The sequence below is a fragment of the Rutilus rutilus genome (assembly GCF_951802725.1).
Source record: "Rutilus rutilus genome assembly, chromosome: 14".
Lineage (NCBI taxonomy): Eukaryota > Metazoa > Chordata > Actinopteri > Cypriniformes > Leuciscidae > Rutilus > Rutilus rutilus.
The window spans coordinates 6,632,198-6,742,246 of NC_140219.1; the positions used below are offsets into that span (position 1 = coordinate 6,632,198).

Here is a 110,049-nt window from a genome sequence, read left to right on the forward strand (position 1 = left end):
CTAGTATTATTACACAAGATTAAATACCCATGGTTTACTGTTACTTATGGTAGGGGTGAGCGGGGCGTGGGGCTGTAGTTGTAACACACATGGTTTAACCACATGCAAGCATGACATATTTACTAGTTGCCTTATCAACACTATACAGAGAAAAAAATTTGCCAAAATGAAAAAAGTCTTTGGAAGATATCACTGAACATTTAACCTTAGCAAAAGTAAAAATGTTTTACTGAAGTTAATTTTTCATCTCTGTATTTCGTGTTTCTTTAAAATTAGACAAATCTGATATGATTTTAATCTTATATCTGTTATTTAAGAGTTGAGAGTTGAGGCTAGTTTTGTAATGCTGATCTAACTATCAGAAAACACTAGCTGGGTTTATATTAAGCGTAGCACCAGTTCTGGCAGGTCACGTTAGTCAAGCTGGCATCAGCTGATACACGTCTAGGCTATAGGAATACGACGCCTATCACGGTATACATACAGGTGCTGGTCATAAAATTAGAATATCATCAAAAAGTTGATTTATTTCAAGAATTCAACTTAACAGGTGAAACTAATATATTATATAGACTCATTACATGCAAAGTGAGATATTTCAAGCCTTTGTTATAATTTTGATGATTATGGCTTACAGCTTATGAAACCCACGAAATCAAAATCCCAGAAAATTAGAATATTACATGAAATCACACAGTAATTACACAGTAATACCATGGTCATTGAACCAGGTTTTGGTTCTTTTGGCAGTGTGGGCAGGTGCAAATCCTGCTGGAAAATAAAGTCAGCATCTCCATAAAGCTTGTCTGCTGAAGGAAGCATGAAGTGCTCTGAAAATGTCCTGGTAGACGGCTGCGTTGAGTGGACAGCACAGTGGACCAACACCAGCCGATGACCAACACAGACTGTGGAAACTTCACACTGGACTTCAAGCATCTTGGATTGTGTGCCTCTCCATTCTTCCTCCAGACTCTGGGACCTTGGTTTCCAAATGAGATGCAAAATTTGCTCTCATCAGAAAAGAGGACTTTGGTCCACTGTGCTTTATTAAATCCAGAGTCAACGCAGCCGTCTACCAGGACATTTTCAGAGCACTTCATGCTTCCAGCAGGATTTGCACCTGCCCACACTGCCAAAAGAACCAAAACCTGGTTCAATGACCATGGTATCACTGTGTAATTACTGTGTGATTTCATGTAATATTCTAATTTTCTGGGATTTTGATTTCGTGAGTTTCATAAGCTGTAAGCCATAATCATCAAAATTATAACAAATAAAGGCTTGAAATATCTCACTTTGCATGTAATGAGTCTATATAATATATTAGTTTCACCTGTTAAGTTGAATTCTTGAAATAAATCAACTTTTTGATGATATTCAAATTTTATGACCAGCACCTGTATAAGCTCCTTCAATAGCCTATTATCAGCAGCTATCGCATTTCTCAGGAACGATTAACCCTCATCTGATCTGTTCTGTTCTGTTTACCATAAGGGAGGTTATTGCTGCTCTCCCTGCTCTTATCCATGCTATGGATGCGCAGGGAGTTCTTGCCCAGAACAGAACCATACAGCCAATAACTGTATGCTAATTTTCAATCGTATTTGACGATAGTGGTCCTGACAGAAAACCCATTTACGCAGGTAGGGCATGTTGTAACACTGAGTTACAATGTGCCCCTATTAGAACAATTTTATTCTATTCTATTCTATATATGCCTTTATGAATTCTATTGAGAAACCATGAGAAAAAAGTGAATAAAGACTGAGTCAATGTTCAGAAATTATTAATTATTATTATGTTTTGAAATATGCTTTACAGCTGTGTTTTGCGGTGTGTTTGTTGTCAAACTCAAAAATTTGTTTGATTTAAATGATTAAAAAAGCAAATATTTTAAAAGTAAATAATTTTATTTAAATAAACTATTTTGTATTAAACTATTAAACATATATATATGTTTTTTTTTTTATTATTATTATTATTTTTTTATCAGATAACATTTTATGTTACAACGTGCCCCACCTATGGGGAATGTTGTCACATTTCACTTCCATTCTTTCGGGGTATATCAAGAAAAAAAGTATACTGTATTAATGAAACAAAACCACATAATTTATTCTCTGAACCCCAAGTGTATTTACATAAACTGAGAAAGTCAAAAACTTTTAGGATGTGCCCCGATCTTCCCTACTAATTATTCATTTATTTTATTCAAATGTATTCAAATTAAATATAAAACTGCGGTGAGACTGCAGTTTTCACATCATTTCCCACTTGTGCTACTCTAAAAGATAAAAGTAGCCTAATCCACTAAATTATACTAACTATCGTTTTTACTTCTCTCTTTGTGATTATTTTATTGTTCCAACAACGAAACGAAACTTATATTTAGACTTTGGACTTACCACTATTCTGGTAATGCAGGCCAATTTATATGATGAATTTCGCGTCATTCACGCAATAATAGGCTTATAAATAATATGCGGAAAAGAAAAGGATATTATGTGGATCAAGTGAAAACGTCTAATAACCAAACAAACCAAGAAATAAGGTCAATTTCCCAATGTATCGAGTAGCCTCTACTGCTGAGCGCGTGAAGTGATCTCAGGTGTGTGAGTGTGTGAGGTCACGCCCACGATACAGTTGCATAAAAGCTAACAGATAAACAGGCCGGCCAGAGGCTAGTTGTCACACTTTTCACCAGAATATTTCTCATATTTTTTAAAAGTCAAATTCTATAGACACAAACCTTAAAGTCTTGGGTACCTAAAAACTATTGAACAGGTACAACCATGGACAACAGCCAACATGAAATTTCTTAAAAATAAGTAAATATGTTCATTAATTGTAGTTTTGACCTCAAAATTTTTAAACCCTTTATTTATTTGTGTTAGATAGCAAATACACTCAAGCCCTGCAATCCCCTATTTATTATTGTAATTGTGGTAGATCTTATGGAATGCCAAACCTGGGGCCTGTACCATGAAGGTAGCTGAACAAACTCTGAGTTACAGGATTAGTTTTGAGTTGACAAAACCAAACCGATGCAATCAGGCTTTATTGGTACCATGATGCAGCTCATCAACTTTCTCTGTCAACTCAGGCTTTGATCCTCAAGCTATGATTACTCCACGCGCGCGTGCACATAAAAGAGTGACGTCGACACTGAACAACCAATCGCGGGTCGCGATTTTTCCGCGGAGGAGCAAGAGATAATCATTCATAATTACGATGAATTTAAATATGTATTTCAAGCTCGAAACTATACGGTCTCTGCTGCCAAAGAGAAGACTGTTGGAGAAAGATCGCTGATTGTTAATGTGTAAGTTAAACAAATACGTTCTATATTTATGTAAAATTATGTAGGCCTATGTATGTGTAGCCTATACGTGTAATATAGCCTATAGCCTATTTTTATAATATATATAAAAAATGTGCATGTACCGGTACTAAGAAAAATTAATATATTCATTGATTTTTAGATGCAATCCCAACTCCAAATATTCTTGGCAGCAGATAAAGACAAAATATAAAAATATAATTCAAAGTGGTGAGTATTTACCACAACCTTTTATTACTTTTGTGAACATTTTATCACAAACACTTGTTTGCAGAAAACAGAAATAAAGAATTAAATTCAGAAAACCACAATACACTGGTGGAGGAGTTGGCTCTGAGTAGGCAATAAGGGACAGCCGATTATGGATGGGATTACAGGTGCTGTACAGTCTGACCCTGGTGCTGGCTCCTCTAAGCAAGTAACACTGGGTATGTGTGCAATACATTACTACTTTTTTAAGTTGTAAATATGGCTGACTGTATGTTCTGCATTAGAGGGAAAATACAGTGTCCCTGTTGAAGCCAGGACACATACACAGTCTCCCACACAGAGGTTAGTATGCAGCAGACTGAACACCAAACATAACCTGCTTTACAACAGTTATGCTTTATATTGGCCTATTTTTATTTATTAGGTTGGAGGAAATGATGAAGACACTCTGTCTGTGTGTTCTCAGACAGTTTCTGATGTGAATGCTGGGCTTTTTATCATGGCAAACATTTGAATGTGTGGCATAAAAAAGGGACTGGCCCTTACACATCTCTTTTATTGTAGGATTTTTCACAACCTGCCCCAGAAACTGAGGCCTCTACCTCAATGGGCTTCAGAAGAAATGTGTAAGGATTTAAAACCCTTGACATAAATTACAGTCAGTCCTGTGTTTGTAGGAAGTCAAGGAACTTTTTGTGATTTTGATGAGCCTCCAGAAAACTTGTAATGATCATGTTTGTGGTGGAATTATGTTTCAGGTGGAAACAGACTCAGTCAGGGCCCTGTACAAAAGGAGTCTTGAACTACTAGACTGTTCACTAAAGGAGTCTTGAACTAGACTGCACACTAAAGGAGTCTTGAACTAGACTGCACACAAAAGGAGTCTTGAACTAGACTGCACACTAAAGGAGTCTTGAACTAGACTGCACACTAAAGGAGACTTGAACTAGACTGCACACTAAAGGAGACTTGAACTAGACTGCACACTAAAGGAGACTTGAACTAGACTGCACACTAAAGGAGACTTGAACTAGACTGCACACTAAAGGAGACTTGAACTAGACTGCACACTAAAGGAGACTTGAACTAGACTGCACACTAAAGGAACTGACTGTGAGCTGAGGAGGCTCCAAACAGAATCAAACAGCTGGATAAAACTGATCTCAGTATATATATATATATTAGTATAACTTATTTAACCAAGTAACACTTTAGTATGAATATTTATTAATGCAACTTTCTCTTGCTCTCTTTCTCCCTCCCATCCCACAAAACCAATAAAACAGTTTGAGACATCTCTGCAGTTTCAATGTGCTTTTATTAAGTGTAATATTGTATGGTGATTGCATCTACATCTGCACCAGCTGGGTGGTCAAGTGTAATCGGGTCAGTTTCATCGGGGAGAAGCTGGTTTTGTGTTGTTTCTCGCTCCTTTCTACTGGTGGCTATATTGTGCAGAATGGCACATGCAGCCACTATCTGTGATGCCCGCTCTGGTGACTCTTAAGGGCCGAACACCATTGAAACGTGCATTTAGGATGCCAAAGGTCATCTCTATCTTTACTCTGGTTTTACTGAGGGCCACATTGAAGCGGTGCTGTGGCCCTGTCTGAGGGTCATGATAGGGGGTTATTGTGTAGGTTTTTCTAGCTCAGTTCAAATTAACAGTGTTTTGTATTGTACCAAATTTAACTTGCTTTCCTCAAAGTGCCACACAACACAGACTCACGAAGAATTTGTGAGTCAAGCACTGGAGCCAGGCCATTTGGCATCCAAACTTGATCATACATGTTCATGACCACAAGTCATCAGCAGATGAAATGTTTAGTAAATCATTGTTACATCTGTTAATGTTACTATTAATTTAAAGATTCATCTCACAGAAAATAATCATCTCACATATTCACATCATCTCTACCTGAACATTATGGCTGTGATAGGACTTCCTATTAACATAATCTGCCAAATGTTCCCCTAGATTAACATCCTATCATAAGATTAACAGAATAATAATTTAAAAAAAAATTCAAAATAATTCTTAACATGTATTATATTGTATAGTACACTTGTGAAATTTGCTTAAAAAAAAGAAAAGAAAAAGTGTTCATGTGATGTCACCCTATCAATATATCTTACTGGCAATTTTATAAAAGCCCTCTTTTATGGACATGGTCGATAAATGTCCGGGGAATACTAATGAAACTTTTCATGTACTACTGCAGAGCGAGGACCAACTTACGAATGGTTTGACAAACCGTGTTTTCCCCCAGCTTCTGTGCGTCACCCACCGTCCAAGAATGTACCACTTGAAAAAAAAAAAAAAAAAAACCCCAACGCAATAGGCCTATTTGCGGTACAGTAAGTGCATGAATTCGACGTGTTAAATTCTTTATGTGCGGCTCAAGAAGTTCGCAAAGATAAGACATTCCTTCCGCGGAAAATCTGTATCTTTCATTAACTATCAGTTAAGGCACGGGGATTTTGTCTGGCTAAAAACTCTTTCTCTACGAAGTACTCGTCAAACAATTTGCGCTGAGATGTCCACCGGATTTGGAAGAAAAGGTGAAGTCATTGCAACAGACACTTGGAATAAGTTACGTCACCTATATGTTTCTTTGCTCTCAGCTGATTGGTCAAACTTCAGTCTGAGATCTTGAATCCAGAACATAACCTGCCCCGGAGCAGGTTAGCCGTGCAGCGTAAGATACCATGGCAACGAACACCGATTAAAGCCGAGCTACTTTCATAGTACCTAAAACCCAGGGTTGGCGGAAACTAAGCTGGAACATAGCTGGCTAGCCACCTAATCCGGCTTCATGGTACAGGCCCCTGACTTAATAATAAATAAATAAATATGCGAAGAAATGTAAAATAAATAAATGACTATTTATACTTTTATTTCCTTATTTATGTATAATTATATTTTTTCCCACATTTATTTATTTTTCCATTTATTTATTTATGCATTTATTTATTTATACATTTATTGCTCTGTATGCTAATGAGGGGGCGTGTTTTACCTCAGACATGGCAATCGAGCTCAGGGGTGGCAGTGCTGAAGCTTTGAGGCCACAGTAAATGCATCCATGGCTCCTCTGCATTAACAGTCTGTGTACATAATATATAATGCCATTCAGAGTCAGCGTCTGCACGTCCCACATCTGCAGTGCAAAGATGGATTTTGTTGAAACTGATTTTATTTGACTGGTAACAGCCCTATAGTGCCTTATTAACTGAATATATCAGTTAAAATTAAGAACTTATAGTCTACATGATGATGCATATAGCCTAGCCTACTATTTAATAAGGTTTTAAAAAATGCCCCAGGAAATCAATTTATAGCAGAAATATTATGGAAAAGTTTGTTTCTGTTGCTGTCAACAGTGTTTTTGGAAGATACATTAAAATGCAGTTAGCTTCTGTGTACGGATCTACAATGCATGGCATAAAATGTGGTTAATAGTGGATCATTTTGACGCACTTCCGTGTCAAAGTGTGTGCCCAGACATTTTAGAAATCCCGACCTGCTGTTGTTTTACGGCCATGTACGGAATAAAGAGTAGTAGGCCTATGTATGGTAAACCTATAATACATACAGTTAGGGAGATATTAAAGGACATAAACCGTGATATAAGATTTTGGACATATTGCCCATTTCTAAGTCATTTGTTCCCTGCGTGACCTATTGCCCATCTCTAAGTTATTTATTCCCTGCGTGACCTGAAAATTCACGTCCACAAACCTCTTGCGTATTGTTTGGTCACACCACAAGGTGTCACTGTGGCCTCAAAGCTTCAGCACTGCCACTCTGAGCTCGATTGCTATGTCTGAGGTAAAACACGCCCCCCTCATTAGCATACAGCGCAATAAATAAATAAAGACATAAAAACATACATAAATGTGAAAATAAATAAATATGGGAAAAAATATAATTATACATAAATAAGGAAATAAAAGTATAAATAGTAATTTAGTTTTTTTTTTTTTTTTTTTTTTTTACATTTCTTCGCATATTTATTTATGTATTTATTATTAAGTCAGGTTTGGCATTCCATAATATCTTTCCTACGTACCTGGAACCTAATTATCTGGGGCGTCTCCAATCGAGACCCAAGCGTCTGCAGTTGACACTTAATAAATCTGGGGTGTCTACAATCGACACCCAATAATCTTTATACTTTGGCTCTGTGTCTACAGTCGACAGTTCGACGAAGTCTCGCCCCTAAACAATAAACAGACAGACTTCAGCAAATGTCCTTTAAATGCTTTAATCACGGCCGGGAGAGTTCTCAAGCAATTCTCACAGAATCTTACCCAAAAAGAATAATACATCAGGTTTTATGATAAAGACAGACACAACAATAAGATCAACGTGACTAACAACTCACGTCACCTTCTTTCAATATGATTGGTTCAATGTGTAAAATTTGTTCAATTTCCTCTTGACTCATTTGACAGCTGTTTTTGTATGTTGTGGTTTAATTTAGGCTACAAATGTTTGATTGACAAGTGTTGCGAGTTGACACCATGAATTGTTTCACAGATCAGGGCTGCGTTTCCCAAAAGCACCGTAAGCCTAATCGTTGAACATTTGCCACCAATTGCCTGCGATCAAATTAGGCTTACAATGCTTTTGGGAAACGCAGCCCATATGATTTCTTCATTACAAAATGATATCAGCTATTTCATTTATGTTGATTAGAATTTAGAATTCAGAATTAAATATGCTTTTCATCAGTGTGACGATAAAATTAGCATGAGGCTATGAGCTCACCAGACTTTCTGTATGGAACCAATCATGAGTAAAACGCTCTCATCTTCTCTCCACAAAACGTGCCTACAAATACTAGTTGTCTTCAGACTGCTCATTGATAAATGCGTTACATAAATAAACATATTTTGACGATATCACCCCCAAAAAAAGAACTACTCCTTGACAGAGTCTTGGTCAAACAAGTTGAGCTGGTTGAATGGGTTTCGGGTCTTCAAAAATCAGAGCAGAAAGTCAGAATGCCTTCCTCAGTATTTTTGTCCTGTTTTTCAATACAATTATCTAAACATCTTTGAATCAAGATATATCTTGATTCAAAGATGTTTATACACTTACTTGAGGTGCAAATGTAAAATTATGTCTTGAAAAAATTTAGAAAATTAAGTGAGTTTAGGTTATGCTTAAAACAAGAACAAATATCTGTCTGCGAGTTATGAAAACTGCTTTGAATTAAGTTAATTTTTCTCAAGACAAAAATATAGAGTAAGATCATCCCTTCTTGGCAGTGTGAATGTGAATGGATAGGTAATGGATATCTGTTGGAAGTTGGATTTGAAAATTTTGATGTGTTGTCAATACAACTCATTGGCTGGGTTTCACAGACAGAGCTTAGATCAAGACAGGATTAGGGTTTAGTTCAATGAGGACATTTACATATAGCTTTTATAAACGTGCCTTAGAAAAAAAATATTACTGGAGTGTATCTTGAGACAAAACAATGGCACTGACATAATGTAAGATGTGTCAGCGCTTTCAGTTAAAACAGCTCAAACATGCATTTTAGTCTGGGACTAGGTTTAAGCCTTGTCTGTGAAACTGGGCAATTGTGTTTCTCCCTATACATCTATATTTAGAGAATATATAGACATTTTCCCCTTCAATTTATTCCTTAAATTATCTTTACTTGGTCTTAAAAAGCTCTTTAATTTAATTTAAAGTCTTATATTTACCTTCATAAAACCTGCAGAAACCCTGGTAACCGAACTCGTTTCTTCTTAATCCCGAAGCCTGATTGAATCAGGTCTGTTCAACCGACCTCGCTCTGTGTGCTACAAAGACAACGGCCCAGTCAGTGGGTAGGAATAACTTGATAGTGAGGTTCCTAAAGGGGGCCAGAAGACTGAATCCGCCTCAATCCCATACGGTTCCGACCTGGGAATTGTCCACAGTCCTCATGGCCCTTTGAGGCCTTTAAGTTTGGGCTAAACTGCAAGCCAAAGCATGGCTATGTACCTTAAGTGCTCTCCACTCTGTTCAGAGCACAGGTCATAATTCTCTCTGCAAGATGAGCAGTCCTTATACCTACTCTACCCAGTCTGGGCTTTCAGAGTATATGTTGAGCGCTCTAGCCATTTCTGACAATTAGAGCAGCTTTTTGTGTGCTTCGGACGACACACTTACGGGCCGTTTACAAAGCGAAGACTATCTTTTTGGATAGTGGAGGTGATGGCGCTAGCTTACGCCTCCTTGGGCTTACAATGCCCACTCCACCAGGGGAATGGCTTCCCCCTGGGCATGATCCATTCTTCAGTGTCCATTCTTGACATCTGTGCAATGACCGGATGGTCCTCGCCATCTTTGCCAGGTTCTATAACTTGGACTTATCTGCCCTTCAGGCACAGATCCTGTCTGCTTAAGCCAGTCTAAGACCTCTGTGGGGTTTAGTCTGCTTAGGGCATTAAGCCCCATACTGGGCATGCCCCAAGGGCTTTGGCCTCATGCCCTGAGCCTAGCTATTCTGGGCAATTTCTTGCCTTGCCCTGGGTATTTTTCACCCTAGTATTGTCCATGAATATCCTGTTTAGAGGCCTGGACTTGAGTGCCCTAGGGCTAGGCTCACAGGATGGGCTTCCGTTCTCTGTTTGTAGCACGGAGCTATTGGATTGCATTCCCCAAAGCTTTAGCAACTGACGCAATGCGAGTGAACCATATCGAAGGGAACCTTGGTTCATGAGCATTGCGTAGCTGGCCGTGCTACAGCACTTGCACATGATTCTATGCTTAAAAAGTGAAACTGAAAATTACATGTAAAGGCCAAGTATGGAAACCCATACTCAGAATTTGTCTTTGGCATTTAACCCATCCAAGTTGGTGTACACACATTAGGAGCAGTCACCCTGTACATACACACACTGCAAATAGTGGACACACACACCCGGAGCAGTGGGCAGCCATTTTACTGTGGCGCCCGGGGAGCGATTGGGGGTTAGGTGCCTTGCTCAAGGACACCTCTGTAATTTCCTGCCGGTATTGAGAATTGAACCCGCAACCTTCGGTTTACCAGTGTGAATCTCTAACCATTAGGCCATGACTGCCCCTAATGCTTGCCACTCCTCAGTTGAAAGATTCTAATTAAATGCATTTATCATCGACTTTTATAGGCAGGCGGGCCTGGTGGGCTGAAATGCCATTTGTCTGTGCAAGTGCACAGATGTGATTGTGATTCTTAGGGAATCCCTATCTTAGGGAAAAGGTTACATGAGTAACCAAGATGTTTTCTAGTTACATATTTCTTTCCTCTGAAATATCAGCAATAACTTTATGTATGTATCCTCTGTGAATGTATTCAGTGCATTCATCTGACTTCAAAAGTGTTTGAAGCAAATTTTTTTCATTGCTCTTTTTGGGCTGAGAACTTTATAGTACTTTCCAAGCACTGTTATCTCTAAATATCAAGGAACAAATGACTCCTCATGAGATGATCCAGGCCTGTAACCAAACAGACACAGAAGAGTGTCATACTCTCTGATATTAAAATAAGTTGTTGATCAATATAGGTTTTTCCAATGGCAAATTGTTAAAATTTTACCTTCAGTCCCCTCTAAAATTTAACATTTGGTTGCATCCCTGGTGCAACTCCTTAAAAAGTTGTGTCAATGAAGAATGTTGTTCCCCTGAAAATATGTTATTATAAAGACACATATCATTCATCAAAAACTTGATCTTCCAATGAAATGCAAAATTCTCTTCACGGCACAATATGGAAGACAAGATCTGCCACTACTTCTGTTTTATCACAACTTAAATGTGTTAAAAAGATTCAAAATTACAAAAGTTTATACAAAAGACCATGCAATACATAACATTAGTTTTTCAAGTGTTTGGAAAAAATTAGAACTAGCTTTGACTAAAAAAAACCTTGAGATCTGGCTTCTTTCATCTGAACTCAACTCTAGTTTTGACTCTCAGAGTTGCATTTCTGCATTCAGAACTGGGGTTTGACGTTTCGATCCAAAGTTGGAACATCTCAGCTGGGCTACGCTTGTGCACCAGGAGGATGGTGTGATTTGCACAGGGTTCCTTGGGCTCATCCTTGGGGAAGTCAAAGGTGAGGAAGGCAGGGTGGTGGATAGGGTACACTCCCAGTCTCTGAAGACACATGCCCAGGTAGACATCATCAATGGGGAACAGATGAACCTTTTGCGACACCTCCAAAAGCCTATGGGCCAGATAACCAGAGTAAACCACCCCCCCTCCACCAGGGTATGATGGGTACAGCCCTTTAAAGAAGCTCTCTGGAATGTAGTACTTACTCCCTTTAGAGCGCATTGGTGCTGCACTGTTTATCACGTCCCCCACAACAAACGTCTCCATTTTATTTGACCGCCTGGATCCATTTGAAAAGCTTCTATTAGCCTCCTCGGCCAGCAGATAGTCTAGGAGAGCAGGCGTCCTCACAAAGATATCATCATCACCTTTAAAAATGAAACGGGCATGTGGGCATCGCCTTGGGAACCAGTCCCAGAACAGCACATCCTTCAGGGTGAGGTTAAAAAACGTGTCCATGAATTCCCATTGGATGATGTCACCATATTTATCACTCTCTAATTGCAATTTCTCTTCAATATGCAAGTCTTTGGACTTCCCCAGAAGGAAGACCCTGCGAACAAGCCTTTGCCGCCCACCTCGGCTTTTTATTCTTCCTGAACGCCCCCAAGTTTCTCTTATCGCTTCTCTGTTCACAAAATCCGCAGAAAGAGTTTTGATGGCCAGGAGCAGCGTTGGTGCCCGATCCTTTGCTAGTGGACCACCATCACAAACATCTAAAGGATCTATGATCAGCGGATATTCTCGACAGTGCATGCTGGTCACAAAATCTTTCATCTGCGTTGGTAGAGTGGAGAAATCTGGCATTGTATTGTTAATCTCATAATCTGGAGAGCATCCATTCCCACTTCTTCTGGACCTTTCTGTTTTGTAAGAAATACCGGGTGGGTTTGCAGCCAGATGAGGATTTAGGATGGGGTTATGCTGGGAATCTATCTTATACTGGATGATGTTCCATAGTGCTCCACTGTTTAGCTCGCTTCTCCAGAAGGACTTCACAGGATGTGGAGCCAGATCTCTGGAGAATTTGAGACCATTGGCAGTAAAGTGTGTCTGCAGCACAGGATGAACACCAGGTGCACCGTGTTTCATGACATAGGTCAGAGAAATCGAGACATAGATGTAGATTGGGAGCAGCAGTATGCATGGCGAACAGAAGAACAGGATCCTCCGGCGGTATCGGCACAGACATGAAGCCATATACTGAGGAAAAGAACATTTTAAAGTTAAACAGACCATCAAAGTTTTGATATATCAATGACTCAGACTGTCAACACAGGTGTCACTAGTATTATTACACAAGATTACTCAGACTTTAATAAAAATCAACAAAAAATACCCATGGAAACTCCAAAGTTTCCATCAAAATACCACAGTTATTGTTACTACCTATAAAAATCATAATTATGATTAATTCATGTGGACTCTCTCCTTCAGACAGTGTAAGAATCTTTCAAAGTGTTTTTAAGAATAATACTAATAATAAAAATTATTATTACCAATTTACCAGAGTATCGTTGTAGACGGGAACAGAGCTTGCTGGGTTGATGTCACGAGACAAGAGAGACAGCATTTAACTACCTCATGTCTCAAAGCACATAACATTACAATAATAATGAACATAAACAACTCAAAGAGCACTGACCTGGGGCCTGTTTCAATAAGGAGGTTTAACCAACTCTGAGTTAAAACTTGAACTCTGAGTTGACTTACCCTGAGATGGGAAACTCTGAGTTTTCAGTTACAGAATGGCTGAAATGAGTTAGTTCAATCAACTCTGAGTTAACTGACTCTGAGTTAAGCGTGTGCACCACAACTATAAAAAGCCATTATCAATGGAGCGCAGATATTATGAGTCACCATGGCAACAGCGCCAGACAAAAAGATGAATTACTGTCATACAGTGTTGGGTTTAATTAATTACGAAGTAATCTAAATATTGTGATTTAATTAAAGGGATAGCTCTTAATTCTTCTGTAATCTAAAATAAAATCTGATGTAATTACATTAAATAGGCTACTGCATAGACTATAGAACAATTCTGTATAAAACAATAGTGGATTTAACATACATTTTTAAAAGGTATATTTTTATGTAACCTTCTCCCTCTACACACTTCAGTCAATTCAAGAATAGTTCATGCAATTGTATATTGTTTATTTGAAAGCATTAAAAGTGCAGTTTCTTGTCTCTCCTTGTATTGTTTAAGTGGTTGAGGTTGATATGGAATTTAGTAATTAGTAATAAGTAGACCAATACTTTCTAAAGATAGTAATTATTACATTAATCTAATTACATTGCTGAAAATAACATTAATAACTATTTTAGAGTAACTTGCCCAACTGTTATAATATCCTAGGTGAAACTGGAAGAACAGTATATGTTATTCAACCTAATTTTAATTTTCATGTGGAGCAATTCTGCAGGCATTAAAAGAACATGGCAGCAGCTGAAAATTAAATATAAAAACATAATTCAATCAGGTAAGGCTTTAGCATATCATGGGTGAAGGCTACCTGACTTCACAAACATTTGACATATTAAATAACTAAATAGCATCCAGTGTCTGCAATGCAGCAGCATTTTTGGCTGAGGGAGTTCCTGGATGGACTTCAGAGCCAGTCACTCCCGAAGATCCAAGGGCCTTCATAAAATGTAAGAGGTTTACATATGTGTTATTTTTTAGATAGGCTATTTTTGATATTTCCATTTATTTTACTTTGAGGTTGGGTTTTTTGTTGGTCCCAACATATTCTGATGGTAATATCTGTCTTTTGGAGCCTACTGTCCCAACAGAACCCCCGGCAGTTGTAAGTACCAGAAATGATGACAAATAGTGTTATAAAGTGCACTCGACCAAATGCTCATCTTCACAGGACGATGAGGATAAATAGTTTCTGCTGCCACAGAGAGGTAATGTTAATATTATGTGTCTACACATCAAACAATCTACACATTCAGATTTTTTCTAATTTTTATGTGGATAATCTAAGTTTAAATCTAAGTATAAACAAGTATTCTTATCTCTCCCCCCGCCCCCAGAGTGTGGAAGAACAGCTGGAGGACGGTCCATCAACTTCTGTTGCACAGATGAACAGTTCAGTGATTTCCAGTAAATGCCAGTTTAATTCTGTAGAATTTGTTTAGAACTGCATTATGTAACTCTAATCTACTACTGTGTTTTCAGTTGCCAGTTAAGGAGTTATATAGACTTCATCTTATAAAAAAAAAAATATAAAAAAAACTGCAGTAAAAATAGCAATATTTTATTTATTAATAAAAGATTAATTTTATTAATAAAAATGTACTGAAAGAATGAATGAGGTGTTTAAACACCGCTTCCCCTTTAAAAAAGGGGAGGAGACCGACAGAAACTCTGGGTTTACCGAAGAAAACCTGCTCCCGACCAGGTTAGGTTCACAGAGTAAGTTACCATGGTAACTGACTCTGAGTATAAGTTACCTCTCTTTCTGAAACAGGCTTGACTTACTCTGCTTTCTCAGGTTTAACATACCTCCCATTTTGAAACAGAAAACTCAGAGTTTCCCTCATTTCAGGGTTAACATACTCAGAGTTTTCACTTAACCTCCTTTCTGAAACAGGCCCCTGGGCTGCATTTCCGAAAAGCATCGTAAGTCTAAGTTGATCGTAGAACAATTGCCACCAATAGTCTCTGTTATCAACTTAGGCTTACGATGCCCTGTACTTTACGCGCCGGTCGCACATGGCAATTTTTGTTGTTGTTGCAGTTTGTGATGGATTTTTTAATTAATCAACTTGAATTAATCAGCTAACATTTGTAAAATGTGTGACTTTGATTGTGTGTGTGTGTGTGTGTGTGTGTGTGTGTGTGTATAAATAACAAATAGGGGAAGTGAAACTAGACATGACAATCAAACCTTGTGATAAGTAATCACAAAAACAGAGTTTGCTTGTGCCAGTGACAGAGGGAAAAGGTTGAGGCTTTTGAACCAATTGAACCAATCATATTGAAGGTGGCATGTTAGTCTTATTTGTTTTCTCGACTATAAAAACTGTTGTATCTGTGTTTTCTGGTGGGATTCTCAATGGAATTTGTCTGAGATCCTCCGGCCTTGCTTCTTGGGAGAGATTCCCTGAGAACTGCTCGGGAAGATCTCCTGGCCGTGATTAAAGCATTTAAAGGACATTTGCTGAAGTCTGTTTGTCGATTTATTCCTGCGCAGGAAGGAAGTTAGTTAGTTAGGTGACAAGTTAGTTAGGTGACGTCGATTTGTAGACAAGACCCAGATAGACTAAACGTCGACAGTAGACATTAGGGGACGTCGATTTGTAGACGAGACCCAGATAGTTAGGTTTAGGGAAAAATCTACCACAAGTACTTAGTTCATGCACAAGGTGGCAACCGTGCCATGGGGGTGTCGATTCACAAGGTAGTCAAAGAGAAGCAGCATAAACAGAACAGACTGGAACGCATGCAAGCTACAGTGACAATGGATGCCTAAAGACGAGAGATTGTGTGAAGAGGTAAGAAAATACCCTCATTTGTACAACTCTAGCATGAAAGAATACAAAGATATTTACATGGGTTGTAACTCGTGGCAAGAGATTGTTCAAAACTGCGCATGCGTCGGATGCCTGTGTACGCGTAAGAGTCAAAGAAGTATACTTTGCAATGCTGTGCGTTCGACATGTAAAGAAAACTAAGTATACTTTCTGCTTAACTCTGCACAGCACGAAACGCGCTGATGACGTTTAATGTCTGCGCGAGCAGCGTACGCGGAGGTATGGAAATACATACGTTAACAGGCAAACAGAACATCGTATCATTGCATTCAGACCGCATTCAATGATTGGACGAACACAGACGAACTACATAAATATAAATCCATTTAGACCACTTAACTTGCAGTCAAGATGTGAAGAAACTTTTAACCAGCATAACAAATTCTTTTTCTAGAACAAATCGCCTACCCTGCCTTTAATACAACATGATTAAATGTGGAGGTGATTAAAGCAGCATAAAAACGTTCCATGTATGTGTTTGTTACATCTCCGCCACATTTTAGAACATGTCTCTCAAATGTATGGACTAAAATATACTGCAATAAGAGCACAATGAGTCACAAATTGATATGTATTTTTATATTAATTTTTAATGCACAATAAATGTGAGCACTCTGCATTTGTACTAGTAAATATGCACCAATTTTGTGCTAGTTGGTAAAGTGCAAATGAAAAATAGATCACATTTATATGTGCATACAGTAATAAAAAACTTTTTTTGTGCTGACTGCTTCCGCAGATGTATTTTGACAACTAATAGAATGTTAAACATTCAATGTTTTCTTTTTCTGTTGCAAGTTTTTGCAACATATCTCACAGTCTAACTGAGAATTGTTGAAGAATTCATAAAAAAATTCAATGAAGGTTGACTACTGTATAGTTATCCGCACGTCTCATCCATGAGGATGCAATGAAGGAGAACAAGCTTTTGGGGGTTTTAAGAACCAGAACCAAGCTGTCTGAGCAAATTGAACTTTAGCTATAGTGCGAGTTTCTTTTCTCTTAATACCCGGAGGTGAGGAATAAGACAAAAATGGCCAAATTCATTCAGTATTACTTGATCTATATCACACACCATCTCAATTACAATTGAGTTCATATTAATTGTATTCAGTTGTGTTAAAACGGTCCATACCAGTACTTTGTAGTCAAACTAATTTCTGAGCCACCCTAGACTGGTTCCTGACCCCTGTCTGGCCATCCCAATGAAAATATCCTGGCTCCGCCACTGGTTGTAGAAACAACAACTTTAGTAAATATGGTATTTTGTAAATTTTTGTAATACAATCATTTCATTATAAAGTATACATTTCCAGAATACAATTACTTATCATAAAGCGTAGTAGCCTACAATTCAGGATACAATTTATCATTTTTATAATACATTTTTATTTTAATACATTATTATTATTATACGTTTATTTTATTAAAAATAATTTAGGTTTTAAAAAATAATTAAGTGTAAAACAAAACTAAAAATAAACATTTTAACGGAAAAAACTCATAAGAGACTGCAGTTTACACTTCATTTCCCACTTGTGCTGCTCCATAAAAGTAGCCTTCTAAAATACACTATCGTTTTTTATTTCTCTCTTTTTGATCATTTTATTTTTCCACCAACGAAACGAAAATAAAGCAGCAGTTAGGCTACTTAAACTACTAATATCAAAACTTTAGACTTACCATGTTTTTTTGGTTATGTTTTTGATGATGAATTGGGCGTCATTTGGTGATGAATTCACACAATGATACTCGTTGTGTAAATAATGTATGCGGAAGATAAAAGAAAAGGAAATATAGGGATCGAGTTAAACCGTCTAATGACCAAACAAACCAAGAAATAAGGTACATTTCCCAGTGTTTTGAGTCCTGCTGCATGAGCGCGTTAAGTGATCTCAGGTGTGTGTGTGTGTGTGAGGCCACGCCCACGATACTCGGTAAAGGATAACAGATAAAAAGGCCAGGGGCCAGTTGTCAAACTTCTCACTCTAGAGACTATTTCTCTTATTTAAAAAAGTCAAATTCTATAGACACAAACCTTAAAGTTTTGAGTAGGCTACCTAAAAACTATTGAACAGGTGGAAAATATGGGCAACGGCCGACGTGACATTTCATAAAAATAAATAAACAAATATCTTCATTGATTGTTTTGACCTTTTTTGATATAGCAACCTTCACTTATGACACCAAGCCCTGTAATCCCCTATTAATTATTATAATGTGTAAACACACATATGATATTGCAGACACGAGTTCTCTGACTCATTTGACATGTTTTTGTATGTTGTGGTTTAATGTACACAATGATTGATGTTGTTTGACTAGTGTTGCGAGTTGACATGAATTGCATGGCCTATTGTTTCACAGATCTGATGATTTCTGCATTACAAAACAATATCAGCTATATCATTAATTTTGATTAGAATCTAGAATTCAGAATGAAATATGCTTTTCATCAGTGTGACGATAAAATTATTGTGAGCTCACCAGACCTTCTGTATGGAATCATTCATGAGTAAAACGCTCTCTTCTTCTCGGAAACTCACCCATACTAGTTGTCTTCAGGCTGCTTGTTGACGAACGCGTTACATACCAAACATGTTTTGATAAATTATCACCACAAAAAAGAACTATTTTTTGACAGTCTTGGTTGAACAAGTTGAGCTGGTTGAGTGGAGGCCAGTCAGGGTTTCTGTGGGTCTTCAAAAGCCTTTATTCACCCTTACACAAATTAAGACCTCTTAAATCAGAGCAGAAAGTCTTAAATTCAAAGAGTTGTAGCATTAAATGTTGCATGCATTGCAAAAATGAATATCTTCCTCCGTATATTTGTCCTGTTTTTCAACACAAATATCGAAACATCTTTGAAAAACGATACATTTACTTGAGATGCAAATGTAATGAAAAATGAAACAAAATTATGTTTAGTTTATGCTTAAAAGAAGAACAAATATCTGTCAATGAGTTATGAAAACTTCCATTTGAATTAAGTTGATTTTTCTGAGCACATTGGCAGATATTTGTTCTTGTTTTAAGCATAAACTCACTTCATTTTGATTAATTTCACAGAAAAAAAAAGACTTCATATTTTATGTTATTTTGTATCTCCAGTAAAATGCATATTGATTTAAGAATCTTGCACTGGAAACCAAGACAAAAATACAGAGGAAGAACATTACTTTTTTTGCAGTGCAAATTTGAATAAGTAATGGATATTTTTTAAATTTAATTTAAAGTCATAAACCTTCACAAAACCTGCAGAAATCCTGGTAACAGAACTTTGAGTTTATCTCTTGCTTTTTTTGAACATCTTATCAGTATTATTACCAATAGTAAGCACTGAAAACACTGACATTTTTATATTTTAAATAAAATATTATCTTACTGCTATATATGTAAACTAGTTCACGGTTTATATGTTTGAAACGTAATTTATAAAAAAAATATATATATATATTTTTTTTTCTTTGAATAAGATTCCCAAAGCTACTGCTTGTGTCTTAAATCCAATGGAGAAATATTGTTCACCTGAAAGTGTTGCAAATAGTGTCAGCATATTGTTTTCCTAGCATTTCTTTTCCTCCCGAAATATCAGCAATAACTTTAAGTATCCTCCGTGTATGTGTTCAGTGCATTCTTCTGATTTCAAAAGTTTTTGCAACTTATTTTCATTGCTCTTTTTGTGCTGAGGACTTCATAGCACTGTTATATCAAGGAACAAATGACTCCTAATGATATGATCCAGGCCTGATATTAAAATAAGTTGTTGATTAATATAGGTTTTTCAATGGCCAATTGTTCAAATTTTACCTTCAGTCCCCTCTAAAATGGAATATTTGGTTGCATCCCTGGTGCAACTCCTTAAATATGTAATTATAAAGACACATATCATTCAGCAACAAAAAAAAAAAAGAGAAAAGAACCAGACATACATCCTGATGACTTAAATTTTTAAAATGGTAGGAATTAAGATTTATTTATTTTCCATATGAACAAGTGGTTTGATTTTATTTTTAATTTTTTTTACAAGTACTATTTTTTGAGAAAACTTGCAAAAATTTCTAGCATATTCCAAGTCAAGAATGAACATGAAAAAAGGAGATTTATTGCTGAATGTCAAATGAAAACTACACTTTCACCGTGTGAATACGACTCAGTTGCTGCGGTTACCATGCACCCATCTATCTGAACCACTAGAACATGCAGAGGGAGGGACGCCTTCACAGGCAGAGAGGAAGAACAGAAGAAACAGAGAGTAAGACAGGAAGAAAATCAATCCGTGAAGACGAGTGGTGCTTTAAACGACTGTGTGCACAGAATGAATCTTGAGAATGTTTGTGTGTGTGTGTGTGTGTGTGTGTGTGTATGCATTTGCATGTGTGTCAAAGTGTAAGTGTGTGGGTGGCGGGTTTGTCTTCTCAAATGTAGTTGTAGGTTGCTGGGCTCTGGAAGGAGGGGTTTACGCTTGATAAACCACCTAGAGTAGCACGTCTAGTAGCCGTACACGCATAGCTTCGACTTGCATACAGCACGGACTTGGAACGACCCCACCGAAAAACAAAACAAAGAAAAGCCGGCAAAACATGGAGCGTTCGCAGACAAACACACCTGGTCGTATCGTTCCTCATAGTCTTCCCATCATGACGCAGACACGACGGGCAGGAATGGATCTGTTTCATGAGTAATGCAGATTTCGATGAAAAGTCCTGAGACACAGTGCGGCTTAAAGCTGCTGGCATAGGAATGGGAACGTGTGGGAGAGAGATGTAGGTCCGTGTAGGCTAGAATCAGGCTGGATTGGTTCCTCCGCAGGCCAATGACTACACAAGGAAGGAAGGTTACAGTGCAATGAGCTCGTGTCACCACTAGGGGGTCCGGTTTAACCCATTAGCGCTAGCCTGGTAACGTAATAGAGCTCCCTTTCGACAAAGCCAACATCCTAAAAAGAGTACAAGCATACGTATATACACACTCACAACAACACGCACACGTGCACGCGCTCGAAACGTTAACCTGAAGACGAACACAACGCGAACGCGCAAACGGAACGTGTTCTTGCACGAAACTGCGCAGACAAAGACACGTACGTATACACTGAGGTTCAACGATACTCTCACGCACACGGACAGAAGTGTAAACACATTCATTGGACGTACAGACCACCGTTTTGAAAACCCTGAACACCAGGGCCGATACTGCGACCCAGCGTCATGCCCTGTGAACTCCTGCGTACCTCTGTTTCCATGGAAACAATATGCGACGACCAGTTGAGAGAAAAGAAAACGGAAAACGCAGAAACCAAAGTCGAACGCAGACGGCGCTCGCGATGTCGGTTATGTGCGCGCGTGAACCCTACTCATGTAAACAAACACCTTACACAGAAGTGATTTGATATTGCATGGTGTCTGAATAATATCACAGTTCAAATGGGGAGATCCTGAACGAACGAAACAAACGAACAAAGAAAGAACATGTCTATAAAACCCAAGAGTCTGTTTTTAAGAAAGGCTACAAAAATTCAACTGAACCTCCCTCGTCGGCAAACAGCAAAAGGCACCACAATATTATTCTATTTCTAACTCGTGAAAAAATTTGCACGGAATTCTTCTTCGTAATGCTGTAAATCAAAAAAAGGAATTACATATAAATAGTTTTCCCCCTATAAAAAAAGTCTTTGCTGCTAGCTAGTAGACAATTTTTGCTGAAATGAAAATAAATATTTCATTTGTTTAGAATATCTGTCTGTTATATAAAATAAAAAATATTTCTCATAGGTGCAGGTCTATAGCATATCATTTGTTTTTCACGCCCGTCCTTGCTCTCGTCGTTCTTTTTTAAAGGGGTGCATTGTCCGGTCTGGACCGCGACTGCGACAGTTTGTTGGCCTGCACGGTGCCACGGGAGCCGGAGCGTCCCGTGTTGCTGAAAGTCCGCGTGTCGTTGGGTCGGTAGATGGTGGCCGGTTCAGTGGCGTTCATGTTCTGCATACTGAGAAACGGCGTGCTCTCACCGTGTCCGAGGTCGCCGACCTCATCGTCCTCCCACTCGCTGTCCGAGAGGCAGCTTTGAGAGCTGTAGTTCCTGGGGTCCGGAGCCCGCTGAGACACGTGCCCGTTGAGCCGCGACCTCCTGCGCCAGTGCCGCCCGCTGCCCTTCTTCTGCTGCTCTCGGGAGGACATGTACTCCTGCGTGGTCTCGTAATCCTCGTCGTCCACGAAGCGGTACGGGCTGGACGGGAGGGAGCCGGTGCTGTCCGCCGCGTAGTACGGCCGCCGGGACCGCCGGTAGCGGTGCAGGAGGGGCTGGTCGTCGTCCATGGCGACGGCGGCGGCGGCGGCGGGCGGCAGGGACAGGGCGTGGCTGGCGTTGGGCGTGGTGATCTGAAAGGTAGGCACCTGCGGGGGCAGTGAGGAGTGAAAGTCCACCGGAGAAAGACGCGCCGGCGTGGTCAGAGCGGACACGTACCTGCGAAGACGCAGAAAAACATGGTTGGAAAATACACACTACTGTTCAAAGGACTCTTATGCTCACCAAGGCTGCATTTATTTGATCAAAACTGTTGTGAAACATTATTACTATTGAAAGTAACTGTTTTCAATTTAATTTGTTTAAAAATGTAATTTATTCCTGTGATCAAATCTGAATTTTCAGCATCATTACTCCAGTTTTCAGTGTCACATGATCCTTCAGAAATCATTCTAATATGCTGATTTACTGCTCAGGAAACATTTATTATTATTACCAGTGTTGAAAACAATTTTTGTTGAAACCATAATACATTGAATTCAGGATTGTTTGATACTTAAAAGAACAGCATTTATTTGAAACCTTTTGTAACATAAATGCACTTACTGTCACTTTTGATCAATTTAACGCATTCTTGCTGAATAAAAGTGTTAAAGGGACAGTTCACCCAAATATTCTGTCATCATTTACTCACCCTCAAGTTGTTCTAAACCTGCACAAACTTCTTTCTTCTGTTGAACATAAAGGAAGATATTTTGAAGAATGTTGGGAACCAGACAGTTGATGGACCCTATTGACTTTCACTGAATGAATAAAACATATACTATGGAAGTCAATGGGGACCAGAAACTGTTTGGTTACCAACATTCTTCAAAATATTTTTGGGAACAACTTGAGGGTGAGTAAATTATGACAGAATTTAAATTCTTTGGTGAACTGTCCCTTTAACACTTAAAAATTTTTTTTACTGACCTCAAACTTGTGAATAGACCAATGGTGTACTTCTACCGCATGGTATAATTCATATAAAGATGAATCATCAATTAGAATGATAGCATCAAATCTGAATAGATAATTTAACCCGAAACACAACCCGAAACAAACTAGAAAACATTTAACACTGTAATGCAAATAATGCATTATTTTATAATGCAAAAGCATTTAACTAAACATTTTTCTACAAAAATGCAATCATTTACATGAACCATCCAACCAAAACAATTCATGAAAATTAATCAAACTTTTCAGAGATACTTTAGAGATAATGGGCTTTAAAAATAAATAAATAAACTGTGTAGTAGTGCTTTGCTACACTACACTGCTACATGTGCAACGAACGAGGAACATGTCAAAGTCGTCACAAACCGTTAAGCTACAGCCAGTGAAAGTTATCTGAGATCTGCTTATCTTGTGCCATGGTTCAACACTAAATATCAAATTGCTGATAAAATGCTTGCAAACTTCTTTGTGTGATTTAACTGACAGCACACTCAGCATTCTTTTATTTGACTGCAAATATGCACAGTGCCTTTATGCGTGATGGTGAACAGCTCTTATCTGCCGTTACAGTACTTCCTCTTTCTCTCACCTGTCACTGTGAGGCGAGTCCCGCAGAGAGTCGTAAGAGTCTCCGTACTGTAGGGGGCACTGTGTGGCATCAGGATAACCACAGTATGCTGCACGCCGGGCACGAGCCTCCATACACGCCGGGCTGCTGCATTTACTGGTGCCAACAGAGGAGGAGAGCGCCCCCGACTGGCAGTCAGAGTGGATGCTGTCCGTCCGCTCCATACTCCATGTGCGCTCCTCGTGCCTGACACGCAGCAAAAAGAGAAGTTCAAAAGATGTGAGAGAAGTATATGTAAGGGGTATAAATATATGCACAACTGTTTTCAACATTGATAATAGTAAATGTTTCTTGAGAAGCAAATCAGCATATTAGAATGATTTCTGAAGGATCATGTGACACTGAAAACTGGAGTAATGATGGAATTCACAGGAATAAATTACATTTTAAAATATATTACAATAGAAAACAGTTCTTTTAAATTGCAATAATATTTCACAAAATTACAGTTTTTACTGTGTTTTTGACCAAAAAATTCAGCCTTGGTCAGCATAAGAGACTTCTTACAAAAACATAAACATTTCAAACTTTTGACCACCAGTTTGCGTGTGTATGTATTCATTTATATACTTTAATGAATACATTTTATATATATATATATGGAAAAATAAATGGATGTACATTGTACACTGTTTTGTTAGTTGGGCTGGTAAATGAACAACTAAATAGACAGAAGGTCTGAGGTATGTCAAGCATCAATATATGGATATATTGACAGAGGAATGAAAGTAAGTACCGGTGACTGGAAGCGTGAGAAGCTGTGGAGGTGTGGTGGGATCGTGACGACATTCGGCTGCCCGAGAAATTGCCCGATGTCTCGGTTCCGTGTCGTACTACTCGTTCAGTTGCTGGGACATTCTTAGATATATACTGCAATGAAAAGAGTTGCTTTCACACTTGAGTCCAAACCAAATTTGAAGAACGCTTTACGTCATCAATGTGAGCACCACAGGAATTAAAAAATACATAATCAAACAATCACAAATTTACAGTTAAAAGCAACATTATACAAAAGCAATCTGCATGAGAACAATTAGTGTGCTTTATCATGCCTTCAATTACCAAATCCTCAGAATGTGTAAATGAATACATCAGCATACAGGAAATGAGATGCAGACAGACTCACATCCACCATGGGGATTTCCTCAGGGCCAGGGCCAGGATGGTTGGGGCCGTTGGCCAGCATGCGGTTCGGATGCTCCGCACACATGTTCTGGTGCAGGTGGTTATGCATCTTCTTCCTTTGTTTCCTGAAGAAAGATGACATCTGTGATCTATACCACTACAGACTCTGATACTCAAACAGGAAATGACCACGTATCTACAGTTAAGATGTACAAACCTCCTGATCACTATAGTCAAACGTACAAAAGTTACACTTTGATTTTTATGGATAGATGCATGACCAGATTTGTTTTACTAATTGGAATAATATTATCATTTTGGTTTGTATCCAGTACCAAATATAAAATTATTGAAGAAAGCAATAATTTGTAAAATGTTTAATTCGTTGAATTATCTGATATATTGCTATGTGATCATATAATTTAACTTTATTTGGTTTGAATTGTTTTTTTTTTTATTCCTTAAAAAAATCTTTATTTTATTAAATATATACAATTATTTATTTTTATGCATGTACACTACCATTCAAAAGTTGGGGGTCAATATGATTTTTTTTATGTTTTTGAAAGAAACTTGTTATGCTAACTAAGGCTACATTTATTTGACATTTGAATATAGTGAAATATTACTATAATTACTACAATTTACTAAAATAACAATTTTCTGTTTTAACATGTCATTTATTCCTGTGATCAAAGCTGAATTTTCAGCATCATTACTCCAGTCTTCAGAGTCACATGATCCTTCATAAATCATTCTAATATGCCGAGCTGCTGTTTAAGAAACATTTCTTAATATCATCATCAATGATGAAAATAGTTTTGGAAACATGACACATTTTTCAGGATTCTTTGATGAATAGAATGTTCAAAAGAAAGGCATTTACTTATAATAGAAAACGTTTGCAACATTACAAATGTATTTAATGTCACTTTTGACCAATGTAATGCATCCTTGGTGAATAAAAGTATTAATTTCTTTCAAAAAACAAACAAAAACTATACTATACCCCAATCTACACGACGACTCATAACGTGATTTTTGCTTCTTTCACCCAAGGGTATGCTTTTTAATTTAAAGTGTGAATGTGCACAGCTCTTTTCTGGCGATCAGTAAAGTTCCCGGGGCTTACTTGGTTTTGCAGTATGCCACCACACACACGATGCCAACCACCAGCAGTGCCACGCAGATGCCCGTTATCGTCAGCACGCGTTTTTGGTACAGCTCCTCAGCCTCTGAATGAACGAGAGCCATGGACAAGCACACGCATATGCACAGACGTAGACACAGAGACAAACACACATGTACACAATGGCCATTGAACACAAAGACACACATACATACAAAACACACAACCGCTGCATCAGTGGCAGCCTTTAAACCATGTCAAACTAACCCATTCAGCCTAAAACACTTTCTACATTGCATTTTACAGTGGTAAACAGTCATATTTGTCACTTACAAGCAGTCTCATTTACTTAAAGGGATAGTTCACCCAAAATTTAAAATTCTGTCATCATTTATTCACCCTCATGTCGTTGCAAACCTGAATTATTTTCTTTCTGCTGTGGAACAAAGAGCAAAGTACAAGCTATAATGCTGCCTTCACGTGCTATCGGAATTATCATAAATATGAGTTTCCTTAAAAATTGGACACGAACGCCCTCTCGAGTCACATTTACCACACGGAAGCTCTGGGATAATTTCGAGACCTGAGTGTCCTAGTTGGGCAGGCCATAAACTTTAAACATGGCGGAGGGGAGAACGATTGCAGCTGTGACTGCTATTCTTTATTTGTTTTTGTTTTCCACAACAGCTCAATTAAAGTAGTGCATATTTACATATTTGAATAATCATTTGAAAATATGTTATACACAGCAAAAATTTGCCTTACAGAACTGTCAGCAAGCCGACTATAGATAGTGCAGTGAATGTTTATATTGTTGTCAATGAATAGCTAAATATCAGTTTGGCTTTAATAAGAATTTCCCAAATAAATAGGCAAGAATAAACCTGGTGTTCTTTCCGGCAACAAAGCACTTGCATGTGACAAACTCACAATCTTAACTTCAGAAGTGGGACATTTCTGATAGCACCTGAAGGCAGCATTAGTTCCATATAACAAAAGTGAATGGGGACTTGGTCTGTCGAGCAAGATTTTCAGTGAATGACAACATCCGAAGCTTTCGTACGGCTTCAGGATACTTGGAAAACAGTGCACAAAACATTTTATGATGCTTTCAAAGTGCTTTTTTTGTCATTTTTTGGAGCTTGTCAGCCCTAGTCTCCAATCACTTCCATTGTGTGGAACAAAGCAGCTTGGACATTCTGCTAAACATCTCCGTTTGTGTTTCATGGAAGAAAGAAAGTCACACAGAGTGATGAGGGTCTGTAAATAATGTCTTTTTTGGGGTGAACAATCCTTTTAAATCTAAAACCTGTATGTTTTAGGGGTACTGAGGTGCATAAGATGTCATTGTAAAAACATTTCCGATGGCTGATATCAGGTGCACGGCAGCATGGGAAGTCACAGCTGTGGTGCTTTCTCTGTCTGCCAGGGTTTCACATAAAGCACATTATGCTGAAACAGTGGGAGATCTTTTGGCTACCTTCAGGACTGAAACCATCCTGTGCAACACTGGAAACTCGAGTTTTTGGCTAGAAGTGTTTATAAAATGAAATCTCTGCCCCTCTGAAAGCGCATGACATGCATTATTCTATATATAATCCTATGACGTCTGAGCTTTTAAGTCTCGCATAAAGCATGCCTGTAAAATACAGTTAAAACACGCAAACTGCTTTTCTCTAAGAGCTCTTCAGAGAGGGTTGTTCATAAAACCGGTTAAATTCAAACAGGAAATCAAGACTGACCCATTTACTTTTCTTAATGCAGATTCCTGATCGTATTGTGAATGATTCATCAGTGCACATTATTTTTTTTAAAACAATAATGTTATAATAACAGAGATTTCATCATAATTTACTCTGCCTCTTTATAATACACATTTAATTTATTGTTTTACTCCGACATACCACATTACAAATAAATAATATCACATTTCAACCAAAAGTCAACCATTTCATGTTGACTTTAAAACTGATTGGAGAGTGAAAAACAATTTTTTTTGCCAACTTTAAGAGCAAACCAAAGAATTGTTTGGATAAAATGAACAGGTTTTATGAAGACCGTCTATATATGATGCCTTGAGCACATATTTGTGAGTCTGATTTTTTTTTTAAAACATAGAATATTCGAAACATCCTCTGGGGTGCTGAACGTGGGCAGCAACAGAGGAAGCATACAGAACATGAAGGGAGGGAACGAAAAAACGGACGGGAGGAAGGAGAGAAGAGAATTGAGGGCCAAACAGTAGAGGGATGAGTGTGTAATAAAAGAGAAACGCAGGGGGGGAGAGGGGGGGGGGGCGGTTGAGTCAGACACTGATATCGCATTGCATGCTTGTTACAGGAAACAGAGATCAGAGTACACGAAGAGAGAGAGAGAGAGAGAGAGAGAGAGAGAAAACGGAGAGCGAGATGTACCCAGACCAACGGCTAATGTACTCTATAGTGGTGCAGACAAGGAGACAGAGAAGAGATGGGCAACACTCATTTTACCCCTCACTCGACTCCCTGATTCGTATGTTGTATGCAAATGAAAATGGAAACTCTACGTTTTTTTTTTTTTTTTAAATCAGGTTCTTAATCAGTATATTTGAGTTGTTTTCCAGGAAAAAAAAAGCTTAATGAATAAACTTGAATAAACTTGAGAAGCAAAATTTATTAAGATACACACTACCAGTCAAAGGGTGTAAAATACAATCAAAAACAGCAATACTGTGAAATATTATTACAATTTTAAAATGTATAATTCCTGTGATGCAAAACCGATTTTCAGCATCATTACTCCCGTCTTCAGTGTCACATGATCCTTCAGAAATCAAGAATTTGTATGTAGTTGTATTTTTCAATGTTGAAACACTTTTTTGCTGCTTAATATTTTTGTGGAAACCGTGATAGACTACCGTTTAAATGTCTGGGGTCAGTAATTCTTTTAAATGTATTATTGTATGACAGTAAAGATATTTATACGGTTTCATGCAATACATGCTTAAAAAAGAAAAATCAAGGATACATATTCTGTATGCTTGTCAAAAGATTTCCATTTCAAATAGATGCTGAACTTTCTATTTATCAAAGAATCTAGAAAAAAAAATGTATAATGGTTTCCACCAAAAAATTTATCAGCATTGTTTAATAATTAAGCACCAAATCTGCATATTAGAATGATTTCTGAAGGAAAATCAGCTTTGCCATAGTAATAAATTACATTTTAAAACATTAAAGGGGTCATATAATGGTACATGCACTTTTACAAGTTGATTGTACTGAAATGTGTGTTGGCAGTGCCTGTACACAACCATCATATAATGATAAAAATCCATCCAGTGTTTTTTTTTATTAATCTTCTTATATGTTTTCCCCCGTCTCAAATCAAGCCGTTCGATTTTGTGACGTCACAAAATCGACGCCCCTCCCACGATTGTTGATTGACAGCAGCGTTTCAACACAGACCCGCCCTCGCTCGTGAGCGAGCTGTCAATCATAGTCCGCGCGGACCGGCGCGGTCATTGTTGATACGCTGGAGCACTGTCTATGAGCAGAATGGCGTCTAAGCGATTGTGGTGTTCTGTTCTTCGGTGTAATAAGGAACACAGCAGTCATTTTGATGTTCCTAAATCCGAACCGCTGAAGACGCAGTGGCTGAGTTTTGTTTTCGAAGGGAATATTCTCCACGATCAACGTCAATGCTTTCATGTTTGCGCGAATCATTTCACACGCCAGACTGCTTTACAAACGAGGTCAGTATAAAGCTGGTTTTGCTAAGAAGCTGCCCCTGAAAAAAGGATCGGTACCAACTATTCGTGTTCCTGCTGCACCTCCAGAAGAAGAAGAAGTGAGTGTAACGTTTTATTAACCTTTATATTCATATTTATATTAATCTTTGCAAATCGCTAGCACGCTTCACAATGAATGCGGCTGCGTACACTCAGGGTACATTACGGCATGTTTTCTATGTACGACGTTCTCAATATAATTCATAATCTCACGTTTATAAGGAACAACGCGTTATGGTTATTGTGTTATTATTAAAAACGGTGTACGCACAGAACAGAGGGGCGGGGTGAGCAAAGCTCATTATCATTTAAAAACACATGCACTTAAACGGCGTGCTGAAAACAGAGCTGTTTTTGACCAGGTAAAATGAGTGTTTTCTTGCAATACTAATGAGAATTTTTTATTAAAGTATATTACAAACTTTTAATTTAGACCCTAAAGAATCATATTAGCTTGTACAAAAATGGCATTATATGACCCCTTTAAAATAGAAAGCAGTTATTATTTTATATTATATTTTAAATTGTAATGATATTTCACAACATTACTTTTTTTTTTATATATATATTTTTGATCAAATAAATGCAGCCTTGGTGAGCATCAGAGACTTCTTTCAAAAACATATAAAAAAAAATCTTTATTATTTTTATTATTTTAAGTTGATTTTTCTTACCCCAGTGGAAATGTAAAAAAAAATAAATAAATAAAAATAATTGGTTTAAATATGAATATTAAATTTATATATATTTACGTTTAAATAAGAAAAAAAAATCTTATCTTTATATTTGGATATTTTTTACTGGGAAACAAGTCAAAAACACTGGTTATGAAATGAGTGGAGAGTTACAAATTATTCTAGACATCTTATTTCTCTAACAAGTTTATAATGTGTTTAGATTTGAGAATTTGTTTCAGCAATAAGCCACGGAAGGCTGTGGTGAAATCACTGTAATGCCTGGCCTTGAGTGGCTTACGGTGCTTTATTAAAATACACGACTGATCAATGAATTGCTACATTTCTTATAAAAATAATAATAATAATAATCAAGGTTGCCAAGACACATCACTTGGCATGTTAACTTGGCATGTTAACAACTGATAAATGTGTTTTATACTATAAATACCGATCTACCTGCCTGAGATGTTTCATTCTTATACTCCTAAAATGAGTGTTGTTTTGCCAGAACTGAAAAAAGTAAATCAGAAGCTGGGAATGCATTTACTTGTTCAAATATAGGACAGAGAAAATAGAACGAGACGAGCTCTTATGTGAATATGCTTAAACTATGTCATCAAATTATGTCATGAACCTAATCTAAAGAATCAAACAAATAATAACTTCATACCCATGATTTCAATTCCAAGATGCTCTGCCAATGCAGAAAGTTGACAATGTAAAAAAAGAAAAAACAAGAAAACAGGTTTCAGGTAAAAATGTCCACTTGTTCAGATAGAGGCGGTTCACTAGAATGCGATCAGTGGTGTTGTTTGGTTGGTTTGTTTTTGAGACACTGAGGTGAGTGATTTTACGTTCCAGTAACAGACAGACAATGCAGACACACACTGGCCAACTCCATATTCCCCATAAAATGGAAACAAAATGAACAAAAACACCAGTAAACAAACAACAATACGCTTTTCTTGTTCATCACATGTAAGCAAGCGTACGAATGCATGCAGACACATAGACAGCCACACTTACTGCCATATTTACTAGACCTCATTTCTGGTTTAAGGTTAAGAAAACAAAAACAAAGAAACAAACAAAACCATTAAACAGAAAAGCACAATGTACAACACAAAGAGACTCACAAGAAGTACAGATGAATGCAGACACAACTAATGTCGTTTCTAATGGTTTATATGCAAAATGACAAACAGATGGCTTTAGTTTAGTCACAATATTACATTTTCATGTATGTTTTTCAACTTCCGCTGCAGATGTGCAGATGTATAAACACACCTACGGCATGCATGAGACTGGCAATGCTGAGATGCCACTGTTTGGAAAGCAGCGGTTCTAGAGGTCAAAGGTTAGAGGTCATGCATCATGCCTCAGGCTCAGAAGCATCAATATTACTTAACAACCAACTTTATATCAATGTTCCAGGTTCAAAGCAAGTTAAGATTTACCAACAGCATCTGTGGAAATAATCTCTTGAGAATGAAAGTTTCAAAAGGAGTTTTTGCAGTGATGCCACAGAAGAGCCAACAGAAGAGCTGTAGTGTGAAGAAAATGTTTAAATTCTAAAGAACCTTTTGTGGAACGCAAAGGTTCCATGGATGTTAAAGGGTAACTAAACCCTAAAACAACTTTTTTTAGTTAATGATCTGTAAGACTGGGGCTTTATTAATGCTGTTCATTGATTCAAGTAATTTTTTTTGACATTTGGGTTTAAAGTGTTTTAATTCTACAATATATGGTGTAAAAACGTCTGAGTGCTGCCCTCTTCAGGTTGAACAGTGGCTACTGCAGTTGAATTTTCCTATTGGAAGTTGTGGTGGCCGGTGACGTCAGAGGGAACCAGCTAACCACGCCCTTCCCTACAGAGAGACACGTCTCAGGTGCACGCCCCCTCCCCTCCGCTGGGCTCTGCCCACTTTTCCAGCATTTTTCAAATATTGCCAGTGGGTGGAGTCAGGCTCTGACCAGGGGTTTAGTTTCCCTTTAAAGGTGAACTAAGTAACTTTTTTACCTTAACTGAACAGGTTCGGAGTCATTGGAATGGTTATATTACTTATTTCGGGTTGAATGGTGGTCGTTTCGCACCCCCCTGGTGCCCGTGAGTGGAAAATCCGCACTTGCAACTTTGAGCCGGCGGGCCGCCGGCCGCCGCGTCAGGAAGTCTCGCGTGATATCAGGTCTCGCGATGTAAACAATTGCTTTACGGCCAAAAGAAATCTGCTAAAATGCTGTCATTATTGCGCTCCCTCACGCTGTCCGAACCCGAATGAAGAAGACGTTTTAAAGAATGTCCCATCTGCTTTGATGTCGTTGATCTACTAGCCTCTGGTGTCTGAGAATCGCCAACGAGTTTTTACAACAGTGTTGTCAAATATCTATTCCGAAGCTGTGGGGGAGCTCTAGAGAAACCTGCGAGCAAAAAGCGAGAATACAGCGAAGAAATCCCGAAACTACTGAGCCCCGCTTTAAAGGTTCTTCATGGAACCATCGATGGCATAGGTGGGCTTAGCCTTCCCCTGGCCACGGACTCGAGGAATGTTCCCTCTCAAACCACTGCCTGCTGTTTCTCCTGATCGCTTTTAGAGGGAAAAGCTGCCCATAACTGCTGGTCTAGGATCAGTTTTCTCCGTAATGATAGCATATTTGTGAAACAGATTTGCTGATTTCTCCAGTGCGTATCTGTTTGAGCTCTGAAGAGCGTCGCAGATTTCTATTTACAACGTGTTTTTGCAGCGTTAAGAAATAAAGCCAATCACAGACATACAGTATGTGACCCTGGATCACAAAACCAGTCACAAATCGCACGGGTATATTTGTGGCAATAGCCAACAATACATTGTATGGGTCAAAATTATAGATTTTTCTTTCATGCCAAAAATCATTAGGATATTAAGTACAATATTTTCTCGGCCAGATATTGTCTTATCCTAACAAACCATACATCAATGGAAAGCTTATTTATTCAGCTTTACATGTGATGTATAAATCTCACTTTCACTTTGTGACTGGTTTTGTGGTCCAGGGTCACATATCTGTTGATTTCTTGAACGCAATGGCCAATCAGAGGTGTTTAAGTTAGAATCCACTCACAGTTTTTGTCCAGAGTTCTGCAAGCTCGCAATTCATCTGATTATAACAAAGTGTAGACATTATGTAAATAAGAGCTTCATTGTGCAGTCAGCTTCATTGGTTATAACGGAACTTTGTGAGATTGCGATGAAGATGAGTGACAGCTGATTATAAAGAGAGCGCCGTTTGTGCGCTTTCTAGGTGATATAATATAGCCTAAATTCAGAATTAGAATAAAACTTTGTTTTTTCATGCTTGACCAGCGGCCACATTGCACACGCTGCAAAGGTTCGGGAGTGACATCCGCATAGCCTATAGGCTAAATGAGGGATTCTCTCTCGAAATAACCATAGCAATGGATGAGACTAAAATATGATTCATCAAAATAGGTGTACATTAAGGCCAGAGCACCCTCACTTATTTCAGAAGCATGACTGATTTTGGAAATCCTGGTCCAAACGTAGGATTCTGCTGTATGGTAAGGCAATGGTTATTTATTTTTAATATTGTCTGCCATGCCAAATCACGCATACAGTATGCATGCTTTTCTGTTCAAATGAACAGTGGTTTGTGAATGTATACAGCCACTTTAATAACAAATAATTTATAGAGAGCGTTTATGCTGGGATGTGTAAAGAGACCCTTTCTGTTATTCTTGTGTGTATCATGTGAAATTTCCAAGGTTTAATGATTTTACATGGTCATGACAGAAAAGGATTTTAGCTTTGCACATACAAGTTTAGTTATCATTTGTATCACACATTTAAAGCTTGGGGTAAGTATGATTTTTTTAATGTATTTTTTAAATGTATTGCATTAAATTGCTCAAAAGTGACGGTATACATATTTTTAAAATTCCATTTCAAAATAAATGTTGTTCTTTTAAACATTCTATATATTCTGGGATATATCCATGGTTTCCAGAAAAAAAATTGAAGCAGCACAATTGTTTTCGACACATAATAAGAAATGCTTCTTGAGCACCAAATCAGCATTTTAGAAATATTTCTGAAGGATCATGTGACAATGAAGACTAGAGCTGAAAATGTAACTTTTCCATCACAAAATTACATTTGAAAGTATATTCCAATAGATATTTCGAGAGAATGTATTTTTGACCAAATAAATGTGCCTTTGTGAACTTAAGAGACTCATACCAACCCCAAACTTGTCTTGCGGCTATACTTCTTTGCAAATTGTGTATTTTTCAGTTTTTTAACGTTTATTGTGGTGCAGGTTTCCATTTTAAGTGCATTACTGTCAATAACATTTTTGAGTTCAAATCATTTTCTGTGGACACAGACGCTGTCAACAAGCTTTACTTGTATCAAACCAGAACAATACACTGTAAAAAAATTCTAACCTCCCCAACTCAAAATTTTCTAGTGACTGGTCACATCTAAATTTTTCAATTGGCCCAAGTGAAATTCTGTAAATTATCAAATTAAATTTACAGATTTTCACTTGGGCCAATTGAAATTGACAGAATTTCACTTGGGCCAATTGAAAAATTTAGATGTGACCAGTCACTAGAAAATTTTGAGTTAGGGAGGTTAGAAATTTTTTACAGTGTACTTTAAATGATGAGAATGAGTTCCTGCCAAAGATGTCCTGAATTTGTTTGATGCACTAATTACTCTTGAACATAATTCTGCTCTATGGGAACCTAATGTATATGTAAACATGCTTTATTGTTTCACTTGCATGATAATTATCCTCTTCTTCCCCAAATCTGCCTTTAATAATATATCAATGCATACTAAATCCATTGAACATCCATGAATTTCTGCTTCTACAAATAAAAACTTAAAATGGGCAAACAGAGGCAGACATGTACATGCACACACACACACCATAGCCAACATGCAGCTTCAGAGCAGACAGACAAACAGACAGACAGGAAGAAGAAATGGACATACTGTAGAAACCGGCCATAACGGAGGTTTGACAGCGTTCACCGGTATAGTCATTTGGACACCTGATGAAGGGAAACAAACCCGCAGAGGGAGAAGGAAGGAACGAGAGGGAGGGGGAAGAGGAGAAAGAGACATGAGGAGGAAGAGGAGAGAGAGAGAGACGAGAGCAGAGAAACATGCAGTTAGAACAACAGAGAACAACCCCTGTGAGCTGTTCCACCTGATGATGTCATCGCTGTGATGTCACTGGAGGAGTTTGAACCTGAGGAAAAAGGGCTCATGTCATTTCATGCCATTTTTAAGGATGGCTCCAAAAATGATATGTGGGTTGGGAAGCCCGGTTCATTTTAGTGAGCTGATTCATTCGGATGGTTCAATTAGGTGGCAATTCCTCAAGGGGGCGCTTACCACCCTCAAAAACAGAATCCTCCATCGGGTCACAATCAAATATTAGGCTGTTTTTGTCTTACTGGAGAAATATGTGCTAACAAAAATATGCTTGTTTAAATCTATGAATTCTGAAATCTTTATTAAACAAGTCCCTAGTTCCCAGCAAGCAGCTTTGAGCCTAGACGAATGAACATTTAAAGGATCATGTACAGTCATATCAGTGAATGCACAGCTTTTTATCACATAAATAGAGACGGGGACATAAAATATTGATTTGAGAAGAAATCGTTTTAAAATCGCACCTGTTTATTATCATATAATCCATTACAGTGTAACGGAAACCAATCATTCTAACAACAAGACAAACACTTCAACAATATTACCATGGGCCTATTAAAGGGGACCTATTATGCCAACCAAAGTATTGATATTGTTTTTGGATTCTACTGGAATAGGTTTTCACAGAGTGGTGAAAAAAAAAAAAAAAATCGAGTTCTTCACTAGCGAATGCAAAGTTTCTAGGCGGAACGCAAAAGCATTGAAATATATTTTTTCATCACATGCTTGAATGTTTAAAAAACACTATGATTTCACATATTTGACATTGTCAGTAAAGCTCTGTCTCTATGAAGCCCCTCCTTCTGAAAAGAGCAATGTGCTCTGATTGGTTGGCTGGACCAGTGTGTTGTGATTGGCCAATCGCTTTGAGCGTGTTTTGGAAATGTCACGCCACTTACCATAACTATGAGTTTCAACACACTACTAACTAACTCAACCAGGCCTCGTTCCTTTATTTTGCATATGCTTTGGACGGGAACTATTTAAATGAGGGATATTGTGGCGTGTCCATTCCCGGAAGAAAACTCAAGACTACAGTCAAGGTGTTTCAGGGAGTTCAGAAACAGTGCGCACTGATATAGAGAATAACTCGCTTTGGAGTGACTTTGTGCTTTGTAACTTTGTAGACCTTTTTCAAGGTCAAACAGTAACATTACAATGTAAAAAAAGTTGAAAATGTAAAAAAAAAAAAAAAAGCACAATAGGACCCCTTTAATACTGAAGTCCTTTGGTTTAATTTTCTAGTAAATTTAGTCCATAACTGAGGCACAAGATGGCACCAGCTGCGTTTGACAGCGCATCTGCGGTGTGATGTGTGAGACATGAAAGAAGGGCCGGCCTCAAATACCCAGATTAATGTCATTATACAGTGGGAATATTGGGGAATAACTGACCTCGGAATGCCACGACTGACCAACTAGAATCAAGCATTTCAGACAGCTGTGTAAAAATGACAGGTTAATAGGCAATGACAGGTGAATTCTCAAAAATATGATATGATATGATAATAATAATATAATGTGATATGCACATTCATATTTCTATGTGACTGACTTTAGCTGAGGCTGGATTTAGGGGACACTTTATTTACATACTTTATCACAGATGAAGTGGATCAGATGCAATACTTGTCAAATACACAGATATTTCACTGTCTATACTCAGTGCTTAATAGTAGCATCATTTATGTACAGATATCACTTGAATTGCTTGACTACTTTGTGATCTAATGCAATAAAATCCATGCAATTTTAAGCATGCCGTAGGCGTCCAAATACTCTTTGGGCCGACTGTAGATCAAACATAATCAAACATAATTTGAGCTTTACATCTTTACTTCCTCATAAAATGCCAATCAGTTCCACTTCTGTGATCGTCTAGAAGACCTCACGTTAATGAGGAGGACGTCCTAAGACAAACAGGAGCAAAATAAAGTCCCTAAAAGCTTCATAATGGTGCCAAAAGCTTCGTCTAGTCACGAGTTTTTATTATTTATATACTGAGGCTATTTTAGAGTTCAGTTCTACTGGGGAATTCACCGTTCAGCCTGTCTGCAGAATTTACTGCAGAGGTCAATGGGACAGACTGCATTTCATCTGCTTTAGGAGCTACAGACAGTAACAGACACACACACACACATACAGAGAGATGACATCTTAAGGTATTGTCTTGGAAATACAGCTGAGAGGTATGACATACAGTAGGCTATATATACTGTACAACAGTAGAAATGTACCTTTAATACTGCGGTCAACATTTTTTAGCTAAATCTGTTAATAAAACATTAATTGCTTAAGACCTTTTCTCCTGTGGGAAAATCTACTTTTGGGCTCCACTGATTATCCTAAGAAAGGTAAAAAGAGTTTTAATTAACTTTACTATAATTCTGCCCAAATTCAATATTCATAAATGCTAATTTACTAATTAAAAACCCAACTTTATGGTTTTAAAGGTCCTTGCACACTGAGTCCGAGATTCTCGTCCGAAATTTTCGCACGTTAAAAAATAAATACGACCTCACGTCAATCAATGTATGTCAATCGCGCTTACACACTGCCTCCGAAACTTTCGTCCGTCATAAAAAAATTCGGATTGGGTTCGATTTTCGGCATTTTTCGCATCCGTAGCAAGCATTTTGATAGGTGTTTTGACAATTCAGAGACTGAATGACGAATACGAAAAAACGCAAGGTTTGTAAGTGCGCAAGGACCTTAAAGCCAGGCTGTCTTTAAATAAAAATACATTTCAATCATATATTACTTACATTTATTTTGTACTTTATTTTGTTTTCTATATCATTAATTCCACCCAGATCTTTTCCTTTCAGCTTATGTTGCTTTTTTTATATATAACTTATGTTATGCTTTTTAATAGATATATATTTAATATATAAATATATAGGATTAAAATATTGCAGTATATATGTGTGTGTGTGTGTGTGTGTGTATGTATATATTCTCTTGCACCAATGGCATTCAAGATAAAAAAAGAGACGGTAATCAATGAGATTAAGTACGATTCATTTGTAAATGATTTACTTCACTGAATCTCCAACAAAAATAACTACTGTGATACTACTGTTACCATGATATAACATGTCTTATACCGTGGTAAAAGATTTAGATTTTCATCCCGCCCACCTGTACTCTGAAGTAAAGCTTTAGCGCTGTTGAAGACAAACTTTCAGGCAAATAAGTGAATCACTGTGTCAAGAAAGCCAAGAGCAACACACACTATTTCCAAATCAGTCCGTGCTTCCCTGCGGGCCATTAACCCTTAAAGCAGCTTCAGACACTCTGTTCTGTAAATTAAAGAGATTGACTCGACGAGTCACAGTTAAAGGATGACATCTCCCCCAAGGGTTTGAGCTTTAAACAGCTTTAATGGCTTTGTTTCTCTTCCTGTAAAAAATTGCCGCACACACCGTAAATCTGAGCTGCCCTGTCTGATAAGAACCGAGCGTTGTGTCCATGGCATCATCGTAACTCAGCGCACTATTGATAACGCGGCAGTATACATCGACAGACCTGACAGACGACACACACGGCAAACCCTTTCCCCTTCCTCCAGACCCTCACACACACACACACACACACTGTCATTTCTCTGGCTCGAGCTAGACCAGCAGTATTCAATTAAAGTTACAAGAGTCTCTACATTTCTTTCCCAGCAAAGGTCCAAACAATTATAACTTACACAGTTTCAGGATCCTACGCCGCACCATGTAGACATGAATAAAATGTTTTTTAAATTCCTGAATTTGAATTGAGGCAGCAAACAGAATGTAAACCTGGAGTTTTGATTTTGAGTTTAAAGGAAGTAAAATGTAATGAAATTCAAATGCATTCATATAACTGCTCTTAGTGTACTTCTTAAAGGAATAGTTCACCTAAAAATGAAAATTATGCCATAATTTACTCACCCTCAAGCCATCCAAGCCAGTGATTGTAGTTTATAGTTTTAAACATTCTTACAAAACCCCATCGTTTCAATTCAGAAGGCATTTATTAACCCACTGGAGTCTTACTGGAGATTACTTTTACTTTTAAGACTTTTAAATCTATTCAATGCCATTTCAAAGCTGGGAAGAGCCAGGATATGGCTTGAGGGTGAGTCAATTATGGGATAGTTTTCATTTTTGGGTGAACTATTCCTTTAACGCATTTGATTTATCAGTACAAATTACTCATAATCATATTACGCACAATACACAGGGCATTTCCAGAAGGTGGTTGCTGAATTTCTCAGTGTTGCTAGTGTTAGGAAAAACTATTAAAAATCTTAATTTCTGTAATTGAAATTATGCTAAAATGAAATATAAATATTAGAATAAAATCTTATAAAAAACGTACGAAATTTAAATTCAAATTAAAAACTACTATAAAAACTGAAATATGTTTAAATTGAAGTACTAAAACTGAAATAAAAATAAGTTAGCTATATAAAAAAAACTAATAAAATTGACAAAAGCACACAACAGCAATTGTTTTAAATATTAATAAATAATTGAATAGTATATAATTAATAGAAAAAAAAAATCCTTATTGTGGAATTTATACTATACGTATACTGTAGGTCAGGGGGCATTATGAACTGCTATCAAGTTTTGTTGCATACCTTTTTTTATAGTTTTAATCTAGATTAAAATGTTAATTTTACATCCCTGTTTGGAGTCTGGTGATGTCAAAGCAATGTTTCAATAAACACTCAGTCAAAAAGTTGAGGTGTTATCAAAGTGAGATCAGATAAAAGGAATGTGTAATGAATGTGTGTAACTTACTTGCAGGACAGCTGATTTATACCATGTATGAAATAACAGTCTCCACCGTTAACGCAGTATATCTTCTCAGTTTCATTGCACTTCCTGGCATGACTTGAGCCCGGAGACAATGTGGTGGTTACTATAGAAACATACGGAAACACACACACAGAAAGTCAGAGATGAGCATCATACATTGTGAAAAATGTCTCAATGTTCAGAATGAAATATGAACGAACTGCACAGTATTACTGTATAATAAATACATTTTCAATAAATACCATGTGAAACACAAGTATGCAATGCCACTTTAACTGTCCTATGCTATATTTCAAACTAGAGTAACTTCAGAGTAACTTAAAAGAACAGTTCACCCGAACTTTACAATTCTGTCTTATTTATTCACCTTCACGTCTTTCCAAACACATTCTTTCTTCCATCTAAATTAAAGCTTTCAAGCTTCAATAAAGACACTAAAGCATTAAGTATCATAGGGGGGGGGGGGGGGGGGGGAGAAAATAACGACAGCCTTTTTGGATGAACTCTTCGATTAACATCAGAGTATCAGAATCATTAATGTATTCCTGTATCTGTCTACAACACTGCTAAATACTTCTCCAACATGGCAACAGAACTGAAACTGCAGCCACACACACACACACACACTGTTCCACAAAACACTGTATCATTCTGTATATGAACTAGAGTGAGACACACACTGCCAAATACACATGGCAGATGGGAGGATGTTCTCGCAGGCATCGCTGGCTCGCAGCCACGCCGAGGTTTTAGATTTTCTGCAGTGTGTCAGAGTCACGCAGAATCAAACCGCATGCTGAAAACAGCAGCACATCACATCTGGATCTCTGCAGCCAGAGACACGGGGAATCCGTGATTCAGTCGCCCGGACAGAGAGCCAGACGGAGATGGTCAAAGGGAAACAGTCAAGAGTGACAGATGTAAAGAGAGAGAGAGAGAGAGACAGAGAGAGAGAGAGAGAGAGAGAGAGAGGGGGGGGGGGGGGGGGGGGGGGGGGGCATGCATATCTTTGAAAAGAGTAAGAATATTTTACATATGCAATATAACAAAACGTATAGCAAAATTAAAAAAATATATATATATAGGCCTTGTGCAAAAACTTTATAAAAATAAATATTTTATATATGCAATAAATATTTTTACCAGTACGCTACAATACATGTCCTCATTATGTTGCATGTCCATTCATCTTCTTTGAAGTATATAGTTATTTATTATAGAATGTGTCAAATTACAATAAAAACTCACAGTTCTTTGAATGGTTTACTAATTAATGCTTGCTCGATACTGCACAGTTTATACTGCATACTGCCTATTAAAAATAGTATGTGAAGCAGAATGAATTATAAATGAATGAATAAACGAATGAGGCATTTATATAGCGCATTACTACTGTTACACCCAAAACGCATTACAGTCATCTCATACCCCTCAACCACCACCAGTGTGCAGCATCCACTTTTTTATTATGCAAACATTTCAGTAACACTTTATTTTACAGTGTCCTTGTTACACATGTTACATATGTAAATGTAATAACTAAACATTTTGCATAATTACATGCAACTAAACCTATAGTAAGTACATACAGCTAATTTATACTTAAGTCCTTACATGTATAATTACACTGCAACAAAGGCACCCTAAAATAGTGTAACCAACATTTCAAACAGTGGTATACTACATTGTTGTCACATGACCTCATTATATTGCATGTTTAATTGAAAGTAAAAGTTTAATTGAGTAAAAATGTCCAAACTTTATCAGTATGAGTCATGGAAGAGATGTTCAACATTATTGCTGCAAATGCGCATTGCATTGTGGCAGAGGTTCTCAAACTGACGTCATATGCTTTGTGCACTGTTATAAGCGGACGTTGACAGACTGTCATGACCACAACTCCTTACCTCACGAGTCACAGAGCCCAGACTCGTGTCCGTGGAGAATGGACCAACTCTGATGAAATCCATGGCAACCGACCAAAACCCTGTTATTGTTACAGGAAAGTCTTTGTATAATTATGTAAAGAGGAATTATACATTCCCGAACACATTTGCTGATATGCTATGCAAGTATTTACGATCGCTTTTTCCTGATGACAATAAATAATTTCACACCCATAAAAATTCCACGCCCTCTTCCAACAGCTCTGCTTCGCCAGTTTGAGAACCTCGGCATTGTGGGATGCAGTATTGAACATAGTGTGCTCTGATGAATACTGCACATTGTGGCAAATATGGTAGGTCTGTGTTATACTGTACGTGACCAGTTATACGTGAACTTCCAGGGGTAATTTAAAACATCTGAATTTTTTGGTTAGAATTTCTTCTTGTAATTTATAAAACAAAAGTGCCCGTATAAAAAAAAAAAAAGATAATGCTGACAAAAGATTAAAAAAATAATGCCTTTACATATTCAATTACTTTTTAAGGAAAAAAAACACAATAATATGCGTGTGTTAAAGGGGTGGTTGATTATGATTTCACTTTTCTAACTTTAGTTAGTGTGTAATATTGCTGTTTGAGCATAAACAACATCTGCAAAGTTACAAAGTTCAAAGCAAAGGGAGATATTTGCTTTTCAAGAAATCGCTTTTTAAGGACTACAACAAACGGCTGGTAGAGACTACAACATTCCTCCTGGATTAGTGACATCACCAACCCTAAAATTTACATAAACCCCGCCCCCGGAACACAATTTATAGATTATCAAGACAGAATATGCTAATCAATGACTAGAAGATAACTACACATCAGCAACATAAATTCATCAACTAACCATTCAGAAACATCCTGTTGCTTCTACATGTTGTCACTACTTTTTGAGTCTCTCCATCATTGTCTGAATCCGGTTTGAACATAAAAGGCTAAAAGTTTTTGAAATTTTCAGTGCATGTCAGTGTGAATGCAAGCTGTTGAAGCTCCGCCCTCTGTGCCGGGAGCAGCAGCTCATTTGCATTTAAAGGAACAGACACAAAACGGTGCGTTTTTATTCACCCTCAAAAATGTAAAAATTTCGTTGGGGTATTTTGAGCTAAAACTTCACATACACACTTTGGGGACAACAAAGACTTATTTTACATCTTGTGAAAAGGGCATTATACCACCCCTTTAACTCATATCACACATTTTATTTAGCATTATCAATAATATTTTTTAAAGTGGTCAGATTCACTTTAATCTAATTACAAGCAATGTAATAACTTCTTCTGAATATATGCCTTATGAAGGTAGTTATTTCCATACACACTGTAAAAAATTTGTAACACTCCCCAATCAAAAATTTCAATTGACCGATAACATCTAAATTTTTCAATTGGCCCAAGTGAAATTCTGTAAATTCTAAAATTAAATGTACAGATTTTCACTTGGGCCAATTGAAAAATTTAGATGTTATCGGTCAATTGAAATTTTTGATTGGGGAGTGTTACAAATTTTTTACAGTGCAGAAAATGTGCATACTGTACATAGTATACATAATATATACTGCACAAATGATAAAAGTAGTATGCTAGTATGCTATTCTGAAAATAGCCACTGTCTAAAGCCCTGTCACAAAATGAATGTGTGAATGTGTGTGTTACTGTGAGAGAAACACATATGGCGTGTGCAGAAGAGCTGGGATGTGTTGATTAAAGGGATAATTTACCGCTGGCAAAATGGCCTTTCAATAAATCTTGGCTGCCTATGAAGCAGAAACCTGATTTTTTTTATTTATCTGTGCTATCTGACTGGAGAAAACAAAGAAAAAAGGCGGTTGTCTTTCCTTTTGCCAAATATGTAGGAAAACGTCAACACCCATAATGCACTGGGCATGTTACCGTCCAAGGCCACTCCCACCAGTCTGCTATGGATATGCTTATCATAGTCAAATACCACCTTACTTTTAGTCATAATGGTGTCGGCTTGTATTGTTCCGGGGTGCAAGAATTCAAGAGTAAACGTTTAGCGGGATTGAGTTACTGTCGTTTTCCAGTGAAGAATCCAGCGGCTAAAGGCTGCAATGAATCATAAATATCTAGAGATTGTCAATCACAATCTTTTACTCAACCGTCTGGAAACTGTCTTTGGTGTGTTTTAACCTGGTTTAGATCTTACCTCTCTGAACGTCAACAGTTTGTCTGCACGAGTGGTTTCCGGTCTGAGGTCGGCTTTGTCTGTACGGGTGTTCCTCAAGGTTCAATTCTAGGCCCCTTACTTTTTAGCATTTACATATTTCCACTCGGACTGCTACTAAGATCACTTGGGCTTAATTATCACTTTTATGCAGATGGCACTCAGATTTATATTCACTCTAAGCCTGGTCAAAAATCTGGATGTTCCTTTTTTAACACATTGTATTTCTGAGATAAAAACATGGATGTCTCAAAATTTCTTGTGTCTCAATAGTGATAAGACTGAGGTCTTGCTTATTGGCACCCCTCATCAGCTTCGTAAAGCTGGTTCACTAATTTCAAACATAGATGGCTCTTTGGAGGCACAGACTTGGGAGTTATATTTGATTCTAGTCTGTCCTTTGACTCTCATGTGCGGTACATTGTTAAGAACTCCTTTTTTTATCTCAGAAATATTGCTAGACTCCGCTCTATGTTATCCCTCTTGGTGACTGAAAGGCTTATTAATACTTTTGTTTTTTCTCACATTGACTATTGCAATGCACTTCTTGCTGGGGTTCCTAAAACCACACTTAACAAATTACAATGTGCACAAAATTCTGCTGCTAGGATCTTGACTGGAATCAGGAGAAATGAGCATATTACACCGATTTTAAAGTCTTTGCACTGGCTCCCGGTCAGGTTCCGAGTTGATTTTAAAATCCTTATGCTCACATATAAGGCACTGCATGGTCTGGCACCTCAGTATCTGTCTGCGCTTTTAACTTTATACACACCCAAGCGTCATTTACGCTCCTCACAAGCTGGTCTATTGGCAGTCCCACAGACTCGGTTGCGTACTGTAGGGGACAGGGCTTTCTCATCCTACGCTCCTAGGCTTTGGAATGCACTCCCTCCAAATATCAGAGATGCACAGTCTCTAAGTATTTTCAAATCTCATTTAAAAACGCATTTTTTTAGGTTAGCTTTTACTTGACTTTTTATTTTATTTTATTTTATCTGTTTATATATATATATATTTTTTTTTTTCTGAATGTTGTATTTTAAATTAGCTTATTCTATTATGTAAAGCGCCTTGAGAAGCTGCTTTAAAGGTGCTATATAAAAATGAAAAATAAATTATTATTATTATAGCACCATGACTGAAAATCTGAAAAACCTGTGTTTGTAGTCAACATTTCAAACTGGATGACTGTGAACACAGTGCTGTAGGCCTAACGGAGGGGAAAAACTGAAAGAACCTGCTGTTCTGTCAGTTATGCCCAACCTCCCGAAGCAAAATGTCGTCTTGTACAAGAAAGCTGTTGCCATAGTGTTCTACTTTTTACCATAATGTTGTTTAAAGAGTAGACAAAGTATGATCAAATTTTCAGTGATAAACCTACCCTTGCAATAAGTGTTCTGTTAATAACCCTCTGTCAATCTGACTGTCCGTGGTCGGGGACACAAAAATGCGGAAGTATAATCTGTAGTTTTTACAAAAGTCCTTGATGCTTTCGGCAGACATTTGCTGACAAATAAACGTGAATATCTCCGTCCAGGCAACATGGAGAACGAGTAAACATTGTTCATTTACTTTTACTACCGACATTGTAACAATACAAATCAGGTTGAAAATCGGCGAAGTTACACTTTAATATGAGATTCACATACAGTAGCTGCTTTTATTGCACTTCCACCCCTCAGACACCGGTGGTGCTATAGGCACAATGCCTGTGTGTGTAAGCAGAGTGCGTACTCCTGTATTAGTCCCACAGCCATAATGATTCTTTCCTCCTGTGTACTAATTAGTGATGTCAAAGTGAGCCAACAAAATGTTCTAGTCCCATAAAGTCACTCCAGTCACGCATCTGATCTGATCGCATCACAGTAGATCTGGCTCCTCACAGTTCAGGCAGAGATTTAAGCAAATGCACCTGATAGGATCCAATCCATCTTCACAGTTATTATTACAGCATATCAAGTTTATTCAAGTTGCCAAAATGTGTGGTTTGTATGGTATTTAACAATAATTTATTAATTAGCATGAAGCAAACTGGCCAAGCATGAGTAGCTTTTGTAGAAAATAAACTCAGTTGCACACAAAATCTTTATATTACTAACATACAGCAGTAAAAATAAAAACAACTTCACAGAAACATTCACTTTAGCGTTGCCTTCCATCATATTTACATCTGATGTGACTTACATCACATCTTATCCACTATGTCACAACTATCATAGACAGTTCAGAGAGTTTCTCAATGGTAAACATAAGTTTGATTGGTCATTTATGTGCAACTCAAAATTATGATAATTACTCTTTATTCCTTACGAGTTTGTTAGTCATAATTATGTCAAAATAAAATAAAGAAAAAAGAGAGAGAGAAACTTCTCCAGCATATCTATTTTAAGGATTACTACGACAAAATAAAAAAACACATTATGCTGCCCCAAAGAATCATGGGAAATGTAGTTTTGTTGCATAAGCCAGTCTGTTCATAAACCAAGTTTTGCCTTTTATTCTTCATCAACAGCATACAACATGTACAAACTGAACTGAACAGCCAATATTCATTACAATGAAATCTTGTAATCAGTTATGATGTGGTGGTGTTAAATAAAATGATGTGTAGCCTGTATAACACTCTCAGGATCCAGAGCAAAACTAAAAATGTAAACAGGAAGTGAACAGGAAACAGCTCTACATGCATTATATATATCTCAAAGATTAGTGTTCATGTGTAAAGCTGTGTGAAAGCTGCATGTGTGAGCCGATCGAGCAGATCGTGTTTACACTTGTCAACGTCAAGTGGCTTCTGTATCTGGATAACTGATCGGATCTCTGTTTCCCACGCAGTATTTAAAATAAGTCTGTAAAGGTAAAATGGCCCCGGTGCAAAGTCGACCTGAAGTGCTGGGGTTTCTTTTAAAAGTAGTTTTCAGTCACGGTGCTACAGTACGCGTTTCAAATCTCATAAAACAAAGAGGAGGAGGTTGCAAATAATAATACTTAGCATAGATGCCATGATTGAAACAGTAAAAAGAGACAAATGGGTCAGAATGGGTCCTTTACAGACAATGAATGGTTGTGCAACTTTCGATAGCAAACTTTCATCTATATATGCATTCTACTCCTTCCTTGATTGTCTCCCAAAAACACCCAGCTACGTGCAGCAACTCCCAAGACGTTGTGACGTCGACTTGTGAATGCAGATGCGATGGCTATGTTGCAATTACAGACAACTGTGAGATCCGATCACAATGCATTTACACTTGTCTTTTCAATGAGCACGTTTACATGCACACCAATATGCTGATAACTGGCAAAATTCAGTTTACCCAAGTATGCACTTTTACCGATTTATCGGTTTTATCGATTTACAGGTTTACATGCAAATCAATAACCCGGCAATGCAAGTAACCACGTTTAGAAGACACATTAAAAAATAAAACAGGTTAGTTCCTAGTGGTGAGGATCCACGTGTTTTTGCTCTGTATATTATGTGAGTTGTAATGTTAAATAAAGCAATAAAAACCAGAGAATTTCAAAACGTCAGCATGAAACTTGCAAAGACTCATTCTCCTCTCGTATTTGAAGTTTCTTCAACTGTACCACTTGTCCATTGGGCTGCACTAGACGCTTTTTAAAATGATTTATATTTTTTATATTTTTTGGGTTAAGAAAAAGTCAGAGTTTGCACTATATCTCTCCTCCCCTACCGCGAAACACTTGCGGTGGCTGGATGCGCTTAAATCTGCCGTATGAGGACACTTTTCAGTCAAATATCACACATGTGCACTTTAATAAGCCGATAGAACGCAAGTTAATGTGTTTACATTCCGGGTGAAACCGGGGTAATGGGCAAAAACCTAGCTGTGTCGAACGAATTGGAAAAGGAAACCGATTTAACACGTTTTCATGACCACACACGTTGTCGGCTTATTAAGCATTATCGGGTTAAGAATGTGTATGTGGACAACATCCGGATACAGGTTAATGCCAAGTGTAAACCAGTCCTAATACAATATATGGATGTAATTATGTGACGTAACTAGTGTGAGGTAGCAGACAGACACCACTTCGGTGAGACCACATGGAGTGATCTAGCACTGGACAGACCACCACCTGAGCCCTGCCATTTCATAACGAGCTAATTAACTCATTAACATGCACACACAAACACACAGCACAGCAGAGAGAGAGAGAGAGAGAGAGAACAAAGGGGCATCAAGTGAGAAGGAGACACTGTATGTCTCAGAGCACAATAGCCCATGTCTCTAAAGGTCACACATCACTCCAGTAGGAAATGGAGGAGAGCAGAATATATCGCCTCTAACATTCAACCTTACATCTGTCTCAAGCATATGTCCTCTTCTCTGCAGTGACAGCGTGTGTGCTATCGTGCCGCTATGTTATTAGCCTGTAACTGTTTCATGCGAGACACACAAAGTGGTCAATCCTCCTTTTGTGCCTCAGTCAATTCAATGTTTAGATATACATCATATAATATTGGAGATATGTGCAGGTCCAGATTCACTAAACAGGGCAAATTAGCGTGAGACCGCAATCTCATAAAATCGCTGATGGGAATGGAAAGTTCTGCGGGAGATACTGACTAAATGCGCACAGACGCAGCCAGTTCATTTCCATTATGACCAATGCAATCTACAAAGAGCAGCGCAAATTAGTGTAGGGTCGCAAACAAGCTAAGCCTGTGATAATCAGGTGCGGGTAATCTACTAACAACACAGAAGCAGCAAATTAAAAATGACATGGCTGGGCAAATAATATGTTTCTTCCTCTGGTATTCCAAATAAATGAACACGGGTGGAGAAAATGCTCTCCCTTCTATCAGCACCGTCTGTTCTCTGCAGTCGATCACAGCCATTTCAAGCGCCAAATCGGTTAATGCATGCTTTTTCCCGACATTAAATAATGCCGCAAATACCATTGAATTGACTACCGCAAACCTTAGTAAATCACGTTGCTTGATTCATTTATATACTCTCCTCCCATAGATTTTGTATCTGAGAGATAAACTTCTACAAATGCATATGCAATAAGGTCAGTCGCAAAAATGTCTATCCACACCTTTTCATTGCTAATTCTTCACTGGCATCTTTAGTAAATCCTGACAGTAGTTTTTTCTAAGGTCAATCGAGGGTTTGCGCTGGAGCAAGCTGTTAAATCTTAATGTTCAAATTTAAATCCTCTTTATTAAAAAATCCAGATTCAGCCATCACAAATGACAATTGATCCCAACTAAAAAAACATTAACATCCATTGAACTGAAAATGCACAGTGAAGCGTTACTAGGAGAAATTGATTTGTACTTTTTCTGAGGAGGTATTTAGAATTGAACTAAGAATGTTTTATTCAGTTCCTGAATTTGAATTGGATTTGACTTGAGGTTGCAAACAAGATACAGAATTGCAATGTGAATTGAAATGTGATAAAGTACAACTGAAATGAATTCAAATTCATAAAGCAGCAGGTTTTTAAACAGATAGATAGATTATTATGACTAAAAGACAATAATAATGTTGATCAGGTGCTGCACTGGCAGTGCATCTGTTCTCCGCTTTAAATAGATCCAGAGAGGGGCTTTTAAAGACTGCACATATTTCCCTCCGTCCCGTAGTCCATCCTGGTGTGGCAGGATATTAGCTCCATTAGCCTTGGCTCTGAGCCGACGGATGGATCCGGACAGGCAGGAGAACATGATTCACACCCCAGCAAGGGGGGTCGCGGGGAAGGCCGTAAGTCACACGGGGGCCTGTACGGGGATGCTGATCCACTCTACTCAACCAGGCGCCGATCAATGACATCGAACCACTTACAGGCACTACCCATTCAGACAGCATTCACAGACATGTCCACCGCGAGAGCGATCACATGCACGCAGAAACACACACACATGCACACGCTGCAGAACTGCATGCAGGGGGAGCAGAACGGATGGAGAGACAGGCTAATGAAGAGGGGAGTGAATGGAAGTGGAGGAATGGGGGATTTGAAGGAGACAGATTATCAGGAAGGAGAGCCACTGACGGGAAAGAGAGAGAAAAACGTGGGTTAAAAAAAGAGGGCTCGTACTATAAAGTACAGCTGAAAGAAAGTGCTATGCTGTTCATTTGCACAGACAAATTTTTGTATGCATTTACTTTTTTTTTATTCAACCTAATAAGGAAATGATCAATTATCATACAGGAGACAAAAAGTATTAGCATATATTTTTTATTTTATGTATGTTTGACAAAATAGATTGCCGAACAGTCAAATTAGTTGGTCTGCATTACAAAAATGAATGAATTCTGCATGCCACAATGCAATGCACTCGACCAGATCTTCTGTTTCCAGCGTGTTTGAATGAAATGGAATAATTGGATGCTATTTAAAAAAACCATAGACAGTATACAGTACAGGGCAGGGGAGCAGGGGTGGAGGAGCAGCATGCGCAGGAGTGTGTTTCATGTCTGCGCTTGCATCAGACTCATTTAGCTGAAGCAGTGCTGAGCTCTGGACGGTGGACTCATTCCTCATTTATCTCAACAGTAACACTGGATCCAGAATCATCAATTTAATATGACCTGTGTCCATGTGCCTTTGTGAGATTCGCTCATTCATATAGATGCATGATAAGCAATCTGCAATGCATTTTATTTCCATTATGTATTTTTGACTTAATACTAAAATATTCACTACCAAATAATGCAGTGTGGCACATTTTATTAATCGATATTAGATAGGGGGCAGTCGTGGCCTAATGGTTAGAGAGTCAGACTGGTAACCCGAAGGTTGTGGGTACGATTTTCAATACCGGCAGGAAATGACTGAGGTGCCCTTGAGCAAGACACCTAACCCCCAATTGCTCCCCGGGCGCTCCAGTGGATGGCTGCCCACTGCTCCGGGTGTGTGTGTGTGTGTGTGTGTGCATACAGTACTTTCACTTTCACTTAGATTGGATATAGTGACTGTTAGGCTGTACTATTATTAGTTTATCTGACTCTAAGACAGAATTTCTATTATGTTAGAGAAAAAAATTGATTATGATTAGGATTATGAAAGCAGGCATTTTTATTTCGAAATTATGTGCACTCACTGATGAATCAAGCAAAATAAGACCAGGGCCATTTATTAAACATATACCTGTAGTTCACTCAAAAATGTAAATGTTGTCATGCTATATGATTTTTGTGAGAAATTATTTGAATGTTAATGCTACTTTTCTCCTAACAAATATAGGGGCTGTAAAGGTCCAAAAAGGATAAGTATCATAAAACGACCATAAAAGTAGTCCATACAACTCATGCGCTATATTCCAAATCTTTTAAAACCATATACAATACGGTTTTGAAAGAAATTAATACTTTTATTCAGCAAGGACGCACTAAATTGTAAACAGTTACAAAACATTACAAATCTTTTGTTACAAAAGAATTCTATTTCAAACAAATGCAAAGGATCCTGTAAAAGAATCCGTTTTAACTAAAAATCAAGCAGCACAGCTGTTTTTATGTAAATCATCTGAATGATTTCTGAAGGATCATGTGACACTGAAGACTGGAGTAATGGCTTTTATTTAAAATAGAAATCTTTTGTAATAATATTTCAATAATGACAACTCTCTGAATAGTTTTAACATGTTATTGAATATGGCAATGTTAATGAATATGGCAAATGCTGAGCAAGTATGGACTTGCTACCGCTAATAGATACACAGACACACTGCTGTGAGAATGTAAGATATGCTGCTGCTGCATGAATAGACATACATTAATCCTGTAGCAGATCTAGACAGGTGGAGCTGGAGGAGGTGGAGGATTCAGGACTAGCCTACAGGAAACAATGAACCAGACTATTTAAATGTTGAGCAAGCAATTTCATTGCGTCATGCGGTAATGACGTGATTGCTTGCAGATTGGATGTAAAGGACCCATCAGACTGCTCCCTCAAGAGTTTCATGACTGAACTAGATATAAATGTCTTTCCTATCACTTTTGATCAATTTAATACATCCTTGCTGAATAAAAGTATTACTTTCTTTCAAAAACTGTGGTGTATATGGCTTTAGAAGATTTAAAATATGTGCGAGTTGTATGGACTACTTTAATGGTCGTTTTATGATACTTTCCATCCTTTTTGGACCTTGACCCTCAACTTTCTTCTTAAGGGGAAACGCAACATTAACATTTATCATTTTCCTTACACAAAATTTGTACAGTTTTGAAATGAATGAGGGGGAGTACATGACAGCCTTTTTATCTTTGGGAGCACTGTTCCTTTAAGAGCACAAACAGGGTCAGTTGTTGTTGCGGCTGTGTGTGTGTGTGTGTGTGTGTGTGTGTGTGTGTGTGTGTGTGTGTGTGTGTGTGTGTGTGTGTGCGTGTGTGTGTGTGTGTGTGTGTGTGTGTGTGTGTGTGTGTGTGTGTATTTTGCGTTAAGTATACTTGGCTGTTGTATCTGACAGGCTCTTGGCATTGCAGCTGAAGAATTCAGAGGCCAGAGTCCAGCTGGGTCTCACGTCACACACAAACATATATACACAAAGATGTAAACACACACTTCCTAAATGACCCGTCTTCAAGGACGTTCTGCTTTAGCTTGCGCAGTTTTTGTCCTGTTTTAGCTCTATGCTCTCAAATACTGCATAGATACTACCCTGGTGACCCCCCATATGGCCACTAGAGCATCTCTCCCTCTCTTTCTTTTTGTCTCTCCGGTCAGTGTCTGTGCTGTTATATATAGCTGAAATCTGTGCACTTATGGACTGAAATGCTTGCTGTTCCTAGAGTGCAGAATCTGCCAAAATGACACAGTTTATCTTCATTAACTATCCACTGTACACACACACGCACAAACACACATGCACACAGAACATGTAAACACACGCGCCAGGTGCGACGCAAGGGTTTTTTGCAAGTTTCAGCCTGACGCAGTTATCATTTTCATGTCCTGCGTGTAGGAATAGCAAATGCATTTGCGACCATTTGTGCGCCCATGGGTGAGCTGGTCTGAAACAAAGGTGTGTTCAGGCGCACTGATGGCGTGTTGCTATTTTGAGGCAACTGAAATAGACTGCACCATTGACCAACAAAAACCTGGTCTAAAGTATAGGCGGGTCCACAACGCACGTACACTTTGTCTGTACTTTGTAACTGGCTTTTAAAGGGAATGAAAGATGAGACTCTGATTGTTTTATTGCACATTACGCCCAAAACACACCCATCACTCATTAAGAGAATAGCCATTTTTCCTGTCGTTAAACTAGCAAAAGTGGATTCGGACACGCCCTAAGTGCACTTGCGCCGTGCGCTTTAGACCATGCGCTTAGATGGTTAAAATAGGGCCCTTTCTTTTTATCTCTCACACTCATCCTGAAAGGACCCTTTTACCTTTCACAGTGACTTAACTACATAATAGATCTCAGATTATTAAATAAGCCAATTACTTCTCGGAACACAGGAACACACACACATACACACACACACACACACACACACACACACACACACACACACACACACACACACACACACACACACACACACACACACACACACACACACACCAATCTAAATATGCAGACCCAGACATACCCTCTCATTTGATTAATTCAACTATTTATTCATTCATTAGTTAATTGGGGAAAAAACGCGATAAAGAGCTTGCATTAATTCAGTTAATTCAGGGATTCCCACACTTTTTTGTCAGTCAGACACCTTAAAAATATTCTTGAAGTAAGTAAGAAATATTCTCGCATGTTCATGGTTCTCTGATGTCGATCACATGACATACAGGTAAACAAATAAAATGTGTTTTCTTTAGATTGTTTTTTACATTTTTAACATTAGCTCATTGTAACAATAAAGATCCTAAATCTTTGAGTACTCATTAAATTCATTTAATACATTATTAATAATATTTATTTACTCATTCCTTCAAATGTTCTTGTTGTGAAAGGTTCATCATATTCACTCTATCAATCATTTATAAACATTATATTTATTTAGAATTCATTTATTCTAGGGCTACACGATTTGGGGGGGGGGATATAATTGTGATTTTTCAGATTTACTGAAAATTAAATAGGAATAGGAATTAAATGCAAAATAGGAATGATACATGCGTCGGTGTACAAAGTCAATTGCGCTGGGTGCAAGATAGGGCCCTTTGTGATTTTTGCTTCTTTGTAGGGCTGCACTATTTGGACAAACATTTAGTGATTCTATACCAATATGATTATAAAATAATAATTATAATTATGGTTTTATTTGATTAATCATGAATCTCCAAATTATTCTATCATTTCTTTTACTCACTCACTTATTCATTTCATTCCTTCTCTTGCTCATTCATTCATTCTCTGTGTCCATGAGACTCTGCTGACACATCAGATAATGGAGGGGTTTGGTGAAGAGCTGGAGGACAAAGTTGAGAGAGAGAGAAAGACCCTATATCTCAAACCACTCAACCATTACTGCCCTTAAGATGGGCTGGATGGAGTTCGCATTAGTTACACACACACACACACACACACACACACACACACACACACACACACACACACACACACACACAAAGTCACGGCACATCAAACGCCTCCAGCTGATGTGATATACTCCAGAGACTAAAGCAGGTGGGGAGATCGGTAAGTAAAACAGCAGATGAGAGAGGTGTGTTATACAAAATAACACCAAAACTTACAAAACAGACCTAGGGTCGATTGCATTAAATGTTTAGACTTACAAGTCTAATCTAATTTTTTTTCTGGCCATACATTTTTTAAGTCAGTTACATGAAAAGGTAGATTGGTCTAATTTGAGTCTGAAGAGTAAGAGTGAATAGCCCTAACTAACTGCTAGTTGGTCAGACTAGTTCTTAAGAAACAATCTTAACCTGACAGCTATGTTTATGCATCTGGCCCCTGAATTCTGCCTCAAATCCTGAGGCTGTGTGCTATTAATATTCTATGGCCTAATGGTCTATAAAACAGGCGAAACAATCCTATAGATTTACACTGAAGGAAGGACTTGAGCCATATCAAGGGTTTTGACTTGGGCCACTAAGCGATGAACCAAGCAACCAACTAGCAACAACCCAAAACACCCTAGTAACCACCTAGCAACACCCTAGTAACCACCTACAAGACCCTAGCAACTACCTTGCAACAGCCCAACAAGCACTCACAGTTAGTTTTGCACAGGCAAAAACACTGCAGATGGAAATCGTAAGGAATTTCATTATTCTTGTTCCAAATCTGATTCCTCACTCTTAACAGTTTTATTAATGAAGTACATTTGACGAAAACTGAGGGGTAAAAAGAAATGCTGTGATTATTGCATTTACAGTTTGTTTCCAAATGCTGAGATGCTTTTAGACTACTCAAAAGAATCTGAAATAAATGTAACCTAATTCTAATCTTTCATTCCTGACCAGTGCGAAAGAGCTATAAGTGCAACATAAAGACAGGCCCAGTGTGCTCTCACTGCACGTGCGTCTATATCAGAGTACAGACATCTTACAAAGCACATGTGCTGTAAGACTCTGTCCCGTGATGAGCAGGAGCACTGGTCTCCTGTGACTCGTTTGCAATGAGAGGGAACTAAGAGGGAAATAATGGAGCTCTTACTGCTTTGGACGCTGACGTAGCTGGTGGCGTTCTCTCTGCCCAGCGAGTTCTCCACCACACAGGTGTAGTTCCCAGAATCCTCTTGTCTCACTCTGCTGATGTGAAGCTTTGAGTTTTTCCTGCACATAAACAGCCAAGACACAAAGAAAGAGAGAAATGGAAAAACGTGAGGGTATGCGAAGACAGAAACCTACAAAAACCCAGAAAATGGAGAAAAGGAGGTAAAGAAAAAGAAAGGCTAGCAAAAGTGCATCAAAAGCGAGTTTGTGTAGTCACTATTTATCCCTGAAGGGCATCATCCTGGATCACCATGTTTTTGGTCCTAGAACAATATTATTTTCAGCCAATCAGAAGTCAGAGTCAAAGTCAGAATTTCCAATGCTCTGTTTGGAAAAGTGCAATGGAACGGCACTTTGGAAACTGGTTCAGAAATCCCAGCAATTCTGCCAAGATCACACACTCAAGCCAGCACACAAAATGAGGAAAGCAAAGTTGCATCACATGATATAAAACCTGTTTACCAGTGCATAAGTTATCGTTTCTGTTGATAATCCTACACCTGACAAAATTTTGCATTAACATGTTGTGTCATTATGCATAATCTGAGCATTGGACAACACAATTTACACTATTCAAAAGTTAATAAAATAAAAGTGACAGTAAAGACATTTATATGTTACAGAAGATTGTCTCTTAAAAATAAAGCTTCCAGAAGGGGTTTTTCTTCTCACAGCAATGCCATTAAAGAGCCATTTTTTGGTTCCCCAAAGAACCTTTCATGGAACAGTTATTAAAGCAGTAATTTTTTCTTAGTGTGAAGAACTTTGTAATAATCTGAAGAACTTTTCAAAAAAGATCTTTTGTGGTGTTTAAGGTTCATCATGGAACTATAGATGCTAATAAAGATTTATAAAAGAATCTTGAAAAAAAAAGCATTGTAGTTTCCACAAATATATTAAGCAGCAAAAATTGTTATTAACACTGATAATAAGATTTTTTTTTCTTGAGCATCAAATTAGAATGATTTCTGAAGGATCATGTGACACTGAAGATTGGAGTAAGCATGCTGAAAATTCAGCTTTGCATTACAGGAATAAATTACATTTTAACATGTATTTATAATAGAAAGTTATTTTAAATTGTAATAATATTTCACAAAATGTGTCAATCATGTTGTGAATGTGCTCTTTTCTTAAAAACGTACTAAAACACATCGAAAGCATACTAAAATTCTGTAACTTTATACTTTCTCATCAACTAAAATCAGACATTTTGGACAAAATGAATTATTAATGAAATGTCATGATGAAATATTGACTAAATTTAAAGGATATTTTCTTAAAAATAAATGTTCACTGTATTTTTTGTCAAATAAACGCAGCCTTTGTGAGCATAAGAGACATCATTTAAAAAAAATCTTAGCGGGACACTCATAAACATAAATGTTCTTTAATGGCATCTTAATTTCCACGAAGAACCTTTAACATCCATTGAATCTTTCCATTGCAAAGAAGGTTCTTTAGATTACTAAAATGTTTTTGACACTGAGAAAAAAATGATTTTAAGAACTGTTGACTGAAAGGTTCTTTGGGAAACCAAAACCGGTACTGTATCACTGTGAAAACCCCATTTGAAACCTTTATGTATACATGTAGTGTACTTTAGTGTAGTGTACATTCATATTCATCCATTTAGCAGATGATTTTACCCAAAGCAACTTTCAAATAAGGAACATCACAATTAAGCAATAAAGCTTTTATGGTTGGAACTCAGAGATACAGAGTAGGAATATCCCACACCAAATTCAGGCTAGGATCAGGTTTAGGCCGGACTTTTTGATAGGAATGTTGTTCCAGGACCAACAAAGGATGTCGGTCCAGGAATCTGTCCTGCTTGGCTTCATCACATCGTGCGTGGGGTCTCTAGTGGTGTCACTGTGATCCTCGTATCGTCTCTCAGCCCTTCTCCTCAGATCAGCATGTGGACGGCTCATTAGAGGAGTAAAGCTCTTGAAGGATCGCATTCTGGAGCAGAACGCACAGAAAATGGCAGCTGCGTGTATCATCTTCTGTCCTTACTTTACCTCCATCATTATTAAACCATCCCTGTCCACGCTGTCAGCTCTTTCACTCACAGTTCATTGGAGTAAGTGTGTGTGTATGGATGCAAGCATGTCTCTGTGACTGTGGATCTGCAGCTTCAGCACACACACATTTGCAAAATTACACAAGGGGCCAGTGAACAGGCAATCCTGTTAGAGTGATCTGCTTTCTGTGGAAACGTGCACCTCAGCACTTTTTGTCAGAGAACAGAGGAGGACCGACGTGTTACGGAATGCCCTGAATTCTCCCGTATGTTTCCCGCCCTGCGGTCCCAGGATATTGAACGGCTACATGCGGACTGACGCTGACATCCGGACTGAATATACAGCTACTCGTACAATATTGATTTGTGTTACGAATGGCTAAATGACATTGATGCAATGTTACAGCAACATGCACAGCTCAGCAAAAACACTTTCCCATATATTAAGGCATTTGCATGATTATGCAATTCTCACTGAAGAATAGTTTATCTAGACCCCAAGTGTATATAAACTTAGTCATATGTTTTTTTCTTTTATTCCATTCTCCACCCACAGACGCCTATGAGGGAAACATTGCGTGTTTGGGCCCACACACTCTCCCCTCTGAAACGCAGGCATCCCACGGTCCCATCGCGAGAGGAAAGCAAGGAAGGGAAATTACCCACAATTACCAGATGGAGCTTCCTTGAGATGGTAGATCAAAACCTGGTGCTGCTGAAATTCAGCAGAGAAGAATCTGTCACTCATTCTGACCCAAAAATTCTAACTCTGCCATCATTTACTCAACATCATGTCATTCCGAACCTGTATGACTTTCTTTATTCAACATAAACCTAATATTACAACCTACACCTGCACACAATATTGTGAACAGATGAGTAAACTAAACTTTGGGGTCTGTACGTATTACTATTATTATTTTTTTCTCTCCATTATGCACAGCTATTTGTTGTGTTAGGATAACAAAGTTTAAAAAGTTACTTTCTTTACAGCCTAGTTATTTTTAGGCTGGCCTGCCTCAGCGGTCTAACAGTGCTCGTCAATGTCAAAATGCCGGTATTCGGTAATGCGATAAAATCGCGGTAATGAATATGCACGATATTGTTATCGCGGGCACTTCAAAATACCGTAAAAAATAATAGATCCGAATTTAGATTTTTAGAACGCGCATTAGCTTATTTTCCATCAACCGCTTAAAAAAACCACTGCGTATATGCTGCGCAAAACACGAGCGCACTCTGATGTGAACAATCCCCACATGAAGCACTGTGTGCATGCGGCGCAGTGCGCACTCTAGTCTAATGTAAACAGTCCTCACATGGAGAAGAAGCATGGCGGAAGGAGGAACGCTGCCGTCGATTTATGCCGTCGAAACTCTACGCATTCAGCGCCACACATCCATTTTCTCACGCAGAGAAAAATCGTGGAGCAAAGAGGACACTGACACCGACAGACTAGACAGAGCAGGTTACTTTTGATATGAAAAAAAATGATCAGCTCTCAGATTCTGTCCATTTTATTACGAATTTTGACAATAAATACCGTTTTGGCACTTGTAAATGTGACGTGACAGTTTGCTGTAGCGCATCAGTTCACGTAAATCTGTTACTTTTTATTTAAAGATACAGTAGGGGAGAGCGGGGCACAAAGTAACGCTTTTTGACTTTATTTGTTTGTGTAAATCTACTTATGGTTCAGAGTATTTATTTTTTCCCACATTAATTTCCCACATGTCTAGTACAATTATGTGGTTTTGTTTTATTAATACAGTATATACTTTTTTCTTGATATACCCCGAAAGAATGGAAGTGAAATGTGACAACATGCCCCATAGGTGGGGTACATTGTAACATGTGAGGGGCACATTGTAACATGATATATATGACAGCTTAAAATGTTATCTGATCTAATAAAAAAAATATACACGACAAACTAAAATATTTTCTAAATAAAATACAATTATTAACTTTTTCATATAAAATAATGGCATTTTTTAATAATTAAATATAAACTCATTTTTGAGTTTTGACTACGAACACAGGAAAACACAGCTATACAGCATAGTTCAAAACAAATAAATAATTAGTAATTTCTGAACATTGACTCTCAGTCTTTATTCACCTTTTTCTCATGTTTTCTCAATAAAATTAATAAAAGTATAGAATATAATAGCATATTTCTAATAGGGGCTCATTGTAACGCAGTGTTACAACATGTCCCGCCTGCACAACTGGGATTTAAACCAGGGGGGCAGCGTTTCATATTATGTTGAAGCTTCCCCGGGCGCCGACATTGGCTATCAGACCATCACCTGCTGTTAGCATCCCATTGACTCCCATTCATTTTGGCGTCACTTTGACAGCGAATAACTTTACATCTGAGGCGTTTAAAGACTCCATTTGTCCATTATTTATTTCTAAAGAAACACGAAAATGTATAAAAGGCTCCATTACCTTGTATCTTACGTTATGGCCCCGTAGAAGCAGTTTTTGTAAAAATAGGCTAACGATTGCGTCATAACCACGCGACTCTCTGTCGCACAGTAGAGAGATTACCGTATGGACAGGAGGAGAAGCTCGCGCGCAATCGGGGGGACGTGGAGGCAAAATGGCAAAGTAATTAATCAGAATACTTAGCAAAAGTTTCTCCTGCTCCAGCTCATGGACACCTCCTACTCACACTCTCCGTCTCTGCAAGTTTCAGAAGGGAATGATTCAGATTTCTCTCGGCACAGCTACTAGAAGACAGACGGGTTGCTCACGTCACATCTACGTCGTCAAGCTCAGTGTGAGTCTGCGCAGTACGCTCGACCATCAGGAAGTTAGTGCTTCTAATTGACTTCACTTGCCTCCGTTGAATCCAATGGGGTCGCTGTGTCCAGTTTATATACTGTCTATGATTTAAACCTGGCTAGTGTCTTCTGCTAGTTAGCGAAGCATTAAAGAGCTATCTCAACTGTTAAATAACATATTGGAGATTAAAATAATATCAGATTTGTCTAATTTTAAATAAACACAAAAAATAGAGATGAAAAATTAACTTAAGTAAGAAATGTACTTTTGCTATGGTTTAATAAATGTCTATGGATATCTTCCAAAAAAATAATAATTTTGGCGCAATTTTTTTGATATGGCAACTAGTAAATACACTAAGTTTCGTCATCCGAGCATGTGTGGAAGTATTTAAAACAAGTGTGTTACAACTAGCCCCGTGTTACGTTGTGCCCCGCGCTCCCCTACAACTTACCGAAAGGTATATATGCCTACATAATATCGATCAATCAGTGTTTTTCAGCCACGGAAAGAGGTCAATAAAACTAAAGGACAACAATTATGTCACAGAACGTTACATTTACCTCAGGAAAGCATTTTGCTAAATATGTGCACTATATTACATATTTATTATATTTTTAATTGTGTCATTACATAATTGTTATTATAATGAAAACCGCATTATATTTTATTTTATTTTATTTTTTTAACCTTTAATAATACCAGCTGATAGGGCTCTCTGTATGTTTACAGAATTATGTGAGATGTATTTTTTCGTAAGAAAAATGAACATGTAGGCTATCTACATGGGAGGGGGCGTGTCCACATGATGGGGGAGGAGAGAGAGAGTGAGCCAATCAGCAGTAGGGGGCGTGTCCACTCATGATGGGGGAGGAGAGAAAGAGAGAGTCAATCAGCAGTAGGGGGCGTGTCCACTCATGATGGGGGAGGAGAGAGAGAGTGAGCTAATCAGCAGTAGGGGACGTGTCCACTCATGATGGGGGAGGAGAGAGAGAGAGTGAGCCAATCAGCAGTAGGGGGCGTGTCCACTCATGATGGGGGAGGAGAGAGAGAGAGAGAGAGAGAGAGAGAGAGAGTCAAACAGCAGTAGGGGGCGTGTCCACTAAAGATGGCGGAGGAGAGAGAGAGCCAATCAGCAGTAGGGGGTGTGTCCACTCATGATGGCAGAGGAGAGAGAGAGTGAGCCAATCAGCAGTAGGGGGCGTGTCCACTCATGATGGGGGAGGAGAGAGTGAGCTAATCAGCAGTAGGGGGTGTGTCCACTCATGATGGGGGAGGAGAGAGAGAGTGAGCCAATCAGCAGTAGGGGGCGTGTCCACTCATGATGGGGGAGGAGAGAGAGAGCCAATCAGCAGTAGGGGGTGTGTCCACTCATGATGGCAGAGGAGAGAGAGAGTGAGCCAATCAGCAGTAGGGGGCGTGTCCACTCATGATGGGGGAGGAGAGAGTGAGCTAATCAGCAGTAGGGGGTGTGTCCACTCATGATGGGGGAGGAGAGAGAGTGAGCAAGAGGGAGATTTGAAGAAAGACTGTAGAAAGAGAGATGACTGAGAGACATTACAAAAGAGAAAAGGTCAGAGGAATATCACTGGAAAAAGAAAGGCTATGATCAGCTTTATAGGACCCGCGTTATTATTAGAAAAGCTTTTCAGCACTTAAGTGGGACGGCCTGGAAACGGACGCCGAGGTTGTGTTATTTCTGCTCCGTATTTACTCTTGTGTACTGTATGTTAATTCGTTCGTTCATCATCTTTGCTTTAATTTGCTTCGCTTCTGCTATGATAGAGAGGCATCCACTCTTGCATTGTGTGTTTGTGAATTTTGGGGGCAGAGCAATGAAGCGAGGGGTGTGTTTGTTTGGGTTGATTTAAAATTTCAACAGTGTTCATCAATGATTCTAAGAAATCACTGCACCTTTAATACCCAACTGCAATGTGCCGACAATATGCGAAAGTGCAAATAAGGAGGGATACATTTCTGTCTATTTCTCACACAAAGCTATTATATGATTGCGGGAGATTTGGATTATAGCGCGCAAGTTATTTGGACTAATTTAGAGCTCGGCAGCATTCTGTCACTATGCTTTCATTATTTGAAAAAGGGCAGTGTGAATATTCATCATAATTTCATAAAGAAACAAAATCATGCAGGTTTGGAACAACATAAGAGCGAGTAAATGATGAAAGAGTTTTCATTTTGAGTGAACTGCTCCTGTCTGCATCTCTCTCCCTTCTGAAAATCTCTGAGTCTATTTACAAACTGGGACAATCTTCTGCTCGAGTTGATGGGAGATGTATTTTTAATACCTCTGATGCCAAGAATAGTTCTGCCAACGTATGAGTGGTGTGTTTGCTTGTGCATCTGTGCGTGTTTGATGAGTCTTACTTATTGGATTTGATTTTGACGTCTTTCCTCTTGCGGAGCTGGCTGCCATCTTTGTACCAGTTGAAGGAGGGGCTCGGGTTGCCCACGGCTTCACACTTGAGTGTCAACTTTTTACCTTCCAGGAGCCACTGAGAATCCATGGGCTTCACCTTCGGAGCTGACGCTACAGATGGAAAAAACAGACAGAGAGTGAGTGGAAAAGAAAAGAAAAGCAGGTTTCCCCATAGGACAAAAAAAGCACGCTTTTTTCCCCTTTAATATCTCAGTCGTTTCTTGTAGACAGCAACGAGATGCTTCTGCTTTGATTTATGCTGATTTAAATATATCTAATGTCACGAAAAACCTCATTATCCTAAGGAATTCATGAGAAACATCTGAGACAAAAGCTTACATTAAACATGACTGAGAACTTCAGAAAGGAGCAAACTATGTGCAATAAAGCTTTCCTTGGGGTGGAGGTCAGATTGACTGAGGTGACATGGGGAGAAGAAAGAGATATTACTGGAGAAAGAAAAGAGAAGGGAGAGAGGAAAGAGGAGGGAAGAAGGAAGAAAGAGAGAAAGAAGGCATGACGGCTAAAAATGCAGAGAAACGTGTTGAGAGACAGACGCATACGGGAGGATGGAGAGAAGCATATAGAAGAGTGGGAAGAAGGAAAGTGAGAAACGAAAGAGATTAATGGGGCTCATCTTCCAGCAGTTTACCACGGTAAAGTAATCCATCTAGCAATGAGAAACAAGCCCAATATTGTGAGCCATGTTATAACTATGAGCAGTTATAAAAATACAGTACATTTAGTGCAGCAAATAATAATCACAGTTTACACACACACACACACACACACACACACACACACACACACACACACAATAATAACAATAATGCTGCTACAGAGTTTGTTTTATTCACGTAATTTTCTTTTATTGTAATTCTTATTATTCTCAAAAGTAATTCTTATAAGACTCATTACTAACAATATTTTTATTGTGGTGTAATTTTATAATACTGCATATATATTTATTATTTTTAAAATTTAAATTGTGTATAATAGTTTAGAATATGTTATTTATAATTTAAAGATATATATTTCATATCAAATATCACAATATATAATTATGTTTTATATTATTTAAAGATGTACAATATGTATGTAATATATAACATTAAATAATATGTATTTTATGTATCTTTAAATTATAAATATATTCTTCTAAAAAATAATATATTATTAAAATCGCACATATTATATATATATATATATATATATATATATATATATATATATATATATATATTATTTAAAGACAAATACCATGTAATACAATATATACTACATACTGTATATTTTATATATACTTATAATTCATTATAATGCACAATAATCTAAATGGTACTAATATTAGGTTTACATTTTTTATGTAAAATATTTAGTCATTTATTTCCTTAGATTTTGAGGTGAAATATTGTAAATAGAATCCTCATGAAATAAAGGACTTAAGTTACAGTTTTGGACTGAAAACAACATGGAATAGCCGACTGTTCACTGTTTAACTGAGCGTGGCTCCATCTGTGGTTTTCTCCTTCTCTCTCTCTTTTCAGAGCAATACTTCATTCTGTCACATCCAGTGAAATCACACCTTCTTGTCTCCAGATGCTTCTGACACACACACTCACACACAGACACACACACTTCCGCATACACAAACATACACTCCAAATCTTTAATACACACTTACACCTCTTGACTAAAACACATAATAATCCTTGTACAATTAATGCACATGTACAGAAGCACACACTTCTTATGTTTGACTTCTTATCACATGCCTGCACGTTGTAATTCCACTCGCGTGGACTCTGGAGTACGAGAGGAAACCTTTACATGTCCAAGAGAGACTCGGGTCTGATTGCTCTGTTAACAGAAACCCTATACTCCTGCTCACAGACAGCACAGTGAAAAACCTCATTCTGAGTCCATCCAATCAGCTTCACTCATCAATAACAGCCAATCTGCTGCCTCGGCAACTAATAATTCACCAGGAATCTACCACTACTTCCGTACACATCATTATTTTTTTAGAATTCATGTGCCTTTAATCAAAATAACTTCCCCTTCCTCTCGCAGCGACATGTCACGTTTACTGGCGTGAGGGCGGGGCAACCTGTCACTCACATGAGATCCACCAATAGCAAACCACAACGGTCCAATCAATTCTCCATGGACAAAATCAAGTCCCGCCCATTGTTTCACTCGGATATACGTCACAATGGGGAAGAAAAGATGAACGCAACTTCTGTTTCATGCCAAACTTGAAAACTAAAACTATTAAAATGAATTGAAATAAAGCTGAAATAAAATAAGTATTAGATTAGAAGCTTAAACTAAAAAAACTTGTAATTAACAAAAATTACAAATATTTCCTTGTCAACTAACGTATAGCCTAGTTTAAGTTGAAATTACTAAAAATAAAATATATGAAATATATATAAATTAAAGAAATCTTCAAAAAAACAAAAGGACAACAAAATCATTCAAATTTAACTAAAAAGAAAAATAGCTAATTCAATGTATTAATAAATACTACAATAATATATAAAAAATAGTAAAATAACACTGCTCTGTGGCAATACCAAAATATTTAGTTTGAGTATCCCAATAAGTGCATTAAGTAAGAAAAATGCTTGACTTTGTTAGAATATCTGAGGAAAGGATATGGTTATTTTCTCTTTTCCAGTGTACATGTGACTGGAAAAGACCCCAACCAGACTCAAACTTACCAGAGCATGTGCACTACCCATCAATCCCAGACGACAGGCACTGTATATCAGGAGTTTCTTTTTTATAAATCACTAAACTATCAGCAACCCAAAGTGGAAGTATTGGGGACAAATGTCCAAAAGAAGAAAGAATAAGAGGCGTTTCATGTTCATCATGGAGTTGATTTCTGCTTGATCAGTAAATCCGAGTATAAACACAAAGGCACGCACGCACACACTGATAACGGTGACAGCTCACATGAAAGATTGTCTTTTCCTCTCTCGGCCCAACGCTCTTTCTACTCGCTTTGATAGTCCTGGAAGTCTTTTATTAGAAATAGTATTTCCGTCCCTCGTTCCGCTCTCTCTTCCTTCTTCCACAGAAACAAGGCCCAAGAGATGAAACTGACTGTCTGTCTACAACAAGATCAGACCTCTTTCTGCAAATATTAAGGGAAAAGAGCTGTCTCTCCCTTTCAAAACTTTAACTTATCAAGCATGTGAACTTATAATCAAAATTGGGGGATCCAGACGTTAAAGTTTATAATCTGAAACACACTGATCAAGCACAAGTTTTCTTTTTTAAGAAGTCTCTTATGCTGAACAAGGCTGCATTTATTTATTCAAAAACAGTAATATTATGAAACATATCAAATTTTACATTTTCAGCATCATTACTCCAGTCTTCAGTGTCACATGATCCCTGCTCAGGAAAAATTGTCGCGCTGCCCTATTTTTTTGCGGAAACTGGGATCCATTCTATCAGGATCCTTTGATGAATAGAAAGTTCAAAAGAACAGCATTTATTTGAAATAGAGATCTTTTGTAACATTTTAAATGTTTTTATTGTCATTTATTAGCTTTTGATTGATTTAACGCATCTATGCTAAATAGAAGTAGTGTTTTTTCTAAATGCAATGCGATTGTTTTATTTGATGTAACAAATGTCAGTGAATCACAAAGACAGCAACAGCCAACTAAAGAAAAGATTATTATTATCAATCAAAATGAAATTTTCAATGACCAATTCTTAAAAAAAAACCATCCTTCTTTAGTTGAACATCAAAGTTTGTCTAGGGAACTAGTAGGAACAAAAATATATAGGCTACTTTTAATGAAATAATAGCTTTGGAAAAATGCCTGACACAAGGCTAATGTAAGAGTCTAACATCACCAAGACATCAGTGTGTGTGTATGCGTGTGTGTGTGTGAATGTAAAGCTGCACAAGGTTGCAGTTGTGCATGAATGCTTTTGCTCAAATCAGCATTTTCTGATGGAGTTTTATCACCGACCACCCCTCTCTCTTTCTCCTTCAAGGTTAAAATGTACATCTGTCCAACGGAGCACGCACACACACCATCACACACACATATTATAAAGCAGAACACTGTGAAAAGAAGCTGAATGAAGCCCAGACGCTCATATGACACGGCACAGAACAACATTAACACTCATTAACACTTGCATGGAGGAGCATCTGTTATATTACACAAAGCCTTCACACACTTTCTATTCATCAAACATGTATCACACAAATGTTAAGATGCACAACTGTTTTCAACATTGATAATAATAAGAGATGTTTTTTTTATTTTTTATTAGAATGATTTCTGAAGGATCATGTGACACTGAAGACTGGAGTAATGATGGTGAAAATTCAGCTTTGATTACAGGAATAAAGTACATTTTAAAGCACATTACAATAGTTATTTGAAATTGTAATAATATTTCTCAATATTACAGTTTTTTCTGTATTTTTGCAGCCTTAGTGAGTATAATAAACGTACAGTATAAGAACCGACAACTAACCGACTCATTCTAAGCTGTCACCGTTAACCATCACATAACCGCATCTCTCTTCCAGAAGACTTAGCTGGAAAGATACCAGAAAAGACACTTCAGATTTTTATTAAAAACAAACCCATTGGGACGAAGCAGCGACTGTTAAACTTGTCCAGCAGTGGAGGAAGAAATCTGAATCTGAAAACAAAACTGATGTTGCAATAAGACACAAAATGTGATATAAAACACAGCACTATCCACTGGGACGTTCGATAGAAAGCCAACAGTTACAGATAAATAAATCCTTTGTCGAAGGAAGAAAAATACATAAACTTTTAAAGAAATAAAGCAAAAAAAAAACAGTTTATGGATGGAGAAAGATTTATGAAATAATTATAAATGGGTGGATGAGCCAAATCCGATGTTGCAATGTGAAACTCAACGTGATAAGAAAAAAAGCCCCGTCCGCTGGGACGCACGACCCTATTCATACCATAATCGGAAGAAATATCTTAATGTCTGCATGAACAATTGCGCTTTCCAGAAAATGTCAGAAAACAAAACACATGAAAAAAATATAATCACAAATGAGATCTCTCATATTGCTCTACAGTTTCTCAGAGACGGCTCTCAGATTTTCTCCTGACAGAAGACATTAGTCGCTTGTCTCATCTAGAGTTCCAGAAGAGATATCAAGAAGCTTTTTCAAATTAGCTCAAATTTGCCAAAAGATAGCCAAGTCAGAGATCTCAATATGAACTCAAACATTTCTTTTTATAGCTCTATACTCTTACTTTATGACATCGCTCTATAGAAACTTGATTCTCATTGGTCAAATATTTCTGAATAATGACAGACTTCAGTGTATAATTCTGTTCTGTTTCTTTACGGTTTCTACAAGTGAGCTAATACAATAATTTCCATTCAGATCAGTATTTGATGCCCTTGTTTTTACTTATTTATTTGTAAAACTGTCTCTTATTGTTTTTATTTTGCTTCAATAATCATCTTAACTGTATATTATCTCATAAATATCAATGATCATCTCATTTGAACCTTTTTAACCTATGGTAGTTCAGAGAAAATGTCAGTTGATACATTTCACTGCCGTTCAAACGTTTGGGGTCAGTAAGATTAAAAAAAATATATATATATATATATACTTTTAATTAATCAAGCATTAATCAAAAGAGAAAATGCTGTTTTTAAACTTTTTATTAGTATTCATTAAAGAATCTTGAAACAATGCATCATGATTTCCACAGGAATATGAAGCAGAGCAACTGTTTTCAACATTGATAATAATAAGAAAGCATCAAATCAGCATATTAGAATGATTTCTGAAGGATCATGTGACAATGAAGACTGGAGTAAATGCTGAAAATTCAGCTTTGATCAAAGGAATGAACTACATTTTAAAATATATTAACATAGAAAAAAAGTTATTTTAAATTGTAATAATATTTCACAATATTACTGTTTTTACTGTGTTTTTGATCAAATAAATGCAGTTGAGCAGAAGAGACGTGTAAATAAAACAGAACTCCATTAATGCAAGAAAAATCTCTCTGGGATGTAACTTTTCCCTGCATGGGAACAAACTTATAGTGCAAAACGGCAGAATGTCTCAGCGAAACGCAGAGCTTGTGATAGAAAGTTTCCACAGTTCTCTGGAAACAAGGTCAAATTTAACATGCTTTAGACGGCTTGCAGTTTTCAGTTCAGCTTTACGCCAGAGCTCAGATATCCCACGCCTTTACTCTTTCCTTCACACACACAAACACACGCCGCTCATTCTCCACAGCTTAATCGCAGCACTTGCACACTACAAAAAAAAATCATTTTCTCAATCAGCATTTCAGAAGTGTTTTCCAGTAAAAATATCGAAACTTTTTTTACCCGGGAAATGTCCCCGAGAAGCAAACCTGCGTAAGACTTTCAGAGAATCAATCTTGAATTAAGTGTTTTTGTCTTACCCCACTGGCAACTTTTGTCTTATCTTGCGCATAAATCTAATGAAATATATGCTTAAAATACTTTAGCTTTAAATATTAGATTACTTTGCATGATTAGATATGTTTACTGTAAATCAAAACAGCACAACTGATTAATAAAAAGATTTTTTTGCAGTGCACGACATCTCACCCCTCTTTTTCCCCTCCCGTGGTCCATCTTTCCTTCTCCTGTCACTCTTTCTCCTTTGCTGCTCTTTCTCTCTCATCCTCCTGCAGTTGCGGTAGCTGATCTCCCTCATGCTGAGACAGGATTATGAAGAGTAAGCTATGAAGACAGGACGTGTGTGTGTGTGTGTGTGTGTGTGTTTCCACACTATAACTGTGTAGGACAGTCCCACCCCTCATCACACTCAGCAGGGATACACCTACTGATAGGTGGGGAGTGTTGGGAAATTTTTGGAAAGAAGAGAAACAAGTTACGAGCTCACAAGAGAGGACAGAGTACAGAGAGACAAACAGAAAGAAACAAAAGATCCAAGCTGGGGAGAGAGCGTATGTTGTGTAGACATGGGAACATGGATGAGAAGAGATAATTAGAGGCTCCATTAAGTATATCTGGGACTCGTGGGAGAGCAGGAGATAAAACCAGCCATAGATGAATCTGGATCAGAGTCTAAACAAAATTGTTGAATACAATGGAAATGAAATACAAAGGAAAAACTAAGCAATAGAATCAAATTAGATGAATTTACAGCAAAAAAAAGATATATATATATTTTTAAATTGAACATTTTGAAAGGTTTTCTATTACATCAGTCGGATTTTTTTTCGTTGAAAGAAATTAATACTTTTATTTAGTAAGGAAGGATGTATGAAATTGATCAAAAGACATTTATAATGTTAGAATGTAACAAGTTTCAAAAGATTCATATTTCAAATAAATGCTGCTCTTTTGAACTTTATATTCATCAAAGAATCCTGAAAAAAACAAATGTCACGGTTTCCACAAAAATATGAAGCAGCACATCTGTTTTCAGCATTGATAATAATAATAAGAAATGTTTCTTAAACATCAAATCAGCATATTAGAATGATTTTTGAAGGATCATGTGACACTGAAGACTGGAGTAAGTGCTGAAAATTCATCTTTGACATCACGGGAATAAATTACATTTCAAAATATATTACAATAGAAGTTGTATACAATTATAATAATATTTCACAATATTAAAAGCAGCCTTGGTGAGCATAAGATACTTCTTTCAAAAACATTTAACTGTTAAGTATACTTTTTAATGGATCAAAACTCCCTACATTGGATTTATTTAAGTTAATCCGCCAAGAACAGTAGTCTCACTTTAAAAGGACAATTTACAACTTTAAAGGCTAATTTGTCATCACATTTCTACTTTTAAACTCTCTGCTGTATTTAACCCTTAGACTTCCATTAGCTGCATTACTGCAGAATAAATTGTCCCTCACTCAGTTTGTAAAAACAAAGAAAAATGTAAAAATGTGTAATTGACAGCCACAGATGTTGCCAATAGAGCTTAATTTGTTTTTAACCTAAAGCATTCCTTTAATTGGGTTTCATCTAGAGTTAATGACAAAAAAACAAACAAGATTTACGTTTTTCGTGTACAGACGACAACCTTGTCAAAACAATTCTCGTTCACACGGATCCTCGAAAATGACTAAAAACGCTGTATTCTGCTGCCAGGGCAGTAGTTGGCGATGTCACTTTGTAAAGAAACACTACATGCCTATAGACTGAGGCCTAGTCCACATGGACACGGGTATTTTTATAACCAGAGTTTTTCCTCCTGCGTTTAAAAAAAAATCCCGTCCACACATGCTCGGTTTACGACTACATGAAAACGCAAAAACACACTATCAAGCGCTGTCAAGAGCATGCCACACTAGCAGGCGGCGATATAACCCTAATCGTAAAGCCACGTTGGCCAATCAGAAGCCGCGGATAACGGCGCACACTCTGACGTCGCAAGGTAAAAACCCCGGTTTTACCGTCTACACGACAACACTGCAACCGGCGTTTCTAAAAATCCTCACCCTGGCAGGGGTTTTCAAAAATGTTCGCTTTCAGTGACCTGATACTGCGTTTCCGTGTGGACGAACGGCCGAACCGCGTAAAAAAAGTCACGGTTATAAAAATACACGTGTCCGTGTGGACAAGGCCTGATAGTCACCACAAATTCCTGTTTTTGTAGTTTAAAGAAGACTTGACAAAAACTTGCACTATGAAACCAGTTTTTAAAAGTTTGCGTTTTCAGGACGTTTTCCTGATACGCCATTGTCGTGTTACTAAATGGCCAAAACGCATAAAAAAGTTTTCCATTTTTAGTTAGTAAAGTAAAAAAAACACACAATATTGTGTAAACAGCCCCTAAAAACCACATAAAACAAGCCACTATGTAAAGCTATGTTAACTGTATTTACAAGCAGGGACTGACGCAAACTTAAAAGAGTTGTGTAAATCCTCACATAGTCTCCAGTGCGTTCATCTGGCAGATCCTAACAGGGCCGCGGTCAGGACAGGCAGGTGAGCGGTGCTGTGTTAACCTGGAGTGTGCAGAGGTCACTCATGTACATCTGTTAAAAAAGTGCCCTATCCTCTGTAACCCTTAAACGACCTTGCAGAGACACATCTGTGATCTCATCTCCACTGCAGTCCTCATTACGACCCTGAGTATCTGCAATTTAGCTATCAATTTACATTAGTGTCTCATTGCCTATATCTCTCTCTCTCTTTCTTCCACAAAAGATCCAAACTATAAGGATGGGAGTAGTTGACTAGCTCGTCCAGAGAGTCTATTTAGCTTTAACATTTAGCAACGGTGCTTTAAAGGGGTGGTATAATGCCCCTTTTTACAATATGTAAAGTAAATCTCTGTTGTCCCTAGAGTGTGTATGTCAAGTTTTAGCTCAAAATACCCCACAGATAATTTTTTACACCATGTTAAAGTTGTCCCTTTTTGAGGGTCAGTAAAAAACGCATTGTTTCCGTGTGTGTCCCTTTAAATGCAAATGAGCTGCTGCTCCCGGCACAGAGGGCGGAGCTTCAAGAGCTTGCGTGTTAGCAGCTCTGATTACCTCACGCAGACAAGCACTGAAATGTCAGAAACTGTTCTGCCTTTTATGTTTAAACTGGAGTCGGACAATGATGGAGAGACTCAAGAAGAAGTGACAACATGTAGAATGCAACAGGACGCTTCTGAATGGTTAGTTGATGAATTTATGTTGCTGATGTGGAGTTAACTATCTTCAAGTCTCTGATTAGCATATTCTGTCATGATAATCTAGAAAATCGCTCGTGTGGGAACTGTTGTCTACAGTGTGACATGCTATTGCATTTGTGTTACGTACTGTATTGCATTTGAAAAGACGAATGCGACAGCTTGAGCAGACTCACAAATGTGCTCGACTACAACAGCTCTTCCTCTTCTCAACATGGACTGCGTGTTCCCGGGGGCGGGGTTTATGTAAATTCTAGTGATGTCACTAATCCGGAAGGAATGTCATGTAGTCCCTTCCAGCGTTTTGTTGTAGTCCTTTGAACTTTGAGCATTGTAACTTTGCAGATGTTGTTTATGCTCAAACAGCAACATTACACACTAACTAAAGTTAGAAAGGGGAAATCATAATCAAACACCCCTTTAAAGGGCTTTGAATTTCAAGATGCAACTTCTCTATGCATCTCTAAATGCATCTCTAAATTCATCCCCTTCAAAGTGGCTCACCTCTAAATTCATCTCTAAAAGATGTGAGTTTTTGTAACAAAATCACCTTTTTTATAATAAAATCCAAGAAATTCACTGTCAGACAACATAACATAAAATATCTAATAAACAAGATACATTTACTTGAGCAGCAACACTGCATGAGATATTAAGACTTGTTTCAGATAAATTATCTTTAAAGGGGCTATATGAAAGAATTGTCATGTATTAATCACTTTTTTATCACCAATGTGTGAACAGCTCGTATTGAAACGAGACCTTCCCCAACTTCCTAGGTTGTTTATGAAAGAGACTGACTTTTATGTGATGTTTTTTTGCCAGGAAAATCAAAAGGATGTGACGTTTACGCGCGCTCCCGAGAGCCTCTCTTCTGTCCTATGAAAGCGTGCACCACATATTTACATATTACACATCTAAACGTCGCTCTCAGCAGCGTAGACGGCATCTGGATGTTCGTTCATACCGCTGCAAATGTGTTTCCAACTTCTTTTTTCTTCTAAGCTAAGAATGAAAAAGAACTTTGTCGTGAGTATTTTAGGGTGTTGAATCACGCTCAGTCTCTTGTACGTTATGTGTGCACGAGTGCGAGCGCGAGCAATATGTTGCTAGCTGCAGTTCACTTAACGGCCACCTGTGTCACTAAAAACATGGGTTTCTGAATTCTACAAATAGCCCCTTTAATATGAGCATATTATACTTTTTACTTGTATTAAAAACTTACACTCTGAAAACAAGTCTTAATATATTATATTTTTTGATATTTTAATTGAAAAACATGTCATGTTTTTAAGAAAACAGTTCACTTTTAAAAATTTGCTTCAAGACACGTGTTCTGTTCCACTATATGTTGATCTTCAACCTCAAGGTTGTCAAACTAAATATTAAAGGCATACTATGCAGTTTCCGTTTTTGTCAAACAGCGACCCCTAGAGTCGCTGTGGAGTATTTGTGTTTAACGTTACTGTCGTAAATACCACTCTCGCTTTCTTTTCCTTGACTCTTCCGACCACGCTTTCTTCATCAACTCTGCCCTGATTCACGTCAGAAATGCGTGCTAGTGTCTTCCATAGAGGCCGCTTCATATGTTGTTGATGTACGTGACGTCGTGCTGTAAAGCAAGTCGTGATTCTCGGAAGATTGGTCGGGGCGCCACCTCTCAAACTTGCATTGCTGGTTTTGCAAGATCTCTGAGGTGGGACAGGCCAAAATCATCATTTTAAAGGGATTCATTTGATGTGTTAAGACTTTACTCTTCGGTTAACTTTATTTAGATAATAGTTTATTTAACATGCTACACAAAAGAAACAAGACACAACTTTGCACATCACCAGTACTGCTACCCGGACCGGTACACATCTAAACATAACGTAACTCACTACTGCTGTGAAAACCAGCAATACACTAAACATTTTTGAGTATTCACACTGTTTTTCTTCTTCCAAGATTTGAGAAACACAGTGATGGTGGCAGTGGCCAAGTGCGATCTTTGTTTCTACATATGCGATATAGTGAGTTGTTTAGATTTTCACTCTTTCTATAACCGGAATAGCTTCTGTCTCCTGAGACCCTCTTTCTCTCTCCCTCCTTCAATCTAGGAAGAAAAGACCTGGGCCATACTGACACTAATACTTTGGATGAAGTGAAACTCACCCAAGTGTGCATGCAAGCGTGTACACACACACACACACACACTTAATTGACATACACACTCATTCTCTCAGAGGAAACAGAAAAAAGAGGATGAACAGTGAGCTTGATAAGAGTAACATGAAAGCTTGTCTGAGACACGCCTGAAAGAGCAGCAGTAAAGAGCTAATATCTGGTGTGTGTGTGTGTGTGTGTGAGAGAGAGAGAGAGAGAGAGAGAGAGAGAGAAAGAGAGAGAGAGAGAGAGAGAGTGTGTGTGTGTGTGTGTGTGTGTGTGTGTGTGTGTGTGTGTGTGTGTGTGTGTGTGTGTGTGTGTGTGTGTGTGTGTGTGTGTGTGTGTGTGTGAAAGTTTAGGGTCAAGTCTACAACACAGCCTTTCTGTCAACTGCATTTATGAAAGAATGACAGTGGCTACAGAGAGAAAATAAAGAGAAAACGAGAACAAGCAACAGAAATTTTATTTTTACATTTTAAGACAATGGGTGCTTGTTAGATGGTCTCCTACTAGTTGAACACAAACCTCCAAGTTTCTATGTCCTCTATTGTGAAATATTATTACAATTTAAAATATCGGTTTTCTATTTAATATATTTTGCAATGTAATGTATTCCTGTGATGTCAAAGCTGAATTTTCAGCATCATTACTCCAGTCTTCAGTGTCACATGATCCTTCAGAAATCATTCTAATATGCTGATTTGCTGCTCTTTAAGAAACATTATGTTGAAAACAGTTGTGCTGCTTAATATTTTTGTTTAAAATATGGTAAATTTTACCAGGATACTTTGATGAATATAAAGTAAAAAAAACAGCATTTATTTGAAATAGAAACCTTTTGTAATAGTCAATGTCAATGGCTTTGAACTGTCCCTTTAAACGTGCCTTTAAATACACAAGCATTTATCTTAATAAGGTATTAATGGTAATAACAATTTATCTTAATAAAGACAGCACAGACTTATATATTGATTTATATACAGTTAAACATTTTTTTTTTTTTTGCATTTACATAAATTATTTGCAGTAGTTCACTTCTCGGACAAATTTTGTCCCACCAGAAATGACCACATATCATCAGGTTCACTTGCAGTCCCTCACACACATAAGCTCGACACATGGCCATACGTGACTTGGGTGCAGTGTGTGACTTAGGGTCCAGCTCTCTGTGACACTTGTGTGTGAGTGAGTGAGAGAGAGAGACAGACTGTCAGACAGACAACAGACCAGAATGAATGTGCACAATGATACTGACAGCCAAAAGAGGGCATCTCTCTCTCTCTCTCTCTCTCTCTCCCTCCCTCCCTCACTTTTTCCATCTGTTTGTGTCAGAGGGAATCTGTAGCTATTAGTTTAAAAGGGGAAAAAAAACACTAGATGACAAATCTTGCAAGAAAGAGTTAAACTGTAGTGGAAGTTGAATTTATTCAGCTAAACATGCACAATTAAAATGTATGTCTAAACCACTGATGACTGTTTTGCATGACTTTATGAAACAGATGACATGGTTAAGATGTCCAAGAATCGCAAACAGATTCTGATTCACACTAGCAGAGAGCTCACTTTAAAACCAAAGGTAATGTTAAATGCACATACAATACACATCCTTAGACAGATTGGATAGGACCGCAAAGGAAGCCCACAGAGAAAGAGAAACAGACAGCATTAAGACACGAGAAACCACAGACTGCTATTATGTGTCAGAGAGAGAGAGAGAGAGAGAGAGAGAGAGAGAGAGGCTGGCCTAATAAGTTGGCTTAAGAAAATTCCACCAAATAGAGAGAACATACTGGAAAAAGAAAATCATTGCTCATGCTTACATAATATCACATACAAGAGTAAAAAAAAAGAAAAAGAAATGTACTATTTATCACATTTTTAAACTGTCTGGTAGTGTTTGTAACGCCACATTGCCAAATAGTAATTAAAAAAATGGAAAAGGAAATAAATTGTGACCAGTTGCATCCCCTAAAATATATATACTATGCCTTATAAATTCATACTGTTTTACCCAAAGTTGATCAAATACCCATATACTGTATATTTCTAATTTAATATATAAATATATATATGTACAGTATATATATATTAAATATATGTATGGTATTAATAATGAGAAAATATTACAAACACACATTTTTGTTTCATGGCTTTCTTATCACATGACATCAAAATGTGTTCATATTGATATGCCGGACAAATGCTTTATACACGTGTGTGTGTGTGTGTGTGTGTGTGTGTGTGTGTGTGTGTGTGTGTGTGTGTGTGTGTGTGTGTGTGTACTCAATATTTGATCAGACTGAAAGCAGTTTCACAAATACATACTGTGATCATATACTGAGTACATATATATATATATATATATATATATATATATATATATATATATATATACTGTATATATTTTTGGTGAAGCTGCATGCATCAAATACTGAGTCATGACAGGGATATTTGAAAATGTTGGCCATTATCACTTAGTATTAGTTTAGTCATCACGACACTCTCGAGTGTAAATTCAAGCTGAGAGCATTGCATTGTGGGATACAATATTCCACACAGTGTGTTTCTGGTTGTACAGTGTATACTGCACGTTTTGGCAAAATGAATATGTCACACTGTGTACATGTTGCAAACTGTAAAAACAGAATAAGTAGATTGGCAGTGTGCCATTCAGAACATGCCCATTGACTGTAGAGTCTTGAAATGACTCTTAACCGCTGATCTCTCCACCTACAGTGTTTGGGAGAGCACTACATGTGCCCTCTCACTGTCAGGTGGGAACTGAAAGCACATCAAGCCTGTGCATTTATGGTGATTTGGAAATTCACATTCATGACAGCAGAGGTAAAAAGTAGGTTTTAAGAAGAGAGTTATGCTTGCACACCCATACAAAACTTGCCACTAAGGTATTCAAGGTGGTTGCCAGGGAGGTGATATGCAGTTGCTAGGGTGTTCTGGGTGGTTGCTAGAGCGTTGCTAGGTGGTCCAAGTCAAAACAACCCACTTAAGTTTCTATGGCATTCTGGCCTCTACTTCAGGGCAAGTGTGTGAGGGTTTTTTTCACTCGGTTATATCATGCACAAAATCTACCTAACCCTTTTTAGGTGATTAGTTTGCAGATAAACTTTAGCCATTTTTGTCTCATTTAATGCAGATTACAACAAAAACCCTGTTCCATGTAAGCATCTTGTGTTCAACAACACACTTTACTAACTGATCAGAACATCCAACCGTAAATTGCTCTGAAATGACTTTGTCTGGAACACTAATATTTTGCCATTTAAAAGGACCAACACTAAAGTAAGTTAGCTGGGAAAATAATTATTTTTGGCAGCCTCTGGGACATGCAGGCACATATGAAAATAAACCACTCCATGTGAGAGCTGCAGCGCCATGACAGGGTTTATTTTCCAGCCTGTCACAGTTCATTCCTCACAAGGGGAATGCTGGAAATTGGGAATATAACATTTTGAATATTAAACTGGGGCATGGTGCATCATACATATGAGTGAATTGGTTATGCAATTCCTATGATTTTGCCAACGTGTGTTGTTCCTGGAACAATATTCCTGTCAAGGTCCGTCAGTAACACTATCTCAATCTCAAAGAAATTATAGTTACATTTAAAAAAAAAAAAAAGAAGCAGTTTTTGTTATACAGATTTACTATATACACTAAACACTTTAAAAAAATGCTGGGTTGTTTCAACCCATGTTTGGGTCAAATACGGACAAACCCAACCAAGGGTTTACATTTTTAAATTCAAATTTAAACCCAACGGTTCCGTTTGTCCATGTTTGACCCAAACATGGGTTGAAACAACCCATCATTTTTTAGAGTGTACATGAGTGTACTGTATGTATGCAGATAAAGTTGGACATAATATATAGCCAACTTTGCATAGACAGCTGTGTGATAATACAGTTTAAATACATACAGAAGATGCTGCATGATGTGTGATGTGATAGTAGGATAACTCAGCCCTACTGGAACCGAACACACACCACCAGCCAATCAGATCGTCCGATCTCCTCCAGCCTTCCATCAAGGGTTGCGCTCTCAAGGTCAGCTGACTAGCTCTTTTCCCTTACACCCACACACACTTACTCTTTCATTCTCACATAAGTCCTCTCTCGCTCCATCTTTCACACACTTCTCTCCCCTCCCCCCGACTTGGTTCTTGCCCTCCAGAAGCGAACGGATCGCTCATATCTGCTTTAACAAGTGCTGTTATTCAGCACGAGCAATTTGTAGCAAAGCACTCAAATCAAACGCCGTAACACCGACCTGCCTGACCACACACACAAGCGCGCGCACACACACACACACAGACACACACAAGCACACACACACACACACACAAGCATATCATATATAAATATCATTGTCATAGTTTGTGTTTGCACACAGTGCAAGACACATTTGGTCTGTTTATTATTATTATGAGACTGCAGATTTCCATTTTTGTGTAAGACAGAAACACCTCTATCTGTGTGTGAGATCAGTGTGATATCTGCAGCACGCAGCTGTCACCATGGTAACCACTCTAGAGAAAGAGAGAGAGAGAGAGATGGGCGAGAGACATAGACAGAATAATTACACAATTAAACAATTAAAGCAGCAGCTAAAACGTTCTCCAGTGGACGCTGGTACTGCAGCTCCATCCGTCCCACAGTTAAAAGGAACAATGAGTGAAACGGTGACCTTTGACACGTACATCGCTCCGCTGAGCAGCTTTCTGCTCTCTCCGTGTCTCCTGTCACCTCTCCAGGGTGGAGGAAATAAGAGTTCACTACTCGATAGCACCGGCAGCACACAATTTCACTCAAGAGCCATTCTGACTGTGAGTTTAAACACACACATATACACACACCTGATTCATTAGTGTTACAAAATCCATCACTATATTTGTACTATTTCCAATTTTACCTATTTTACTTATCTGAGCTATAAATAATAGAATTCATATTTTCTCATTTTATTTGTCTTATCTTATCATTTTAGTGTAGAATGAGTAAAGCTGTGTGTTGTTAGGAAGACAAAAGTTACATTTTTAGGCTGCTCTGCCTCAGCTGTCTAACGGTGCTCATCAATGTCAAAATGATCGAGATGGCCAATCAAATCAAAGAAGGCGGGTCTTACTGTCACTGTCACAAAGCAACAAGAGCTTGTGGAAAGATGTAAGTAGATGTAATAGATAACCGTTTTATGATAGAAATGTTCAGCATCGACAGTAATAGATTAGTTGCAAACTACTCAACTTATTACGAAATTTTGAATTGCAAATATGAGATCATGATTCATGTAATTCATAAATGAATGTGAAGAGACAAGAAACGTTTGCATTTTCGAAATATTAGACATACGAATCAAATAGTTTAGATTGATTACTTCATAACTACAATTAGACCTAGAACTTATTTTACCACTTTTATTTATTTATTCCCTTAAATACCTTTTAATCCTTAAATAATTTAATTCCATCATTATCATTATTATTTATTGAATAATAAATAATAAAGTCTTACTGTTGTTTGGACAACCACATCTTGTTTTCTAACATTAACAAAATTCAGAAAAATTAAAAAATTGTTACCACAGGAATTTAATGCTAACAATAAATGTTCCAGGAATAATAGCAAATGATATGAAATTTGAAAAAGAAGTGAGCTTGACCAACAAAATTGGGTGCCGACGGTCTTTCAATCCACCCAAACTCACATCCAGGTCTTAGATTTACAGTTAGTTTCTTATTGAATATCCTGTTTCACTATATAATGTGTCAACCAAGGCTGCATTTATTTGATTAATAAATACACCAAAAACAAGAATATTTTAAAATATTATTATTTTCTCTTTGAATCTATTGTAAAATGTAATTTATTCATTTGATGCCAGGCTGAATTTTCAGCATCATTACTCCAGTCTTCAGTGTCACATGATCCTTCAGAAATCATTCTAATATGCTGATTTGCTGCTCAAGAAACATTTCTTATTATCAATGTCAAAAATGGTAATTTTATGAATAGAAAGTTCAAAAGAACAGCATTTATTTGAAACAAAAATCTTTTGTAAAATTATAAATGTATTTACTGTCACTTTTGATCAATTTAATGCATTCTTGCTGAATAAAAATTTCCACAAAAGAAAAAACCTTACTGAAGAAAAGAAGAACGAACCCCTCATGACTTTACTATTATTTTACAGTAGTAAGTACAGGTTCATGTAGTAACTGTGGTGTTTTGGTGGAAACTATAGGACCTATTTTTGTAAGGTACTGTAAGATGAGGTTGCAGCGTGTGCTTTACACATGGGATCTATACTCCATAACATATGGAGTCCCAATGGAGCCCGCAGAGGAAAACCAGCTGCTAATTAAAACAAAAAAAGAAAGAAAAAGTTGACACAGCAGGTCTCTCTGAGCCAAACGAGAAGAGCTTACACTAGCATCACCTCCACATAAGCACCCCATCACAGCATATTAACACTACCTGAGTTTAAGATTGGCAAAGACACTCACGCAAACTATGTTTTACATCCTCTCAATCACATGAACACAAATGCAAACTATGCATTTCGAAATATGTCAGACAATGTGCATTTCTATGTGTTGAATGGTTTTCACTTCAGTTCAACTACTGTTGTGCCGAATAAATAGTTAAACAGCAGAGAGCAAGTTAGCAAGTAAGTCGATATGTTTTATAGCTAGGTATTTGAATAACAACACATTTGGCTTAATGGCACTAGCGTTGACAGGTCTGTGCAACAAAAGTAGGTCAAAAATAGCCCAATGCGATTTTCTCCATTGGGTGGCCGAACTCTCCACTGAATTGGGCGGGAGGGGGCTGTTTGGGGGTCTTGGAGCACCAAAATCGCACTGGGGTGGATATCAACCCACGGGCACAACTTAAAAGTAGCCCAATTGACCGTTCGCAAAGGGGGCGGCCCTTTAGTTACTGTTCCTATGTCCAACAAGCCACGCCGCTCCCACGCCACACCATGTTCTCACAGTGAAAAATACATCGAGGAGCAGAGAGGACACTGACAACACGCTGACAGACAGGACAGACCAGGTTACTTCTGATATGATTCAAATGTGGTCATTTTTTTTACGAAATTTAAACAATAAATACCGTTTTGTGGCTCTTTAATGTGTCTGACAGACCGCTGTAGAGCCTCAGTTAAAGCTGCTCGTGAACCAATCATCTCTTCCTTCTTGTTAATTTACAGCATTAAATAAACATGAATGAACATCAGAAGGAATGTTGTTTTAACCACGGAAAGACGTCAGTAAACTCCATTTTTCAAGTTCAAATGCACCAACGTTAATCTATTAACTCTCCTGTCTGCTTTATAGGACAAAAATGGCGGGTTCGGCGGATTGGTCAGATCGCCTGTCAATCAAACTTCCTGCGAAGGGTCAATTCCATGGAAAACACAGCACAGACATCTGAAGGAAACTCTATCGCCCCCTTGAGTAGGGAGGTCTGTTACCGCCACAGCAACCATCTGGTAACCATTGCAGTTTATTACAGTCAGTCAACCGCCCACAAGAGGAGACCAACATGCACAGCGACAAACTAGTTCTTATTTTTATATTTGTTTTTAACAATATACTCTAAACTATATTTCAAAATATCATGTTGATAAATAGGTACCAGTGCTTTTTCAACATGCTCTCTGTGTGAAGTGTGACTTACACACCAAAAATATACTTTCCAAGTCGCTTCAGTGATGCCACGGCACTTAAGTTTGCATATGAACGGTGCAACCAGTTATATTAGGGATATGCAAAACTATATATTTTCAAGTTAGTGGATTGCCTGATCGACTAGTTGAATAATTGCTCGTGAAAAGTGGAAGCCCTGTATGGTTAGGCTGGTTTATGGTTCACCTGACCCTGAACTGATGCGTTTCTTAGGGAGCGTTAACAAAAGAAGTGGGTAAATATATTAGGACCCTATAAAATCCTATTTATTTGATCCGAAACTGCTTCATGTTTAACTTGTCTGTCATGTTTTATACAAGTCCGAAAACCGGAATTGGGCTACTTTTACATTGTTGCCGTGGGTTAAAGGTCGCTCCCCCATTTTTATGACTGAATTCTGCAATTCTGTCCATGTTTTCCACATGGCAGAAATCATAGGCCCTTACAATATAATATATGTGGTATAGGATATGCATTATGATTAAACAGAACACAGGAATCAAAAAAAGCATAAGAAAACGGAATATGGAATATTTTAATTGAAAAACAAAACTAAAAATGAAACGCTAACGTTGGGGCACGGATGAGGGTTTTGCAGTGTTAACTAACAAATAAAGCACAGCAAGCTTATTAAAGCACAAGTGCTAAAAATATCAAAGCTAAAAATACATAAGAAAAAATCTAGACCTCACTAATTGACTAGCTGAACATCCTGACCCATCCCTAGTTAATACGGCCGGCACCAAAAATACACGTCGCAGATGCAGCGTGTTTGTGAAACAGGCCCTAGTGTGATTGTCTTAGAAATGAGCTCGGCTGAGTCGACCTGCTTACCTGAGTCAATGTGTTTCTATCAGTTCATTTCAATTAGACATTCCTGACACATCTCTCAGAGCTGAGGATAGCGTGAATGAGGGCTGAACAAGAGAGAGAGAGAGAGAGAGAGAGATGGGCACAGTAAGTGATGAATAGTTGATGAGATGCTCGCAGGCAGAGCAGAAAGGGGAAAGCTATTCTCTTTTACTCTCCCTCCCTCTCTTTTTCTCGTGTGCAGCCCCCCCTCCCCCTTCAGTGCATCTGCTTTTCTCTTTCTACCACTCTCATTTGCTTACCTTCTCCCATCCCGTTCCACTCGTTTTTCCGCAATAGCATCTCTTGCGCTCGCTTTCTCTCTTTCAGTAATAACTCCCCTCCTACTTTCCTACAGATGTGTAATATCAGGAGCATGCTGGCTATATAACACACACACACACACACACACACACACACACACACACATACATATATATATATATATATATATATGTATATATATATATATATATATATATATATATATATATATATATATTACATTCATTTCCATTTCATGTGGACTCGGGCTGAACTCATGGCAGATTCATCTGATTTCAGTCTCTCTGTGTGAATGACAGTACGAGAACACTGGGCGGATAGAGAAACAGACAGATTCGCAGTGTCTTTAAAGGGATAGTTCACCCAAAAATGAACATTCTGTCATTAATTACTCACCCTCATGTTGTTCCAAACCCGTAAGACTTTCGTTCATCTTCAGAACACAAATGAAGATCTTTTTGATGAAATCTGAGAGCTTTCTGTCCCTCCATAGTTACACAACTATCACTTTGACGCTTTAAAAAGTTCATAAAGAGTTCGTAAAACTAATCCAAATCAATTGGGTGGTTTAGTCCAAATTTTCTGAAGAGACTCGATTTATATGATGAACAGATTGAATTTAGACTTTTATTCACATACAAACATTGATCGACTCACATCAGTTGTGGTAAATGGAAGCTCAAGCATGTTTGCTTGACGTGCGAGAACCAATGAGGTTCATTCCCGTGTTACGCAGCACGTTTGAGCTTCCGCAAGAGGTTCTCACAAGAGGTTATTTGTTATTGCGCATCAAGCAGATTCGGTTGAGCTTCCGTTTATGTTCACTGATCAATGTTTAAATGTGAATAAAAGCCTAAATTCAATCTGTTCATCATATAAAGCGATCGAGTCTCTTCAGAAAATTTGGACTAAACCGCTCATTTCATATGGATTAGCTTTACGATCTCTTTATGAACTTTTTTGAGCGTCAGGTAGTTGTGTGGCTGTCAATGGAGGGACAGAAAACTCTCAGATTTCATCAAAAAGATCTTCATTTGTGTTCTGAAGATGAACGAAAGTCTTACGGGTTTGGAACAACATGAGGGTGAGTAGTTAATGACAGAATTTTCATTTTTGGGTGAACTATACCTTTAAACATTGCTACAGCCAGTCATTCTTCTTTGATATGTGTTGGAATGTCTGTTTTTGTTTTGGTCTGTGTGATCCCGCCCACTGCCAATTTACCCAATAGTACTTCGACACCCCGGATTGCCAGTTGGCGGAAAACACACCGTATCCATCTTATTCCTGATGAGCTTACTGCGTTTTGGAATTATGGGTGGCACTTCCGGTTTGGGGAACTTCCATTCAAAAAGGCTGAAACGAATCATTTCAAATCATAAGGTTGCCCTACAAATAAAGCTGATTTGACTGGATGAGCTGTCAATTTTCCTTCATGATTTATTTTCAGACATCATGAGAATAACGTTATACTTGGTATTTTGAAGTGACATGTTATAACAAAGAATATCTATGGCAAGAGCTCTTTTCATTTGCTGTATTCTTTTCCTCATGATTATTTTCTTTTTTCCCTTTGCAATCCGCTGTAAAAGTATGAAAAAGGACAACATATACAGCACATTTGTGGTCTGTTCTGCCGAATTTAATTTACGATATATCCCATTAATAATTCACTGGAATGCACGAAGAATCTCTCGTTATTCTCCTCAAATCCTCAGGTCTCTTTCCAGGTTTGTTTTCACAGGTAAATGCAATTTATAATCTGACAAAATGACGGAAATCACTTTGAAATAGTTAATGAACATTTTTAATTAAGGCAACGTAAGTTACATAATACAGATACTAATACAGTGATATTTAACCCGTCCGTTATTGCTGTGGAAAGACTCGCGCTTTTGGGGTTATTAGGTCTGTTGAAATACCTTGTTGATGCTTTTACACTTTTAAATTTCCTTTTAATGTTCGATGGTTGAAGGGTGAGTAGTGTCATAGTGTTAATGTCATCTCATTGTGACACTTTTTCAACGTATTGTGTTCATAGAGCGAGCCTTTTCACTGATTGTTTACAGCTTAACGGAAGTTACACCCATAATTCGTGCAAAGCGTCATGGGGCATAGGAATAAGGTGGACTGCAGCCATGGAAGCCAGCAAGCGAACTGGGTCAGAGATCGCAGTTTCAACATGAAAGCCTCAGCATCCATCTAAAAAGCTCTATGACTAGAGGCATATTAAAACACAGATACATTAGCTTACAGTGGGGATCGTCACTTTCCATTGTCAATTGCGTTCGTTCATGTTGCGTGTTCTCAATCTGGCAACCTGCGCGAGTATCGAGTCTGAGGAGGCGGGGGAAACAACTTTCTCCAATATTTTGAATTTGGTCTGCAGTACCCATTTCAACCACTAGCTCGATATTACTTACTGCACCTTTAAAACATTTTCATTGCAAATTGTATTATCAACACTAAAAGTTGTATTCTGTTGTTAAAGCAAAAGACCTGCTATGCTGCTGTGGGACTTGCTACCGCCAACACACACACGACACACTGCTGTGAGCAAGTAAGACATGCTGCTGCTGTACAATATAGCGTACATGAATTACCCGTAGCAGATCTATACAGGTGGAGCTGGGGAAGGTCGAGGGTTTCTGAAAGCGCGCTGCAACTGCTACAGCAAATACTGACCAAGTATTTGAAGGATGAGCAGCGAGCTCATTGGCTACTGATACAGCAGGAACCAATCAGCTGTTCCCTATAGAGAATGATGTGATTGCAAGCAGATTGAGTTAACGACCTATCAGACTACGCCATCTAGAATTTTATGACTTATGAATTTTACAACTTTGTATACATTTTTCTCTCAAATTCTCATGCTGATAATATAATTTGCAATGAAAAGTGTTATTTTAAATGAGAAATATGCTAAATAAAAGCATTTCTGCATACTCACTGTACCACGCAACCCAAGCACAGTTTAACATCATGCGGATATAATTTCCTTCCTCCATCCAGTACGAAAAAATCTTTTTTTGGCGTAGTCGCAAGTTAGCGCCCGTGCACCAAACTGAAGCCACTAGACTACCGAGGAGGTTTGTGAGTATGCGTCAAGGGACTGAAGATAAACTAAGTGCTGTTCAATAATTCAGTGAATGGGTAAACTTCAACTGTCCTTCTGCAGCTTAAAGGACATTCGCTGTCTTTATAAGCTCCTTATGAAGCTCTATTGATCCTCTAGTACAGCTTCATACACTATATACACGTCAGATTAAAAAGCACCATCTTCCTCTGTACGGGCTGGTCTCCCCCGGTGGGAGATTTGCCAGCATTACCATAATCTGACCAGGAGGTGGGGCTGTTTCTGTGACGCTGCCTCTGATGTTCTGCATGTCTTCATGGCTTCAGGGCTTGTGTAGGAATGTTTAAGAGACTGCAGTGGGGGAAAAGCAATAATGTTGCGAGTATAAACGAGTCGTTGTTTGCGATGAAATTTGAAAACAACGCACAATCAATACGTTCATTAATTTCGTATCTGAGCGCCTTTGATACAGGCTGCTTTTTATCTGGCATGAACAGGCCAGCTCAACTGCTCTCGGCTTTCTGTTCTCTGTGTGTTTGAAAAAGCACATGGCGAAGTTACTGTGAAATATAAATCAGAGGCAAATGAGAGAGAAAGGAACACGGTCAGCTAAAACTCTGCACTCTGCAACCTGCATAATTCATACAAGCTCCAGATATCTTGCTCGCTCTTTCTCTCATCGCCACTGACACACAGATACACACACTATTTCTCAATCCTGTTCCTCTCTCGCAAGCACATTCAAACTACCACAGACCGTGTCTCTCTCACTTTCTGCTGCAGAGTTCAAGGTATAGCCACTTTCATCAGTCACATTCAGTTCAGTCACATTGGATTAGATGTTCACTCATACCCTGTCTGTCTGTCTCTGTAGTCTCTCTGTTTCTACATCTGCCATGTCTTTCAGTCTCAGAGCTGGATCGTGTTTCTGCGCACACCGGTCTCCATGGATCAAGACTGCTCTCATTTAATTTCTAACAAACAGCAAACAGTCAATCTGACACTTTTACACTGATTATTTCCCTAAATACCAATATTTCCCAATTATTCTATTGTAAAGGTTCCTAATTTTGTTTAGTTTCCTACATTAGGTTTACATGCATCCAAGGTCAAAAAACACTTTAATTTCATCACCTCTTTTCTCAGTGTCTGGAACGGTTCGGTCAAGGTCTCTCTAAACCCCTCCTTTCCGATATCTTCCCCTGCTCTGATTGGTCAGATGGCCCAGTCTGTTGTGATTGGTCTACCTATACAGCGCAAATCGGAAACCAAAAGCCCGTTACCATATCTGAACTTCAGCTACACAGTCACAGAGTGATACGAACAGAAACAATGGCGTTGGTTTTACTGTATCAATTCGAGCTAATCGTCCTCATCAGTGTTTCCTCAACATGTCACGAACCAAACTCTTCCAGTCCTCAGCTACATCTACAGTGTTTGAGGGTCTATGTAGACGTCCACAGGCAGCCAATGAAGACCATAGGCTGGAATTAGGCAAATTTGTTACAAAACTATGTAGAAAGCAAGACTGTAGTTACTGACGACTCTTTTCAGGCAGTTCAGAATCGGCTCTTTCTTTAGGGAGACAATAACTTCATTTAACGTGTACTTTGGTCTTTGAAATTTCGCAGGCCTTTTACATTCACAAACAGCTAGGCTATATTACACTCTACATGAAAGGTAATATCCGAAAAAGCGTAATAGCAGAATCAGTCCCTCTGATGCTTTAAATGGGTAAATCCTACCTCACATACAGTATTTCTGCATTTTTGCTCCCTGACACTTCTGTCCTCTCTTTTGCTTCCCCAAAACTTTGTAGAGTAAACAAAAGCCATTTTCCAATCATTCACGAGTCAACTCATTCATATCGGCACAGTGACACATAAAGTGAGGCAATTTCAACAGCTTGGGTATCATTTCCTCAGCAAAGAATTTATATTTATATGTCTATTATCATAAAAAAAGAATAAAAAAAAAAAAGATCTATACCAAATAATATTGAAAAATATTGTATATTTAGATCTGATTATTTTTGGTGACCATGGTGATTTATGTGTATTTATTTTTAAGCTGATATTTCTAAAACCTGCTTAAATTTGAATATGCAAACCTGTATATATTTTTATATTTGCATGTGCATTATATGTACAATATTTGACATGTTTATGCAGTCTACATTGATTTTACCCAGCATTGGTTGAGTTACTCTAAAAAAGTAATGAATTACTAATTACATCTTCAACAGTGTTATTAGCTAATTACTCTCCCTAAAAATATTGCATTATTTATTACTTTCTAAATCCCATATCAACATTGAATCAACCAGTTGAACAATACAAGGGCAGACATGAAACGACATAATTCTTTCAAATAAATAATATAAAATGGCATCAATTATTCTTGATCCGACCAATTTAAAGGGTTTCATTAAAAACATACATTTTATCAATAGATGTTAAATCCACAATTGCTTTATATAGAATTGTTCTATACAGTATTTAATAAACAAACAAATAAATCCCAAATAATCGAATCCAATGCAGCACAAACAGTAATTGGACAATGCGCGTATATCATGCCAATAACGCTGCTATTATATCTAAATATTCATTCTTATCCACAGATATATCAAATGCCTTAAATATTCTATTTAAGAGATTCTTGCCTGTTTCCTAAAACTCACCCAGGGCTGTCTGGAAAGAACAGGACAGGAAGACACAGAAATTCCTTGTAATATAATTTTAGTGTAATATTATTACTAATTTAATAATATGCCATTAGACTAAAAGAACAGACACACATGAATTAAAGAGAGAGAGAACACTTAAGGCTCTGTCTCTAGACGATGGAGTTCTTCCAACAAAAAAAGTCATAATTTGTGCATATATGTCAACTGGAGTGGAAATCACAATGAAAAAGTAAAACCACAAGGCTAATATCCAATCGGGTGCCATGCAGAACACTTCATTTCAACCACACCTACTCTGAAGGTCGCTTGACAACCATATGAACTGATTTACAAGTCAAGTTACAAGCAATTTTAAGAAATAAATCATATCTCTGCATTAAAACGGCACTATTATTTCAAAGTCACACTCTGTTCTTAAAGCACACTGAGTCGATGCTCATTTCTAATTCATAAAATGTAAATAGAAAGCATCAATAAATTAAGTCATGTTAAATAAAACATTCACCAATATGTCAGATTATAATAGGGCAGAGAAGTGTGATGCCAGAGCTTATCTGCATTTGAATGGGAATCCCTTTCTGTAGGGGCCTTGCCTCTGCCACCTGATCCCGTAACCAACCAAATCCAGCAGATTTCCCATCACGTGGTTTCGTGCTCCATGCCAACCATACGCTAACTGATATGCTGCCATCCGCATTATTTCACACACATTTCTGTCTGATGCTTCTCACCATACATAAACTTACAAGATCTCTGGGAAGGTTAGAAGCCTGCATGAATCACGGCACATCATGCTGCATTCTGTGAAATCACGTGTTTCAGATGAACATGGGCGACTCTTAGCCTGAAGATTCATGTACATTGCTTCATATTGATTGAACTCTGTGCCTGAGAGTACAGAATAATTGGTAATTTAATGCATGTCAATCTGATGGTTGTGGCAAACCGCTTTAACATTTATTCCTTTAAATATTATGGATTTTTATGTTTCTATTATTTTCGATATATCACAAGTACAACATGCAATTACAACTAACAAGACAATAAGCTAGTAATTGTAACTAGTAACATTTTTTTTCTTGAAGTTTTTGCATGCAGATTTTTAAAGCAAATTTTCACATGGAATTACGTAAAAACTCCGCTTACCTAAATTAAGTAAAATTAACAAAGAAAATAAGTAACTTTAACTTGGCCAGTAAAAGGTTGATAGGTAGTAATTTCTACTTAGTTGAAGTTTCCTTCGCAATACTTTTTACTCAAACCTTTATAACACTGAATTTAAAGCTTTTAAAGTGTATGCTTTACTAAGTAACATTTAAGTAAATAATAGTATAGACACCATACCAACATGTTGGAAATAACAGTACCTACCCACCCGAACACAGAGACCTCAATACACCATGACGGTAACATTCGATGGATCGTTTTTGAGTATGAATGTGTCACTTTGAGTAGAAAATGAACTCCAGATGTCATAAAATGTCAAGTTACTAAACCTAACAACAAAAGCAATAATAAAACAGTGTAAATACAGCTGGAAAAAAATCAACCTTATTAATTATTCAAGCCCTAGTGCATGATGGGAACACCCATCATGAAAAGTTGAGTAGGTTTTACTTCATTTTATAACATTGATATTTACACTTTAATTGCTACAAGCTTGAACTGAGTACTAATATAGAATTTACTCTTTTTAAAATACTTGTCTGAACTAACTTTTTCATGAAGAAATTACTTTTTTTCTGTAGTATTTAGGCTACTTCACCACATAATATTTTTTATCAATATACAGCTAGAATAGGTATATCGATAATTGAAGTGAACACTAAACTACAGATCCTCTTAGAAAACAATAGTAACATTGGAAGTTATATTTGCATGAAGCAAACCTCTAATTGAATAGATACTGGTCAAAATCACTTCTGTTTAGCATCTAATGAAGGAGTCAAACTGAAAAAGGTATTAGTCACTAATTAGTTCTCATTGGTTTAAAGGAATAAGCGGCTTGCCACAGATGTGGTCAATGCTTCCCTCTCTCTCTCGTGTGCTTGTGTGTGTGTGTGTGTGTGTGTGTGTGTGTACTGGTGGTGTACACCTAAATGTTTTTAACGGTGATTAGAACAATACTGCAGAGACGCCCAAACACAAGCGACCCATCTTCCCGTTCTCCTCTAGAGCAAAACGCATCATTGTGAATGTGCTGCTCTATCTGTTAACAATGAAGAGCCCCGTCCATCTGCCACCAGTCACAGTCACAGTGAATAAACTTACCGCAGTCTTCACACAATATGCTCTCCACATCTTTCTTGAGGGTCTTCTCGGTGCTGTCCAGAGGAGCAAACGACGCTTTGAATACTAAAGGCTCCTCCGTGGGGTCCATGAAAAATATATATCTGTGGTGCTTCTCCACCGCCACGCAAGGAGCCTCGGAGCCGAATTCTCCGACGGTGACGAGCTGCTCGCGCTCCAGCCCGCCGCTGTTCACCGGCCACACGTCCAGCACCTTGACATTCACACTGTAGGGCTCCACGGAGACGTTCTCGGGCAGCGAGCTCACCTCGCCTTCGATCACCACGGCCGATCGGTAAGCCTGGTCCTGCAGCGAATCCAAACTCGGGGCGTAGCAGGCGAAGGAGACCCCGATGACGAGCATGGAGAAATGCACCGGATCAAGCCTCCTCATGCCGTCTGCTGTGGCTCAGGGGCGGCCGGCGGCGCTGCTGCAGTGCTCTCGGGGCAGAAGGTGCTGGGGGACTGAGTGCGAATGGGCTTGCGCAAGTGTCCATGCCATCTGCGTGTGCTGCTTTCCCCATGCACTTGGTGACGGGGAAACACCAGCCGCTGAGGAACCGTTATCAGCCCCGGTCACTGCTGGGCTGCTGCATTCTCCTTCAACGCACAATCCCCAAACTCAATAAGCATGCATGCATAAATGACGCTCCTTTGCAGCAAGACGCTCCTCTCGCACACACTCCCTCTTTCTCTCTTTTGCTCTCTCTCTCTCAATCTATGTATCTATCCAGCCAATGTCATCGTCGAGACGCCTCGCTCGTGCACACAAAAGCGGGGATGCGAGCGAAAAGGGTCCAGAAATGCGCTCCGCCGTGCAAAACGACGCGCAGCACGCGCTGCTGTACGGCTGGGCGATGCAACAAGCGCGCGCCCTCCGCTTTTACGTGAGCAGATCTCAGCCGTCTGCTGAAAGTTCTGGCGCAAATGCACTAATGGCACGGGAGCGAGCCGGCCGGCCAGCCGTAGCAAGAAATCCCTCGAAAGCAGCCTGCCGGCGTCGCGTCGTTGCGCGAAGTAAAATGGCAGAGAAAGATTTGTGTTTATTCGCCGCGCGACATCAACTAATAGAGAAACGGCAGACGGGCCACCGCGCCAGACCGCTGACGCGATGACTAACGCTGCGAAAAGCAGCTGGAAATGCAATCGATGCCTGGTGAAAAGTGCGTTTGCCGTGATTTTCTACTCAAGAACAATCCGCATTCAGGTCACATTCACCATTTTGCCCCAAAAAGCGATCCGCCACGCGCCAAGAAGACAGATACACAGCAAACCACCGAGCATCCTATCAGCCATATTTACCCCGGCAACAGGTCCTGCGGGTATTTGCCATGTACCGAGGGCTCTAGAATAATGAGAGGAGGGGACCGGTCATTGCGCCGTCGTGACAAGTCAGACTAAATGAACGGAATGATTCGCAACAGTCTAGAGGATTGTTTTGTGCACGGTTTTGGACTGGGTTTTAACTTGAACATTAGGGTTACATCATGCGTAAATGCGTCGCGAGAGAACGAATGTGCCATTGCCGTCCTGTCCAGAGGCTGCTGTAGGGCGACATCTGCAGTCACAGCGCGAGTGTGTAATGCAATCGAGAAACGCGCTGCGAACACCTGCCTCGCTTCAGACGCACGTCAGTGTTCTTTTAACATTTGCTTTACCGGGGCAAAGACAAATAAGAATGTTCAAGATGATAGAAATTTACTTTATAACACATGAAATCTTTGTGTTCATTTTGGATTAAAAAAACAAATGGGGCCTATGTAATTTTGTATGACTCGGAAAATCCATTTATTAAAATTAAATTAAAAGGTTTATCAATCAATTAAAATGTGTTTTTATTATTAAAATTTTTCTATATTTATTTTTAATATTTGTGAGCCATTAAAGGGTTAGATCATCCAAAAATGAAAGTTATCCCATAATTTACTCACCCTCAAGCCATCCCAGGTGTATATTCTTTCAGCCGAACACAATCAGTCATATTACATAATATCCTGGCTTTTCCAAGATTTATAACGGGAGTGAATGGTACCTTAGCTTTTGAAGCCCCAAAAAAGGTAATCTATCATCATAAAAGTAATCCATACGGCTCCAGTGGGTTAATAAAGGCCTTCTGAAGCGAAGCGATGCGATGCATTTTTGTAAGAAAAATGGCAAATTTCAAGCTTTCATGCACATGTGTCGGGTCAGAGGTCACTCTTCTGCCGGAACTAGACTCGCTTATGGCCGTTACTGGAAGCCAGTGATTATAGTTTATAAAGTTATAAATATGGATATTTTTCTTACAAAAATGCATTGCATCGCTTCGCTTCAGAAGACATTTATTAACCCACTGCCTTATGGATTACTTTTATATAGATAGATAGATTACTTTTTTTGGGCTTCAAAATCTCAGACTCTATTCACTCCCATTATAAAGCTGGAAAGAGCCAGGATATTTTTTAATATAACTCTGATTGTGTTAGTGTTCGTCTGAAAGAAGAAAGTCATAAACTTCTAGGATGGCTTGAGAGGGAGTAAATTATGGGATCATTTAAATTTTTTGGGTGAACTCAATTATTTGAGCTGAACAAAACAAGCCTTTTCCACAAAAAAAAAGAGGTCAAAATAACTGTCCAGAAATTGTAATATATGGAAATTAAAAAAAATGAAGTCAATAATTTTTTTAAAGAATAATATGTATAGGCTATTTGCCAAACTTTCGGAATCCATTATTTTTATGGGACAAGACAACCATAAAACATAGAGGACTGTCATCATATAACCTTGTATAATATGTTTGAAATATAAACGATTTTAAAATGTATGCCACTGACATGAATACAAGTGTTTTCAACTAGATTTTTCTGTTATTCCTTGTCTAAAGTAAATGAAAGATACATTTCTTCTCATTTTCTACACTTACCCTAGAAGAATTAATGAGCAACAACCTGAGAACTCATTCACTCATTCATAAAGCCCACTGTCGCTGTCCGTGGTGCTGAACGGTAAATAGCTGTGCCTATGATTCCATATCATTACTATTTCTAAGTCCTGCCATTTTCCCTGTGATTATGTAATCTTAAAATGTATTCGTTTAAAACTGTATTTTGAATGGTCATATTTTTATAATAATTAATTATGCATTACATGGCCTACTAATAATGCAACAAGATATAAAAATAAAATAAAATTCATGATGGTATCTAACAGCAATAAAACACCAACATGCTGATTATTATTAATTATTTATTGTTATTCTTTTGACTCCCTCTCTCTTCATCTCTTTCGCACACATACTTATTAAACAAACGCACACGATAATATGAGAGATTATCTACATCTGATGATAAACAAACAGAAAAAAAACTTCCAAATAACTTAATGAAGAAGTTTATTGCTCTGTGCGCAATCTTAACGCTGATATGACTTTTACTAACACATTCCTGATCTGAAGAATCTCACGGACTGCAGAAATAGAGCCCCTCTACGAGATGGAGACTTCAAGATGAGCTAAAAGATGCGAAACGAAAGAGCCCATTCTGTTTGAGTGAAAGTCAATGGAGAAGTTGATGCTTCAGTAGCCTACGCTGAACAAACTGCTTTTTTTCTGAAGAAACATCCTGACACAAAATTAACTGACAGCCTGCACTCTAATCTTCGACATCAGTTTCCAACATTAGAGTCTGCTATTAAGAAAAAGTTGCAGCCTATAAAAGAAGACCATTATATGAAAGCCAGGTATATTTATACATGAATGTATCCACAAATGTTTACCGAATGTTGTAAAACACTTCATGCCAATCAAAGACGCCAGGTCTAATTGTCTTACAAGGTTTTACAGGTTTTGTTTTTGGTGAATCTTTAAAAATAGATCATTGTCACATTCGTGAGTAATATAATTTTCAAGAAAGACCTTGATATAGACTATATTTGAATTAAAGAAATCTAAAACTCTTCTATGGTGTAATACTTATAATACAACTAGACCATTTCAGAATTTCATTTATTGTAACAATCTTCGAAGACTTTTTATGGTTGTTTTTTCCCTTGTTGCTAAATGTTGTGTTAGTTGCTTACCTGATCCAAACTGGCCGTTACGCTTCGTCCAACGGACGCGCAGGTTGTCGTCTCCTCCTTCAGCAAGCGTCTCTGGCAGCAGATCTCGCGAGAGTTCGGGGGTCGCTCAGCAGCAGTCGCGTTTGCAGCAGCAGGGCTAAGGGAACGAGAGTGTGTGTGTGTGTGTGTGTGTGAGTGTGAGTGTGTGTGAGAGAGAGAGAGAGAGAGAGAGAGAGAGAGAGAAGGTACGCGGGGAGGCTGCATCATGGCGGACAGAGACAGTGGAAGTGAGCACGGTGGATTCGCCACAGGCCCCGGCGCCGGTCCGATGCAACCGGGCGCCGCATCGCGGCTCCAGCACGACACGGAGGAGCTCGCCTCGAAGCGGGTGGACATTCAGAACAAACGCTTCTATCTGGACGTGAAGCAGAACGCCAAAGGCCGCTTTCTGAAGATTGCGGAGGTCGGGGCCGGAGGAAACAAGAGCCGCCTGACTCTTTCCATGTCCGTCGCCGTGGAGTTCCGCGACTACCTGGGAGACTTCATCGAGCACTACGCCCAGCTGGGCCCCAGCAACCCCGAGATTGTGCAGGACGAGCCCAGGAGGGCGCTTAAGAGCGAGTTCCTGGTGCGGGAGAATCGAAAGTACTACATGGATCTGAAGGAGAACCAGAGGGGGCGGTTTCTCCGGATCCGCCAGACCGTCAATCGCGGGCCCGGCTTGGGAACCTCGCAAGGCCAGACTATCGCTCTTCCGGCCCAGGGACTCATCGAGTTCCGCGACGCGCTGGCCAAACTCATCGATGACTTCGGCGTGGACGAGGACCCCGCGGAGCTGCCCGAGGGCACGTCGTTGACAGTGGACAACAAGCGCTTTTTCTTCGACGTAGGATCCAACAAGTACGGCGTCTTTATGCGGGTAAGCGAGGTGAAACCCACCTATCGCAACTCCATCACCGTACCCTGCAAAGTGTGGTCCAAATTCGGCGCGACCTTCTGCAAGTACGCGGATGAGATGAAGAAGATCCAGGAGCGGAGCCGGGAGCGGAGGGCGCGCGACATGCTACCGGAGGGCCTGCAAGGGGACGACGGGGACGAGGACTAATGCATATCATATATATATATATATATATATATATATATATATATATATATATATATATATATATATATATATGTGCACACAGAACGAATGACATGATAATCAGACGTTACTGTAATATGGGATCGCTCGACACACACACACACAACCCTCACAGACTCGAACAGTTGCATCTCTTCACTCATCGCCGGAAGTTACCCACTTACCCACCATTTAACAGTAAGACGCTGCTATCGACAACATGTATGAACCGTGTCCAGGATGGTGCAGGAGTGTGTGTATATCCCGCTTTACCCACGTGTGTGACACATCCAAGCTCTAATGCACTGCGAAATCCTCTTGTTTTCCAGTACATTTTATCTATCTATCTATCTACATAGATAGATAGATAGATAGACAGATAGATGTATGTATGTTTTAAGTAAAACCCAGCCAGCAGTGTGCACAATTTTATTCAAACCACTCATGACACACAGCAAAGAATGTCAATACTGGAAACAAAAGAATATACCTGGTCCATTGTAAAATTACCCTTTCTATAAAGATGTGTCCTGTATGATAGTTGACACATGAGTGGGGTCGTTGCTTTCTAAACACTTGAGAACTGACACCTGTCAATCGTGTTTCATGTGTAAAACCTAATGACATGACATGAAAATGCTGCTGATATTCAGCATGCACACTGGGGGTTTTAAGGAGAGCTGCAAAGTGAGTGACGTACTGTAACTTGTTGCGTATTATAGCAACTGACCCCACTCTAACTTGACTTGTACAGTTCTGCTTGTCAAGTAAATTTGTTTAAAGGCTGTATTTTACTGGAAAACAAGATGGATGTTTTTTTTTTTTTTTTTTTTTTTTTTTTTTTTTCAGTGTAACTATTTCCAATGGTGCAAATTGACAAAGAGGAAGAAATATAGGAATTATTAGTGCTTACTTTTGACTTCCAGCACAAAAGCTATTCTTTAGGAACCATTTTGAACCAAAGGTTCAACATGCAAACGAACATCAGAAGTGAAGGTGCAAAGATTAGGGAGCGCTGTGTATATTTCTACACGCACTCTGTTGGAATATTCAATTTACATAAATGGACGTCACCCCTTCTGGTTCGACTTAAAAGGTGCACTCAGTCATTTTTCCATCATTTAAATGTTTTACGCTGATTGTCATCATGGGGGCCACCATGACGAGATCACATGACCGACCAAATTATCTACATAGACTTATCTTATAGGTCACTTTCATTTGCAGAATAATATAAAAGAAAATATGAATGAGTGCACCTTCAAATGCATATGAGGAAATCTAGTTGTTGTTTGCTCATTTGCCTTTTAACTCTGTACACAAAGCAAGAGATTGTTTGCACGTGTCATGCAATGTGTTCTTCGGTAGCCGCACAGCGAAGGCATTGCTAAAACGACCGGTAGACGTTTGTTCCTGTTAAAAACGAACCCTGTTGCACCATGCCCACTGACATTTGGGCAGATGGTTTCATTGAAGTGCTAACTTAGATATACAAACTATGATTTTGTGAATCAGATGTACTTAGATCCTTATGAAATTGCCCACGTTTTCTGTGGGAATTTTTCTTTGTTTTGTTTTTTGGGATGGGGTGGGGGAGGGGGGGGGGGGGGGGGGGGCTACTCAAACAGAAGTTGTCCACTAGTGTGACTTGCGATAATACCTGCGCGGAGCATCCTCTACAACGTCAAAAAAACAACTCTGGTGCCTTATATTCTCCACACGTTTACATGCTTTACGTGTCCGATCATTTTCTTTCTGATCGCTGTTTGTCTTTCTTTGTCGTTCGGGGTCACAACGGCATTGTTGCTGTACCACTCGTGGTGCTTCTTCGATGACTTCTTCGACAAGCCAATCAAAGAAAGAGGCTCACGGGGCTCTCGGCCCTCCACGTTGCCGGGAAAAGAACGATGATGTCATAAACAGCGCTGACGTAAACATGGACGTGCTACGTTCACGTCGTCTCGTAATTACTTAAATCCTACAAGTCGTTTTCATGGCAGCACTCAATGCCAAAACCGATCCATGTGCGGTTTTGTCATTGATGGCAAAATTTCCAAATTATGACAAAGACGCAAACTGGATTTGTCAGAAATGCGTAGTAATTCCGACACGATGTGAATACAGCAGTAGTCACCTAAAGGCGGTGGGGGTCTGCTCCTTGTAAAAAAAAAAAAAAAAGATAATGAAAAAATTAACAGGTAAAAAAAAAAAAAAAAGCTGCGTAAAAAACAAACAAACAAAAAAAACAGCGTTATAAGGTTGTGAAATGTTTCTTGCTACAGCCCAGCGTTATGCTAATGTAGGCCTATATTAGTAGACTTACGGCCGAGGCAGTAGCCTGTATGAATTTTTTGTATGGTGCTAATATCCCCGTTCGTGGGATTTTCTTCTGCCGGTCTTACTTATCAGTTGCTGAATTCGTTTGTTGTCAACCTCGTCACATCGCACCTTGAGATCTTACTTTTCTCATTAAAGTTACAGTGCTAACACTTCAGTATCGTGTGCAATATATTGTAGGCTGCGTGCCAATGGCGGTGTTGCGCAAACTTCAGTCCCCCCTGTAGGTTCAGGCCCCCCTTTGGACCCCCAAAGCAAAACAATTGTCTAAAAGACATTATAAATGGGTACTCTTTTCAACGCCTGATTAGAAATCCTAAAAATCACTTTGATGTTGAGATGACTATTTAAATATAACAGTGTCTTTTCAAATTTTCACACACACATATTATGAAACTGAAGCTATAAATAGTCATGTTAAACATTTGCTGTACTCTTTGTGAAGCTAATCTTCTAATCCAATTGATTAGAATGTTAACGTAAACTTCCAGAAATACTATTTTGAGCGTCTAGATGATAATGTCATGTTTTTGAACAGGCATTACAGATGGCTACCTCTTGGGGTCCGAGGGGGATAGGATTTTGCGTGACATCCCCTGCGTCCCAATGTGCATACTATCCGCCCTATCTGCCCTAAATAGTATTGACAATTACTAATGTCACATGGTATTTAGGATGGATAGTATGCACATTGGGACGCAGGCTCCGTCATTCTGTGTGTGTGGATACTCGTCCCCTTCAATGACAAAAAAAGAAATAAATTGTACGCACGAGGCTTGCTCTAATCGAAACGTCTCTCAGCGTATTAAACTAACCTTTTTGACTGCCTAAGTCAAAGTTTAGGGTTTATACTAGTAACCTAACCGGTCACCACAAACAGGGACCGTCTGAAAGCACCTTCGCATATGGCGGCAAATTTGCTCTCGGCCAATCAGGCGTGATCCCTTTTGTGTGACCTCAAAATATTGATGTAGTCACTTAAGCTTCTCGGTGGTTGGAGTAGTTTCTAGTATTTTTTTATTTTATTTTTTTTAGCCAATGTTAAATGCACAATGGTTCATTCAGAGATATTCATAACTATTTATTTGATCAAATATCTGAAGAAAGTTGTTCAAGATAAAGACCTTTTTTTCCTCAAACCCTCTTGACGTAAGCCAACTCACTACTATTGCTGAGACGTGTGATGAAAAGCCTGTTGCTGTCAAACCCAGACATCTGGGATATGTGGGGTTTTGTAAAAACGAGGTTCTTGTATCTAAAGCCACCAGCCTACAGACAGTTTAGGGGTTTCTAGCCACAGACCCCCATGCTAAAGGCCCGTTTTGTGCTAAGCACATGAGGAAGTCTACAGGGGATCAAGGCTGACATGATTCTCGTGGTGCGTTTGGTCTCTTGTTTACCACTGCACAATATTAAAGCATACATAGGCACTTTGTCTTGCTCGATATGCCCTCGCATCTCTTTAAGACTGAATCTGAAACGGCATGCTTCTTTTGTCCTGGCTATTTCAAGTCTATTTGTACACTGTTATATTTCTTTTCCTCTGAGACCGGTAAGCAAATCTTTTTTCCTATCACTGCCCGGAACCGATTGCGAAAACTGTTCGATGTGTGCCACAGTGCGAAATCTAAAGAAATCAAAACTGGAAGTAACATTGAAGGATGTTTTCTAGAGCAAAACAATGTAAATCTGCAAAAAAAACCGCGCCCTCGGAAAGAAGCTTTTGCTCTCAGATGATGCCCTCGATGGAATGAGCACATGTTTAAAGTCAAACGTGAAGGTGCTATTGGGTACTAAATGGCTCAATGCTGTCCAGGTGGCAGCGTTCAGCCAAGAATTTCTCGTAACGTTCGTCTGATAGTGTTCGATCTCTCCACCAGCAAAGACCAGTATTGGTTTGATGCACAACAGGCTGTGGGGACAAAAAAAAACAAGATGGTACTCTGACTCTATTTTAGTCTATTCTCCAATTAGTGGTGCCGATTCTAACGTCACCTGAGTGGAATGTGGATTTGTGAACTAACGGAGCTGCACATACTGCTGAAAGCCCTCGCGTATCTGCAGTTTCCAATATGCGAAGACCTTTTAACTTGATCTACGTGTTAATCTTATGAAAGTGTGTGTGTGTGTGTGCGCGTGCGTGCGTGTGCGATTATACGGTTCCCCTTCCATCTTAAACCACGGCCAGTCACGAACTTGGGTTAGTTCTCATACTTCACGGTCCTTCGGTCTCAAAAGCTCAAGGCTTCGACCTGCTTAGCATGTAACTGTGAGCGTTTTGCGTATTAAGCGGACTGTCTGGGATGGGTCCTGCATCGAGGGTCAATGCACAAGGAGGGTATTCACATATCCCACCAACCATTTCCTTTTTATTCCCTATCAAATGTGTTGTACTTAAAAATATATATATGACCTGTGATGTGTGTGTATATATGGTTTGTTACATATGATGCGCCTCTTTATTAAAAAAAGATAGCATATATATATATATATATATATAAATATATAGAATTAAATATATAAATATGCATATGGTTCCTATATATGTATTCCTATATGCACAGGAAATATATATAGGAAAAAGCATATTGCTGTTTTTTTTTTTTTTCTTTGTATTTTATACTTACAGAAAGCATTGAATCAAATGGATAAAATACTTGCACTTTAAATATATAAAGAAAATTAAAAAAAAAATCAGCATATTATTTTTGATAGGTGACCTCACATTCAAAGATTCTATAATTACTTTCCAGGCTTTGTGACAATTGCTGTTTGGCAGAAATCTATGAAGTTCTTCTACATATTGAAGTCTATTTTGTCTGTGTTACAGAAGGTTTACTAAAGTAAATTGCATGATGACTAAGTAGTGCACCAACTGTTATTTTCTTTAGTTGGTTAAAATGTCTAATGAAAAAAATACTGTGATGATTATTCTCATGTGTGTACCCATTCTAAGGTATTCTGTTCTGCCTTTCCTATAACATGAATATGGTGCTTAAATTGGCTTAGAAATCCACCGTGTTCTACTCTCCATCATTGCCACAGCCATCCTCTTCCTCTGCATCCTCCGTTTGTTCCCTTTGCTGTTTGCGTGTTCTCACGATTTTATTCAGATTTACGTTTCTTGGTAACAAGTGTGTTTTTGTACAGGTACGTATGTTGTTCTTGAGTTGGAAAGCCTTTGTGTCTGAAAATGACTAATTGCAATAAATCATCCATTCCTCCCTGGCAGCGATTGGTTTTCGTGTCTTTGAATTCTAACATCCGGATCAGCTCAGTTCCAGTGGCTTTTTAAAGGAATAAATTACCCAAAATTGATGGCAATTCTGCCATCATCCATTGTTGATTTGGGACCCCACTGACTTAAAAAATATCTTTAATTGTGATCCACAGGAAAAAAAGTCATACGGGGTGAGTAAATGATAACAATTTTTGGGTGAACTACTGTATCTGTTGAATTAGTTAAAGCAAATATGGAACACACGAAACCCAAGAAAATGTGTTATTTGAAAACTTAAATTGCTTTAATATAACCTACTTTACTTTGTACACCTCTGAATTAAACAGGAACTTCAGACAGGAAGAACAATCTTTCTATTTGTTATTTGTGTCACAGCAGAGAACTATGATAAGATAATGCTAGTCAGGTGGGGTCAAATTAGCTTTAGATCCAGTTTAGCATCTAGCTTCCAGGTGACCCCAAAGCAAGTCTACACCCAGACATTTCTGAAATTGCAATCTTTTGTAAAGTTGTAAAATTGCAAAGTTTTATAGTCTGAATAGCTAAAGTTTGGCTATAAACGAACTACACCATGTTTCTGACAACTCTCAATCTTTAATTAAAATCTACAAATAAGTTTGAGTTATAGTTCGTAACGAGTCTGTAAAAGCGATTAGCGAATATATTTCCTGTGTGATGACATTTAATGTCCACGACAACCTCTGTGGTCATACTATGCCATTTGTTAGCAACCACTTTTTTCAAGACATGCAAAAGTTAAAAAAAAAATCATGAATGGGGTATTACTGATGTATTTTATGTGGTAGAATAAAACATAAAAATATGTATACTGTGTAAACCACAGAGCTTATTTGAGGCATTTAAAGGGATAGTTCACCCAAAAATGAAAGTTCTATCATTAATTACTGACCTTCGTTTCGTTCCAAACCTGTAAGACGTTCGTTCATCTTCAGAACACAAATGAAGATATTTTTGATGAAATCTGAGAGTTTTCTGTCCCTCCATTGACAGCTTCACAACTGACACTTAAATGCTTCAAAAAGTTCATATAGAGATCGTAAAACTAATCCATATGAATTGAGCGGTTTAGTCCAAATTCTCTGAACACGATTGCTTTATATGATGAACAGATTGAATTTTGTTTTTATTCACATATAAACATTGATCAACTCGCACATTAGTTGTGGTAAGCAGAAGCTCAAGCATGTTCGCTTGACGTGCGAGAACCAGTGAGGTTTATTCTCGTGTTACGCAGCACGTTTGAGCTTCCCCAAGAGGTTCGATTGAGCTTCTGTTTATGTTGGCTGATGAATGTTTATATGTGAATAAAAGTCTAAATTCAATCTGTTCATCATATAAAGCGATCATGTCTTTTCCGAAAATTTTGACTAAACCGCTCAAGTTTTACGATCTCTATGAACTTTTTGAAGAATTTAAGTGTCAGTTGTGCAGCTGTCTATGGAGGGACAGAAAGCTCTGATTTCATCAAAAAATATCTTCATTTGTGTTCCAAAGATGAATGAAAGTCTTGCGTGTTTGGAACGACATGAGGCTGAGTAATTAATGACAGAATTTTCATTTTTAAACGATCTATCCCTTTAACCAAAATACCATTCAAAAACCCCATTGACCTTGGGATGATGGAACCGGAGGTGCAAAAATGTGAACTTGTTTGTAAGTTTTAGGACCCATTCCTTCAGCACTCTAGTTTCACTGGCATTTTAACCTGAAAAGTCAACATGAAATCAAAATGAACCCTATTTACTCTCATAACACTTACTCCTTGTCTTATTTTGGGTGATTCTTTAGTGCAGTAGTTCCTCTAAAACTATTTTCCTTTTCGACCAACAGCACCAAGTGGAAATAAAATGGGTTAACTTTTCACGTTGACTTTAAGTAAGTTTAGTGATGTTTTTTTTTTTTTTTTTTTTTTTTTTACCAATGACAAGACACATGGCAGGGCATGACATGACAAACAGGGAATCACATGACAAAACACAGAAACATGACCATGACAAGAACAAGAAACAAAACCCAAAACGTGACACACATATACATACATATTTACACTCTAAACAGAGATGCAAGGGGGTAAATATTTTCTTTCCTTCTCAAAACACTGAGTTTTGATTTATAAGTGAACAATTTATGTATAAGTGTTTTCACACATGATAATTGGGTGTAGGTAATTGGGAAATGATTGTATACAATTTAAATGGCAATGTTTCCCAAATGAAACAAAAGAGCTGTTGTTAGTTTTTGAATTAAGTGTCTAACGTAGAGAACTGTGTTTAGAGTTATGCAAAAAGTTTGTTTTACAATTGCAACCTGAGTGTAAAGCACGTAATGTGCTTGTAGTTTAGGAGACTTTTAGTGTCTAAGCAATTTTAAAAAAAAAAACTGTATGACAAATAATTAATTGTATAATGTCTGATTAAATATCAAAATATATACTGTATAAGTTCCAGCTTATAGAAGTGTTTTTACTGTAATGAAGTTCCAGAAGTTTTAAGAATTATATCATTTTGTCTGGAAATTAACAAAATGGAAAAATGGAAATGTTAAATAGCATTTTGTAGCCGTTAAGCTATTGAATGTCAACACAGAAAACTGAATTTCAAAAATAAACCTACACTGAGGAGTAAATGTAGTAAAGGTTGTTGCAACTAACCCCAGTCTCCTGTGTCTAACCTGGAACAGATTAAAAAAAAAAATTAATCAAAAATATTGTTTCTACATATCCAAATAGTTATGGCATCCTTGGTGGGATATCCACACTCTAAAAAATGCTGGGTTGTTTCAACCCATGTTTGGGTCAAATATAGACAAACCCAACCATTTACATTTTTTTATCAAATTTTTAAACCCAACGTTTGGGTTTGTCCATATTTGACCCAAACATGGGTTGAAACAACCCTGCATTTTTATTATCAGGTACAGACCCTTTCCAAAAAATGAGAATATCATGGAAAAGTTTATTTATTTCCATAATTCCATTCAAAACGTTAAACTTCCATAGATTATAGATTCAGGGCCCATGCACAACTTAAAGATTTTCAAGTATTTAGTATTTGTACATAATTTGGGCTTCCAGCTCATAAAACCCACGAAAACAGGATTTCAAAAAATTAGAATATTACATGAAATCCCACAGTAATTACACAGTGATACCACCATGGTCATTGAACCAGGTTTTGGTTCTTTTGGCAGTGTGGGCAGGTGCAAATCCTGCTGGAAAATGAAGGAAGCATGAAGTGCTCTGAAAATGTCCTGGTAGACGGCTGCGTTGAGTGGACAGCACAGTGGACCAACACCAGCCGATGACCAACACAGACTGTGGAAACTTCACACTGGACTTCAAGCATCTTGGATTGTGTGCCTCTCCATTCTTCCTCCAGACTCTGGGACCTTGGTTTCCAAATGAGATGCAAAATTTGCTCTCATCAGAAAAGAGGACTTTGGTCCACTGTGCTTTATTAAATCCAGAGTCAACGCAGCCGTCTACCAGGACATTTTCAGAGCACTTCATGCTTCCTTCATTTTCCAGCAGGATTCGCACCTGCCCACACTGCCAAAAGAACCAAAACCTGGTTCAGTGACCATGGTATCACTGTGTAATTACTGTGTGATTTCATGTAATATTCAAATTTTTTGAAATCCTGTTTTCGTGGGTTTTATGAGCTGGAAGCCCAAATTATGGACAAATAAACAACTAAATACTTGAAATCGTTTAAATTGTGGGCCCTGAATCTATAATCTATGGAAGATTAACGTTTTGAATGGAATTATGCAAATAAATAAACTTTTCCATGATATTCTCATTTTTTGGAAAGGATCTGTACATAAATCATTTTAAAAACTTGTTTCCCCTGTTACAGTCATGGTTGGTTTAGGGTTAAGGTAAGGGAATTTATGGTTAGCATGCATTTTTGTATAATTTCTTGCCATTTTGTTTGTTGTATCATCTACCCACAGTACTGTGCAAAAGTCTTAGGCATGTTAATTCCCCCCTCCCCCCCCTAAAACAATTTTTTACATTTAATAGTGTAACATTTTCTATCTCCCTAGCAATGAATATCTTCTGAAAAGAGATAATTCTGTAAAATGATCTTCTTTTATATGTTGGTATTCCAGTTGCAGAAACAGTAGAGCAAAGCGCTAGAAACATCATGGCTGTGTTCATCTGGGAATGTTTGAACTGCAAAAATGTATACTTTAAATGCAGTCATCTTAGCAAGTCCCTTTGGATAAAAGTGTTGGCCAAATGCTTAAATGTACGTATTACAGCTTTTATGGATGGGAATATACAAAATGCTTACAATAATACCTTTTGTATTGTTCTGTCATTTGTCACGTGTATTACGTATTTTTGTCATAATGTACTAGCATCATGTCTTCAGACTGTGATGGTATTAATTAAGGCATATCTCACTAGTTCATACAAGTTTAAAAACTCTTGGGCAACAGCACACTTTCAATATACTTTCACAATGTTTTCTCTAAAAAATAAGTTTAAATCTGATGGCAAATTCTGAAGGCTAAGCATCAAAACGTCAGAATATTTCTCTCTTAATTTTTGGAAAAGCGATGATGTAATCGTATTGTGAATTCTACTTAATTGGAAAGTACCAGGGATTAAACAGGGAAAAAAATGCATATGAACAGTGTAGCATTGGTTTAGTTTTTAACAGTAGTAAGAAAAGAAAGCTAACCAAAATATAATGTCAAAAAACCTTTAATTCATCTGGCCATCAAAACACTTTTTTCTTTTTTTAAGTCTCAACAAGACTTATGGTTAATACCTACCCAATCCTTTCGGTTGATGACTTGGCTCATTTGTTTTCATGACATGGTCATTGTTCAGTTCCTTGCCGATCCGCATCTCATCGAAACTAGCCACAGTATCAACACTCCCTTCTGAGGAATCTGGTCAGGCTCGAAAATTTACCTTAACCTGGTTTCAGGCCCATCCAACTCGGACTCCTCCCTTCGTCTGAGAAAATCTTAAAACTCTGAAGGGAACAGAAGTCATTTCTCTGATAAAGAGAGGAGCGAACACTTTCAAGCCAACGAAACCGAGCAAACGAGAAAACATGGTGTCTATGTGTCGAAAGATCCTGGGCATATCCCTAGGAATTATTGGTTTTATCGGAACTATTGTGATTTGTGCCCTTCCTATGTGGAAGGTTTCAGCAGTCTTTGGAATCGTTCATGTGATCATCTGGGAGGGCTTGTGGATGGGCTGTGTGGGTCAAAGCAAAGAACATTTGAGTTGCAAAATCTACGACTCCTTCTTACCCCAGGACTTGCAGGCTGCTCGGGCACTTGTGGTCATTGCCATCATTGTGTGCGTCTTTGGGATCATCCTGGGAACTGCTGGTGGAAAATGTACCAGCTTTGTCAAGGCTGAAAGCACAAATGTGAAAGTGACTATTGCTAGTGGTGTAATGTTCATCATCGCTGGAGTGCTGGTTCTGGTCCCCGTCTGTTGGTCAGCTATCACCATCATCAGGGATTTAGACAACCCCTGGTTCCCATCAGCCAACAGAAGGGAGATGGGAGCTTCTCTCTATATTGGATGGGGTGCAGCTGCACTGCTGATCCTGGGAGGAGTTATACTGTGTAGCTCCTGCCCACCTAAGGAGGAGGACAACAACAGCGTCAAGTACCCTCAGCCACGGTCCATTGCCACCAGCAAAGCCTACACTGAAAAGAAAAAAAAAGAAACTACAGTAACTTACTTGCAGCTGTTATAAATTATACTTACAGTAAAAATACTGTATTCATATTCACAGTACCATTTAACTTGATTTATTTACATTTATTTCTTTCATTTATTTAACACAATAATGTTATGGTCTTTTCTCCAGTAATATATTTTAATACAATAAAAATATATTACTTTACACTGTGAAATTTACTGTAATTTGTTGTCCACTTTTACTATTTATTGTAAAACTGTACAAATGATTGTATTTCATCAGGTCTCGGTAGTAAAAACTAGTAAATAACTATAAAAAGAAACAAAGACAACTGTTTAACTTTTTTTTTTTTAATTATTCAATTGTAATACATGAAATAACACTTTACAAACATCAGTTTTCCAAAAACCTGCAGTAACTTTTATACATAAACGTTTCATATTAGTTTTTCTCGATTGCTTAAACACTATAACCAGGCTTTTGAACTAAAATTTCAAAACCATAATGCCATTTATCAAAAAGCACACCCATTTCCCTAAACTATTAAAACTATTCCCTGTTTTGACACATGAGTCAGATTTGTTGAACCGTCATTGCAAAACTCTACACACAGATCCCTTCATTTCTCATTGCCTAAACCATGTTGTCATTTAGAAAGCACTAGCATTCAAAATTGTTCACTCAAGTCAGCACAGCTTCAGCTCAGTTAGCACACAATTAGTGGTAACTAAGAAACACTAAGAGTCAAAATTTAACACACATCAATCAGATCCTTCAATAGATAGATAAAAGGGCCCAAATCAGTTTATTGAGTTTTGGAACAATGGATCTAGAAAGACATGAAGGAAGAGATCGAGGAGGGATAAGAAGTCACACAGAGTGGCTGCAGAGTTTGACAGTGAAGGGAGGGCATCCTTTCTCCTTTATAGTCCTGACTCCCAGAATGTTATCTTTCTAGGCCAACGATAGTATTTCAACCATATGTGGAACGTTCTTAGACTTGTTCATCATATTTTATCCTTGAGTGGAGGTCCTCCTGT

The 110,049-nt window shown here is 38.1% G+C and overlaps 4 protein-coding genes across 8 annotated transcripts; 2 read left to right on the forward strand and 2 right to left on the reverse strand.

The window, feature by feature from the left end:
• Positions 1 to 10,895: 10,895 nt before the first annotated feature.
• Positions 10,896 to 18,054, reverse strand: LOC311303982 (N-acetyllactosaminide beta-1,3-N-acetylglucosaminyltransferase 2). 3 transcript variants are annotated; one of them, XM_084430772.1, is made up of 5 exons: positions 17,877 to 18,052; positions 17,329 to 17,421; positions 11,493 to 12,851; positions 11,131 to 11,215; positions 10,896 to 11,030 (listed from the first exon to the last, which is right to left on the reverse strand). In XM_084430772.1, the coding sequence occupies exons 3-4, from the start codon at positions 12,846 to 12,848 to the stop codon at positions 11,195 to 11,197; spliced, it is 1,377 nt and encodes a 458-aa protein (XP_084286898.1). In that variant the 5' UTR covers positions 12,849 to 12,851; positions 17,329 to 17,421; positions 17,877 to 18,052; the 3' UTR covers positions 10,896 to 11,030; positions 11,131 to 11,194. The 3 variants fall into 3 exon arrangements, with proteins under 3 accessions (XP_084286898.1, XP_084286899.1, XP_084286897.1); XM_084430773.1 differs by having other exon boundaries at positions 11,460 to 12,851; positions 17,877 to 18,030; XM_084430771.1 differs by lacking the exon at positions 17,329 to 17,421 and having other exon boundaries at positions 17,877 to 18,054.
• Positions 18,055 to 20,111: 2,057 nt separating this feature from the next.
• Positions 20,112 to 93,280, reverse strand: nrg2b (neuregulin 2b; the record flags this gene model as incomplete). 3 transcript variants are annotated; one of them, XM_084430112.1, is made up of 11 exons in its annotated part: positions 20,112 to 22,658; positions 24,028 to 24,252; positions 24,803 to 24,936; positions 25,193 to 25,316; positions 26,324 to 26,426; positions 31,437 to 31,460; positions 35,764 to 35,822; positions 40,769 to 40,889; positions 56,516 to 56,634; positions 63,779 to 63,941; positions 92,551 to 93,280. In XM_084430112.1, 11 exons carry the CDS (start codon positions 92,960 to 92,962, stop codon positions 22,028 to 22,030), a joined length of 2,115 nt encoding a protein of 704 aa, XP_084286238.1. In that variant the 3' UTR covers positions 20,112 to 22,027. The 3 variants fall into 3 exon arrangements, with proteins under 3 accessions (XP_084286238.1, XP_084286239.1, XP_084286240.1); XM_084430114.1 differs by lacking the exon at positions 92,551 to 93,280 and adding an exon at positions 70,464 to 70,572 and having other exon boundaries at positions 20,114 to 22,658; XM_084430113.1 differs by lacking the exon at positions 31,437 to 31,460.
• Positions 93,281 to 96,637: 3,357 nt separating this feature from the next.
• purab (purine-rich element binding protein Ab) lies at positions 96,638 to 97,711 on the forward strand (the record flags this gene model as incomplete). The annotated part of the gene is made up of 1 exon (XM_084430395.1): positions 96,638 to 97,711. Exon 1 carries the CDS (start codon positions 96,872 to 96,874, stop codon positions 97,709 to 97,711), a length of 840 nt encoding a protein of 279 aa, XP_084286521.1. The 5' UTR covers positions 96,638 to 96,871.
• A 10,347-nt stretch (positions 97,712 to 108,058) lies between these two features.
• On the forward strand, positions 108,059 to 109,095 carry LOC311304091 (claudin-like protein ZF-A89). Its single transcript, XM_084430959.1, has one exon. It carries the CDS (start codon positions 108,401 to 108,403, stop codon positions 109,061 to 109,063), a length of 663 nt encoding a protein of 220 aa, XP_084287085.1. The 5' UTR covers positions 108,059 to 108,400; the 3' UTR covers positions 109,064 to 109,095.
• Positions 109,096 to 110,049: the final 954 nt, after the last annotated feature.

Coding starts and splice junctions, on each gene's coding strand:
- LOC311303982 (XM_084430771.1), bottom strand. Junction 11,216..11,492: donor CTCTGAGAGTCAAAACTAGA/GTTGAGTTCAGA, acceptor ACATATTTTCAG/GGGAACAACATTCTTCATTG.
- LOC311304091 (XM_084430959.1), top strand. CDS start 108,401: ATGGTGTCTATGTGTCGAAAGATCCTGGGCATATCCCTAGGAATTATT.